The sequence below is a fragment of the Cucumis melo genome, chromosome 6 (assembly GCF_025177605.1).
Source record: "Cucumis melo cultivar AY chromosome 6, USDA_Cmelo_AY_1.0, whole genome shotgun sequence".
NCBI lineage: Eukaryota > Viridiplantae > Streptophyta > Magnoliopsida > Cucurbitales > Cucurbitaceae > Cucumis > Cucumis melo.
The window spans coordinates 14898700-15042878 of record NC_066862.1 but is presented as its reverse complement, the minus strand read 5'-3'; the positions used below and the strand labels follow the sequence as shown (position 1 = coordinate 15042878).

General features: G+C 33.2%; 3 protein-coding genes across 7 annotated transcripts; 1 reads left to right on the top strand and 2 right to left on the bottom strand.

The window, feature by feature from the left end:
• The first annotated feature begins 26596 nt into the window (after nucleotides 1-26596).
• Nucleotides 26597-86288, top strand: LOC103496840 (protease Do-like 7). 5 transcript variants are annotated; one of them, XM_008458848.3, is made up of 25 exons: nucleotides 26597-27110; nucleotides 30039-30109; nucleotides 39032-39166; nucleotides 45723-45781; nucleotides 46725-46761; nucleotides 52295-52420; nucleotides 52520-52609; nucleotides 54004-54069; nucleotides 54162-54218; nucleotides 58320-58385; nucleotides 58671-58778; nucleotides 63607-63687; nucleotides 64567-64616; nucleotides 67681-67846; nucleotides 68244-68762; nucleotides 69724-69906; nucleotides 69985-70090; nucleotides 79905-80018; nucleotides 80207-80377; nucleotides 80459-80538; nucleotides 80618-80845; nucleotides 82933-83148; nucleotides 83322-83479; nucleotides 84516-84627; nucleotides 85781-86288. In XM_008458848.3, the coding sequence occupies exons 1-25, from the start codon at nucleotides 26822-26824 to the stop codon at nucleotides 85955-85957; spliced, it is 3465 nt and encodes a 1154-aa protein (XP_008457070.2). In that variant the 5' UTR covers nucleotides 26597-26821; the 3' UTR covers nucleotides 85958-86288. The 5 variants fall into 5 exon arrangements, with proteins under 5 accessions (XP_008457070.2, XP_008457071.2, XP_050941475.1 ...); XM_051085518.1 differs by lacking the exon at nucleotides 26597-27110 and adding an exon at nucleotides 34443-34566; XM_008458849.3 differs by lacking the exon at nucleotides 79905-80018.
• A 6937-nt stretch (nucleotides 86289-93225) lies between these two features.
• On the bottom strand, nucleotides 93226-93790 carry LOC103496842 (uncharacterized). Its single transcript, XM_008458852.3, has one exon. It carries the CDS (start codon nucleotides 93677-93679, stop codon nucleotides 93446-93448), a length of 234 nt encoding a protein of 77 aa, XP_008457074.2. The 5' UTR covers nucleotides 93680-93790; the 3' UTR covers nucleotides 93226-93445.
• Nucleotides 93791-102932: 9142 nt separating this feature from the next.
• On the bottom strand, nucleotides 102933-103427 carry LOC103496843 (uncharacterized). The gene has a single exon (XM_008458853.3). The coding sequence runs from the start codon at nucleotides 103341-103343 to the stop codon at nucleotides 103110-103112; it is 234 nt and encodes a 77-aa protein (XP_008457075.2). The 5' UTR covers nucleotides 103344-103427; the 3' UTR covers nucleotides 102933-103109.
• Between the last annotated feature and the right edge of the window lie 40752 nt (nucleotides 103428-144179).

Here is a 144179-nt window from a genome sequence, read left to right as displayed (position 1 = left end):
TTCCATTCATGTTCGTATCCTATGTTTAAAATTGTAGTCATATTCCTCACTGCTTACTAGGCATTCAGCACTAACCTTGTAGAAGCTACACATTGAGTGTCTAGGCGGCACACCTCTATCCGATCACATAAAGTGACAGTTGGGGTGGGATGTGGATAAATCATCTATGTGTGCACACATAATAACTAACTTTAAGCTCAATATCTCAATAATGCAGCTAAGAAGAATCTCATAAACTCATGAAAACTTTAAAACATGCTTTGCTATAGACATACTTGCTTAAATATCAAGCTCAACTTAACTTATGCTTAATACTAGAAATCTTAACTATAAACTCATGTTTGCTTGAAATACTTATAAATCTCATAAGGTTTAAAACATGCTCTTATTTATATCTCAAGCTTAAACAAAGGACTTGGTAAAATCAGTAAATTCATGTTATTGTTTATAAACAGTTTTCTTGCTAAAATACTTAACATCTTTCTTGACTAAATCTCATGCTTTGGAATAACTTTCTAAAACAAATATGTAAACAAACACATTTAACTCAAAGCATGCTCAAAATATTTAGCTAGTAATCATGTTTAGAAATCAACATTTAAACTCATTTTTTTTCACTCACAGGTAGTAGCTAACTCCTTGGTCTATAAATTTTCCCAATTTCCTCTTGACTTGAAATAAGAGAATTTAATTCCTAATTAATCCAGTAAGACACGTGCTTGAATAGAAGAGTCAATTTTGAAAAATAAATATTTTAGTATGGATTTTGAAGAAGGCTTTAAGAAGCTAAGTGTTTTGTTGAAACGCGTAAAGCTAGGCGATGCGAAGAAAAAAGATGCATTTTGAAACTTGACAATAAGTTTAGGCAATGCGAGGAGAATGAGAAGGTGGACAAGCCAGTATAGACAGAGTAGTGTGGAGAGGTGTAAGGATATGATGGAGGCGTGTGGTGAGGATTTTTGGAAGAGAAAGGGGGAGATAAAAGGGTTGGAGGGATAGTTTTAATAAAATAATTTATTTTAATAAAGTTCTTTATTAACATAATTTTTAATAAGTTTATTTTAATAAGCTTATTTTATTAAGTTTATTTTAATAAATTTATTTAATGAAAGGATGGAAATAAGAATATTTTTATACTTTTTGTTTTTATATTTTTATATTTTTTATACGACATTTCAAAAACATTTTTAAATAAAAATGTTAACTATACTTGACGCGAAAAAAATGCTAAGTAAACTTTGCACTATACTTGACATTAAAAAATTGTCAAGTAAAATCTCTACTATACTCGACGCAAAACAAAACGTCAAGCAAAAGCTAACGTAAAATAATTCGAAAATTTTGTTTTTTTCAAACTATACTTGACATGTTTTTTATGTCAAGTAAATGCCCGCTATACTTGACATGAATAAATTAAAATGTCAAGTAAACTCTCCTTTATATTTGACGCGAAAAAAAACGTCAAGTAAAAGCTAACATAAAATAGTTCGAAAATTTCCATGAAAACTTCACTTTTTTAGACTATACTTGACTTTTTTTCTTTAAAATGGTCAATACTTGATGTTTTTTAATAAAAACGTCAAGTATGTAAAAGTAGCTAATGTCAAGTAAAGTAGATTTTGTAGTAGTGAAGACTGATAAGCAATTTGGAGTTCATTGAGACATAAGCTTTGCAGTGAAGGATTAGAAATTTTCTGAGAAATTTTCTAAGTATACTTAATGGGCTACGTGTAGAAGTTTAAGCTAAAGCATGATTAAGATAAACATAGAGCTTACACATGTGGAGTTTCAAGTAGGAGCTGGTAAGTTAATAAAGACCTAAAGATGACTAGTCTATTTTTGGATTAGTATAAATAAAGGAGAAGGGACAGTAAAAGAATTATTAGCAAAAATCCATAGTTACTCTGTTGGAAAAAGAAGAAGTTAGGAGAGAAGAAGCTTGAAGACGAGGCATTCTAAGCTAAAGAAAAACTTAAGATTCGTGAGCGACTTTCAAATGTTTAATATTTTCAAAGATCCTTTCTAAAACTTCTTGTTCAAATGTAATGTTGTTTCTACATGTTTAACATTTATGAAAGGAATGATTATTCTAAAGAAAGCTTTTATGTGAAGTAAAGTTTTATATGCGATGAATGCTTTGTATTGTATATTATGTTTATTGAAAACTATTAGTCTTATTCCTATCAATGAAACTAACTATTATGTATGCATGAGGAGTAAAGGCAGCAATGTAAAAAATGTAAACCCGTGATTCTCATTGGATTCTTTGCTATAGTCATATAATATAGGAAGTTGAATTCAAGTTGTTGAAAAAGAAAATGACAAAGCTTTTGGTTCAAGTTGTGTTAGTTAATTTAGAATTTTAAGAAAAAATGAATGAAAAGAAAGCAACGAAAAAAGAAATCAAAGGTGGAATTGTGTGTTTATGTAAAAAAGAAGAAAGAAAAGAAAAGTTAATTTAAAAGGAAAATTAAAGAAAAAGAAAGTGGGAAGGAAGATGGGAAATAAAAAGGGGCTTTTGGTTTTTTTTTTCCTCTCTCATTCTTCTTCTCCTTCTTCCCCATTTTCTCATCTCCTTTGGGTCCTTAAACTTTAGAGAGATATTGAGGTAAAATCTGAGAAAGAAGAAGAAGAGAAAAGAGTTGTGAATTAAGGAGAAAGAGATGAAGAAAATCATGAGGGGATAGACAACCATGACAAAAGCTTGGTGTTCACAGACATCTTCTGGTTTTTGTATCCGTTTGAACTCCTCAAAAAGAATTAAAAGGTGAGATTTTTTTTTTTTTTAGAAATTTCATTTAATTCTAACAGGTTTTGTGAAGGAACCATGAGCAAATTCTGATTTTAGATTGATGTTTTCGAAGAGGCATTCAAGTCATAAATTTGGATGCGAATTCGTGAATGCTCTGGTTTTTCACGTTTTTCAATTCGTACAGAGGAAGTTAGAAGCTCTATTAGATATGGTTGCAAATATTATGAAATTTCCTACAACCTTTGTGAAGAAAGCGGGAGTTAAATATGATTGGAAGTAAGCTTAATTTCAGAAGCAAGTCAGGAGATAGCAGAAGACTCGATTTTTGGAGTCTCTCCATTTTGGGCAAATTCTGTAGTAATCTATTAGAATGCTCATTTTTCTTTCTTCAAGTAAGCTGTGGAGGAGTTTAAAACAAAGAGTTTGATATAAATTACATTAATGTTGGTGAAGTATTGAGAAAGTTATGAATATTTAAATTTAAGTTGTTAAATCTGGAAAATTATAGGAAAATATGAGAAATACTCTTTTATACTTAAGTTTAGAATAGTTGAATGTGATCGTTTGTGCGTCATCAAAAGTTAGTATAAAGATACCAAACTATATAAGGTCTTCACGCTCAGTTTTGGTTTGTTTGACAGGCAAAGAGGAAATAAGTCGAGTCTACACTTCAGGGAACTAGCCTAAGGCTGTGAGTAACGAAACATATTTCAAGACAGATTTCTAAAGTGTTATCTATGATTACAATTTTATAAATAGTACATGATTTCTATGAAATGTTTCAAGCATAAGTTCAAGCTTAAGTTTTATGATGAAAATTATATATGAGCACGTCATTATCGACTTTCTAAAATGTAGTTGAAACAATATCATTTTAAGCAAGTATTGCTTTTAGATTTTTAGTTTTCCACGAACAATTTGAGTAAGCTTAAGCTTTACGAAAGATAAAGATAGCAAACATGTTTTACTGATTTTCTGATGTTTCTGTTAACTACATGACTGATATGTTGAGCACGAGGCTATATGATACTGTGTGCACACAGGTTAGATTCCGTTATTGATGTTGAGTGTACTCCATAACAACAATGTTGTCATGAGTGTTGGGCAGGTCCCACTACGACAAAAATGATAGGAGTGCTGGGCAGAGCCTACTACATCGTACAGCTTGTAAATGTTGGTTGTACTGGGTGTGCTTACACAACGTAGATTTGTCATGTTAGTTAAAATGTTTTGATATACTTGATATGTCTTGCTAGATTTCAATGGCGTACATGCTGGGTATTATTTGAGAAAGCTATTCATATCAATATGCATTTATATTTACAGCTTGATTAAAGAGATTTATATGTATAAAGTTTTCACATGCTTTTATCTTTAGATTTATAATTTTAAACTGAGTCATTCACTAAGCTTTATAGCATATCCTTCCAAAATGTTTTACCCACTTTCCAGGTAGAGATCGAGCACCGGGTGCCTGATAAATTGTCTTCGTCTGCTGAAGCTCCCATATCGATTGCCAGTACGTGGTTGGAGTTGACATAGAGTTTGTTTTGTTATGTTGTATATGTCTTTGTAAGATATAGATACTCTACAGTTTGTGTAAGCACTAGGTGTTGCAGTTATCTAAACCTTTGTTGGTTATGTTTTTGGTTAAGGTGTCTCCATCAGGTTTACTTGCTAAATTAGTTATTTCAGGGTTGTACTTCATGTATCTCTATGATTGGTCTAAGTTTTGTTGTGTTGTGTTGCATGTAAAATAGTTTATAAACAAGATTAGTATGTTTATTAGGTTCAAGAGTTCAGCAGAGTCAACAAATATTGTTAGAAGAGATTGACGCTAGTCGACTTCACGCTGTTTTTTGGATTGATCTAGCAAGTAGTCAGAGAGGGGGTTGTGACAGAAAAGGACTGCATAATGGAGTGGAATTGGCCAATGCGTAAAAGAAGCATGTTGAGCTTAGCGACATGAGCAACGAAAAATGAACCATGATATTCTCCAAGGAATGTTGTAGATGAAAAGGACATCAACATATTCTATGCATGGGAACGGTTCATGTTCTCGGTGAAAGATTGGTTCAAGACTAATGCGTATTTACCATTTTATGAAATGAGGCATTGGCGCCTATTCGATAAAGATGATTTCATGTAATGTATGTCCAAAAGGTTTTCTAAAAGTATCATGAACTAAGTTTTTTACTTACGTTTTAAGTTTTTCCTCCCAAGTGATCAGGCATTAAGGCCAAGTAAGGAAGGATAAGATGAGTTGCTACGCGTGGAAGCTGAGAAAGCTATCTAAGTTCTTTTATCTTGTATTACTTATAATTGGAAAATTATTTTATTTTTAAAGCATTGTACTAAAGGAGCTGCACCTCAATTTTGTGAGAACTAGGTAAGGCATTTAAGTTTAAGATGTATCTTTGTACTCAAGAAGTAAGAAAAGTGTTATTGTTTAATGCTTGGTTCAAGTAATAAGAAATGCTTTGTTTATCGGTTATGTTTGAAGTTTTTTAGTTTGTTTTTCGTTGCATGTTAAAGTTAAGTATAAGTTTAGGAATTAAGTGAGTGTTTTGGTGTTTTACTTGAGGCATTAGGGCTGCTTAAGTCGCGTCGCATGCTGCATAGTGAAGTTTAAGGACACGTGTGAGATGGGTGTGACAAATCCTCTTAATTTAGAAATATCCCAAAATTTACTAAACACTAGTAAGAACACCAAAAATGGCCTAAAACGACACTTAGGAAATAGTTGGCGCAGAGGATGCATATGCGGTGTAGGCCCATTAAAGTACTTGGCTTCGTGCTAACCTTGAGTGATGCTTGGTTACGTGTCCTATGACCATCTAGCCTTGTCGCATCCATGTGTCATCATGCTCGTATGGCTTGCTGTATAGGCCTGGCGTGCACCTCGTGCCATCTAGCTATGCGTTGGGTTATGCCTTTCACTTGCTCAACACCTCAAATAAGCTCTTTACCTCTTTCACACGCACAACAAAACGCTTAGCCTATTGGTTTATTTATTGTGCTCTACAATAATTTTATTGATAATTGGTTTATTGCTTAATTATTTAATAAAAGTTATTATTCTCATTATTATTCAATTGCATGTTATTGTATAATAATATCCATGAATATGTTATTATATTCTAAATGTCCCTAATCAATAAACTGTAGAGTAACCGACCTATTCAAGATCCTCGTTCAACAAGCCACCAAAATGTAACCGGCCTATTCATCATTCAACCAGCCACTGAAACATAACCAACCTTTTTCCTAGTTGTCGTTGAAATGTAATCGGCCACCCTGTTTGTCGTTCAACCGAAACCCAATCCGAAATGAAACCAAGGAGTCATTCCCTGTAATTATCAAAACCATGAATTTTCTTTTATTTTAAATGACGACTAAGAAGCTTTAAATCCACCCTGGGTTAGCCTCATAGCTAATAGAAGCAAAAATAAAATCGTAATGATTGCTCATACAAGATTTAAAATTCTGAAATTTTACTTGACAATCAATGTTAAAGTGTGTCTTTCGAGTTAGTCAAGGTGCATATTAACTAGCCACACACTTACCATTGCATATAGAATGATGTTTAGCAAGAAAACTTAGAAAGAGTAACAAACAAACGAACTCATAAGATGTTTTAACGCCACTAGTATAAAACTCAAAACCTTCTTCTACTAGTGGCACTGTGACACATGAGATTGTATAAACAAATAAATATATGTCCTATGGCTTGGTTAAGTCTTCTTTGGTTTGATTAAGCCTTGTTTGGTTTGGTCTGTTTTGCTTGTGGTGAGCATGAGATTGTATAAACAAATGTGTAGATGTCTAAAGAAGTAGTCTTTTTGCTCTCGACTTTCGTTTCTTCCTTCACTTCCTTTGATATTCTCTTTTCTCAAGTAGTGCTTGTTGACCAAGTCATTGACAATTGAACTGGTCATCCAATTAAGGGCACCAACATCTCAAAAATGTTTAACAAAAATTAGGTACATTTAAATCGGTATGAAATTAACTAACTTTTAATATTAAGTTAACCTTTAATGTATATTTAGCTAAATTAACTTTATTTTATAATACTACTAATGAGTATATGGAAAGAGCATAGGATTTTCTACAAGAAGAGAAGAAAAGGAAGCCAAATGCCGACAAATTTTTGTGTCCATGTAAAGACTATAGAAACATGACACATTGTAATTTTCAAATCAAGCATTTGGTCATTAAGGGAATGGACTCTACATATAACTTTTGGTACCACCATGGGGAAGTGTTTGAAGGAGATGAAATCGAGAATGAAGTTGATGATAGTTTTATATGTGAAGCAACCAATTTTTGTGAGAGCACATATATGGGAGAAAAGGACATCATTCATGACCATTCCACATCAAGAAAAGAAAACAATTTTTCTCAAAAGGTGGAAGAGGCAAATACGCCATTGTATGGTGGTTGTATGAAGTATACAAAGATGTCAATAGTTGTAGCATTGTACAAATTGAAAACTTTTAATGGTTGGTCAGATACAAGCTTCACTAGCCTTTTGGGGCTTTTGCATGACATGCTCCCAATGGACAATGTTATTTCAAGATCTATTTATGAAGTTAAAAAATTATTTAAGGAATTTGATCTAGGTTACCAAAAAATTCATGCATGTGTTAAAGATTGTTGCATATTTAGAAATAAGAATGAAAAGTTATAAAGTTTTCCTCATTGTGCGAGTTCAAGATGGTAGATTGATGAACGAACAAACCAAATCAAACAAGGTGTGCCCACCAAGGTATTAAGATACTTTCCTATCATTCCACGATTTAAACGAATGTTTAAAATAAATGAAGTTAGTGAAAGTTTACGGTGGTATTAGAGCCATAAAAGTACTGATGGAAAGATCAGACATCCCGCTGACTCTGTTGCATGGGAAATAATTGATAAAAAATGGCATGAGTTTTCTATGGATCCACGTAATCTTAGGTTAGGCCGTGCTACAAATAGGTTTAATCTATTCTCCAATTTAAGTAGTCGATATAGTTGTTGGTCGGTCATGCTTGTTACTTACAATCTTCCTCCTTGGTAACGCATGAAAAAGGAAAACATAATATTGACACTATTGATTCCTAGTCCCAGACAACCCAGAAATGATACCGATGTATATCTACAACCCCTTGTGGAAGATTTACAACAACTGTGGAAAGGAATACAAGTTTATGATATCGTAGGTAACACACATTTTAATTTGAGATCAATTCTTATATGGACTATAAATCATTTTCCAGCATATGAAAATCTTGTCGAATGCATTATAAAAGGTAAATATGCATGCCCCAATATATGGAGATAGTACTCGTTCTTATTGATTGAAACATAGTAAAAAACTTGCATATATAGGTCATAGACGATTGTTGTTAAGGGATCATCCACATTAAAGAAAAAAAGGCATGGTTTAACGGTAGAATAGAAGAAGAGTTACCTCCCAAAATATCTACAAGTAGTGCAATTTATGCCTAACTTGAAATTTTTTATAATTGTTGGGGAAAATGTGAAAAGAAAAAAAAGCAAAAGTCATAAACAATCGTCAAATCAAAGGTGGAAGAAGCGACCAGTTTTCTTCGATCTACCATATTGGAAGGTAAAGTAACTTGAAGTTTATGGTGTATCTTATTACATTTCAAACTATTATGGTTCGAACTACGTCATAAATGATTTGAAACTTTGATTGTCAAGGAATTACCGATACGACATAACTTAGATGTCATGCACGTGGAGAAGAATGTACGTGAGAGTATTATAGGTACATTTTAGATACAAATGGAAAGTCAAAAGATAGGGTTAATGCAAGAAAAGACTTACAACTTTTAAAAATTCATCCTGATTTGTTTCCTCAAGACTGTGAAGGAAGAACTTATCTACCTCCTGCTTCACACATATTGTCAAAGTTCGAGAAGAAATTATTTTGTTCAAGGTTGTACAAACTGAAGTTGTCTAACGAATACAGTTCAAACATTTCAAAGTGTGTATCATTAGATGAATGCAAAGTGATAGGGTTGAAGTCTCATGATTATCATGTGTTGATGCAACAACTTTTATTAGTGGTGCTTAAAGGCTTGCTCCCAAAAGGTCCAAGATATGCAATATACAGGCTATGCTCATATTTCAATAAACTTTGCCAATATATAATTGATAAAGAGGTTATCTTAGATCTTGAAAAAGAAGTGGTGGACATTTTAGATATTTTTGAAAGGTACTTTTCTCCGTTATTTTTTTACATAATGACATATTTGTTAATTCATTTGGGTCGCAAAGCCTGCATATATGGACTGGTTTAATTTCGTATGATGTACCCATTTTAAAGGTACATGTCTTTGGTCTATTGATAATTATGGTTTTTCGTGTACTAATAACATTTATTTTAGATGCATAAAGGTATTGAAAGGTTATGTACGAAACAAAGGACGACCAAAGGGTGCATTATAGCATGTTACTTAGCTGATAAATGTGTTGGCTTTTCAAACAAGTATTTTAAACAATTAGTTGAGGTAGTGAATAGTCAACAACGTAATAAAGAATACCAAAACGATGTCATCTTAGAGGGTCGTCCTATATCTTTTGAAACTTAAATTGAACTATCCGATGATGTACTTGAAAATGCACATTGATATGTCTTATTCAACATATCAGAGGTGGAACCATTTATAGAGTGAGATGTAACCCTAAACAATATTACTTAATATTGTAATTTAAGTCTATTATTTAATGACAGTTTATTTAAGCAAGATGCATATGAATGAACTCAAGGTCTTAGATAGAAGACTAGAAAAAGATTCCAATCTACTTTGGAAGATTCATACAGAACAATTTCCATTGTGGTTGAAATCTAAAGTGATACTGACTAATTTGTAAACATCCTATCAAACACTAGATATAAGACTGTAAGATACTTTAACTAATATGTTTATTCTTATCAGATTGAATTAGATTCATTCGTTGAAGGTTACTCTTACTTGTTAAAATGGCTTGCATGGACCAAAAAAGAATGTAATGTCTTACACTAGATACAATATAAATGGGAAAAGATTTCACATAAAAAGTGTTGAAAAATCAATTTAGAACAGTGGTGTTGCTATCGATGCTACAACATTATGTAGATCTAGTGCCAAAGATAAATCTCAAGTTATGGATGTAGTTGCTTATTACGAGTGTTACAAGAAATCATCTTGTTAGACTATTATGTCTACTAGCTTCCAATCTTCAAATGTGATTGGGCAAATGTTCGCAATGGAGTAAAAATTGAGGAAGGATTCACTCTTGTTAACTTACATTAAAGTCAAAGCAAGTTTGTACAAGAGCCTTTCATACTTGCTTCCCAAGCCAAACCAATGTTTTACGCTAGTGAAAATGACACTTCAAATTGGTATGTTGTATTAAAAGCACTACCAAGAGGGTTTCACAACTTTGAAATGTACGATGAGAAATATGATGATGCTTCGATTAGTAGTGAAAACATACATAATGCAGTTGAAGATGTTGATGAAAGTGACGAGCTTACTTATGCAAGACAAGATTGTGAAGGTGTTTTCATTTGAAAAGTAGTTTGATGCACTGTATAAGTATGATTATTTTGTACTAAAAACTTTTATTTTGTAAACGATTGCCCTTCATATCATTCACACGAGTCATATAAACCGAACCGAACCAAACAATAAGGTTGTTGTAATCATGAAGTTATATCGAAATCTTCTAAAGGTTTTTCTATTGTTGACCTTTTTTCCTCTATGGATTGAATTTTGTTGCTGTCGTCAGTGTCCTCTATTTCTGCCTCGTTTTCTCTACTCTCTTCCTTCAGCTAATTCTCAGTGTAGTAGGAATATATGAGTTTTACAAAGATGACTTGAACTCTTTTTCCCTTTCTTCTCAGGGTTTAACAATTGTTACGCACATACTTAAACAAGGTGGTAAGTTTGTAGTAAAGATATTCCATGGAAAGGATACCATCCTTTTGTATAGTCAGAAGCTCACTAAATAGAAATATGTAGCATACTCGTGTTATAAAGAAATTTATGGTGTTTTCACTTAATGCATCTGCAATATGAATCAAAATCTCTCTTTCAACTTTTCTTCTTCCAATCAAGTTGGAAATTTTGCTTTTAGCTCCTTTTCCCTGTAACTACTGCATTGAGGTATATGATTTTTTTAGATATGTTTAGCACTAATAAAAATTTTCAAGTATTATCATGGATTAGATAAGCAGATTAATCAAGGGTGTTTGTTTATCCATACATGATTATGGAGCCGCCAATGATTTTTACATTTTTTAGTTTTTCTGTTGCAGTTGAAGTTATTTTTACATTTTATTTAAATACCCATTGTACTTGGATTCCTTAAATCAACTTTAGATTGTTATCGATTAATACTAGCTGGTCAGACATGTGTCCACCCAACAACAAATTGTGGAGTTGGTATTTGTCCCTATTTGGTTCAGATTTAGTTCTTGATTTTATATCTTGAAGAATGTTGTTGAATTTCAGTGCTTTGTTAAAGTAGAAGTGCTGCAAGTACATTGAAAATTGTTTGAAATGATATATATTTATATCTATATTATAAAGTAAGTGCAACAATTTTATATATTTATATTATAAAATATTTTATATTGATTATTAGTTAATATTGATGCTTTAAGGTTGAAATGGAGAGAGATTTACAAGATACCATGGAACTAAAAGTAAAAGGAAAGTGAAGGTCTACACAAATGAAGCTTCTTATCGATAGTTTGCTTCTTCCAAATGAGTAGAACATGGAAAGTTCTCCTATTGGATTCCACCCCAAATGTTTATCACCCAAGTCGAATGAGAAGGCAGTTAAAGGTAATCCTACATTAGACTCATTGACTGCTCGAACAAGATTAGCAATTCCTAGGCAAGCAACAACTTCTAATATGAATGGATTTGAAGAACCTCCATTTGAAACAACGACTTTGCCTAATGAGAAGACAGTTGAAGATCATGTTATCAATGAAGAACCCCCATTTGAAACCATGACTTTGCCAAAAAAAAACAAGAGGACCTACAAAAATGAAAACAATAGCCGTTGAAAAGCAATCAAGAGTGAACCTTGTTTTCAAGGAATATGGGCAAACCATTGGTGATGAATCAGTAGAATTGGCTTCTTTTCTTGGATCACTAGTGAGAGAGGTTGAACCAATGAATCTTGAGAATTTGCTAGAACTACTAACAAGATTGAAAGTAGTGTTATGAAAATCTATCCAGGTATGAAGTTACTTTATTTCACTTACATAGCTTAGATAGAAGACACATTTCTTTTTCTCTAATAAGTTCATTACTTTTGATTTCTAACTATTTTATACTTTAGTCAAGTACAATTCGGAAGATTGGCAAAACAAAAAAAAATCTTCCAAAAGATGGGTAGATTATGGAGAGATGGAAAATCTCATTTAGTAAAACAAATTCAAGATGCCCCAACGAAGGATGCAATTTTGAAGTTGATGCCTGATAATTTGCAATCTGTAGATGTTTTGATGGACTTTGTGAGTGAGAAGACTAGTGCAAACTTCAAGGTATGTAAATGGCTACTTCAAAACATATACACTTACATTTTCTTATTATTAATTTCTATGAATATTGAATGTCTTTTATTTGAGTAGTTGAAAAGTGAGAAGTACCAAGCCATGAAGAAAAAACAACTCCCACATACATATAGTAGAAAAGAGTATGCTCATTTGGCCGAAGAGATGGAAAGTTTGTTACTGTATTTCAATTTTGCTTCCATATCATATATTTGGTTTCATTGTATAAATCTCATTTTGTAGAGAAAAAGTAGTTCGGATCCAACTTCGATCGTAAGGGTTGCATTATGGACTAAAGCACATAAAAGGATGGATAGACAACCGGTGAATGCACAAGTTGCCAAGACACTCGTCTATTTTCTTTACTAATAACATAATGATTAGAGGCCACACCATCCAAAGCATAAGTTATCTTCTCCATCCAAGCATTTGTATTTTGGAATTTATGTTCTTGTTCTTAGACTTGATTATAGTTGTAACCTTGCTGAATCTTGTTGGCATCTTTGATTATATATGTTGTACAAAGGGCATTTGCCTTTGTTTCTTAGATTGTTGGATCTTTCTGTGTGCGAGAATCTTTAGACTTGTGATATTTAAAATAACTCTGAAACATGTCATAAATCAACTCTAACGTTCTTTCAAAAGAATGTGACTTGCAAGTGTTACCATTCTCTTTTGCTTAGGAGCATACATTGAATGATGGGAAAGGTATTCTATAAAAAGGTAGATGTACTTGAAAGAATTGTAACTTTGCTAGTTGATAATCTTTTGAAGTAGGGTACTGTAAGTTTGATGCAACAATCAAGGGGTACTATAGAAAGGTATTGCTTGATTGTACTTTGTTAAAGTAGTTACACAGGTTAATTAGAACTTAGGTTGACAAAATTGTACTTTGTTTATACAAGCAAATTCGAACACAAAAACCTCTGCCTTAAAATTAAATCTCATTTGACTTGAGGGTTGAAAATAATACTACAACATTAAAATTAAACACAAAGATCCAACTAATTATTTATCTTAAAATGAACAAAACATTATTGACCACCACCAGTAATCTGATCTTTATACAGACTTACTTTTCATATTAACATTCCACATGATAGTAGGATTCAAGGTTATTAAATGCATATTAAATACCAAAAGCAAATGACCAGAAGACATTAGGATAGGAAGAAACATGTCCTTTTGTAAAATTCTAATGGAAGTTACACTAATGGAAGCTTTAGTTGCATCTTGCATCTTTTGAATGAAAAATGATATTACAGTTCGCTGTTTTACATAAGCCTAAACAGAAAGGGCTTAACAACATACTTTCTCCCCAAAATTTAGTCACCTATCTCCTTTCTTTTAACTGTCTACACAGCTTTATATGAAGAATGTTCTTGGTTTAAGTTTCTAGCTAAAGCTACTTCAGTGTTACTGATCACCTTTTGTTTGATGAAATGCCTCGCTCAATATCAATCGACTTTTTCATGTTTGAAAGTTTTGATCTTATTTTTTTTTCTTTTTTCTTTTTTCTTTTTTTTTTTTTTTTTGTTATGAAACTATAATATGACTTTTTTTTTCTATCAATAATTGAGTTGAGACAATGGTTATAGAAAAAGAAGAATAGAATACAAAAGTCACTCTTCGTAGCTGAAAAACAAATGTTACAAAGCTTATCTTGGTAAAGGCTAGATCATATTTAGTAAACAAAAAACTTGATTCAAGCATTATTGGTGTAACAACAACGTAGAACATAAAACTTACAAACTTAGCTAAGATTTACGAAATACAAGTAAAAAAAAATCAATGGGAAAGAAAAACTCATTTGCAAGAAAAATCAGTACCTTATCCTTTTTGCCACTCTTCCTCACTTTTACCTTCACAGTCCAGTCAGGTGGTAGCAAGTCTTTTGAGTTTTGGTTCATCATTCACCCGAAAAACTCAGACTTTTCGTTCACCCATCGATCAATCTCAATAACCCTCTCTGTTTTTCTCTCTTTTAGGCACCCAAGATTCTAATTTTAAAGGTTAATTGGAACTTAGGTGTTGAAAGGTATTGAGATCGTGTGGGAGGGGGTTGAGATTAAGGCTTTATGCATTAGATGTTTCTTGTTGCTCTTGTTGAATGTTTTAATTACATATGTGTAGAGTATGTGAAAGTTAGACTTTATAATCTTCTATCTCTTTTAAAGTGGTTTACAATATTGTACTTTGTTTGTTGGAGTAGTTACGTAGGTTAATTCGGTACTAAGTTTGAGATTGTGTGTGTGTGGGGGGGGGGGGGGGTTGAGATTAAGGCTTTATGCATTGGATGTTTCTTGTTGCTCTTGTTGAATGTTTTTAATTACATATGTGTAGAGTATGTAAAAGTTAGACTTTATAATCTTCTATCTCTTTTAAAGTGGTTGACAATATTATGCTTTGTTTGTTGGACTAGTTACGTAGGTTAATTGAGTACTAAGTTTGAGATCGTGTTGGGGGGATTGAGATTAAGGCTTTATGTATTGGATGTTTCTTGTTGTTGTTATTGAATGTTTTTAATTACATATGTAGAGTATGTGAAAGTTAGACTTTATAATCTTCTATCTCTTTTAAAGTGGTCGACAATATTGTACTTTGTTTGTACTTTGTTGGAGTAGTTACGTAGAAGGGTAGGGTACTAAGTTTGAGATGGGGGAGGAGGTCGGGTTAAGATTAAGGCCTTAGACTTTACAATCTTCTTTCTTTTTGAAATTGGTTGGAATATTGTACGTTGTTGGTTTGCTTGTTGGATGTTTGTTGTTGCTTTCGAATAGTGTGTTTATATATTGCTTGTTACTAAAAGCACATTGAACAAACTGAGGCGGAGACGACAGTTTCAAAAACAAATATGGTTGATGATGCTTTGAGTAAAGTTCTTGGCCCTGATCGTAGTCATGTAAGAGGATTGGGTTTGATGTGACTCGTTCAAAACTATCTCTTTTGTCTCAACAAGATCACATGTGTAAGGTTCTTGGAAAAGAATATTTGAAGATGAAGGAAGAAATGATGGAAATGAAACCAATGAAAGACGAAATGATAGAAACGAAAGAACTTATGTCATCTTATTTAAAGAAACAGATATTTCTTTTTTTTTCTTTTACTAATTTATATTCTTTTTTCCTCTTTTTCTTTTACTAACTTATATTCTTTTTTTTTCCCTCGTTGTAGTTAACTATATTTTTGGTTTCATATGAGATTATCATAGGCTGAACCAAGTGAGGAACTTTCAAATGCTACTGCAAGTGTGCTTAAGCGACTAAATATTCCTCCAACATGTCCAATGTCTTCTCTATCGGTAAATTTATTTGTAATAGGATGAAAATTGTTTATGATGTAGTTATTTTCTTATTCTAGTATCTCATATTTGTCTTTTGATAGAGTATAACAACAACCAAATTAAGTGCAAGTTTATTAGATTGGTATGGCTCGAGAGAGATTATTGCTAAAGGAAGATGGTCTTCTACTGATCAACTACTCTGGTTCATCATGTTCTTATTGGTCCACATGCAATTAGAGTATGGATTGATGCAGCAAAGAAATTGAACGAATATATGTGAAGGCCAACATAAGAAATGGTATGTATTGAAGAAGCTTTGGGAAGTACAATTGCATAGTCATCTGATAAAGTGATCGTTGGTATGTTGTCTAATTCTATTTTTTTTTTTTTGTCTATATTTGTTAAAGATTTTTTATACTCGTTTAATTAATATCCACTGTTATTGGTGTCTACATAATCATAAATTCATATGTGTTTTATAAATTTATATAGGTCAATGAAATGGAGTCTTAACCAGAGGACTAAAGAACCAACGATGACGTACAGTTAGCTCATATAATCTTGTTGAACTTTGTTTGTATTTTGAGGGTTAATTATTTGGGTGGTTGGTACAATTAATTACTAAATACTTTATTTACCTTCGTATCATTTAGACTGCAACATTAATTAAGTAAATTACTAACTACGTTATTTTGCAATTGTAATACATTATGGATGAAAGTTATTAGTATTCATTGTTCTATGAAGTATTTATGTGTGTAGATTTAACTAAAGTTGAGTCCTTAAACTAAAATTTATCAAAAGCTAATTAATTCAAAACTTATTTTTGAGAAAAAAGTTTCCTCTTTCATAGCCATAAGTTAACGCTAAGAAAGATTTATAATAGCATGAAACAAAATGGTATCAAAAGGTTATTATAATTATTATACTAATTTAAAACAATTAAATAGCATTATTATAGCTTTATTACAACTGTAAATACTATATTATAGCTTAATATTATAGTTATAAATACTATATTATAGCTTAATATTATAGCTACAAATATTATATTATAGTTTAATATTATAGCTACAAATACTATATTATAGCGTTAGAAAAAAACTATTATATGTCAACAATAGCACATTATTTAAGCTATATAAAATTATTATAGCTCTAATGAAAACCGCTATCAAATATTTTTATAGCAATATATATAAGCTATATCTTCATACTTTACAATAGCACAAATTATAGCTTTGGAAAAACGCTATAAAATCCCAAACTTTTAATAATAAGCTGTCGGACTTTCGAAAAAGGATATAAAAAGTCTATTATAGCCTTTTTCGTTAGCTATCATATATGTTATTACTTGTAGTGAAAACCACTGAAAATGCATTTCCCTTAAAGAGAATGGACTAAGTTTAAGAACTTCTGGTGTTCGTCCTATAAAATGCGAACGACAATGCTCCAGACTCATTTTTCTAATTTTGGGGTAAAAAGTATTTCTTCAACGGTTTCTTTGTTTTGCATTGATCATAAGTCTTTCGAGCTTACGAACTCAAAGTCCAAAGACTTCTTTCTATATTCCCAGCATGGTCTCTTATACATTTTCCCCAAAGTATAGGTCGGGAAGCGAGCTCGTTGGAGGGAAAGCTGAGGTACAACCCAAAACGGTTGAAAAGATGACAAATGCTTCTAAAAAGTGGAGAAAGTTTATCCAATGTCAAAAACCACTTAAAAATGCATTTCCAGCAAAGAAAATGGGCTAAGTTCAAAAACTTTTGTTGTTCATCCCAAAAAAAAGCGAATGACTATGCCTCGAACTCAATTTTTTTATTTTGGGGTAAAAAGTGGTCCTTCAATGGTTTCTTTATTTTGTATTGGTCATAAGTCTTTCTAGATTCGAAACTCAAACTCTGAAGACTTCAGTCTACATTCTTTCCTTGGTCCCTTACACATTTTCTCAAAGTACAGGTTGATAAGAGACTTCATTGGAGGAGAATTAAGGTGCAACCCAAAAAGGTAAAAAGATGGTCAATGCTTTAAAAAACTGGCGAATGTTTGTCTGGTGTTAAAAACCACTGAAAATGCACTTCTAGTAAAGAAAATGGGCTAAGTTAAAGAAGTTTTTGTGTTTGTCCCAAAAAATGCAAAGGACAATGCATAAGACTCAGTTATTTTTTTTCAGGGTAAAAAGTTATCCTTCAATGATTTCTTTGTTTTGTATTCGTCATAAGTCTTTCTTGCTTTGGGTTTCAAACTCCAAACACTTCAGTCTTTATTCTTGGTATGGTCCCTTACATATTTTTCCAAAGTATAGGTCGAGAAAAGTGTTCTACGAAACCTTAAGAAGTTGAGGATATGAAACATATTCCTTATGCCTCAATTGTGGGCAGCTTAATGTATGCTATGTTCTACACTAGGCCAGACATTTGTTATATAATGGGAATAGTTAGTAGATATCAATCCAATCAGGGCTAGACCACTGGACAGTGGTTAAAAATATTCTCAAGTATCTTAGAAGAATGAGAGACTACATGCTTCTGTATGGAGCTAAGGTTCAATCCTTATAGGATACATTGACTTTAATTTCCAAACCGATAAGGATTTTAGGAAATCCATGTCGAAATTAGTATTCACCCTAAGCGGGGGAGCTGTAGTATGGCGTAGTATTAAGCGAGGATGCATTGCAGACTCTACTATGGAGGTCAAATACGTTGCTGCTTGCGAAGCAATAAAAGAAGTAGTTTGACTTAGGAAGTTCCTACAAGATTTAGAAGTTGTTTTAGACATGAACTTACCCATCACTTTACATCGTAACAAGAGTGAGGTAGTGGCCAATTTCAAAAACCTCGTAGCCTTAAATAAGGGAAACACATAAAGAGGAAGTATCATTTGATGCGGAAGATTGTGCAACGAGGGGATGTGATTGTAACCAAGATCGCTTTGGAGCACAGCATTGGTGATCCATTTACGAAGACTCTCACGACTAAAGTGTTCGAGACTCATCTAGAAAGTCTAGGTCTACGAGATATGTACATTAGGTAATATAGGACAAGTGAGAAATGTGTAATGGATATGAGAATGCCCTAGTTTATTGTATTTGTATATATACATTTTATATAATATACTTGTACATCTTACCATTTCCAATGTTTGAAAATTACTTTATTATGTACATCCCATAAACGACCACTAGACTAGAGTTTTAGTACAAGTGGGAGTTTGTTGGGCTTTATGTATTAAAACTCATAAATAGTAAATGTAATCCATTGACTGTTATTATAAATTCTTGTTATTATAATTTCAATAAAGTTTTATCGATTATATTATTAGTTTTGTTTTAATAACCTAAATCTAATAAACTAACATCTTAAGTTGTTTGATGAGTCTTGAATAGTATGTAGAGACATACATGGATCAATAATGTTCGAGATACAATTTAAAAGATCTATAGTATAGGGATAAGTATGGTCACCTTATCCTGCTCGTAAAAATACATCTCACTTTATCCAGGTAAACTAATATTGTTTACTAGGCTAGTTACCTTATTGGTAACACTATGGATACGGCTCACTTTGTATTTGATACAAATACAATGATCCAATGCATTCGTGTAAGTGACATGCGAGTGAGAGTATTCTATGTAATAAGTTTGCATAAGATCGGACAACGAAATAGTAACCACTAAATGTAACTTCGTTAACTATCCAAGTTTCTATTTCATTAGGATGATCGACCTAGGTAACTTAGTCTTAATTCTGAGTGTATTAGAAACTTAGTTCGTGATGGAGTGTCCATTAATCTGTACGAGTGAGAGTGACCAGATTGTCTACTCAATATGCTTATCATTTTAGGGACAAGACCAGGTGGGGAGCTGGAAACATAATCACACAATATGGAATTCACTTCTTACCGACTTTAGGTTAAGTAAATGAGTGTTCCCTTAAATGGTGTCTCCGAGACTTGAATAAATGATCATACCCTCTGTATGGCACGAAAGAGGATTTTGTTTATTGGTTGAACCATAAAAAGGTTGTTCATTAGAGGAGTATTTGTATTTAAGGACTAGAAGTAACCCATGAGTAAAACGGTAATTTGACCCAACTGATGTTACGAACACTTGTGAAGGACTAACTTATTGTTATTGTATTCGAATTTATGTCCTAAAACTCGTAGTTTGTAATCATATTCTACTCAATAAAGTCGTTATTGAGAAATTGAATATTGTAATCTTAAATCCAATAAACTAAGGTCCCGATGCTATTTTGAGTAAACTTGAATTTTATGTAGAGACATAACATCGATTAAGTTCGAGTATATAGCCTAAATAGTCTATAGTATATGAATAAATGTTGGGTGTCTTATTTAGAGAAACTATGGATGCAGCCTGCTTTGTAATCCTGAATCGTTTATATAGAGACATGAAAATGGGGGCATCCTATGTAAAGGGTTTTATATAAGATTAAACCATGAAGTAGTCACTTTTACGTTATAATGTCCTTTATTTTCTGAAACTGACTATCTCGATTATTGATGACCTAGGTAACTTAATCTTAATTTTGAGCTAATTGTGAACTTCTATTCACATGAGATTATCCTTAGATCTGCATAAGTTAGGGCAGATCACTAGCATTGGCTAATAAGCCTCCCATTTCAGGGGTAATATAGTTGGAAACATATGGTACAAGACGAAATTCACTCCTACTCGCTTTAGGGTTAGTAGATAGGTTGTTCCCTTAAAGACTAAATCCAAGTCTTGAACAAGGGGCCCCACCCTCTCATTGGCCCGAGAGGGATTTGGTTTATAGGTTGGACCTTAAACCAATTATTCAATAGTGGATCAGTGGGACTTAAAGAGCAAGATGTACTCTCGGGGATAAAACAATATTTTGACCTAGTCGACCTTATGAACAACATGTGAAGGATTAACTTACCGATCATGGTTATATCAAATGGACACAAATTTATTTATAGTGAAGGGAGTCCAACTATAGGACTTTAATGGAATGACCGATTAGGTAATGAATGTTGACTAGCTTGGTATAAAAGAATTTAGCCAGTTAATCTTGGATCGTTAGAGTCCATGATCCATAGGTCCATTAGGTTCCCCTGCTAGCTCATATGGAATAAACTTAGAATAGTATGATGGAATGAGTCGAATTGCTCGAATTAGAAGATGAGAGATACATCGATAATTATATGCGATATGGTCGTCAGATTTTAGATTACAGATAGAACTTAATGTTTAAATGAGATTCAAATATTAAAGATATGAATGAGGATTCATATTCGGAATCTCAAAAGAGATGGAAATAGTCAAAGTTGTAAAAAGTCAAAATGTTTGACTTTTGACTTTGAAAATTCAAAATGTTGACTTTTGACCGATAATATATTCAAATACAGTTTGAATTTTAACGAAATGAATGCAGATTCATGCTCGGGAGATCAGAATTAGTTAAGGAGGTCAATATGGTAAAAAGTTAAAATGTGACTTTTGACATGAAAAGTCAAAGTTTGACTTTGACTAGAAAGGTCAAATGACCATTTTGCCTTTTAACCAAAGTTAGTGGAAAAATCCAACATTTTGTTGGATAATCCCACTAACTCTTAGTGGGCTAAGTGAAGACTTATGGTGATGACACCAAGCCCACTAAGAGAAAATGGAATGGTAAATAAATTCACTAATGGTTAGTGGATTTTGAGGTGTTGAGCTCTGGTCAATTACATACATATTTAGCATGTAATTTGTTTATAAAATGATATTTTTTCAAAATTAAAAAAAAAAATCCACTTTGACTTTCACTTAAAAAATTTAAAATCACCACAAAGCTTTTCCTAATTATCTAAAATTTCCATCACTCTCTCAGTCAAATCCTTCTTGCTTTGGGTCCCACAATCCAATTCTTCGTAGGATAGTAGGTAATTACTAGTGGTGGTTCAAGTTTGTGATCGAGGAGTAGACGATTGTTTCAGAATTGGTAAAACTTTCCTTAAACCATAATTTTTTTTAGTTTAGGGTTGCATGTTAATTAAGTTCCATTAGGGTATTTTTCGATTCTCTTTTTTGCTGCACATGTTTGTTTTCTATCATATTGGTCGATATTCGTGGACACAAAAATATATCTACAGTGAGAAAAGTTCAACTATGAGTCTTTAGTGAAGTGTACATAGTTAACGAATATTGGTTAATGTGGTAAATGAGTTCCGCCAATTAATCTCATATCGTTGTAACTTCTAATATGTAGGTCCATTAGATCCCATTCCTAACTCGTAAAGAGTATAAGGTTTATATATATTGGTTGTAATTTGAAATGTTCAAATTTACTTTGAAAATTAATATAATGTATCAATGTATCAACATACATTATATTGATTCTTAAAGTTTATTGTATTTATATTTTAACTAAACTTGATTATATAAATTTAATTTTGGATATGATTCAAAATTAATTTAATAGAGAATAAAATATTTGAATGAGTTCAAATATTAATTTAATGTGAATTAGATTCATATTAAAACTATAGATTAAAATTTAATGTGTATAAGATACACATTAAAACTATAAGTTATGAGAGAAATTTATATTTGAATATGATTCAAATTTGGATTAAATTAAATATAAGATAGGGAACCTTACATAAATCTAACAAAACTGTAAACTATTTACGGCTCGTGCAACAAAGCCCATAAGGTTAGCCATTTTTAAATATTTCAGGTTTGCCCTTCCATCTTTCTTTTCTTCCTCGTGATTCGTCTTCCTCCTGTTATTTCGTCTTCCCCGTCTTCCCCTATGATTTCTTCTTTTTTCTTTTCTCTTTTTCTTTTCTGCGATTTCTTTCCATCATCTTTCTTATTTTTCAATTCTTTATTTATGTCGTTTAATTTTTCCATCGTTTTTCTTATTTTCCTCTTCGTTTTCTTTCCATCGTCTTTCTTCTTTTTTTTTACGCGTTTACATTTGGGTAACCAAATCTAAACGACTGTGTATAAGACTAGATACAACAAAATAGCAAAATGTATAAGACTGTATATAAAGAATCTTGAAAGAAAAAAATCATTTAGATTGGAGTAGCCAAATGTAAACGATCGTTTAAAAAAGTAAACGATCGTGTAAAAAATAAAAGATCGTGTATAAAAAATCTTGAATTTTTTTTTTGGATTGGAGTAGCCAAATCTAAACGATCGTGTAAAGAAATCTAAACGATCGTATACCAAAAGAATTAAAAAAATCGTGTACCAATTTTTTTTAAAAAAAATCATTTAGATTTGGGTCCTCAAATCTAAACGATCGTGTAACAAAATTATACAATGAATTGAAAAGATAAATTGTAGCAATATCTAAACGATCGCGTATAAATTGTAGCTATATCTAAACGATCGCGTCGTAGCCATATATAAACGATCGCGTATAAATTATAGTCATATCTAAACAATCGCGTATATATTGAACCATATCTAAGCGATCGCGTATAAATTGTAGCCATATCTAAATGATCCCGTATGAAATAATAACCAAATCTAAACGATCGCAAATATATTATGCGCGCGTTATTGACGGAGTGGTTGACGAGACATTTTTTGTATTTTACACGGTGGGCCTCTGGGTTTTTTCTCTTTTTGGAATTGTTCTACAAAGTGTAAATATTTTGCCACTTTTTTATATTTTTTAAAAGACCCCTATAAGATATTTAATTTAGCAATTAATTAATAATTTATTTTAATTTTATTTAATTAATTAAATTAGAATTATAGGTTATATGAGATATATTCATTTAAATATGATTAAAACGAAATATTAATTAAATATGATTTAATTAATTTTTAAAAATTTAAATTAATTAATTATTTTAATATTTAATTTAATTTAATCACTCTTTTAAGTAAGGGGGAGTTATTCAGGGAACATGAATGGTTTTAACACGGATTTCATATTCTCTCTAACTCTTTCTTCTTTAATCTGAAGAAAAAGGGAGGTAAGGATACAATCGAAAAGTGGTTTTTCTGTAACTTTGTATTCTCTCAAATCTCTCTAAAAAACATACTCTCATTCCAATTTTGGTTCCCACGAACCAAGATCTCAAGCTTAGAGATTATGGAAGTTTCTAAGTACTGGTGCCAAAAAAATTTACGTTTGGCAAATACAGAAACTTCAACGTACGTAAGTGTTATTCTCTGTAAATTCTATTTTTTTTTCCTTAAAAGCATGCTTAACCTTTATGTTATAGAAAATTAGTTTTTGTATATTTTTCAATATAATGGTATTTTTAATTTCCCAATTAAATTGAGTTTAGGGTTCTGTTAAATTATTCTATTACAAAAGACTTTTATCCCTTCACATAGTCGTTTTGAACTCAAAAATCTTAGCGCATTGAAATATTTCCTTGGTTTAGAACTTGCTTGGTCTTTAATTGATTTGTTTCTTTCTCAACAACAAACACTATTCAATCACTTGAAGACACTAGTTTTCTTGCTTCCAAACTAACATTGTTTGCAATGGAGATCCAAACTTGAAGGCTTGATATTACGTTTGTTGTTCATAAATTTAGTCAATATATTGTTCAACCTCGACACTCACACTTGCTTGCAGTTCATACTTTGCTGTACTACCTTAAAGAATGTCCTAGCCAAGACATTATTCTTTCGAAGTCATCATCTTTTCATCTAAAAGCCTATAGTGGTGCAAATTGGGCTTCTTATTTAGACTCAAGTAAATTAACTACAAACTTTTGTATTTTTTATAGACGATACCCTCATTTCTTAGAAAGCAAAGAAGAAAACAACCATCTCTCGTTCCTTAGCAAATGCTAAATACCATGCCCTTGCAGCTATTATCAATGAATTCGTTTGGCTAAGACAATTGTTGAATGATTTACATACTGCATGTCCTCGGTCTGCCACCATTTTCTGTGACAATGATGCTGCAATTCACATTATCTCTAATCCCATTTTTCACAAACGTACAAAAACATATTGAGTTTGATTGTCATTTCGTTAGGAAAGAGGTTCTTCACGTTGTAACACCTACTGCTGATTCGAAGTAATCAACAATTAGCTGATGTGTTTTACAAAGCCTTTACTTTCTTTTGCCCTATTATCCAAGATAGGTGCCATTAATTTTTTAAATCCATCTTGACGGGGTATTACAATTATAATAACTCCTTTGTAATAAGGTGACTATATATATGCCCCCTTCTTTTATTAATAAAGTAAGAAAGGTTTATTTAGCAAATAGTTTGAATAGTCAGAAATTGAACAAGACTTGGAAGAACCAATATTCTTTTTAAAATAAACATAATTCACGACGATATCAACATTTGACATCTTGTTGCTTTACAAGAAGACCATTCAAGAGAAGTGTTAGAAAATTCACGACTTCAAAACTACTTTATAAGGTTTTTGTTCGAATTAAAGAACAAATTATTCAAAAGAAGGAGATAATGATATAAATTGTTATGACATCAAATTATTATTTATATTTTACTTAATAATTTTTGTGCAATTTTAATATTTTTCAATATTATTCCTTTTTATGATATTTAAGTATGGACAATTTAGTGTGCGTTTGAATTGAGGTGTTTGACCTTTGTTTGAAATAATTGTTAGAAAAATAAGATTATGAAATAAATCATTTTAGAGAAAAAACATGTAACCAAATTTTAGAATAAAATGTTTATTTGATGTTTAACGAGAAATTCCTTCCAAATATATATATATTTTTCTTCCTCTATTTTTCTATTCCTTTTTACTATCTATTTTTCACTCCGTCGTTTTTTATTTATTTTTTCTATTTTTAAATACTTTGAATATTTTTTTCAATCTATATGAACACACATTTAAATATAGAGATTAGCAAATGTTTCTCTCTTAGTCAAATCTACTTTGCCTTAACATCTACGAAAGAAATGATGAGGACATTAGTGAAGAACATGATCGTTCGGTTCGTGAAATAAAGATGAATGAAGAGCATGATCGAATTACACATCCTTTTGTCTAGTTGATATTATATTATCTCAAAAAAATTATTTATTTTTTTATTTATATTTTGTCGATGGAAATCAATTTTTTTTTTTTTTTTTTTTTTTTTTTTTTTTATGATTATGTATTTACATTTCAAGATATTTGTGCTTCTAAAATTGATTTTTTTTTATAAAAAAATACAAAAAATGAAACTAATGTTTTGTTTCAAACTTTCAAGTAACTAAAAAAATCAATAATTTCAAGATAACTAAAACAATCAATAATTTCATGATAACGTACAATTAATTTTAAAATGTATTTATGAAAAAAAGATTTAAAATGTGTGTATTTCTTTATGAAATTAGTTTATAAGTATAAACATTTTGTTAGCATAGGATAAACCAACCCAAACACAAATTTGCATATAAACATTTATAACGAGGCAAACCAAACATGTGAGTATTTAAATTTTAAACTCAATTTACAAAAAATATTTTTTAAAAAATGTGTTCTTAACAAGCATTTTTTTATACGCAATCCAAAGAGAGGCTTAGTTTGTTTAGGTTGGATTAGAGTTTTAGTAGAAGGTTGTTTAAAGCCTTTTCTTTAAGTTGTTTTGGGGTTTTGAATTTTGATGAAAAATCAAATTTGTCCTTTATGCTTTTTGAAGTTTAGCAAAGAGAGCAGTAGATGAGCTACATGCCAAGTCATTAAGTGAGATTGGTCGTGGAGTGTTGATTATTTATGCAAAAAAAGCTTGTTTTTGTTTCAAGATATTTTAATGCAATCCATGTATAATCCAAAGCTTAGCATTGAAATCATTCTCATATCTAAAAGAAGGTTTTTGATTTCAATTGGTTGGAGTTTTCCTATCATTAGATACCATTTTGGAATACTCTTACAAGAAAAAAGATTGTCTTGACACGAAATGTCAGCTCATGAAAATGAGTATTCAGTTTTCATAAATAATAATAATAATAATAATAATAATAATAATAATAATAATAATAATAATAATAATTTATTACCAAATAATAACAATAAAAATAGGAAAATAATAGAGAAATGAAAGATCTGGTCGAAGCGACCAACCAACTCAGAGAGATCTTCGTTCTTCCCAATTCGGCAATCATCATTCCTTCAGTCGAACTCATGGACTGAACTTTTGACTTTCCCCTTCGATTCTTCTCTCAAAACTAAAACCCAATTCAGATCAATCTAACCCTAAATTCTCTCTCTTCCCCCATTTACCAATTCCGAACATTATTTATTTCTATGGCCGATCCTTCCGAAGGCTTGGGTTCAGATTCGGCGGCAATTGGAATCCACTCCACCACCAAGGACGACCTTTGCATGGAGATCGACCCACCTTTCCGCGAGAATTTGGCCACTGCTGATGACTGGAGGAAAGCCCTGAACAAGGTTGTTCCAGCCGTCGTTGTCTTGCGCACCACCGCCTGTCGGGCCTTCGACACTGAATCCGCTGGTGCCAGCTATGCTACTGGATTCGTTGTTGATAAGCGCCGTGGGATTATCCTCACCAATCGTCATGTTGTTAAGCCAGGTATTGTTGGACCTTCATTTCTGTTGCCTTATTTTTCTTACTTGTCCAATTGCTGAATGGAGTGATGTTCAATTCTCCTATCTCGATGTTGATTAGCTCTGTGAGTTAAGTCTTCAACTGTTAGATGGGATTTCATTTGAGGTGTTGTATAGTTAATTGGTGTTCATCTGGTATTAGAATTCAAGTTATTTCGTATTTTGTTTAAGTGAAACCTGGTTAGTTTAATGAATAAAGTTTCTTTTTCTTTTTTGATGAAAAATATGGGAGAAAGAAATAAAGAATACAAAAAAGTTAACAAAAATCACAAACCAAAAAGTGGGAGCATAAACACAACAACTAAAGACCCAACAAGTTGAGAAAGTGCTCAAATCCAAGATTATAAGACGGAGGGGATAATTATGAAAGTTTTTAGAGATAGACACCAAGAAAGAAACATTAAACTTGGCAAGTGCCCACACCACTTTCCTAGATTTTACATTCCTCTAAAATCTAGCCAAATATTCCATTAAGAAAGAAGAAAGACTAGCATGCCAGAGAGTACATCCTTTATCATGAAAGGGTGGAATGGAATAGAGCCTTCTGATCTTGTGACAAAAATCGTTGTTACTAGCCAAGCAAACGCCATATGTCTCCAAGATGATATTTCTAAATTGTCATGCTCTGTGCCAAGATCACTTTCTGCGATCAAATGGAGGTATGGCCATCTAGACACTCAATGCATATTTCCCCTGCGAGATAGCATGCTAAATTCCTAGTAACCGGAATTAACTCAACTTACCAATCTTAACACAAATTGAATCTTTAGCTTTATCGCCTAGTTTAAACTTAAATCCTTAACTTACTAAGCGATAAGAATATTCACAACGCAACATAACAACAAACTTCTCTTTATTAACTTAATAACATGCGTTCTATATACAATACATGCTTTCTCATTTACAAAGAACTATAAGAAAAAGGCTTCCAACGCCTAGCGCAACTTTCCCAACTTTAAACACCTAACTAATGCCTCAATGCGTAGCAACTCACCTTACCCTTCTTTAACTTGGCCAAAACGCCTTGTCATCTAGAAAAGGGAAACTTAACACGTAAGTCAAATACTTAGTGAGTGATCGATTTAGAAAACCTTTTGGGGAATACAATTCAATCTCATAAATTCATTTTCATTTTCATAAACAGGCCCTCAACGACTCATTTCAATAAAAACATATAAATCATACATTAGCCTCTACTTATTCCTTTCCGCCGAAAACATGAACCATGCCCACGCATAGACTTGGGGATTCCTTTCACCAGCATCCCTTGGGGAATTCTAGATTCATTTCTCGTTGTTTAGGCTGTTGACTCAAACATATTTGGCCAACTTCTCAACGCCATGTGGTTCGCAGCACCACCATGGTTGCCTTTACTTATTATGTGCACATAATAGCTTGCTCATTGATAGGAATAAGGATAACGGTTTACTCACATACAAGCGTCACAATCATCACATAGAAACTTTAGTTTAGGGAAACTTTAGTTTAGAAACTTTCTTTTCAATAAACAACATCAACATCAATGCCATTCCAATACGCATTAAACATAAATACAACATGAGACTCAGAAAGAATGCTTTCAAAACCCTTCTTTCTTTTAGAAAATCACCCACTAAAATACTTAGCCTGAATGCCTACTCCAAATCCCCTCTTCTCGCCTAATGCTTCCTTAGCAAGCAACACAACACTTAGGAAATTCCCAGAATAACAACACTCTCTTTAGATCCTTCAATCCTATTTAAACTAATCTTAAATCAGATAGTCATCCTCCTGCTTCTCTTAGCTCGCCAGCTTCTACTTAGCACTTTACACGTGTTAGTAAACTTAGCTTCTCAAACACTGCTTAAGCTTAACACAACACGTAAACAGCTGTCTAATCTAGATTTGAAGTTTCCTTGAAATACTTAACTTTCAACGTCTACTTTCTTCTTGCATTAAACATCAAAACGCCCTACTCTATACGTTGAATGCGTACTTCTTTATTGCATCGCCCAACTTCAATGCAAACTTCTACAACGCCTAAATCTTCAAAACGCTTTCTTCACACTTATTTCAAAATGACCCTTCTATTCTAGACACGGGTCTCACACAAATTGAGGGAGAAACTTGCATTTTCAAAGGATATGATGGAAATCTTTAGATGCCTACTTCTTCCTGTATAAGGAAAAACAAAACTTCAGACGTCTTTCTACAAAGAATACACCTTTGTGACCTCAAGAAGATAGAAGAATATATTGGAATATGAAACTTCAGACGTCATTCTATTGTTGAAGTTTTGATTGCTATACAGAAAATGTTTGTTTGGATGCTAAATGATCTCTTAGATGATATGTGAGAGGGGAGGAAAGTTAAGCCCTGTGCCAGAGAAGATTTCAGAAAAAAATTTCAACTGGCTGTAAGTTAATTAATGCTATATTTGTTGAAATGAGAAACAATTTACCCTAAGAAAGAGCCAAGAAATAAATCTGAGGATGCTGGTAATGTATGCAAATTTTATGTTGCTTCTTGTCTTTGTGGTCCTTTGCTTCAAGATCTCTTCTCTGTCTTTGCTTGGAACACAACAGAAGAATTTTTGAAGATAAAATCACCCCTTCAGTGTTTTTTTTGGGATTATGTACAACTTTATGTTTCTTGGTGGTGTCACTGTTTCAATGATCTTTTTGTAACTATCCTCTTGGATTGGAACCCTTTATCTGTGGGTAGTTCTCTTGAGTGGGGATTCTCTCTTCTCCCAGCCCTTAGGCTGCATGGATCTTGAAACATTGACACATCCCTCTCGTTTCTTATACATAAAAAATTGTTCAATGTCACTTCACTTATGGTTGCATGAATCTTGTAAATTTTATCATTTCATGTTATTTTTATTTATTTATTTTGCACTCTTTGGTTTCAGGACCTGTAGTAGCAGAGGCTATGTTTGTGAATAGGGAAGAAGTTCCTGTACGGCCTATATACAGAGATCCAGTAAGTCTTTTGTGATTTGAAGTGCTTGCAGTTCTTATTCATATATGTGGCTTTTCGTCGATCAATTTGGTTTACTACTGAAGCTTTTGTGTTGGAATGGTGGGAAAAGGCCGTTGATCTTAGCAGGAAGTTTAGACTTTTGTCAAAAAAACACTCCCCAATAGCTATTTGTTGCAAGAAGTTGTTTAAATCTATGCGTATGAATTCCAATGAAAGTCAAAACCTTTGGATAATATTTTAAAAACCAAGTTTGTTGGATTTGTTATGTTGTCTAAATTTTAAACTTAATGTTCACGAATGTCTCACATGGTCATCAAACTCAAGTTTGGTTAAATAGTGTCGGGCTCATGTTCTACAAGTATTCAAGTGCTGAAGTATTCGATGGATGTCGGACATAGACATGAAAATGTATCCGTCTGTGCTTCATAGCAATGAAGGATGGGTTTTCAACATTTTCTTTCATCAATTTGAAAAGAAGTGGCACTGTGTATACCAACCTTTTTGTCTTTTGATTTTTCTTTTTCAGATGAAAAGCCAAAGAGCCACTTATCTGTTCTGGGTCTTTGAAATGCTAATTCAAATAGCTACCAATCTTAAAAAGTTTGAAGAATTCTTCCAAAGTAAAACTTCTCATCATCAAACATAGAACAATTGAGAGAGAACTTCTGAAGAGCCCAACCAAATTGGAAACCATTGGCCTTAAGTGAGATATCGAAAACTCATTGAAAGAGAAGAAAGGAGAAACAATGCCTAAAACTACAACCGTTGGTAGATTCACTGAGGGGGTGTTTGGCAACCAACAAATTATTAAGGGGAGTACCAACTCAATGTTTGGCCCACCACCTTTAAATGTTGGTTTGGTTGAGTTGGCTATTTTACCAACTTAACTCAATTCACCCCAATTCACCCCAACTCTTCCCAATTCTTCATTCCTCCAATGTTTTTAATAGCTCCACTCATTGACCACCATCGGCAACTACCTCTACCACACTTTGGAGACATACTCCGGCAACCAGCTTCAACAACCACCTTTGACTACAACTCCGATGACCAATTTCGACGACTACACTCGCAACTCCAATGATATACTTCGACTTCCACCTTCACATGACCAACTTTGACAACCAATTCCAGGCTCTGTCAACCACTTTGATGACAATTTCTAGCAACTAACTCCAATGACTACCTTCGCACAAGCAACTTCGACGACATATTCCGACTTAAATATTTTGCGACCAACTTTGGGCTTCGCCAACCACCTTCGACGACTACCTTTCTACAAGCAACCCCGCTGACATACTTGGATATCCACCTTCGCGCGGCTAACTTCGATGGCTAACTCTGGCCTCTGCCAACCACCTTCGACGAAAACCACCTTGGTTGATGAAACTTCATTGACAACCACCTCTAATAACCAATACTAACATTCACTCAGGGGACTAACTCTAGTGAAAGCCATGCCTAATTGGACCCTCAATGCCAACCCTAGTTTTGTACATGCTCAACTCATACGTTCTACAAAACATTAAAGTATAAATAATAATATTTTGTCTACGTTAAATTAAATATTTGTATGTAGAGAAGGGTGATTATAAAAAAAAAAGGACTCTACAATCCTTTTTAACTTTTTTGCTTTGAACTTATTACTTTCATTTTTTAAGTTCATATAAAAGTGGTTACTAAAAGAAAGATTGTACTAGAAAATGTACTGTTTTTTCCCATCTTTTATAATAAATTAGATATTGCATTGATGTGGTTTCATCATCTTCTTTTAGATTACATATGTGCTTTATGTCAAATTGTAAGTACAAGAGATATATACTAAGAGTACAAAAAAAGAGACCTAGGGATTAGGAGACGCGTCTAGGCATCTCAACTAGGTTGACACTCTCTTAATGGCCTCATCATGTCCATACAATACCAGTAGAATATAAAATTTAATAATAAAGAAGTACATCAGGGTAATACATAGGAGAAAAAGGCAGATAAGAGCTCAATGTACTGATTTGGAGATAAATGCACGAATCCAAATAACGTAAAAGGTAAAAGCCAACCAATTCAAACACAAATCTTGAATAGAGTATGCTCTAAACTCCTTGTTTAGTGTGCACCAAGCAGCTGCTTTTCTTTATGCTATGTCCATTAGACCTGACCAAACCATGAAATTATCATGGAAAACCCTTTGGTTTCGTTTGAACCATATTTCTACTGTTTCTTCAAGCAGTGATTTGGACAAGTAAGTCCAGAGTAACTGTCCCGTTTTTCGTGAGTGGACTCAAAATAATCTGTCTAACATTACAGCTGAATATTCCATCAAAAACCCAGCCCACTTTGAATAAAGAGAGCAGACTGCCCTAACACTTAGCTGAATATTGACAAGAGAAAAACATGTGCTGCAATTCTTCTTCTTCATGGAGGCAAAGAGGGCGTACAGAGGGCAAAAGAAAACTGTTTGGGAGCTTCCTTTGCATGACCAAAGAACAATTTAGTAGCCCAAATAACATAATCCTTACTAAAATTTTGACTCTCTTAGGGCTGTTGGATTTCCACAAGGCTTTGTAGGTCTCTCTGGTCATCGGAGATGGTGTTGAAAGGTGATCCACAAGGGATTTGACTGAAAACTTGCCGGATGATTCTAGAAACCAAAGCCTTCTATCCGTAGATTCTACCACGTGCCTTTGCGAAAGGAGATGAAGCGGTTGCTGAAATTCTGAAATTTCCTCTTCTTCAAGGAGTCTTCTAAATATTATAGACCAAGATAGGGTGGATTGGTCCCAATGTGCAGCTACTGATCCATTAGGCAACTGAGTGATTTTAAATAGCTTTGGAAAACGAGATCTAAGGGGGATATCTTCAACCCACAGATCATTCCAAAAAGCAATCCGAGTACCATTTCCAAGCTTGAAAAAGGACAATGTTTCCACCTTTCTCCAAACTCTGGGAAATGATCAAAGAAAGTGCATGCTTGTCGGGTGATTCTTGTGTTGTCAAAGATTTAATCCCACACCTTATTGATGAAGAAACAATCCAAAAGGGATCTAGCAACCAAATTCCTTCTCTAGACCATATATATATCTTCCACTTTGGGGAGGGATTTCCATGAGATTTGCCAAATTGATGATCTTATTAAACTACCACATTCCTTGTGTGCTTCTAGCGAATATCTCTCGCATGTCCAATGGGTGATGTTGAAATCTCCACATAGACACCAAGCTTCAAAATAGTAACCCAAAAGGGAGAGAAGTTCTGGTCACACAAGTCTTTTTTCCCTGTAGTTGCAAGGCCCGTACAGATTGGTACTCCAACATGTCTTTTTACAGGCTATGGAACACTTGACCGACAAAGAGTACGTGCCTTTAATAGTTTCAACAACGATCACCTTACTCATATACTACATGGTCACAATTTCTCCAAAGAAACTCACTGATGCCATAAAATTAGTGCCTATTTCCTTGGAACTTCAGAGGGATTTTATGAAACCCACTTCATCTTGGATTCCTGAAATAGGACCACCTCTAGATGAATTTTTTTCACAAAGTTCTCAAGGGCTAAATGCTTAGACGGGTCCTTCAAGCCCCATGTATTTCAGGATACCACCTTCATCTAAGATAAGACAATTATCACAAATTACGGAGAAAGCTGGGCAAAAGAATCAAGCAAGAATTAACCCACAGTCTTTTACAATAGAAACTAAATGGGCCGGTCTTTTACAATAGAAACTAAATGGGCCGGTAGATTTGAAAGTTTTGCTGGGAAGACCAGGGGGCTTCCAATGCAGAACTACTGTGATCAGATTCTGTTGCAAACAAGGAATTAAGGTCCTTGCCATTAATATCCCCAATAATTTGTTCATCATGGCCGCCGACCAATTCTTCGGAATCCTCACTGCTAATGGTGATGGGTGATTCTAATACAACATCTTTCTCCTCAATGTTACAGCCAATCGGATGACTTGGTGAACCTCTCAAGAAAGTGATCTTTGAATTAGGATAGGTGAAGCTTGTATGATTGAATACTTTAGGTGCTAAGGAAGTAGTAACTGACCTGTTTTTTCAAAACAGGGTGCTTGAATGAGAGAGCTGCAGTTTTCTAGAAGATTTGGATTATCATTTGTAATTGAGGTTCTGGTTATAGTTCGACGTTGGGGTGCTTATCTTGTCTCTTAATAGAACATGCTCCCGAAGACTCAGATCTTAGGAGAGTCGTTCAAATGTTATTAAAGGAGGTTTTTTTCCTGATAAAATGCTTCAAGAACTTTGGGGGGCTGGATTTCCTTTTGGATTTGCTTTTCAGGTTTTTGAGGATGAATTGCGAATGTTTCCTTTGGTACTAGGTGGATTCTGATGCTCTGTGTCTGGAATAGTGAGAGAGGCAAACCTCTTTTACCATGCTAAGGGAAGATAGGCCATTACCGCAAGTTTTCAAGGGATGGAGCTTGGCACCATTAATTCCTAGAGGTAAAACATAGTCATTTTCTAAATTAATGCTGGGTGCCTTTTGATTTCCTTCCTTTGCCTTTTCACATTCCATAGTATTTAAAACATGGTTGTTGGGCGGGAGTTCGGGGTGCACATCATTTAACACGCAGCTGTCTTTGGCTACACACTCTCTCTTCTTTAATTGCGACTTTTTGTACTCTGACAACAAAGGCACGCTGCTGGCCTGATCACCGCTGTCTGTCTTCTTCTCCAATGCCGAAGGTGGGTCGTGGATGAGATTCAAGGCCTCAAAGGTGCGAAAGAGGGGCCGTTTTCATGGCTTTGAAATCGTCTAGATTAGAAGAGAAGAAAGAAACGTCATCTTCTTCATCCTCTATAACTTGTCTAACTCTTATTTGATCAATTGGTTGTTTGACGTTTTTAACAACTAAGCTTCCTTTGGTATTGCTTGGGAGATTCATGAGGTCAATGTCGCCAAAGTTCAAGAAAATATTTCCCTTGTTGGAATCTGTAATTGTGATAATGGTGGGGATGAAACCACATAAGTTCTGTTTGACCTAAATTTGAGCCTCACTATAGTCCATGAGATTGAGTGTTTTTGTGGCTATTTTCCAGTCCCCAAAATAATCTTAGATTGCTTCAAATGTTTTCCTCCACCAGTAATCCAACAATAGGTTTCGAATTCTCAACCAACCATTGAAACCTTTTACTACTAAAGGTTTGCTATGCTTGAATTTATCCCAATTTCTGAACTTGAGATGAAAAGACCCCATTGCCTGCCAATCCTCTATCGTACCCTGATCAATACTAATAAGAGCATTTTTGTCATACAGAGGATTAATGATGATGCTTGTTCCAAAGTATGTTTACAAAATTTTTCATATCTCCCTCCAATCATCAAAAGCAAAGATCCTCATGACAATCCATAGATAATCGAATTTTTCCCCGATAACTTTTGTCTTCTTTATCACTCATTGGTCTGTCTTGTTACCTTCAAAACAGAGGAGTCCCGAGATCTCTCTCTTCTTCGACTTTGGAGTCATTCAAACATTCAACGTGGTTGGCCCTTTGTTTTCCTTTCTTTTTATCCTGTGATATGACTTCTCTCAATGATACCCTCTCTACGTAGCTTATACTCTTGTTTTCTGATGGAAGTCAAGGCATGGGACTTTTATTCGCAAACCGCCATATATAATCTACCTTAGTCAGGAAACTATTCATTATTTTATGAAAAGTTGAAAAGCTGACCACCCCTAAGCACACTCAAATGTTGGGTGATCACTTGACATGGGCCAAAAATCACAACTTAGCACCCACCCATCTTTACCAATGAATTTCGACACTTCCGGTCTTCCTTGATCTAGCTCCCCAAAGTTATGAAAGAAACCATCTTCTGGACCTCTTATAAGAGTCGATATAACTTCTAGGATCTAGTTCTGTTGTGCCTTTGATACTGACATCTTTCTTTGTGCTTACACATCTTCTAATGGGAACTTATCATCTTCAAACCAAATACAATAATGCACTTGGAGGACTCGACAACTTTCTACTTCCATTGCTATTAAGCCTCTAACTGAATACTGCTTGAGAAATGAACGAAAAGGTAGCTTCTACGGTAGACGAAGGGCTAAGCGAACTCCCAGACAAAAGATTTCATTGAAGGACAAGGGCTGCAGAGGCTCTTAATCGAAGAAACTGGTGCAATTGATCTTATCCATCGAAGACTGGTATCAAGGGTTGGGAAGGGGAGGAACGGGAGAGGGGAGAGGAGAGAGAAGAGAGGACTTACCCTTTTTGCCGATGATATCGAGAGAAGAACATAGTCTGTTTTTCATTTTCTCTATGCTTCTGTTAAGTCTTGGTGTTTTGATCTAACTCATTTCGGGCCTTTGAGATAAGTTTAGTATGTTTAATTTTAATTTTATTTGCATTTAGTTTTTTTTGAAAGGGAAACAAGACTCTTTTATTAGATAAAAATGAGAGTTAAGGCTGTTAAGCTCATAGTACAAGACAACTATACAATGAGAAAAATAACCTAAGGATCAGTAGGTGCACCGGGACATCTCTACTAGGTTGACACCCCTCTTAGCGCTCTCATCAAACAATCTTTACGACATAAGATATCAATACATGTAAAACAAAAAGACAATCTAATCTAAGTATAGTTTGTTATATTTATTGTAGTGCCCAAGCTAATTGCACATTTCCTCCAACTAATAGGCAAAAAACATGACAAGAATTGATTTTTTTTTAACTAACATTTATGGTTGAGTCAAGATTAATTGAAGATTAGAGAGTGGAGAAAAATGTTCATTTTATTGAAATCTGACATATCTTTGGAGGCGTAACTGTTATGCAATTGAGTGTTCAAATTGTGTGGTGAAAATATGTTATAGTTTTCAAGAAAGAAAAACAAAAAGTTGTTTCAATTTTTAAGCTTTTTCGGTATTTAATTATGAATGAGGGGCTAAGCAGCTATAAAAAATTTTCATTTTTTCATAATATGTTTAGTGTTCAGTAATGGAAAAAAAATGTTATGCAAATGAGTATTAAAAAATTGAATATAAAATTTGTGTATAGTATATGTTTACTTTGTAGGCATTTGTTATGCTTAAGAACGGAAAAAAAATTGAGCATTTTTAAGTGTTGAAAATTTTAGAAAAATATGTGTATAATTGGAAATTGAATTGAAAAAAAAAAAAAAGAAACAAAATCCAATACAAAATCAATTTTATTTTGAAAAACTGCACCAAATATCTCAACTCAACTTACGACCCCAAACACAGACAACAATTACCAACTTAAGTCAACTCTGAACGTAAACAATTTAACTCTCCAGATAATTTAACTCTCTAAATAATAATTACCAACTCAACTCAACTCTGCTTTTATCACGTGCTAAACACCCGCGAAGGCCTCAAAGGTGACTTCAACCGAGAAGCTTCCGACGACAAAAAACTGAAGAAGAATAATAAATCAACTTAATTCTTTTCTGAAAGCAAACAAGTTTTGATTGAATTTTTACTCTGCCATTTAACTTATCAATGAAATTGTTTCTCTTCCAGAAGGGAAAAAAGAATCTAAGCTTTTCATTTGTACTGAAATCCTTTCTTTTTGAGGACCTTATCGTGAAAGTTCCAATCCACATGATCACAAACCTTCTCAAACTCAAAGAGACCTCCTATTTTTGACCTCTATAATCCTTGGTAGCATTGTTAGCAATGAGAACCTGAAGTAAGATTTGTCTCTCCCCAATGAAGGTACTCTGAGCCTAAAAGATTGGCAACAGGAGAACCTTTTTCAGTCTTTTAGCCAACACTTAAGATATAATCATATGCACACTCATAACTAGACTGATGGACGTGAAATCCCAACCCTATTCATACTTCCATTTTGGTAATGAGATGAACAAAAAATTCATTTAGAAAACTGTCCAAGATGTCCCTTTCGAAGAACTCTCTAAAATCCCACTCAAAACTTCTCAATGTTCTCCTAGTTATCCTAGAAAAAGGTTAAAGAGAGTCCATAAGGATCAAGGGACTTGTTTCTATCAAAGCGAACAACTGTGTTCTTGATTTCTTCCAACAAAAAAAGGAGTCCAACTCAGTCTGCACTCTAATAGGACACTTGTCTCACCATTCTAGATCTTCAACAAAGTGTTTGAGAACCACATCCAGAGCACAAAGGGCCTAAGCAAAAAGATGGAATCTCCTCCTCGACCTCCTTCTCCTCCCTGTCTTTCTCCCCTCTATCGTTCTCCAAGGAACCAATGAAGTTCTTGTTTTCTATACCATTTGCCAATCTATGGAAGTAAGTAGAATTGCAGTGCTTGTTCTTATCCCTCTCACTTTAGCTGATGTTCTCTATACTTGCCAACTTTGCAATGAACAAGATTGGCGAATTGTAGTTATCAGAACAGTTTTCTGCCTTAGATGCTGCCACTAGACAGTCCCTAATCCAAGCAACTGTTACTAGGTCCAACTCCAATCTCTCAGTCCCCAACCTATTCTCTTCTAACTACACCACACCTTTCTCCCACACACCATATCGTCGATGTCCACCATCTTCATGCTTCCCTTACCGGTTACATTTTTGGAAAGGGGGAGGGCATTTTCCGTATCGAAAAAATGAAAATACGGTGCATACCAACTTGGACGAAGCAGTTTTCTTTCAGACTTCTTCTCAAGCATATTTAACCTATTACAATAAGGCACCTAGAACCACCCCCCTCCACTCCTTTTCCGAATAGCCATTGGTACTTATTTTTATTTAAAAGTTATGATTCCCTAAACCCTTATACGTTTTGAATATAGTTTTAAAAGTTTGGTGGAAGGGTATTTTTTGTGATACGACTCCAGACATTATTATAGAGATTTAACTTATTTTTAACTCTGTTTTGCAGTTTTATAGCTTTCTTTTCTTTCAATGGTGAGATGGAAGAGAACACTAACAGTTTGTTGCACATCACTATCATCATTATTAGGTTCATGACTTTGGCTTCTTTCGCTATGACCCTGGTGCAATTCAATTTCTTAATTATGAGGAGATTCCCCTGGCTCCAGAGGCTGCTTATGTTGGACTTGAGATTAGGGTTGTTGGTAATGATAGTGGAGAGAAGGTACAGTCACAGTGTTTTTCCCTTTTCTCTTAAAAAAAAAAAAAGAAGAAAAGAAAGGAAAGAATGTTTTGTTTTAGTCCCATTTTATCTTTTTTATTTGCTGAATGCCAAAATAGGCTGAAGTGCTTTTCTCGCATATGTTGCAATTAAAAATTTAATCCTTCATTATTTAGTATGCTATCTTTGTATGATTTTGAGGTTAAATGTGACAGTGGACTTGTTAGATTACTTTACTCAAGTTGGCATGTTTGGTGCTCCTATCATGTGCAAATACCAATTTATAGATTCAAACCCTGTAGGGTTAGAAGTTCTTATGCACGGACAAATTTGTGATAGGATCCAAGCATCTTGAAATATACATACATATACATATATATATTGATAAGAAACAGATGATTAGCATTCTCTAAATTTTTCTTTTTTTGCAATAAAAGTATGCTTTTGGGTAAAAAATGTTGAAATATAAAAGACAACAAAATTAAAATGTAGTGCTAAGTATCTAAGATACTTCGAACCTCCACTTTCTTGGGCATTACTAACTCAATCCATAGTCTAACTAGTGGGGGAGAAAAAAATCCATAAAAAAAAATTGTTTTTTGGCTCACGAAAAAGGTAAGTTCTCTCCCCTCCCTCCTCTCTCCTCCTCCTTCCCTGGCAGCCAGTCCTCTCTGGCCACCTCCAAATCTCTTAGAACGGAGGTTTTTAGTTGCAAAATCAACCAATCTCACTATTGCATTTGGAAGGAAAATGAAAGCTGTATCATTGAAGACATGTAAGGCAACAGAATTCTATCACTTTCTGATGATCAACTCCGATGGACTCAGGATGCCATTGATGAACTACTCCTCAATTCTCCAATTGAACACTTCTTCCAAAAGCAAGCTAACATTGATAGAGGCCGGCTGAAGGTCTCTAAGTTTCAAGCAAAATCTGGATGGATCCTTAGCTTGCGACTTGTGGCCTTATTTAGGAGGACACTCCATTGTAAGAGTCTGCTCCAGAAAAACCAGCAAGGTTGGTGGTCCTTCTGTAAGATGCTGATTAAATTCGTAGAAAAGATGAACTACACCAACTGGTTCTCAGGCAACTCATCAAAGACATCCCCTCAGTTTTCGGTGAATAGACCTAGTTACGTAGAGATGGTCAAGTCTCGTAGCTCTAGCATTCCAGAAACAAGACCTAGAAAAAAGGATCCCAGCTCATTTTCAATCAAAAAGAAATCCATCAAGTTTTTGACCATCCTTCCCCCACGAACACAAGCAATGGCTAATTAAGAATCATGGAGTGGTCGAGGTAGACTTTGATAACCTATGGATAATTACAGAACTTTTTGCATCAGATGATTGGAGGTTGATCTCTAAGCAGCTGGAAAAGCTTTCCCAAACCAGAATCGTTATAATCCCCTTTTATAATGATAATGCCCTCATTAGCTTTGACAAAGTTTCAATCAAAGACTTCATTGGCGAGGAGGGGAAATGGCAGGCCCGGGTTAACTTCCTTCTCAAATTTGGAAAATGGAATCCTTTGCAACACAGTAGGCCACTTGTGATAAAAGATTATGGGGGCTGGATCAAAATCAAGAATCTTCCATTGGATTTCTAGCAAAGAAGCACCTTTGAAGTTATAGGAGATCATTTTGGAGGTTTAATTGACATAACCACATAAACATTAAACCTCACTAATTGCAACAAAGCCCGGATTCTGGTTGAAAAAAATATTTGTGGTTTTGTCCCTTTAACAATAGAAATCTCAGACCAAAAGAGGGGTAACATCTTTCTACACTATGGTGATTTTGAGTTCTTAAAACCTGCCTAGCCCTAGCAAAGACCCCAGCTGATAATTTCAGTAACTCCCTAGACCGACTGCGAATGAGGGAAGTTTTGTGTGATGAAGGGTTTGATCTCTCCTCTTTTCCACCAGTTTTAAACGTACCTATATTTGTATTGGCTGTATTCCCCAGGATTAGAAGTCCATTCAACATCCAGAAGCTTTCTCCGGTCAGCTCACCTTTGTTGGAGGAGAAGATAGGGGCCGTTGTACAGTTGGCTGATAATTTAATTGGGCAGGCAACTGAACAGTCTCTGTTAAACGTCAATCTGTTGCAGCACAGCTCCAAAATGATATGGGGCCCACTGGAATTAATTTAAACCTCCTTAATACAGTTGTTAACGATTCAATTGGAGAGAGAAACAAAGATAAAGCCCCCTTAATTATTACCAAGAGTAATTATGATTTACCCTCCACAGTAATTAAGGTTTCAGCCACTCCTAAACAGCTACCAATCTCTGAACCGTCTACTGCTTCCTATTATTTTCTGCCTCAGGGCCCACCAAGATTCTGGTATCTCCAACAAGTTTTCTTCATCCAAAAGAGGTAAAACCTTTTAAGCTACAAAAATCCATAAACACTACATCAGAAAGCAAACCTCTTTCAACAACTTATGGACAGTCCTCTTAAAATCAGAACTGAACTGTTTTTGCTCCCTTCAAAGTTCCAATTTCTGCTTCTTCACAGATCCTCCGCATAGAGCCTTCCCTCTCATAAAAAAAAATCCTGATCAACTGGAGGTGTGCGGCACCAAAATTCAGTCCTCTGATGCTTTTATAAGGTCAGTATCTGTAGGCTCCCCTACCAAGTCTTTTCACTATTCCAAACTCTCCAACCCCAACACTAATGTAATTTTATTGCGAAGTTCCTCCTGTCGTATTATCAATTCATCTGAGAAGCATCTTGTTGAGGACATAGATTCTCCTTTCAGTGTCAGTAATGAAGAATCAGTGGGTTTCCTAAGGGATTTTGATCATAAAATTACTTCAGAGATAGAAGGGCTGATCTTATTGCACTATTTGATGAAACTGTCATCCCCCCTTTTAAAGTTCTCTCGGAATTGCCTAAGCTGCTGTCTTTAGTCAATGATTGTGGTGTAATTCTGGTCTAAGGGGTCAGCTCGCTACTTTCCCTCACTCAGCCCCCTGAAGATTATTTCATGGAATACAAGGGCTCTAAAAGTTACCTCCAAGAGAGCAGCCCTAAACAAATTCATAAAAAATTGCTTCTCGGACATTGTCTTGACCCAAGATATCAAAATGGATGCTATTAATGCAGTCTTTATAAAATCTCCATGGAGCTCTAGAGATATTGGTTGGGACTTTGTGGAATCAATGAACTCATCATGGGGAGTTTTGACTATGTGGGACAACTGTTCAATTTCGGTTATCAATTTCGGTTATTGAGGTAACTGAAGGGCGCTTTTCCTTATCAATAAAATGCCTTTCATTATGCAAGCAGAAATTTTGGAAGACACTTGCAAGAAGCTGAAATTGCAGAATTCCAATTTGTACTCGATCCTCTCATCTGAAAAAGTTTTTGATTCTAAAGACCACAAAGTATTTTGATTTGGGTTTTCATTTTTGGGTCCCTTAACAGAAGGCCTCTAACAAGTGTCTACTGCCCTCTGTTTGTCCTTTTTGCTTGAAGGCCATTGAGACTCTACTCCATCTCTTTTTTGCTATGCCCTTTCTCTTCCTTCTGTTGGAATAGATTCTTCTCCATTTTCAAATTGCTTGGGTTTTTGATGGCTCCCTATGTTCCTTGGTTCTCCCAGTCGGCCCATCCATTTTTTAGAAAGAAAGAATTGGAGCTGGATTCACCATTCAGTGTAAGCAGCGAAGATTTGGAAGGTCTTCTAATTGATCGTGGAATGTTCACACATGAAGATATTAATGGCGCAGACCTTTTGGTTCAATAATTGGTTGCATTGGAATTTGTATAGTGAAACTTGTGTGGTTTGAAGGTTGCAAATAATGAGATTGGCATTCAAGTCTCTTGAAACACTTAATTCAGAACTAGTACTCTCCCAAGGATCAAAGAAGTAGTTGGGCTCACGGTTGAACAATTATTGATTTTTAGCAGTTTTGTGGTTTTATCTTAGGGAAGATTCAGCAAGGTTGTTTGTTGTTCTCTTGGTGCTCCTTCTACACTCATCTCGAAGCTTTTGTGGGCAAGTTGTCAGCTTACTTTGGGTTTATTTTGACATCTGTTTTAATTACTTTGTACCTAGTTTACTTTCTAGATTTCATTTGTGGTTCCAGTTTAGAGGATTCTGATTAGCTTATTGTTATTGTTGAGTTTGATTTAGTTATTGTTTGTATTGTCTGATTTGATGCCAAGTATGGAGAGATCTTCTTCGGGGGGAGAAACACTATGGACTGACTTGACAAGTAGAAAACCTGAACTTCGGGTTTATATTAGAAGAGACTTGACTTAAAGGAATTGAGAACAAACAGTTGATCTATCATAGAACCAATCTAACACCCTGATAAATGATTTTGAAGATCTAGGTAACATACATTATCCTTTTACTTCTTTTTTTTTTTGAAAGGAGACAAAACTTCCTTACTAATTCAAAGCACTTCTCCTTTTACTTCTTCTAATTCTCCGAGTTCTTATAATTCCTTGCCAGATGTTTCTAATCTTGATATTCCAGTTGCCCATAGGGAAGGAAATGTGACAAATATCCCATTACAAGCTATCTTTCTTATGATAAATTGTCTGACAATCATAAAACCTTCACATCCAAAATAGTGAACCTGTTTGTTCCAAGGAATATACATGCAGTTTTAAACGATTTGAATTGGAAATTAGTAGTGATGGAAGAGATGAATCCCTGAAACAAAATTGCAGTTGAACTACCAAAAGAAAAGAAAATAGTTGGATGCAAGTTAGTGTTCACGGTAAAATGTGAAGTTGATGGTAGCATAGTAAGGTACAAGGCCAGATTGGTTCCTAAGGGGATTACTCAAATCTATGAAGTTGATTATCAAGAACAATTGCTCCTGTTGCTAAAATCCTATTAGAATTTTGTTGTCTGTCGCAGTTAACTTTGATTGACCTCTTTTATCAAATGGATGTTAAGAATGTCTTTCTCAATGGGGAATTGGAAGAAGAGCTATTTATAGACTTGCCACCTGAGTTTGAGGTAGATCTCAGGATTAACAAAGTGTGCAAGTTAAAGAGATCACTATACGATCTTAAATAGTCTCCTAGAACTTAGTTTGAACGCTTTAAAAGAGTAGTCACGAGCTATGGATTTAGTCAAATGTCAAGCCGATCATACGATGTTCTACAAACATACAGAAAATGACAAGGTTGTGGTTTTGATAGTTTGGGTGTATGATATCATTCTTACAGTCAGTGATGAGACATGACTAACTTTCGTGAAGAAAAAGTTAGCAGATGATTTCCAAATCAAAGACCTAGGAACTTTAAAGTACTTCCTAAGCATGGAGTTTGCCAGGTCCAAAAGTGACATTCTTGTCAACCAAAGTATGTTCTTGATCTGCTAAAAGAGACTGGTTTACTTGTGTGTAAGGTAGTAGAAACTCCTGTTGAGTAGAATTTGAAATTGGAAGTTGCAACCAAGAATGAAATAAAGGAAAGAAAAGAGTACCAGAGACTTGTGGGGAGACTCATATATCTTTCTCACACACGTCTTGACATCGCTTTTGTAGTTAATATGGTAAGTTAGTTCATTCATGCTCATGGGCCCTCTCACTTTGATGCAATTTATAGAATCCTAAGATATTTGAAAGGTACTTCAGGAAAAGGCATATTGTTTCAAAGATATGACCATCTCAATGTTGAAGTATATGCTGATGTTGATTGGACAGGTAGCACGACCCTTAGAAGATCCACTTCTGGATATTGCTCCTTTGGTGGAGGAAATCTTGTTAGTTGGCAAAGTAAAAAACAGAGTGTAATTGCAAGAAGTAGAAGTAGAGCAGAAGCAGAATTTAGAGCTTTAGCCCTTGGTATTTCTGAGGGTATATGGATCCGAAGATTGTTGGAAGAATGGAGATTTACTCAAACAATGCCCATGCACGTTTACTGTGATAACAAGGCCAGCAATTTCCATTGCCCACAATCCGGTCCTTCATGACAGAATGAAACATATTGAAGTTTGTAAAAACTTTATAAAGGAAAAGATCGATGCGGAATAATATGCATACCCTATCTCCTGACAATAGAACAAATTGCAAATGTGTTAACTAAAGCCCTTCCAAAGTGGCAATTCAAAAAATTGATTGACTAGTTGGCAATGACTGATATCTTAAGGGAGAGTGTTTGTTTATTTCCTTTCTTGTATTATATTTTATTGTATTGGTTGTATTATATTTGCCAAATTTATTTTTCCTTCTTTGTAATGGGCTGTTCTTCTACTTAAGAAAACCCTTGTCTCTTTGTGAAATATACAAGAATTATATTATTTTGGCACAGGCTCTTTTGTAGGTATACATGATCTGTTTATATCATAGGTTCATATTAACCAACATATTACAGAAAAAGAGAGTGGTAGATAGAGAGGGAGAAACTACCAGAACCATTACATCCATAATGATCCTTTATTCTTAATAGTTAATTATGTTTAAGCTTTTAATTTAACATATCATTATTACTGAACTTCATTCATATCCATAATGAACCTTAATGAATTCCCATTGCAAGATAATTTCATTTTTTGTGTGTTTTTGCCAATTGAGTCTTAATAATTTTACAGGTTTCTATCTTAGCCGGTACCCTTGCTCGGCTGGATCGGGAGGCTCCTCACTATAAGAAGTATGTTGTTAATTGTAGTTTTCATAAATTGCTTTTTCCTGGCTGTTATATTCGCTTCAAATGATGACATCAAATCTATTATCCTGGTTTTATACATCGTTATTTTTTATTTTATGTTGTAGATCAATCATTCTACTTTAGATTTTGATAGGAATATAAAAAAATTAACATACACTCAAGCCATACCAGAAATATATTTACAATTTTAGACATTTCTAATCTGATTTTGTTAATGTAATATTTTTCCCTAAAAAGATGGGATTTTTAGACTTATTATGGGGGATTAAGCTTCTGGGTTTACTATTTCGTGCATTATTTATAATTTCTTCAGAAAATAACAATCTTCAAAAGGGACACTAATTTAACTTGGTAACAACGTGTATGTTAGTCTCATTTAATTTGTTCAATGTAGAAAGTTAGATTTCTTATTAGAAAAAACAGTGTGTATGTTAATAGGCTTTTATATTTATATATTTTTCTGCTCCTTTGCCCCATATAATGTCTGGAATATGAACACTAGGCTCTTCAATGACAAACAAAAGGTCTTTGACCAATCTAGATTGATGTTTTTTTTTTGTAACTCATTTCATGTATGGGTTTTTTCGCTTCCCTGGTCCTTCGGCACATTCTCCTTATGAGTCAATTAAAGTTTTTGTTTCTTATAATAAGAAAGAAGTCAAGTCTGGAATAGAAGTAGCTCCTGTCATTCTCTTATGTTCTATTTTTCTTTTTGAAATCTGAAAGAAGCTTTTCTCTCCCTCTTTTTCTTTTTTCCCCTGATAAATTCATTATTAGCATGATGCTATTTCAATTTTGGACCCAAGTTTATTCTATTTTTTATAGTTTCTTTGTTTGTTGTCTGACCTCTAGCCTGCCCTTTGTCAGATCTATCAAATATTTTTTCGTTCTGTAGCATAATGATTGTTTTTTATGCTTGTTGCAGAGATGGATATAATGATTTCAATACATTCTACATGCAAGTGAGTGATTTAACTTTTTGTACGTCGACAAATCTTTTCTGTCTTTTATTAGAACCGATTAGAAGATTGCCCCTATGGTTTAGCTTGTGCAAGTTTTCTTCCCAGATTTTGAAGATTGGTTTTTTGAAGTTTATGTTTGGTTGCTTTAGAAGTTTATCCTTTGCTGTTTTGGCTTCTAGTAAGGCTTTTATCTAAGATTCTGGCGGGTCAATCATGTTTTGATTTCACTTTTAAGCTTCATATTATATCTCATTAGTTTAGTGGAAAATTCTTGTTTCCATTTAGAAAAAAAAAACTTTCAAGCCTCAGAGCTCTATTTCTTTTGAGGTTTAAGTTTTGCCCTTTGGTGGATGTCTCTTGGATAATTTTTTTTTTTAAATGGAGACAGTCCTCTTTATTAATAATAAATGAGACTAATGCTCAAAGTACAAGAGTATTATACTAAGAGGAAAATAAGAAAAAGATAAAATCATCCAAACGATGATGAACCCGGGCAATACAAAAGGGAAAACGACAAAAAAAAAGGATCACAAAGAAGAAACAACAAAAGAACCAAAGCAACGGAGAGTTCAGACATTATTAAAGAGCTTTATGCAAAGAAAATATAAACACTTTGATGAAAAGCACCCACTTCAGCTGAAATTTTGAATTTCACATGCTTCAATTTGAAAGGTAAAGGGAAAACCAAGAAGAGGCAATCAACTGCTTCAAAGCTATCCAACCCAAATAAATTTGTCCAAAGATCTTTGCCCTCCACTGAAAATCATGACGACGAAGACAAAACATCCAAAAACCATCAATTAGAAATTTTTTTCTTCTTCTTGAATATGAGAGAACTAGTTCTGAAAGTGTTCAAGAGACTTGAGTCCCAACACTATCGACAACCTTCAAATCTAAGTATCCAATCATTGGACCAAAAGGTGGCTGAAATCAGATCTCAAACAAAAACTAATTTACATTTTTCTACTATCGACTTTAAATGGGCTGGAATTTCACAATGCTTAGGTTCGGAGGGGTTTCTAGAGGTTTGGTTTCCATCATTCAAATTTTTTTCATTTTAAAACAAGTTGTTGAGATCAATTTCTATGGATCCTTTAAAGAAAGGTCCTCTAACTCATCTAGCTTCCCCAAATGATCATCTACAGTGTTGCTCAGAGAGTCAAAATCTGAATCACATTTCTTTTTAGATGGAGGGCTTGGAGATCGGCAAGGGGAGCCTCTCAACAATTTTACTTTTGAGGAATGTAGGGAAAAAATAGAATATTTAAAATGTGGAAGGTTGGATCTCTGAGGGGCTGATCTGATTGAAAGAGAAGGAGCTGGATTTGTGTACAATTAACCTCCAAAGCATCAGGGTTTTGATTTAAAATCAAATCCGCCCTTGAGGAACACTTTTTTGTATTAAGGGTATTTACCTTAATTGTAGATGAGGAAGCCTGACCTTGAGTGTCTTTTACCATTCAAAAGTTAGAATTTTGAGGAATTTGGGATGGCAACATCTTTGTCTTTACAAGTGTCTTTTTTAAGAGATCCTTCGGCCTCCTTTTAACACAATGCTTGGGAAACATCTTGAAGGGAAGCGGGGGTTTCTTTGATTTTTTATGCTTTTTGGAAGTACCTCTTGGATCGGAACTAGCCGAAGACACTCGAGATGAAGAAGGTAAATACGCAGATGAAGAGGAGAGGCTTGAGGCTTTTTTAGAAGGAGCTGCAATGGGCACTGACTCAGCCTTTGCAGTATGGGAAATCGGTGCTAAAGACACATGAGAGAGGAACATTCTAATGACGGAATTTGGAGCATCATAATTCTGGCAATTAGCCGATTGGACTAAATCTGGGGAGTTATGGTGAAAGACTCTTAGGTTCTCAATGGGCAATAAAGAGGGAGTAGCGAGAGAACTCTCTTTTCTCTTTAAATGCACCCCTTTGGCTTCCACTTTAGTGTTCCCTCCAAAAATGAAAGGGTTGTAGATTAAACTGTGTTTCTTAGTGGGCTTTACAACTGTATCGGCATTGATTATGCCTTTTGGAGTGTTTGACTTCCTCATCGGCTGATTGATTTCCTTAGTAGTGTCAGGTGGCTGTACCAAAGAAACCAACCCTTCTTTAGGATTGCGAGGCATTGAATTGCTTTCCCCAATTAAGAAAACCGAGGAGCCCAAGATAGCTTTCTCTCTCTTCTTTAACTGCACCTTTCCGGATTCCAACAGAGAACTCACAATAACCTTTGAGTTTACCTTCTCCAGCTCTGGTGGAGCAAATTCAAGCATGTGAAGTTTCAACTAGTTGAACTTTTTTGACTGGATAAATGGATTTCTGGTATACTGTGCACGCATCCTATTTGGTAGGAGAAACTCAAACTGATCATTTAATGAATCACATTCAACCCCTTCATCCTTCCGATTTTGATTTAATCTAACAACATCCACCAGATTTGAAAAATCATAATCAAATAAATCTCCTCTGATTTTACTGGGTGGATTGACTAAAGAAATATCGCTGAAATTCAAAAAAATATTTCCTCTTTTCTCATCATTGATTTCTATTAAACTGCCAATTCACTCAAAAGCTTAAACTGGTGGTTGAAGGCAAATTTAATTATATATCACCAACACTCCTCCTCACTTGTGGGCTTGAAATATTTGAAAGACCCAACAAGTAGAAATCTATTTTACCTCACTTGTGGGCTGAAATGTTTGAAAGGCCCAACATGTGGAAATTAATTTTTAATTGGGAAGGAAACAACAATGCAGGGGCTTGAACACAGGACCTCCCTGGATCACTTGCTCTAATACCATATTAAACTGCCAATTCACCCAAAAGCTTAAGCTGGTGGTTGAAGGCAAATTTAATTATATATCACCAACAATTTCAAGTGTTGCTGGAATGAACCCACACGAATTCTCTTTAACTTGAATTTTAGCTTCTGATACATTAACAAAATTCAAAGTCCCATGGGTATGTCTGATAAGTCACCAAAGTAGGCCCCGATAGTTTCAAAGGTTTGAATATTCGAGTAGTCTAGAGGTAGATTCTTAATCGAGATCAATCCACCATATCCTCTTGCATACAAAGGTCTTCTACGAATTAACTTGTCCCATTTTTCAAATTTAAGTGGAAGGCACCAATATTCTGCCATTTCCCAGGTTGCTCTATCACTTCATCCAAAGATCGTTGATCAATATCAATTAGAGCAACTGCTGCAAACAATGGATCGATGAAGACCTCCGATTGGAAGGCAGTTGGTAGACTTTCTTTAATCTTAACCCAGCTATTGAACTCAGAAAGACGTGCGACAACCCAAAGATGGTTGAAATCTGTTCGAAAGACCTTTGGATTCTTGATAACCCACTGTTGGTGATTGTTTTGTTTTTCCATGTCCAAAACAGGGGAGATCTTATTCTGCTTAAATTTGTCCGCATAACTAACCTTCTTCTCATTTTGTGGATGGCCAAAAACTTCAGAGTGACTGCTTTTTGGCTTGATCTGTTCTGAAAACCATGCTGAATAATCATGCTTGGATTTGAAGCATTCCAACATTTTCAAAAACGTTTGCCATTCCTTTTTTTCCTTGTTCGATAGAATATGTATGAATGATCTTCCTCCTGTTCTAGGCCATAAGTTGCATCTTAAAACCCACCCTTTCTGAACTTTGAGGCTTCAGTTATGCCATTTTCTACTCATTCTTTCTTGTAAAAGTATCGCTTTTCTGATTGTTGACATAGATCTTCAATAGCCACTTGGAACCAGCAGAGTTGGGAGCTCGATAAAGGTAGGATTTTTTTTTGCTTCCACATCTTCAACTTGAAATAACTCATTCTCGGACCAAATATTGTAGGGACTAGGGAGAGTCCAGAATTCTGCATCTTTCCACCTCCATTTCTAACTTACTCACCGGAAAAATTAAAATCTAAGAGAGTGAGAAGGGGAAGAGGATAGGGGAGACTGGAGAGAGGGGAGAGAGGAGAGAACAGAGAACTTACCTTTCTTACCCAAACAAAATAGTATCTCGAGAATAGAAGTTCGTTACAAGTGGCTGTACTTGAGAGAGGAGAAGTGCTCTGGTTGGATAGCTTTTTTTGATTGGATTTTTGTTGTTAAGTTAAACCTCTTTTATTTTCAAAGGACTGGTCAATTAGAACCGATTTTTTTTTTTTTTTTTTGAAAAGGAAACTGAGATTTTCATTGATATATTGAAATGGAATAGCGATTACCGGACAACGAGACAACAAAAACCCAAACCAAAGATGCCAGAATATGGATACAAAAGCGACTAAACTGAAGCTCAACAAACTAAAATAGAAAATAACAAATGAAACCTAACAAGCGGACAACCACTAACAAATACAACCACAGGAATAGCAATCGAAACACAAAACAGTACATTAAAACAAAATTTCACTGCAAAAACCGCTGAAGGAATGATCGAACAAGGCCAGAGAGGATTTATGATCTAAACTTCAAGGATACGAATGTCTTACCTAAGAATGAACAGCTTCAAAGAAAAGTCAAATCACAATGTTTAACAAGGGATCTTAAATGAACTGGAAATAAATGTATTGCATGAGAAAGATTTGAAGAAATGTGTGGGTGATTAGGTGTATGATCCTAACCTATTTAAGTCATCAAAATAATAAAGTCCCATTCATTTTGGGTCCGTTTTCTTCTCATGGTGATATTTTTGAAAAAACGTTTTTTTTCCAGCTGTGCAATCTTGTTACTTGGTTGGTCAAAGCTTTTGGTGTTTCTTAGTTGTAGGCCTTTTGCCTTATTCGACTTGTAATCATCATCAACTGTTATCATTTGTTATGTTTTTCTTATTTGTTTTGGAAAAGAAAACATAACTTTTCAGTGAAATGATGAATTTTGTATTTTGGAGCATTAGTAGTTAATGAAAGACATGGGTTTGCTAAAGGGCTAAGAAGGGATACGTTAATGTATGGTGGCTACCTACCTAGGATTTGATATTTAGGAGTTTATAGACGCTCAAATGGTGTAGAGGTAGATAGGTTGTACCATGAGATTAGTTGACATAGTATAAGCTGGCCCTGACTCGTTGATATTAAAAAAAAAAAAACAATAGAACAATAACAACTCAATGAAGAACCTAAAGTACAATAAACTCACAAAGACCAACCTAAAGATAAACGCACTCAATGGAGCAAGAGCTTCTCTACAAGCAAAGGGAAAAAGGCCAACTTCAACTTCATCCTCACAACTGCCCAATCACTCCAAAGTTATTTGACCTTTTAAAATATGCAACTTAATGATTAAGAAATTTGATTTCCATCACATGCATCTTTCCAGAAAGTTTCTTTCATTTGGTGCTTCAACCATTGATGTGTTTTTGGATTAAGGTTGCTCTGTTGGCCTTATAGATAGTTTTTATTCTTTAATCAGTCTTGTATCATCATATTGGTTTTGTGCCTACACCCTATATTCATGTCTATTTTCTGAGGATGCCGACTTATGTGTTTTAAGTTTTAGAATGATTCATGCCTGTCTAATCTCCTAAGGTACCTTTATTTTTCAGGCTGCATCTGGAACTAAAGGTGGGTCAAGTGGTTCCCCAGTAATTGATTGGCAAGGCAGGGCAGTGGCATTGAATGCTGGAAGCAAGTCCTCAAGTGCGTCAGCATTTTTCTTACCTTTGGAAAGAGTATGTCCTTTGTATATTGGCGGCACAGTGTGCAGCTTTTTGGGTGTGGGTTTATTTCCTTAGGACTAAGGATACATTGAAATATTTTCTTTGATGCAGGTTGTTAGAGCGTTGACATTTCTTCAGATGGGTAGAGATTGTTACGATCATAAATGGGAAGCAGTTTCCATTCCCCGTGGTACGCTTCAGGTTTGTTGTTGAAATAATTCTTATAAAATTTAAATACAAAGATTTTCATCCTCTGCCTACTTTTCTTTTTTTAAAAGGAAACAATCTCACTTATTAATATCCAATGAGACAACTGCTCATAGTACAAGAGATACAAGAGCAAACATCGCAAACAAGGATTAGGAGGTGCACCCGGACATGGTTGACATCCCATTAGCACCCTCATCATATCCAACAAAATAAAGGACCAAACAATTATTAAATAAAGTCCAATTGGAGCTTAACACAGCCAATACAAACCAGTAAGGAACATCTTAAAGTTTGCTTAGAAGCTTTTTTAGCTTTCCTTTCTCAAGAAATTAGTGGTTTTGATGGCTTGGTGGTGTTGTATTGCACGTATCAAATTGTTTTTCTGAAAAATAAAATACATCACTATTAAATACTACCATTTCGGTAGTTTCCACCGTCCAAACTTCTTCCACTGAAGGCTCAACTGACTGCAAATTGGTCTAGAGTTGGGCTCTGGAGGAGGCTTCTGCAATCCATGGTTGGCTGAACTTTGTGAAGCCCACAAATGTCTATTATCTAATATCATATTATCATGAACTCGGATAGGGTGTTTTAACACCATTTGATGTAATTTATCACCAATTCAACCCAAAAACTTAAGCTAGTGGGTGAAGGTAAATTTAGTTATGTATCACAACACTCCCTCTCTTTTGTGGACTTGAAATACTTGAAAGTCCAACACAAGCCCAACGGGTGGAAATGAATTTTAATTGGAGAGGAAACAAGGAAGGAGCTTGAACCCAGAACATCCTGAAGCAACCTGCTCTAAAACCATCTTAAATCACCAATTCAACCCGAAAGCTTAAGCTAGTGGGTAAAAGTAAATTTAATTATATAACACATCAGTATATAATAAATAAACTGAAATCTGCTTGGTTACAACTTACAAGAGAGCTAATATTTATACCAGTTTAGGCGAAATAACAGCTATCTAATTACAAGTGGCTAGAGAAGCCTATAACGGCCAAATATCCACCTACTAGCTTTTAGTGCTAGTTTGTAATTTTGTATCAATTAAAGAGAAAGGCCCAATAAATTCCTTCGCCAGGTATATCCTTGAAAGGATAGGTACAAATCCTTCGACCGAGAATCATTTCAATATCAGCAAAGTTGTTTTTATCAATATCAGCAAAGTTGTTTTTATCATACTCCCCACTCCCCAGTACATAACTCATGTATCTGAAATCCTTCTCCAAGAATGGGGCACGCCGTACTCTATGCCTGATTATATTAATAGCTGCTATGCAGGTGAAAGGCATTGATTTTACATTATGTTCACAAATTCACATTTTTAAATTATTAATCGTCATCAGCAGCGTCATCTTCATTTATTTTCCCTCTTACAGGCAACCTTTCTACACAAAGGATTTGATGAGATACGTAGGCTTGGCCTCCGAAGTGAAACAGAGCAGGTTTAATTCATGATCAAACTACTCTTTCTTTTCCAGAATTATTTGAAAAACAAATTAAAGCTTTACCATTGTTTGCATGACTCTTTGTTTAGATGGTTCGCCTGGCTTCTCCATCCGGTGAAACAGGAATGCTAGTTGTAGACTCTGTGGTAATAATATTTACTTTGTTTTGTAATTTCAATTTACAATTAGACTTTATATTATTATAATGATATTTGAATGATTTTGGGGTTCTTTAGATCCCCTCCTTAGCTGGATTTTTTTTTTTTGTGAAATGGAAACGAGCCTCTTCATTAATATAGTGTATTAAACCACCAATTTACCCAAAAGCTAAATTTAATTATATATCATCAACACTCCCCCTCACTTATGGGCTTGAAACATTTGAAAGGCCCAACAAGTGGAAATTAATTTTAATTGGAGAGAAAACGACAATGCGGGGGCTTGAACACAGGACCTCCTTGGACTATCTGCTCTGATACTATATTAAAACACAAATTTACGTAAAAGCTGAGGGGAATAAATAGAAAAATACAAAGAGATAAAAAAGAAAAGAATATTTAGGGAAAATCTCCCGATGGGCTAAAACCACTAATTCCACTAATAAAATGAGACTAATGTTTAAAGTACAAGAGAAATATACAAAGAGCTTGAATCTCTAAGGGAAAAAATCAGAAACCAAATACATGGACAAATAAAACGAGGCCCACAAGCTTAACAAACTCGAAACAAAGCAGAAAAACAACCAAAACAACAGCTGAAAAGATTCAAGACAAATGAAATGTTGGGAAAGGAAACAAAAGTGCTCCAAAAAACCATAACCATGAAAGATGTAATCTTAGAAAAGCTTGAAGAAGATGCATCTGAAGAGGACGAAACGAAAGAGCTGAACTATCTCGGATCCAACCAAAGAACATCTGATTCAAAAAAAGTTCAAAGACTGCACAAGCTGACAAACTGCTACCAGGATTTCTGATGCACAACTGAGGTGCCAAACTTGAGGAGAAAACTTCTAAGCCTCGGTTGAAGAGGCGGGCCATTTGACAGGGTATCTTGTTGAAAAACCCCTAAAGCATAACTCTTCACTGTTTACACTCCTGCCGAAAGTCCATGAAGCCTTTGGAGGACGCAAAATCTGTTGGGAATGATCAAATGAACACTAGACCACAATCAGCTATAAACGATTTTAAACGATCTGGGATTCCAATGGGCTGCACTGATGGTGGGCAAACCAAACACTTCTCATCAACGCTCGATTCATCTTCCAATTCATCATCAATCTGAAAAGGGCTCCATTTGCAACTGCCCCTCATTTCCATCTGTCTTTTCGAAGTGTTCATACTCTTCACTACTCACACTGAATGGAGAATCGAAAGTTGTCTTGCTCTTCTTTTTGGACAGAATGATGGGAGTATGAGTTGGAGTACCTCTCAGGAATTTCCCCTTTGAATTAGGCATTGAGAAGCTAGAGTATTCAAAGTGTTGAAGATGAGAGGATTCAGAATCTGACCTATTAGCTTGAGAGGGAGTTTGGATTTTAGAACAATTATTTTCTAAAACATCAGGATTCTGCTCAGGGAGAAACTTCTCCTTGATGAGTCTCAATTTAGTTACTTCCTTTGGTCTCTTTCTTCTAATAAAATACCTCGGGAAAGGGTTGAATAAGTGAGAATATTTCCTCACTTTTGGTTGGTGCTGGTCCTTTTTTTACAGGTATCCCTGCCCAAGGAAGAAAACGAAGAATCAGAATTTGAGAGGAAAGAGGAGCTATTTGAGCGTTTTCCAGACAAGGTCTTGCTTGATTTTGTATCATCAAATGATGGAGGAACTAACAGATTTGAATAAACTTGAGGCAACGTTCTGATGTTAGAGGAGCTTGAAGCGTTTGTACGAGGGCCTTGTGACTGATGGGCTGCCTTTGATGAAAATACAAAAAGATTGGGCAGTTTGGCATTTAATTTTTTGTTTAAAGAAAAATTAACTTTTAACTTCTTATTGGGCACCGAAAAAGACTGCCATGAGTGGCTCTTGGAAGTTCAATGGAAATTACAGGTGGTGTGGCCGGATTTTTCTCCTCTCTCACTAACTGCACTTCTTCATCTTCCACAACTTTGCACCCTCCTCATTTTGAACGGCCATCTGAATTACTTAACAGCTTAGTAAATATCGGCAAACTACCTTTGCTGGAGATTGACAAGATTGCTTCCAGGAATCAGAAACTTCCTTGGACTTGCTGAGGTCTGTATCTATAGCTCAACCTTCTTATTGGTGGGGACAAAAGGATTCCTTTGAAGATTCAGGTTGAACCTCAGTAAGAGAAGGAAATCTGACTTAGTATTTAATGTTTTTTTTTTAAATAGAAACAGGCATCTTTATTAATGATAATAAATGAGATTAATGCTCAAAGTACAAGAGTAATGTACTATGAGCAATAAGGTGAAAAATGACTAAAAGGACAATAAAAATAGCAATATAAACAAGCCAAATAACTCAAACCAAAAAGGAGAAAGAATAACCGAGCAAAATATTGCTCTTTCAATAAGAAGCAAATTTGTGTGGAAGAATTGTACACTAAAATCTTCGAAAAGAAAGTAGATGGAACACCAATGTGAGACAAAAACGATCTTGAGCCCATGACTTGCTAACAATTTTCAATCCAACAAATTGTAAAGTAACATTAAATTCTTTGATGTAAGAAACCATTCTTGCGCTTGATGAGAGAAGATGAAATGAACAAACCAACTCAACTGAAGTGCTGAAAACTAACTTATGATGCTCACAATAAGATTCGAGATGAGAGAAGAGGGAACGCCAAGAGAACAACAACATCCTTGCTGAATCTTCACTAAGATGAAAACCAGGAATTGCTAAACTTTTAATTGTTCAATCGGTTGGAAACAATTTTTGAGCCCAAACTTCTTCAATGAATCTAGGTGGAGAACTAGTTCTGAATTAAATCTAACTTAGAATTTAATGTATCATGAGCAATTTCTTCATCAATCATAACCTGATTTAATTGAACCGTATCTATAGGTTTAGAAAATTCATATATGAAAAGATCTCCACAAACCTTGCAGGGCAGAATGATTGATGAGATATCACCAAAATTTTAAAATATGTTACCCATCTTATCATCTATTATTTCAATGGTTGCAGGGATAAATCTGCATAGATTTTCCCTCACTTGAATTTTAGCTTCCGAGACATTAAGAAATTTATGGTTTCAGCTGCAACGTTTTCTGATCCCCCAAAATGAGCTACAATTGCTTCCATCCTCCATAACCCTTCCTCCCCGTCCTCCAAACAGGGTGTTGTCTGGTCTTCTTTGTTTTCACCAAATCAACATAGCTTTCCTTCCTCCCCTCATGTGACTGCTTCTCTATCTTATTGGGATTTTTTGAGGACGAAGCTTGGGATAAGTACCAAGATTTATACTCATGACTTGAATTGAAATTCTCCAACATTGTGCTGAATAATTTCCAACCCTGTTTATCTGCACCTAAGGGGACATGAATGAAAGATCTTCCTCTCATATGAGGCCAAACGGGGCATCTACTCCAGCCTTTTTGAAACTTCTACCCTTCCTTTTTCAATTTTTCTTTTTTATAAAAATAAGAATGTTCTGGTCTTCAATTCAGTTCCGAAATGACTTCAAGAAAACAAATAAGCTGTGAGTTCAAAATTGGTAGGATTTGTTGCCATTGATGTCTTCCACCTGGGAAATACCTTCTCGTGCCAAATGTAAAAAAACAGGTTGTCTATTTTGCATCTTTCGACATCCATTTCTAACTTGAATTAGGACAAACGGTAGACTGAAAATTTGTCAGAATAATGAAATGTCTTGAGCTCACCAGAGAAATTCGGTGAATGGTCAGAGTGCAGCCGTCACTGGAGGGCTAGTGCTGGTAGTTGAGGATGCATTCGTCGTGGAGCTACTGGAAAGAGAGACAACTGAAGAGGGAGGAGAGATGAGAGATGAAAGAGAACACAGAGAACTTATGTTTTTTGGATTCTCAGATTCAAACACAACCCTTTCTTCCTTGGCTGGTTTCTTTTGATACCCTTTTTTCACTCTGAATGGGAGAGTACTTTGTTTCTTTTCATTAACCAATCAAAATTTGTTTCTTGTTAGAAAAGAAGGGAAAAAAAAAAGAAAGAGAGCTCCCTTGTGTATTCATTTTTAGTGAACAGTTTTTCTTTCGAAAGGTATACTTTATATTAACCTACAACTTATTTTGTCAATGTTGCAGGTGCCAGGTGGCCCTGCCCATAAACTTTTGGAGCCAGGTGATGTGCTTGTTCGCATGAATGGAGAAGTAAGGAGAATTTTTAATCTGTAATTATTCACTCCTTCGTTCTATACCTATGTTGTTTCTTAGTTTTAACGACAATTTCAGTGGTTTAGCTTTTCTGTCATTTTGTTTGTGGCGAGGACAAGAATGTACTACGTTGGTTTCATTTTCTTCATTCATCATGACCAGGAAAATGAGAAACATTGTTCTTTCAATTGTTTTGGTTTTAGTTTGGCTAGATTCCCTGTTCAGTCTGCCCATATAAATTTATCTTTTATAATGATTTTTTCTAATTGAAAAATGGTACAGGTAATTACGCAGTTTCTGAAAATGGAGACTCTACTTGATGACACTGTGAAACAGACAATTGATTTGCAAGTTGAAAGGGGTGGGGCGTCATTTACAGTACACCTAGTGGTGAGATGTTATCACTGTGGAACTTGTCCTTGTTTTGTATTTTGTATTTTGAGTATCAGTCTCTTTTTTCCTCTTCCATAAAAAGAGTCGTTTCCTTTTCCAAAAAAGAAACATTTGCCTATCAGTTAGGTTCCGTCAAAGAGCTTTTGGGTTGGATACTTTGTGTTTTGAACATATTTTCAAGATGTTACAAGTGCTTTTACTAATTAGGAACACTTCTCAGATTTATTTATTATTTATCTTTTTAGAATGTAACAAATCTTTTCATTGAAAAAATGAGAATAGGCCGGTGCTCAAAGATACAATAACCTTCAAGAGGGGAGAGAAACAAAGTAAAACAAAGGTAGACAATACTATACAAAGAAAAGAAAACTCCAAAAAAGCAAAACTCTTAATAACCTATCAAACCGGCGCCCAATGAGTAACTTCTCAGAAAATGTTCTACCACAGCTTTGTTTAATTGCTTTTGGAGTGAGCACTTAATTAGTATTTCCTCGTAAAGCATTTATATAGACATTTTTTTTTAAAAGAAACAAATTTGTGAACATTTATATGAATATTTAAAAAGATTTAAAAATACTATCCTAAAATGTAATTCAATTGGGTCTTTGATTCCGACTTTGAGATGAAAGTTATGCAGCTCCTAATTGGCACCAATCTAAAAGAGAAATCAAGATTGCTATGGATAAATTCTATAAGGGCCCTACTTTTAGAAATTGGTTTGAGCAAAATCAAAGAATATTTCAAAACAAAAACTCCAATTGAATGAATCGTCTGGATATTGATAAAATCAATGCTTTCTCATGGTGCTCCTTAGCTAAAGTGTTTGAAGTATACTCAATTATAGACATTAGCCTTAATTGGCAGGCGTTCTTACATGAGTAGACAGTTTTTAGTTAGTAGTATTATTTGTTTGGGGTATTTTGTTGTATTGTGACATTCTTTAAGATTGTCTTTTTTTTTTTTTTTTCCGGTAGTTTGTTGTCTTTGGTGTTCATTTTTCTTTTAGATGTATTGCTCGAATTGTATTCACATGGGTTTGATTTTTCTTTTCGATCAAAGTCGGGATGTGATGAGGGTGTTATCGGGTGTCAACTTAGTTGAGATATCCAAGTGCACTTGCTAATCTCATAGGCATTGATCTCGTCTCTTCATTGTACTCAAACGTTACTTTGTCTATTCATTTTCTTAATGAAGAGGCTTGTTTGCTTAAAAAGAAAAACAGTTTCTCAAAGTTGACCTTGAATTGGGTCCAATATTTGAGTAGAAATTCTGCCGTACTAGCCATCAGGGGCAGGTGCTTATTCTTGCCCAACATTTTTAGAGCAGTTCTAATCTCCTGCTTAAAATCTGGTGGGTAAGAAGGTATTCTGATTTTGATCAACCAAGGGCCACTCAAATTAAGAGGAATAACTTTGATGCCCAGTAACTTGGTGCATAAGGAACTATAGAAACCGAAGATTTGTTCCTCAATTTCCTTGAGCGATCATGTAGGTGTTCCTTGATCATCAATCAGCTCTAAGATTGAATTTCTCCTTTTCTTTGCTTCTAAGAAACGGTGGAAAAACCTGGAATGTTCATCTCCCAAGTGAAGCCACTTAAGCTTTCTTGTTTGCCGTAGTTTTCTCTCATCTATTCAATAAAAGAGATAACAGTTCTGCTTTCAAAGAGATTCTCAAATTCCTTTCCAAGCTGAAACTATCTGAATTTTCTGCTTCAAGATCACATTTTTCTATTTTCTTTAGCAAAGCCTCTTCACTGCTTTTCTTTTTCTTCTCAAAGTCAGCATTTCAAAACTTCAAAGCAGCCTTAACTCTTTTCAGTTTATTTGATATAACAAAACCCACCCAGCCTTCTCTTCAATTATCATTGACCTTTCAATTGTATGACAGGTTTCTTTGATATTCAACCAACTACTACAAAATCCGAATGGAGGGGGACCCCACTTAGAGGATCCCACTTCAAGCAAAATGGGGAAATGATCAGAAATGGTTCATGTTTGACGGGCAGTTCTAGTATTTGCAAATAAATCGTCCCAAGTATTAGAAATTAAGAATCTATCAAAGAGCGAACAAGATATAACATTTCTTTCTCGTGACCAAGTAAAGCGACCATTGCTTGGTGGAATTTCCATTAATTTTACTGCTGCAATGAAGTTATTAAACTTCCTCATACCCATCGTTACTCTCCCAACTGGGAATCTTTCCTGAATTCATCAGGTGATGTTAAAGTCTCCACCAACACCAAGGATCTTCACAATCTCCGACAGTGATTGCAATTCTGGCCATATAAACTTTCTTTCTCTAAAATCAGTGGGACAGTATACGTTTGAAATCCAATGCGCTTTCTTACAAATGGTTAAACATTTGACGTATATAGAGTAGCCACCTTTCAGCACCTTAGTAACTGTGATTTTACTTTCATCCCACATAAAGAGAATTCCTCCAGATTTTCCAAAAGCTTCAACAAAGCCCCATCTTATGCCTCTTCAACTCCTTAACTATTTGATGAAGGCTGAAAGTCTTAGAAGCCCGTAGATCAATATTTCTAGGCAGCTTCGCTGATTATTGGCTTAACAGCTGTGGGAGCTTCTCTAACCTTTCCTTTGCCGAGTTACCCTTTACTGGAGTTTGATATGAATGCTCCCCTGAAGCTGGAGCAACCTTGGACTTTTGATGAGTCTTTGGTGATTGTTGTGGCTGAAACTTGTCCTTTTCAGAGGGAGCAAAAGAAATCCTGTTCAAGTTTAGATCGGTACCTCGTAGGGAGAAGAAATTTGAACTTTAAGTTTAGTGGATCACAGTCCAATTCTTCATCTTTCATAACTTGATTTTCATTTTACCAAACGATATCTATTGGGTTTGGAAAGTTATAAATGAATAAATCTACTCATACCTTGCTGGGGGGTCGATTGATGATATATGTCCAAATTTTAAATAAATGTTTCTCCTTTCATTAGTAATTTCATTGGTTGCAGGAATGAACCCACATAAATTCTCTTTCACCTAATTTTAGGTTTTGTGATATTAAGGAAATTTAGAGTTCAAGCTGCAATGTTTTCTAATCCCTCAAAGTGACCTCCGATTTGCTTCAAATGTTTGCCCACACCAATAATCGAGTGGGAGATTTTTTATTGATATCCATTCTCTATCTCTTCGAATATAGTGCTCTGCTATGGTTACATTTGTTTTATTTTTCAAACTTTAGATGGACGGTGCCAAACTCTTGCCATTTGCCTGGGTTCTCAATAAACTCGTTCAAAGGTCTGCGATCCATTTTGATCCGAGCATTTTCTGCAAATAAGATTACTGATAACATCTAAATCGAAATAGAGTTGCAATATTTCAGTGACCTCTAACCAATTATCAAATTAGAAGAGCCATGATACCACCTAAAGATTGTCGAAATCAGCTTTGAACACTTCAGTAGTTGCTTTTTCCTTGTTTCGGTTTTAGGCTATTTTTTCCTTATTGCTCTTAGTATAATTCTCTTGTACTTTGAGCATGACTCTCACTTGTTATTATTGATAAAGAGGTTCATTTCCATTACAAATTAAAAAGAAAAGAATTTCAGAACTTTTGATAACCCAGTATTTGCTTGTGCTCTGTTTCTTGGGCGCTAAAACAAAGTGTTGGCTATGATTCTTTGGTTTCACCTTATCGACATAACTTTCCTTCATTACTTTATGAGACTGATCCCCAATCTTTTTGAAGTTTGAGGACAAAATTTGTGAAGATTAGTAGGTTTTGTACTCCTGATTTGATTTGAATCCACCCAACAACTTGCCGAATGATTTCCATCCCTGCTTATCTTCACCTAAGGGAACATGGATGAATGATCTACCACCAGTATGAGGCCAAACAATTCATCTCAATACCCAACCATTTTTAGGTCTGAATTTGGAAACTTCAACCCTTCCGTTTTCATCTTTTTCATTCTTACAGAAGTAAGAATCTTCTAATCTTCGGTTTATTTCTGAAATGGCTTCATGAAACCAAATAAGCTGTGAATTCAAAATTGGTAGGATTATGCTGGCTTCGGCATCTTCCACTTGGCAAACTCCATTCTCGTGCCAAATGCAGAAAATAAGTTTGATCTATTTTGCAGCTTTCAACTTCCATCTCTAACTTTGAATTCGGATAAAAAGGTAGACTTTGTTCACTGGAAAGCTGAGGAGGATGACGACTTAGCGTTCGCCGGTGATCTTAGGAGGATGGTTTGGAAAGCAGTTGTTGTTGGTGATCTGAGGGAGATGGTCTGGAAGGCAATCGTCGTAGACCTATAGCTACAGGAAAGAGAGAAAGAACCGAAGAGGGTCGTGGAGAATGGAGAGAACTTACCTCGTGGTCATCCCAATCTATGATGGTTTCCTCATAATTGTACTAAAACATGAATATGTAGAGCAGAGGGAAAGGTTTTAGGATTGGATTGGAGGGCTGTTTGTATGTAGTTTCTTTTGGGTGGGGGCTCTCTCATCCACCAGCCCTTAGCTTATTGCTCTTTTGCTTTTCTGAATATATTCTCTCTTAAAAAATGATCGGTTTCTTATTAAAAATTTTCTATATAATATCACTCAGTCTGCTTGCTTCTTCTGTTTGGTAGATAAATAAAGATAGCAAACATTATAAATTTGGTTGAAAACCTGTTCCATGGAAGTGTTCAATGGACATGGTTAAGCGAATGACATGATACTCATGCATGACTGTTTTATTCGTGAATGTTCACCTTTACAAGCTTTCATTTTGTGGGATTATGTTACTAAAGTATTTTCAGGTCGTCTTTTCTCAATGTGGTATTGAACTTGATCTGCTTATGATGTGAACTTTAGGTACAGGATCTACATTCCATAACTCCTGACTACTTTTTAGAAGTAGGCGGTGCAGTGATACATCCGCTTTCATACCAGCAGGTGGGTGGAAACTACAGTTTTTGCATGTTGCAAAAAGTGTCTATTCACATTCTATTGTTGACTTTCCATTGATCCCCTTGGACAATTTTTAGTTTTAACATTATTTACTTGCATGGTCAGTACATTAAAGTTACCGTTTGCTTCATAATTTTATTGCCTGTGTCGACTGTTTCCCTATTGCCACCTTTTAAGTCAAATTTCATCTCCTCCTCGTGGAGTTTGTATCCTTTGAGGAATCTTCTCTTTTAATTATTCAATGAAAAATGTCTTTTAAATAAAAAAATATTGTAAAAATAAAAAAGCATGTGACAAAGTTTCTCAGGAAGTGATCAACTGCCCCGCCATTTCCTTGTAAAAGCTTTGGCTTGGTTATTGCTTTCGTACTCAATATGGGAGCTATTACATGTACCACTTTTTTAATCAAATTTTTGTCAAGTAATCTTCCGCACACGCTTGTGTGCTGTACTAAATCCATGTTTAACTAGCTTCTTGGTTCGCTCTTTATCATTTTGTTTTTAATGATTATGTCTTTTGAATAGCACCATAACTTAGTTTTAAAAAACAAGCGCAGTCAACTATTTAATTGTTTTGAGACAGTCAATTTGTAAGTCTCTCTTTGGTGTTCCTATACAAGCCTTTGGTGGGTTTTCTCTTCATGATATAAGTTTGAATTGGGCTGCCTTCTAATTCTAATTTTTTTTTCATATTTTTCTTTTATCATTCGTATTTTCTTTACCGCTTTCTCTCTCTCTTTTTCTTTTTTTCTTTTTTTTCTTTGTAGAGCTTGTAATCTTTTGAACATTAGTTTCTTTTAATTTTTTTATCTTATTATTTCGTTAAAACAACACCATAACTTAGTTTAGCTTTTCCTCAATGCAGGCCAGAAACTTTCGTTTTAAATGTGGTCTTGTCTATGTTACCGAACCAGGGTATGTTTATAGTGATCTTATATTGGTTCTTATGTTGCTCTCTCTTAGTCATAGCCATGTGCAGTTTAGATTATTATTAGTTAGTTGATCCTGGACATCTTCATGACCATACCACATTTTTATCAATTATCAATTTTTAGGTTCGACTAGGATTTGAATGAGGAGATTTTTAGGGACGTTAGAGTTAAGCAGAGGGGGTTACTTGGGTTAAAAGGCTGAATTTGTAGAGATTGTCAGAAAGGAGGGGCGGATGAGTGTAACTCAACCTATTTGAATAGAGTCACAAGAAGAAACAAGAACTTCATCAGTTGTTGTTGTAATTAAGCACGGGCCCCATTCCTTATCCCCTCTTGTTTTATCCATAATGTGGTGGGAGTGGGTGGGATGCTTATTTTAGGGAGGATAACAGGAACTTTGAACATAATCGTTAATACCGTCTTACCCTTCTATTTTCCATCTTTTTCCCCTCCCTTCTTCGATACTGTCGTGCTACCCTTTTTGTTAACTATTTGACATTTGCTTATCTAAAGCAAATAGCTAAATAAAATTGCACATTTAAAGTATATGACCTATAGTAAGAAGAAAGATAATCAATAAAGCGCCAAATGATTTTACGACTTACATATTTTAACAAAATTGTACGATAGTACTTTTGTGCCGGTGGGACTTTTTTTATTTGACTATTTATCATTTTCGTGTGTTTTAAGAGATCTTGATTTTTCAATTTTGTTAAATTTTGTGGGATTTTATATTTTAACTAAAATTTTGGTTATTGAGAAAATTGGTGTGTAAGCTAAGAATTGGGAAGTTAAGAGAAATATGATAGTATCTATATGAAACAATGAGGATCTCTATATTATTTTTTAAAATTGGTTTTTTTCGAACTTAATATAACTTCAAACGAATTGATCACCATAAAAACAATAATAATGATAAAATAGGACATAAAAGTTTTCATATTGGATGTGTGTTTGGATGTATCCGTGTCTGACACGTGTTCGACATTGACTCTCCCTTTAAAATGGAGTGTTTAGTTCAAATGGCGTGGCTCTTTTATCCTCGCCATCCTCTTTTCTCCTACTGACAAAAAGAGTTGACAAAATCTCAATAACTAAGAGGTCATGGGTTCAATCCATGGTAACCACCTACCTAGGTATTATTTTCTATGAGTTTCCTTGACACCCAAATGTTGTAGGGCCAATAGGTTGTCCAATGAGACTAGTCGAGGTGCACGTAAGCTTACCCAAAATCTAAGGACACCCAACAAGCAATGCGCAGCCTACTGCTCTTTAAGTCAGGAATATAATTATTATTCCATTCAAGATCTATGTTTATACTGGGATGTCTTCCCCCAAGTTTTATGATTAATCTGCTGCTGATCCTTATGCACCTTCCACTTTCCCGAGATATGCCAGTTTGCTGGTTTTGGAAAACCAGTCTTTTCTGTTTTTGGTTGATTGCTTTTATTGTTTTTTTCTTCAGTTGTATTTTTTACTATTTTGGCTGTTTTGCACCGCTGTAAGGACTTCTTAGGTCTTTGGATTTTCTTTGGAATAAGATGTTGGCACTATGGGGATGTCAACCTAGTTGAGATGTATAGATGCGCCCCTGATCCACTCTTCTTCCCCCCTCTTTTTAGGCTTCTTTATTGTTCTTACAATATAATTCTCTTGTACTTTGAGTTTTACATTAATAAATAAGTTTGTCTCCATTTAAAAAAAACCACTCATGGATGTATATAAGAAAAACCTTTTTTCTCCTAGGCCCTAAGAGGTGACGCCTTTGGTCTCCTTGTTTGTCCGAAGACTTGTGTAGCATTTTTTTCTCATGTTTTGCCCACCCTGCTTCAGTGAGTGATTCTATTTTCAGTGGTAAAGATTCCCATGAAGTTGGAGTTCGTCGTGTGGTAGGAGGCACACACGAGCATCTAAACTAGGTTGATACCCCTTAGCGTCCTCACATATCCGTAGAAACAATCCATAACAAAATTAAGACCGAGGACTAAAAACACTGCCTAAAAAGAACAAGTACAATCTGCTATAACACAACACCAAAACTGATCAAGCAATGGTAAAAACGTCACTACAGCCGAGGCCAACAAAAACAAACTGATGAAGAATTGCAACCAAACCCACACTAAAACAGGGCAAAAACACTTCACAGAGCCGTGGACAAGTGTACAAACAGGAATATAGTTGAAGCAATTGGCATCGTCTAACAATCTTGGAAGATAAAAGCCCGCCAGTTCAATCATAAATCTTGAATGGAGTAGTCTTCGAAATCCTTGTTTAAAATGCATCGAGAAGTAGCATTTCGTTGTGCTGTTTCAAAGTGATCTATCCAATTCGTTTCTTTGTCGTGGAATACCCTTTGATTTCTTTGAAACTGAAATCAAACCACAATTCTGCAAGTAGAACCTTATCCATATGGACTCAAATTAGTTAGGACCCTTCTTTAAAAAAAAACCCATTAGAATCTGCTGAACATTTATGCTAGAAGTATCTCCATACACCCAAGTAACATTGAAGAAGAACCTTCACCAACAATTGGCTGAGTAAGTGCAGGCAAAGAACAAATGCTGTAATTCTTTTCCTTCCTTCTTGCACAGAGATATTGATGGTGATAGGCAGCTAGATGGAAATTTTCCTTGCATTACGTATGAGCAATTTAATAGCCCGAAAATCATAATCCATTGGACAACATTTACTCTCCTCGGGCTTTTAGTCTTCCACAGGGCTTTATAAAGACTTTTATTCAACGGGGATGAAGGAGATAAGTGGGCTGTAAGGCGTTTCACTAAAAATTTGCCGGTTGATTGTAAGGACCAAATCCTTTTATCAAAATTTTCCAAGACCCTCCAAATTGAAATTTTTTCGAACAAAGATGGAAATTTTCTTTTTTGCATTACGTATGAGCAACCCGTGGGCTGTTCTTTTTGTATGTCTGTATATTGTTAACCTTCATAAATATATCACACAGGTTTTATCGCTTACAATTTAACTCACTTGAAAGTTTCTTACTTGAATTATTTCATTATTTAAAAGGTAAAGTTTCTATGTTGCAGATATATGTTGTTCAGAGCTGGAGTTCCTCGTCATGCTATCATCAAGAAGTTTGCTGGTGAAGAAATTTCAAGAGTTGAGGATCTAGTCTCAGTGTTATCTAAGCTGTCTAGGGGTACTCGGGTTCCACTGGAATATATAAGCTATACAGATCGTCACCGAAGGAAGGTATTTGGTAGCATTATTAGATGGATCATAGATATACCACTGCTTCTTGTTTACCTGTAGTCTGAACAAAATTTTACTTTGCATCTTTAATGGAATTTGCACATGGAAAAATGTTTAATACTTTTCGGATAAGTCATAAGAAACAATTTTATTGATGTATAAAATGCAGAAGATGGTAAATTTTTTTTTGGATAAGAAACAACTGCTTGAAGGTTCTAATTTGAAATTATAAGGCCCTGTATGTTGTTGCTTGTTCATTGATTAATCTTTATATTCTACTTTCACTTTTCCTTCACTAAGTTGATATCTAAAAGAACCTTTGTTCTCTTACGCAATAGTGCATATTCTTCTCCTGGAATGCTTATCAGTTTGTTGTTACCTTATTTGGTACCTGCAGTCTGTCCTAGTCACTGTTGATCATCATGAATGGTACGCCCCTCCTCAAATATATGTTCGCAATGATACTACTGGTTTGTGGATAGCCAAGCCTGCTTTTCAACCTCACCTTCGTTTGGAGTCTTCTCCAATGACTAATGTGGGAGAAGGTTATATGAATCCAACAGATGTACTCAGTGATGATTCTTCTCATTTAAGACATATGCATCCAGTGAACAACCTTGAAATAATTGATGGCGTGGTTAGTATGGAAACCAATTTTGAACATGGGTCAGAAGAGGCACGTTCTCAAGATAGATCTGATGCTGGAACTAAAAAACGAAGAGTAGAAGATGATCGATTAACCGATGGAAATGTTGCCGACAGTTCTTTTCATGAAACTCAAGAAACCATCTTGGAGGATGCCACTGCTATGCAAACTGCAAATATACGGGATTATCAAGGTGGAACCGTTGCAGTAGTTGCAGCTAATGCTTCATTTCCTGAACGTATTATAGAGCCCACTCTTGTGATGTTTGAGGTAATAAATTCTTTTTTTTTTTTTTTTGGATGAAGAAATGATATACTTTAAAATGTTGTCCATACGTCACTGAACGCAAGGTAGTATTGCTATACTTGTGTGTAATGATTAAGCATTCTCCTTATGGCCCTCATTTTCTTTAAAGTGTTGTTTTCTCTTCTTCTTATTAAGTAGAGTAATTTTGGAAAAGTAGCCAAATTTCTTCTTTTCAATTTAATGTACTCCCATCTCTTCAACTTAATGTACTCCCATGGATTTTCAGCACTAACCTGCTAACGAAGGACAATTTATTCTGTACTTTACCGCTCCTTCCCATCACTATTTTTATGAATGAAATCAATCTTAGTACCAAAATCCACTGTTGTCATCAAGGGAACAGCCAGAAACAAGGAGAAAATGTTGAGAACCCAACACATTTCTTCTGAAACTTACTGGTGTCCGCTGATTATATTATTATTCACTATCCCTTATCTTTTTTCTCTTTTTTTCCCCTTGATTTGTGGAAGTAGCTATTCTTGATGTAGTGATTTTCTAATTTTTCATCACTCCAAGGGAATGTGTTGAATGCAAGAAAAAAAATTTAAACCACTAAGAAATGACATGGCTTCTCTATTTTTATCATTACAGCAAGAACAATATTTATTTGTTTCAATGTTGTTACAACCAAGGTTGGCGGTGCTGACATCACTGATCAACTAAAAGCTTAAACCATTGGTTGTAGTAAATTTAATTATTTTAAACACTTTTGACTCACTTGTGGACTTGAAAATTTATAGAAGACCAAATAAGTGGAAATCACTATTACTTGGAGATGAAACTACATTGTAGGAGTTTGAACACAAGACCTCATGTTAAATCATCGATTAACCCAAAAACTCAAGCTTCTAAGTTGCAGTAATTTTATTATATACACCTAACAGTTATATATTTGCCTTTTCCTTTATTTTTCTTCACCTTGCAGGTTCATGTGCCACCATCATGTATGCTTGATGGTGTTCATTCGCAACACTTTTTTGGGACAGGTGTTATAATATACCACTCTCACAACATGGGACTAGTTGCCGTTGACAAGAATACTGTTGCAATATCAGCTTGTGATATCATGCTATCTTTTGCTGCCTTTCCCATTGAGATTCCAGGGGAGGTAAATATTTTGTGGGTCTGGATGACAATTATGGCAACATTGAGTGACTGCCAACTTTTTTGACTTCTTTTCTTGCAGGTGGTCTTCTTGCATCCAGTTCACAACTATGCTCTAGTTGCATATGATCCCTCTTCTCTTGGATCTGTTGGTGCCGCAGCAGTGCAGGCTGCAAAATTACTTCCTGGTAGGGTTTCTTTTCCTTGATTTCCTAATGTTATTAAGAAGTTAATTTACAACCTGTCTGATAATTTGTAAGATTTCCTAACAAGTAGGGACTAATATTGCTACCTTAATGGCAAAAAACAGGGGCAGCTCTCTGTATTATATATTTATAATGCCAAAATGATAATAGTCACAAGATAAAACAAGAGAACAACAGCTAAAACAACAAGAAAATCATACCACCCCTCCCTATGAGCTAGGGCTACAGCGGCTCCAGCAGCCTTTTCTAACAACAATGCCAAAACAAAACCTAGCTACCCCATTCCCCAAAAGATTCTATTTATAGGCACAGAAACATTCCTCCAGTAGGGCCCAATCTACACGTTCCCATTTCTAATCCTTCCTCTCCACTTGGCTGTCATGTGAGTTTACTTCTCTGCCATTTCTTTTGTACACATTAATAATAGGGGGTGTTACAATACCCCTCGGTTCCAAGTTCACCTTGCCCTCAAGGTGGAATGAAGGGAATTGCTGATTCATTAAATAAACGGACTCCCATGTAGCCTCACTGTCAGCCAGCCCCTTCCACTTAACTAGCCATTCATTTGCTCCAAGTTCTTTATTCCAGCGAATTCCCAACATTGTTTCAGGCCATAGTTGCAGCTCGAACTCTTTAGTCAATATCGGTTGTTGATGTTGCACATGTTGTTGCTTTTCCAACTTAAGTTTTAGCAGGGAGATGTGGAACACATTGTAGATTGCTGCTTCTGGTGGAAGGTCAAGTCTGTATGCCACCGCTCCAATTTCCTTAGTGATCCGATAGGGCCATAGTACCTAGGAGCTAATTTTTCAGATCGCTTCTTTGCTAATGAACATTGTCTATAGGGTCTTAACTTTAGGAATACCTCGTCTCCCACTTTAAATTTGAGTTCCTTCCTCTTCAAATCTGCCATTTTCTTCTTACGATTCTAGGCCACACATAAATTTCCCTTTGAAGCATTAGTGGCCAAGTCTCTTGCTTTTAACAATGATTCTACCTCATTGTTTGGCGTTTTCCTTTCTCCATAAGATAGTACTGGTGGGGGTGGGCGGCCATAGACGGCCTGAAAAGGTGTTCTCTTTGTAGAGGCGTGGAAAGTCGTATTATACTATAGCTCTGCCCACGGTATAAACTAATCCCATTGACTTGGCTGTTCATTACAAAAGAACCTTAGGTAAGTTTCTAAGCATTGATTAACCCTCTCTCTCTGTCCGTTTGTTTGTGGGTGGAATGTCGTGCTCCTCTTTAGTATGGTTCTCATAGTGGCAAATAACTCTTTCCAGAAGTTGCTAAGAAAGATCTTGTCTCTATCAGAGATGATAGATTTAGGGATACCGTGTCTTCTCACTATCTTGTCGATGAACTCAGCTGCTACTTGCTTTGCTGAAAATGGGTGTTTCAAAGTGATGAAATAAGCATATTTGCTTAGTCGATCCACTACTACCATGATCACATTCACTCCTCCAGCTTTAGGCAGCCCTTCTATAAAATCCATAGTCCAATCTTCTAAAACCCTATCTGGGATAGGAATAGGCTGAAGAACTCCAGCTGGCTTAGTGGCTTCATACTTAGTTTGGCAAATCTCACATTGCTCTACATAACGTTTAATGTCAGCCTTCATTCCCATCCAATATAACTCCCCGCTCATCCATTTGTAGGTTCTTAAAAACCCTGAATGACCTCCTAAAATGGAGTCATGGAACGTGTGCAACAGGCTAGGGATGAGAGATGATGAATTCGATAGTACTACTCGGTCTTTATATAGCAGTCTACCATTTTCCCATTTATACTTTCCTTCGATTGGAGGGTTCCTCTGTAGTTGTTCCACAATTTTATGGAGCTCTGCAACTTTTTCTACTTCCTTTGCCACGGTTTCCATGTCTACAATTCCTGTCGTGGTCATAGTTTGCAACTCGAGGGTAGTGTCCTTTCTTGAAAGTGCATCGACAGTCTTATTTTGGAGTCCTGGCTGATATAATATCTCAAAGTCATAACCCAAAAGTTTGGTTAGCCACTTTTGAAACTGAGGTTGAACCTCCCTTTGTTCCAATAAGAATTTCAAGGCCTTCTGATACAACATAATCGTGAACCTCCTTCCCAACAGATAACGTCTCCATTTTTGTACTGAAAGAACTACAGCCATCAGTTCTCTTTTGTAGATTGATTTAGTTTGAGCCCTTGGGGATAGTTTTTGACTAAAGAAGGCTATAGGATTGCCATTTTGAGAGAGTACTGCTCCCAAACCACTGCCCGAGGCATCCGTTTCCACAATAAAAGGTAGAGACCAATTTGGTAGGGCTAGCACGAGGATTGTGGTCATGGCTAGCTTGAGGTTTTCAAAGGCGAGAGTGGCTTCTCCATCCCATTTAAACGAATTCTTTTGCAGTAGTTTGGTTACGGGAGCCATGATTTCACCATACCTCTTGACAAATCGCCTATAATAACCCTTCAGCCTTAAGAACCCCCTTAACCCAGTTATGTCTTTAGGTTGGGGCCATTGCAACATGCTCCTGACCTTTTCCTGGTCTGCTTCCACCCCTTTCTCAGAAATGGTATGGCCCAAGTATTGGATTTGTGAATGTGCGAACACACACTTCCTCCGATTGGCATATAATTGGTTATCCCTCAACATAGCAAACACCATCCCCAAGTGCTTTCCATGCTCAGTATATCAGTGCAAATGAGGATATCATAAAAAAAAACCAGCCCACGTCTTAAGAATGGCTTAAATACCTGATTCATGAGGGAAGGTAGCCGAGGCATTAGTTAGGCCAAAAGGCATCACTAGGAATTCATAGTGGCCTTCATGCATGCGGAATGCCGTCTTCTCTATGTCCTCTTCCTTGATTCTGATCTTGTGATAAGATCATCATCCTTTAGGTCTAACTTCGAAAAAATCGTGACCCCATGTAGCTCATCTAACAGTTCTTCAATCACTGGAATAGGAAATTTATCAGCTATCGTGACTTGGTTCAATTTCATGTAGTCAACGCAGAATCTTCATCCTCCATCTTTTTTCTTTACTAACAGTACCAGACTTGAATAGGGGCTGTGACTATGTTGTATCACCCTTGCCTGCAGCATTTCTGTTACTAACTTATCTATCTCTTCCTTCTGGACGTGGCCGTATTTATAGGGTCGTACATTGATTGGCTTTTGTTCTGGTACTGTTAGGATGCAGTGGTCGATGGTCCTTTTGGGTGGCAACCCCTTCGGGTCTTCAAAAACGTCGGCATACTGGTTTAGTAAGAATTTAATCATTGGCCACTCTTCCCCTTCTCCACGCAGACCTTGTTCTTCCTCGTACTCCACTTCAGTTTCAATCATATAATTTTGTCATTCAATTAGAAATCCTTGATCTTCCACTTTCCATGTTTTCTCTATTGTTTTCAAGGAGCATTCCGCTCTAATGAGACATGGATCTCCCTTGAGTATTACTTTTTTCTCTCCTATCCAATACACCATTGTTAATGTTGGCCAATGCACCTTCATCGTACCTGTCGTGTCCAGCCATTGCATCCCCAGGACAACATCTACCTTTCCCAATTCTACTACTAGGAAATCAGCCTCCACTGTCAGTTCCTTCAGCTTGAGTTCAACTCGTCTACAAATCCCTTTTCCCTTGCGTCTCGTGGCATCCCCAATGGTAACACCAAATTGAGTATTTTTCTCCAATGGTAACTGCGTTTCCTCTACTAAAGCTTGGTGAATGAAGTTGTGTGTTGCTCCGCTGTCAATCATCACAATCACTTCCTTTCCCTTCACATGGCTCTTCAATTTCATGGTGCCTTTTGTTGATAAGCTGGTAAGCGCACGGTACTCCTCTTCAGCTTCTTCTATAGTGTCTAACTGTTGTAGTTCCACCCTTTCTTCTTCTCTCGCTTCCAAAACTTCTCCTTCCTCTATACTTTCTTCTTCATTAAGGATGAAGAGCATCAGCTCCCTTTTCTCTTTCACTTTGCAATGGTGTCCATGAGAGTGTTTCTCATTGCACCTAAAACATAGTCCCTTGTCCAAGTGTGCTCTAAATTCCACATCAGACAATCTTTTAACCGGTGGTTTCCCTTTTTGGTAGCTGCCTTTTATAGGTATTTCTGATTTGTTTTATCTGAAATTCGTTCTTCCTTAATATCCTTTTGTCATTTCCCGGTTGGGTCTTAGTCGTGGACGCTTCTCCCCCTTTTGGTTCTGGGATTTCCAACTTAGCTCTAGCCAGTTTCAGTGCTAGGTTGCGATCATTCATCAGTTGGGCTTCTTTCATGCAGTCTTCCAACGTTTGAGGGTGTCTACTCACTACTTCGGCTTGGAGAGTCGATTCCAACCATGTCTAAAATGCGTCCATTAGGACACTTTCAGCCATATATGGTAGAGGTGCTGAGTAGTTTACAAACTTCTTTACATACTCATTATATGATCCATCTTGTTGGATGCGAATAAGCCTTGCTCCCAAACTTTTCTGTTTAGTGTCCCGAAAGAACTAAAACATCCTAGCCTTCAGATCTTCCCACGACTCCACCTTCTTCCGGTTGTGGCTCCATTTATACCACTCTACTTCATCCTGACCGAAACTTACCACTGCCACCTTCACCTTCTCAGCTTCAGGTAAGTTATTAATCTCAAAAAAATGCTCTGCTCTGTATATCTAGGATTTTGGATTTTCGCCCAAGAACATCGGCATTTCCAACTTTTAATCCTTCCTTTCCACCTAGCTATCATGTGAGTTTACTTTTCTGCCCTTTCTTTTGTACACGTTAATAATAGGGGGTCTTACATAATTTTCCTCTCCAGCTTCGCATTTTTATTTCTTTAAACTATGTTATACTTTCTTTTTTCAAAGGGAGACAAGCCTCTTTGTTTATTATTAATAAAAGAGTCTTAAGCTCAAAGTAAAAGAGTCTTATACTAAGAGCAAAAGAAAAAATAAATTCACTCTACAGCTACAACAAAAACTAAACTTAGGCAACAAAGGAGATGACAAGCTAAAAAACAAATTCCGAACAAAAGAAATCAAGCTAAACAGAACCATAACCGTAGAAATCTAAACACAAAGCAGAATGAAAAATTTCTCTCATAAAGAACCCATTCGAATCTAAAACTTGTGCAAGAAAGATGCGACTGACCTTTGTTATACTTTTATGGCTTTATCTATAAAAGATGGAAATCATAAGGTTTGAGGGAATCAAAATAATCTATTCCATTAACTGAAGATATATACACGCTCATACAAGTGTACAAGACTCGCCTAACTAGGAGAAGGTTGAAAAATAGTAAAGGACAGTATGACAAAGATATTTACTATTGAAAAAGAGGAAGAAGAGAAAACACAAGTTATACGTGGAAAATCCTAGTACAGGGAGAAAAAACCATGGTAGAAGCCTTTCTTATTGTTTTCTAATAATCAAAAGAGTACAATAAGGAAGAATGTATATAGGCTATAATAAGCCCCGACAAAAAAGGAAATAAAACTAGGGTACAATAAATTACACAAATACCCTTGGGGCTTTAAACACTCTACTAGCTTCTAATTTCCAACACTCCCCCTCAACTTCGAGCATAGATGTCAATTAGACCCAACTTGCTTAAACAATAGTCAAAGCTCCCATAATTACATATATACCATAACACTCCCCTCCGAGCTGGAACATATAGATTAATCATGCCTAATTAAGTCTCGGAGCACATCATGGAGGCTGTTAGTTGTAAAATTGACCAGTCACACTATTGCATTTGGCAAGAAGGAGATCGTTGTTTTATTGAAGATGTAGAAGCAGGCAGAAGCATCTCTCTCTCTCCAATAGCCAACTTAGATGGATCCTGTCAGGTTTAATTGATCGTATCAGATTTTCGGTGGACAGACATTTTAGGAAACTTGGGGACTTTGACAGAGGAAGATTGAGAATTTCAAAATTTCAAGCTAAGTCGGGTTGGATATTAAGTTGTGATCACTGGCCATATTCAGGGGACTCTTCTATATCAGAGTGCTTAGGTAATGAGAAGCAAGGTTGGAAGCTGTTTTGCTCTAAGTTTGTCGAAAAACTGGATTAAGCTAGATGGTTTTCTAATAATTCCTTCGAGATTCCTTCTCTGGATTTGAGTAGGAAACTAAGTTATGTTGAAATGGTAAAATCAAGTCTTTCCAACTCCCCTGTTCCAAGGTCTGAATTTAAGGTAACTGGCCAGATTCCTAGTCAAAAAAGGAAGGTTCAAGTACCAGTCCATCCTCCACATTCAAAACAGAAGCATTGGCTGATTAAGAATCATGAAGTTGTGAAGGTCAATTTCGAAAATTTATGGATTATAACAAAATTATTTGCTTCAGATGACTGGAAACTGATCCGAAAGTGGCTGGAAGTTCTTTTCCAAACAAAAATTGTTATCTTTGAGGTCATTGGGGATCATTTTGGAGGTCTCTTAGATATAGCCTCCAAAACTCTGAGTTTAATCAATGTTAGTGAACCCTGGATTCAAGTTAAGAACTTTTGTGGCTTTGTGCCATTCACGATTGAAATCACTGATCTAAAGAAGGGAAATATCTACATAATTTTGGAGATTTTGAATTCCTAAATCCTACTAGTCCCCTCAAAGCCCCTAACTTTCAGGATGATTTTAATAACTCTCTCTTTGAGAGTTAGAGAAGTTATGCTTGATGAAGATATTAATTCCTCCTTTCCATCAGTCCAGAAAATCCCGAGATCAGTGTTTGCAACTCTCCGTAGAAGCAGAAATCCATTTGAAATTTTTTTTTACCATCCCACCGGCGCCGGGGTCGAAGACAGTGGCTGGCAGTCAGGTTGAAGACGAATTGAATGTGCAGGCATCTGAACAGGCCACATTTTTTAATTTTGCTGAACCCAAGTTGCAAAAAGGCAGTGGGGTCCACTTTTAATGATCCTGTCCTTGAATTTCTGCCGGAAATGCCCTGTTTCAGATGGAAAAATTCAAATCAGTGCGCTGTTGGTCTTTTCATGCGCTTAGAAGACAAAAAGGCTACACCAGAAGAGAGAGAAAATCATTCCTCGAAGAAAGAAAAGACAGTCAGCCTGCCATTTAATGCTTCAAAAAACGGTTTATCAAGCTCTCTCCATTCGAATTCTCTCCACCATGATATATTAGCCGGCAGTCAGGTTGATGAAGTATTGAATGTGAGGCCAGCTGTACAGGTCCAATTCTTTAATTTTGATGAACCCTAGTCAGACAGCTGTAGCAAAAAGGCAATGGGGTCCACTTTCAATAACCCTGTTTTCATTATTCCGGTAGTTGAAGAGGCCTTTTGTGAATTATGAAATGAGGGGAATAAAGAAACAGTGGCCCATTTCAACAACTCTTTGAGTAATATCGAATTTTGCCCAAGTAATTCAGATGACAACTCAGTAGTTTTATTGGAAAAAACGTCTCAGAATGTTCCAGAACCTGATTCTTCACTTTCTGTTAGTGCAGGGGGTCAAGTTTCTTGAGATTTCGGTTTTTCTAACCGTTTCAAGAACGCCAAAGGTCTAGTCCTGGAATGCTTACTTCTGGAAGTGTACAGCTCTAAAATTCTGGTCCTGGAGTGCTTCATCAAGTCAGAAAATGTTGAATTCTTATCATGTGGGACAACAGTATAATCTCGATAACTGAGGTAATTAAAACCTGCTTCTCTCTGTCTATCAAATGCCTCAGTTTGTGCAAAAAGGTTTGCTGGATCACAGATGTCTATGGTCCTTGTGGATACAGAGAAAGAAAATTAGTTTGGCCCAAATTGTCTTCCTTAGCTACTTGTTCGACTGTGGCCTGGTGTGTAGGTGGGGATTTTAATATCAGATTATTGCTGAAACAGTTAGTAGTTCAAACTTCCATGGATGGACATTCTTCATGAGCATTTGAGATCAGTTAAAGTGGCAGTAAAAGCTTGGAATATTGCAGCGCAAGCCAAGTTAAAAGAAAGAAAATCTTGCTGATAGAATTAGACAAATATCATTCTGTGGCTAAGTAGATTGGGTTAAATGAAGAAAAGATGGGTTCTAGAACTGCTTTGCAAGCTGAATTACTTAGCAGACATGTTTTTCTGATGGAGTATTGTGAAGAAAGGCCTTTACTTTCGAGCAACATTGGAAAGGAGGCAAGGCTGTGCACTTATTATCAAGGCTGTGCACTTACTTTCTGGTGTGATGTTGCGGAATGGGGGGATAATTTAGGACATGTCGTTTTCCTTGAACCTTCAGATAAATCGCCTTTTCTTAGGAATTAAAAGGTTTATCTCCTTTTCTTAGGGAATTAAAAGGTGTTCAACACAGGCATCTCTTGAAACAAACATGTAAAGGGCTTCTGTATTTTCCCATAAGGTGCCAATGACTGATTATATATTTGTCCGCTCTGCAAAGGGATAGCTTTCCCTGAGTCATATTGTCAAAATTTATGCACTTGGCCAGCAGTGAAAAGTCAGCAAGGCTGTTCATTGTTCTCTTGGTGTTCCCTCTTCACTCATCTCAAAGCTTATTGTGGGCATTTTGTCAGCTTAATTTGGGTTCCTTTTGACTTCTATTTTAATTAATTGCTTTTTACCTAGTTTACTTTTTAGTTTTCATCTGTGCTTCTAGGATAGAAGATCTTGTTTAGCTCGTTGTTATTGCTGAGTTTGATATAGCTATTGTTTGTTTCTGTTTTAGCCCTTTTGCTCTCTGTATAACTCTCTTGTACCTTGAGTGTTAGTTTCTCTTATTATTATTACTAATAAAGAGGCTTGTCTTTGTTTCAAAACAAAAAAAATCTTGCCCAATATGTTACGTAGGTATTCAAACTCCATTCAAAACTTTTGTGTAGATATCTTCTAGTTGTTCTCAAGTCTTCCCATATCCGTAGATATATTTTCTCTGGGACAAAATAACAATCAATTTCAATGTGTTTAGTACGCTCATGAAATATTGGGTTAGATGCAACATGGAGAGCACTTGATTGTCACACCATAACTTAATCGGCATTGTAGTATTAAAACCCAACTCACTCTAGAATTGATGACACGTATCCTCAAAGTTTTTTGTTTTTAAATGGAGACAAGTTTCTTTGTTAATATAAAATATAAAATTCAAAGTAGAAGAGAGTTAGATACGAGAGAAATAGAGAAGCGTAGAAAGGGGAGGGAAGGATCAGGAGACGCACCCGAACATCTCAACTAGGTTAACACCCCATAGCGCCATCATCATATCCCATAGAACATCCAAGAAACATATAAATCCAAATAAACCAGAAACAAAGAAGCCAGAGAAGGGAAATAACAAAACATAACTTAAAGAAATTCCAAAAAAAAAAACAAAGGCCCACAGATAATAACTCCTATAGCTAAGAATCAGACTATGAGGTCTTCCACAAAGAAGAAAGCAGGAAGCTTGCAAATCTAGAGCTTCTGCCAAATGCAGAGAGATCAGCACCCATTTACTTGTTTGAGAGATAAAAGCCAGTATTTGCTTAACCACAAGAAAACGTATCCCCAAAGTATTTGTATTTTAATTTCTCAGAAACTTATGTATCAATGGTGTTTTCTCCTTAAAGTCCTTGGCTCCTTGCTTGAAGACATCACCAGCAAAAGGCCTTCTTCTGGCACAGTTCAACGACGGCTTTTTGGCTGTTCTCTACCCAAAGAAAACTAAGTTTCTTTTTTTCTCTGTGGGAATTATCTCATAGGGCTGTTCTTACTCACGATAATCTACATCGCTGCCTAGTTCCATAGGGTTTTCGCCATTGTGGTGCTCCCAATTCTCTATCTTCAATGGGCTGTGGCCCTCCCATTGATGTTCTTAGTCTTCTTTTTCATACTTTGTAGGCCACCTGTTAAGGGAGGAAAAGGCTTTTGTGGGCCCATGCGTTAGAGCATTGTTGTTGGTAGTTTGGTTGGAGAGAAACAACTGGGCCTTCAATGACAAAGCTCAAGCTTTTGGTTTGTCTTTTGATCATGTCATTTTCATAACTCTATCTTGGTATAAATTATCCACATTTTTTCATTTTTATAGCTTTGATTCTCTTTCGTCCAATTAGAAGTGTTTTTTTTTTGTTTAATTTTATTTTTATCGTGTAAGAAACTCTTTACTTCTCCTCAACAGAGTACTCTTTACTCTTCCTGAACAGAGCCTGCACTACGACGTGGTGATTCAGTCTATCTTGTTGGATTAGGCAGAAGTCTGCAAGCAACTTCCAGAAAATCAATTGTAACTAATCCTTGTGCTGCATTAAATATTGGATCTGCTGATTCTCCACGATATAGAGCAACTAATATGGAAGTAATTGAGCTTGACACAGGTAAATAAAGTTTTTGGACATGATGGTAATCGACCATCAATTATGTTATTATGATGTCTGACAATGAAAATTTTATATCAGATTTTGGCAGTACATTTTCGGGAGTGCTCACCGATGAGCACGGGAGGGTCCAAGCTATCTGGGGAAGTTTTTCTACTCAGGTTATTAAGTTTTGCCTCTCAACTAAACTTTGTTGTAGATCGTTGCTTTTGTAGCTGACTGTTTGGATCACGTATGCAGTTGAAATTTGGTTGCAGCTCTTCAGAAGATCATCAGTTTGTGAGAGGTATTCCTATCTACACCATCAGCCAAGTCCTTGACAAAATTCTTTCCGGGGCAAATGGACCTCCTCTTTTAATAAATGGAGTGAAAAGGCCAATGCCTTTAGTTAGAATTTTGGAAGTGGAACTTTATCCAACATTGCTCTCAAAGGCTAGAAGTTTTGGGCTGAGCGATGAATGGTTGCAGGTATTTTTCTAGTTTGGTCAATATTTAACCTTCAAATAGTAATTTTGTTAAGGGATGCTTGGGCGCCTTTTTTTTTTTTTTTGGGCCTTCTTCTTTTGTTCTTAACCATCTTCAGGTTGTACACCTTCCTTTCATCTGGCATCTACTTTATTTTGAATGTATCTCCCTTTGTACTCTTTGATATTTCATTTATCATTACCCCCCAACAAAAGAAAAGAAAAAAATTGTATCCAAGATGAAGATCCCTAGAGATCCTTTATTTAAACCAAACCAAAGGTCCTTCACTATGGCATGTTTGTGGCAGGCAATGTTGTTGAATCGATTGAAGCTAGAAGCCAATGGAGCTTGGTTCAAGTAATTGTCATTCCAAGAAGATATTATGGCCCCATTTTCAATTTTACTAACCTGCGAGCGTGCACCCAATTTTTGAATTTCATGTTGGATTTCCAAGGACCCCATTAGGTTTGTTGAGAGAAATTTCCTAGCTCCTTATTGACAGTAGTCGTTCCAAATTTTGCATCAATAACTTTTCTGCATAAAGCTATTCCTCCACACGGAACCTCCAAGTCCATTTGGGTAGTAAGGCATAGTTCCTTCTCTTCAGGTTGTGCAAGCCAAGGAGACCTGTAGACAATTGAATGAGGACGTTCTCCCATCTCAACAACTGGAAGCCATGTCTGTTTTCTTTTGAAAAAGAGTTTCTAAAAGACGTTACAATTATTTAGCAACCCTGTTAGGCATATTATGAAGAGGCAAATGGTAGGTTGATAGGTTGCTCAACGTTGCTTTAATTAAAGTAAGCCTGCTACTCTTAGGTATGAGTTGCTCGAAGGTCAAAGTTTTGGCTCCACCTTCTCCACAGTTGGGGGCACAAAACGCATAGGATAGGACCAAGTTTATCCATTTCGGAGAAGACCAAAGAAAGATTTGGGCAGCAAAGCTCCCACCTTACAATCAAAGTTAGACACAATTAATTCCAACTGATTAGCATCAATTTGGAGAAACTGATAATATTTGTTTGTTTGTGCCGTCTTTTTAGTTGTTTTGCAGTGCTTCCTTTTCAAAGATCTAAATGAAGTGTCATTTGGAAATTTGAGGTGGTTTGGCTAATGCTAATGGTTCCTCGCCAATATAAAAATTTGTTAAATTACCAATGAACCAAAAGCTTAGTTGATGGTTCACGGTAAATTATGTCAAATACTTCAAAACTTTCTCCATCTGTGGACTTGGAAATTTTTATAAGGCCCAACAAAGGAAAATCGATATTAATTGGGAAGGAAATGACAATAAAGAGGTTCGAACAGAGGACCTCCAACCTCCTATGGTATCACGTTAAGTCACCAATCAACCTAAAAACTTAAGCTGATAGATTTTGGTAAATTTAATTATATCAATACTTCAACAAAATCCTTTGATCAAGTTATTGTGTTTCTCATCTACTTGTGACAATAGTCGACTAAGACAAATCAATAACTAAAGCAAAAAATTAGACGAGAGTATATTACCTTGCCTTATTTCCTTGCAGAAGAAAGTTTTTCTCTTGATCTCTCATTAATAACGATGGGATAGTTTGGCATTCTGTAACTTATTTGGTTAGTCTTATTTCTCTTGTAGTTTGGTTCCTTTTTATGTGCTTTTCCTTTTTTGCATGCTTGTATACGCTTTCGATGATTTTCAATGAAAATCAACTTCGTTCATTAAAAGAAAAGAAAAGAAATTAAGGCTAGCATTAATAATCTCATTCTTAGAAATTGTTATATAGCTTCCTAAATCTCCCGTTCAGTGAAAGCTGCTTCTTTTAGAACATGTCACTCTTTCATCAATCATCATATATCAAATATTTTTAAATGTGGTGAGATCTTTTTTCTTTTTCTTTTCTCTTTTTTTATTTTTTTTATTTTTTGTTATTATTTGAAAAGGAAACGAAACTTCTGATTGCAAATTCGGGTGAATTTCCTCTAGAGTCCATTTTTTCTTTATCTGAGTATGAATTGAATTATGCCACTCATATTAGTTATGAAATGACTATATTGTTAGTATTAACACAATTGTCATTTGTTCTAACTGTCTCTTGACTTTTATCCAAGGATCTTGTTAAGAAGGATCCAATCAGGCGGCAGGTTTTACGAGTTAAAGGTTGTTTGGCTGGATCAAAGGCTGAAAATTTACTAGAGCAAGGAGATATGGTTTTGGCGATAAATAAACAGCCAATTACATGTTTCTATGACATAGAAAATGCTTGCCAGGAATTAGACAAAAACAATAGCACCGACGGAAAACTTAACATGACTATTTTCCGGCAGGTGAGCTAAATGATATGCCTTATTTTATTCTATTTATTTTTTAAAAAAAAATTAGGCTGGCTGTCTTATTAGGGCGGGGAAAGAGGAATGTTGTCAAGATTAACAGTCTATATGATATTTACGATATTGCTCTTCAGTAGATGTGCTGAATATATGGTTTGTTGCCATCTTAGGGGCATGAAATTGATCTTCTTGTTGGAACGGATGTAAGAGATGGGAATGGCACAACCCGCATAATAAATTGGTGTGGGTGCATTGTTCAAGATCCACATCCAGCAGTGCGTGCCCTTGGGTTTCTTCCTGAAGAAGGTCATGGGGTGTATGTAGCAAGGTACTGCTTTATTTAGCGGCTTTTTGGGGTATTGGTTCATGGGATCAGGACATAAGTTGGTGATATTCCCAATTTTTTGTGTGGCAACCTTGCATAAAATGAAATAATGAGAGCAGTTAATTTGAAACGCCCTAGAGGTAGGTAACCCATGAAACATGTACATGTCTGTTAGGATAACAGTCTTTATCTGATGTGTACGGAAGTTTCGAACTTTCAACAATTGCTTAGACATGTGTGAGACACTTGTTGAGCACAAAATGAGCAAGGGACATTAGTGCAAATACATTGAATTGAAGTGTTCAAACTTTTATTCATATTCATTTACTTTTGAAATAACAATGTACTTGAAAAGAAAGTAGGACAAAAATAATAAATTGTGAGGTAAAAACAACAAATTTTTATTTTAAGCATCTGACTGTAAATGCATTATTTCCTATTCAATAAAATGTAGCATTGTCAAATGTCGTCTTGGGCGAATAGTCAAGGTGGGCGTAAGCTAATCCTAACACTCATGGGTTTAAAAGATTATTAGACTCCAAGTGTCTTTTTAGAAGGTATGAAATCTTTTTGGAAAAAAATGACTTTTCTTGATGTTAGGCAAACTAGGTAGCTAATTTCTTCACCGTCTCAGGGTACTCTGCATATTTCATTTGTTTTCTAAAAAAAATATTATATATTGTAACAAGTTTTGGACGTCAGAAACATTGATATGGTTTTAAAAAATCATCTATCATGTCCTTGTCATGTCTGTTTCTTAAATGTTTAGAAATAACGTTCTCACCATGTCTATGCTTATCTTCTTGTCTTTCGTTTCCATGCTTCTTTAGGTTAACATAACATGCAATCTTTGTTACCTTTACCTTTGAAATTTGAAATTAATTTATGTTGTCAAGTTTTTTTCAAGTTAAAACCTCCGATCATATTAATTGGATAGTAGTAACCCAGTCAAAAATTTTATATCAACTGCCGTAATGTTTTAATAGTTCTCTTAACATTGCATATTTGCTCCTTAACACTATCATCGTCACTTTTCCAGATGGTGCCATGGTAGTCCAGTACATAGATATGGTCTTTATGCTCTTCAATGGATAGTTGAAGTGAATGGGAAACTAACTCCTGATTTAGATACTTTTGTTAATGTGACTAAGGTACGTTCCGTACTTCGAATAATACATTCACCCAATATTTTTTCTCCCGTTCCTTTTTGTTGTGTTGTTAAATCCATGATATTAACATAATGTTTTTTTCCCTTTTAGGTCTAAAGGCAATATGCAATTGTTTTTCTTTTTTCTTTTTTCTTTTTTTTCTTTTTTTTTTTTTTTTTTTACTTCAACCAAAAGCACAGTACTAATATAAATATTATTCATACTTGTAAATCATGGATTTGTCCTTCTAAACCTATAATCTTCCTCACTTTTCAACCACGTGAACACATGCATCAATAACAATTATTCTCTTAACAAAAAGAAAAAAAGAACACCACTCTCCTTAAACGAGTCAGCCACTTATCCAGTTATCCACTTTGTATCAAGACTCAAGAGATTGATCTTACGTCAATGCTTTTATATTTTGAACAAGAAATATGAAAAGATAGAAGAGTAGACTCCCTAACAAAAAAAGTGATTATCTCCTAATTACAATATATATATATATATATATATATATATTGAAGAAGAAGAAAACACCCACGAAGATTTCAACAAGCTGACAAGCCGAGCAACCAAACTATTCCTACGAAGATGTACCAAGCTGCTGCACTAAGACAACTGCGTCCTTGAGTTCTAAAAAACTGTTAACTCCTTTCCTAAATAATATATCCTCTAATGCCCCAAATAACATTTCTATCAGAATACGGTAATGCGTAAGGTAGACTTAGACTTTTCCTAGTTTTGGAGGGGATGGAATAGTCTTTGAGACCTTGTACCAGTGCATTATCAATTTATGTTGGGTGGAGAAATGACAACACCACCATTTAGCTAGCTACCTTTATTCACCATAAGCATTTCTTTAGGAATATTTTTCCCATAGAATTAGGAATACTACTATGATGGTAATAATTAGTTATATGATGAAGTTAAGCATTGATTTAGTGAGTTTGGGCTTGGGTGTGACTTGTGAGTGTGCTCAAGAGAGAGGAGGTTCTAAGTACCTCAAATTTGTATAAAGACTACTCATCTTCTTTTTTTCATTATACTTTTTCCTATTCTTTAATTTTGGATGCTTAGATATATGATATGGATCTTTGTTTTACGCTTTGGTGAAGATGCTTATGAGTATATAAATATTTTGTGCTTGGATTAGGAACTAGAACATGAGGAGTTTGTCCGTGTGAGGACGGTCCACTTGAACGGAAAGCCTCGAGTTCTAACACTGAAGCAGAATTTACACTATTGGCCTACATGGGAATTAAGATTCGATCCCGACACTGCAATGTGGCGTCGTGTGACAATTAAAGCATTGAACTCAAATAACCCGTGAAGAGGAGTCATATTTTTTAAAATTATTGCCCGCTGCAGAGCACAAATCCTGGAGGAACATCATAGGTTGGAAATTGAAGTCAAATAGTATGTATTACAGCTTCTCTTCTTCACAATTTTGAAGTCAGTTGAGAAGGTTATTAACGTTTTTCATCTGTGTCACACTAGGCCATACCCTAGTAAATAAATATCTTGATGTTTGGGGGATTTTCATATTTGTATGATCGTTCATATTAATGTTTGGGGTTATTTTAATTTAAATTTTAAATTGATAATTATATTATTTCAAATTCTTTAACTTTTGTAAATGTATCAACTCAATGTTTGGAAAATTTTGGTGTCAATCTTATAATTTTATCAATTAAATTTATAAGCTTTCATACATGAACCAATTCAGAGTTGTGGGCAGAATTTTCTCTTAAAATCATCCATGAACCAATTCATTTACTTTAAATTGTCAATTTTGTTAAATTAACCTTTGAAGAAGCTTACGATAATTAATTGTTGTCTAAATTGATTGGCTCATTAGAGTTGAAGAGTTTGTTTGATTTCAAATTAATAATGAGGTTTGTTATACAAAATTTAGAGAATGGGTATATAGATGATATAATTATTAGATTAGATTTTTAATTGATATAACTTTTAAATTTAGGGATATAAATTAATATTTGTTGATTTAACAGGAACATAATTAACTACCTAGAAAAATAGTTTATCCAAGTTTGTCAACCACAGTTCTAAAACTACAATCAGAAAAACAGAATAATTTGGCAATCTAAGGAGGTTTGTTCATACTGCCTGCTTGTCCTTAATATTACTTCATATGACCTTTCATTGTGTCTGACGTTAATTAATAGGGATGACGCCCATGGTTGAAAAATTAGTAAATCTATGTATAGTAATTAATTAAATCGTAATCTTTTGTGACCAATTGAATGAATGAAAACTCAACTCAAAACTTAATTAGACATCAAACAGGATTATCTTTTTCCAATGGTTTTCTACGTGGTGACAAATTTTCCTGAAAACAACCAAAAATAAAATATGAAGTGCATGAAAGAAAGGGTCAAATTGTGTTATTTAAAGTTAGATTGTGACAGTTTCTGACCTGGAAAGACCAATTGGAAGTTATGAAATGATGGAATTGTGATTGCCAAGTTGTGCCAACTTACCAATGTGATGTGGGTTTGCTGTTTCGTATAGTTTTTACACATTAAAATCTTGTATCATTTGCACCAAATACAAATAGATAATGTGTTACCAATGCCATATAATATCACTACTAGTTTCTCCCCCACTAATTGAATGAATGTTCAACTAATATATTCAGTAATTTCTTGTTGATATTACAATTTGTAGTCTTTAAAATAAACTCTGAATGATTAACTAATAGAATTAGCTCAATTAGTAAATAAATAATTGTTATAACCTAAGGTTAAATTAAATGAGTCTAACTATTAGAAAATTTATTCTATACTTTTCAATTCCTAGAGTACTTCAAAAGTGTGAATTAAATTTCGAAATGTTTTGACGTATGGGGAAAGAAAATTAACTGTTAAATGATTTCTCTCATGACGATATAAAAGTAATTTTTAAAAAATTGTAATATAGGTTGAGAAATTTTAGTTTATATTTCATGTTTGTTCATTATTTCTTAGCATTAGAATACTAGTTGTAGTTTCTGCCCCAAGTTCATTTTTTTCTTTTGTATGTTTGGCAAAGAAATCGACCCTACGATTGGCATGAAAGGGAAAGTAAATAGGTATGGATGGATGTATGTATATTAGTAATCTTCCTCTTCACACATTTTTGATACCCTACTTTTCTCTTCTTTGTTAGTGCCCATTTAATATTCATTATTCTTTTGCCAACGTTAAAAATATATAAGAAAATCACATAGACACCTATTTACTAACTCACTCTTTTCTTCTTTTAAAATAATAATAATAATAATTAATCACCTTCTCCTTCTATAGTTTTGTTTATCTATTACCCAATTTCCTTTTATTAAAAAAATTATCGTTTAGTTAACTTTCTACTAATGTTTTCAAAAATTAATCTACCTTGGTTATGAAAAATATATAAATTTGTATTTGTTTTTAAAATTTAATTTTTTTTTATGTACTTGAGATTAGAAAGAAAATCATTAGTAAAAAAATAGAGAAAAAATAGAGAATTTTGAAACTCCAAATGATTACAAAACAAAACTCGAAAAGAGGTTTTTAAAAATTGGTTTTGTTTTTAAATTTGAACCAAAAATATACAAAAAGGAAAAAGGTTTAAGCAAGGTTGCACTCATCCTTTTGTGCAACCAAATAAAGGAATGTATGAGTCCTACTAATCCTTGCCTGGATGCACATAATTAAACAGAAAAACAAAATAGTAATTAATTAGTAATGAGAAATTAAGTATGTAATCTAATTATTATTAAAATTTTAAAGTAACTTTAATAAAGCCTACAATCTAATTCCAAAACATTCTTCTATAAGTCCCTTTAAACTTTGTTCCATCTTTACAAATCTTCATATATATTAATGTCTCTATAAGCATCCATCAACATCACAATACATATCAACCACAAAATAATTTTTACCTTTCAATATTCCTATCAACACCAAAATATATCACCATGAAATTATATTGAAAGAAAATATATACTAAATAAATTTTGTTGAGAAAAAGTAAATAAATAGACATCTAATCATTAAGATCATATAGCATACATATATATACTTAATACTTTATGAACTAAGAGTAAATATTTCTTTTAGTAATTAGATCAAATTCAACACATTAATCAATAATTTTCTTTATATGGCTATTCATCCTTCACCACTTACTAAACCCCATTAGATGCAAAGCTCCACAGCCAAGCGCCACCACAACCGCCGCCATGCCAGGCCGCGTCCCCGTCGTGCCAGAGAAGTAATACCAGCTATTATTCGCATCAATCTCGTATAAATTACCGGGAACACCCGTCGTGTAAGTAAACCTTGGAGGCGGTGGTGCAGGTGATGACATAGTATAAATAAACCTAGGAGGCGGTGGTCGAGAGGACACCGTTGGGGTACAAGGAGAAGGAGGCGGTGGCGGTGGCGGTGGCGGTGGCGGTGATAGTTGTTGAATACATGGATTGGAACAAGGGCATGATCCACATTTGATCTCAGCGTCGGGATTTTGAGGATCTATTGATATCGGGGAGGAGGTTTGAGAGTGGGCGAGAAGAAGGAGGAGGGAGAGGAAAGAAAAGGAGAGTAAAATGGCGGCGGAAGAGGGCATTTTCATGTAATGGGAAAAGCTCTAAAATCGATGAGGATTGAGTTGGCGGGGAGAGAGAGAGAGAGAGTTAATGTGAAGGTGAGTTTAGGTTTGTTATTTTGGTTGAGTTAGGTGCATGGGAATACTTTGAACACAAAGGGTTTTTTGGTCCATTTGCATTTCTTCTTCTTCTTCTTCTTTTTCATTATATATTTATTGATTATACTTCTTGTCTTTATAAGAATATTACATCACAAATATATATATATATATATATATAGATATGAGGTGTGAGGTGGAGTACTTTATTTTATTTTTGTAACAAAAGGAAACTTTTATTAATTAAATTTCAAATTTAGTATTATATGTATATAGGAAGTTTCAAAATTATTTATCATTTTTGGTTATTGTTTGTGTGTCTAATTTCTAAAACACAAATAAATGTCTGAAACATTTTTGATAGATAAATTATACTTCTACGTAGTTTTAAATAGAGACATAGTTGAATTATTAAAATTGAAGGAAAAAGAATCTTTAAAGTACTAAAATATAAAAGAAGAAGAAGAAGAAGAAGAAGAAGAAGAAGAAATTGTGGGTTTCTAAAAAGAATATAATGGAAAGAATATTAACATGGAATTGTTCAAAGGGTTTTAACTTTAAAGATAGTGAATTGCATGTGGGTGTTGTAAATGTTGGGGACCTCATCCCCACCTAATTAATTCTCTTTTTCTTCTTCAACTTTCCCCTTCAAATCACATCTCATTCATTTTTCCTATACAATAATTACAAAAATTATGGATATTCCACGAAAATCAAAAATCAAAAATCACAAATCTATAGTATATATAACAGTAACTTAATTACCAAACATAAACCAGCATGTAAAGAGATTAAACATGTAATCTAAACTAGCACTGGTTTAATTAATATTTTAATTTCTAGTTAATATGAAAATGAAAACAGTAAAAAAGAAAGAAAGAAAGAAAGAAAGAGATTCTTCTATATATATATATATATATATATATATATATATATATATATATATATATATATTTATAAAAATTGATATGCATTTAACTCTTTGATGATATCAATAAGCTAAGAAAATGTATATCTCAACCAAAAGTGGAACAAAATCATAGCATCAAAATTCTCCATATTGTGTTGAATATATTCTTTTTGTGTTTGGTATCAATTTATTCATCTTTTTCTTTGTTTGGACTCTCTCTCTCTCTCTCTCTCTCTCTCTCTCTCTCTCTCTTCAATGCTTTAAAATTTTTAATTGATTAAGTTTCCACCCACAATATAACACAGTACAATTGGAATTAAAGGCATTATGTTTTGATTACTGTGTATTATGATGATGTCCTAAAAATTATGAAATGATGAATTAATTATTTGTAAACTACTAAATTTAGGAATAGAAGATGATCAAATGATGACAATATTAGAAAATACTAATCGAAAGTGAATGATTAGTTGAATATTTTGGAATTGAAGTTAATGGAGTGAAACAAAAGGGTCGTGCATTTAGTAGAAAATAATAATTAGATAACAATGATACGATAATCAATATCAAATAGAAATTGATGGCAATTACATAACAATCAAATTCAAATTTGGAAGGATAAACTATGTAAAAGTAAATGATATAATTAGTGGAGAAATTGTTTTGTCAGGGCTAATTAAAGATGCAAGCAACCCTAATTATTAGCTTTAAAACTTTTAAATGATACAAACGTACGTGTTATGCTCATTAGCCATAAAAGTGGTTATGCTCTCTTATTTTGGTGTTGCAAAGAACTCTTCTCCTCTAAATATTTAAAATTAAAGTTTTGAAGTAAAATTTGAATGTAAATCATAATTAATTTATTAAAGTGCTATGAGATTTACAAAGATATTGGTAATTTGAAGGTCTAATTTGATGAAATAAGAAGTTTAGAATAAAAAATATTGATCCAGATTAAACCAACGATAATAATTAGATAACAATATTGCATGTCCACGATATTTGTAAATATTTTTAAATTTTTTCATTTAAAATAATTTATATCGTAATTAATGTTATTAGTAGTAATATAATTGTATATGTCCAATTCTTTATAAATGTTAAATCCTCATGGGCAAGTGAATTAATAGTATTCTTTTGTATTTGAGATTATTAAAATAAATCATTCTTATATATGTAATGTGTGTGTGTGTGTGTTGAGAGAAGAATAGAATAGAAGGGAAGAAGAAAGGAATCATATTCATATACCCTTTTGAATGTAAAAGAGATGAAAGAAAAGCTATGGGCTTTGATCCTCTAATTCTTTTTCTAAACCCAATTATTGAAAGTCCCATTCTTTTCTACTCTCTTTACTTTTTCATTATATAAATATATATTTTTTTCTATTGCAATTGAATGTCATTGGTATTGCAAATTTGATTCACACAAATAAACTACAATCTTGAGAATGTCCTACAGAGCCGTGGAAGATTGGAATAACAAAAATTTTTTTATGTAATGTATATGAGTTTGGAAAAGATAGAACCAACAGTACAGTTGCTGTTTTTTATTAGATTAATAACATTTTTTTTTTATCAATTAAAAGTTTAACGTAAGGAAGAAAAGTCAATTTTAACAAGAAAGACATTGTTTAAATTCCTCATCCCATTTCCACTTCAAAAATAAAGTTGTAAAGAAAACTTCCTAAACTAAAATACCTTTGATTAAATCTTTTTCATGAAATCGAGTAACCACTGTTAAACAAGACAATGCTTTCCCATAAAAATAAATATTGTTTTTCTTTTAGAATTTTAATTATTAAGTCACTAAATTAATTTTAAAACAATTTAACGTCATATACACCTCATATTATGACATTATTGTATAGTAGTAAAGGGATCAAATCTGACATAATCAATTTATCGTGTTCTTTCGATTTTTTTCAACAAAGTTGATGTTTGTGTCATTAGAAAAATAGAAATCTGTTTGGAAATGTTAATTAACATTTATTTTCGATGATTTTATAGATTTTCAAGGAATCTATACACCATAAGATCACGTTGATTTATGGATTAAATTTTAATAGTTTAGGTGAATGAGATATGTGTCATGTATTTTATTGTAGAACTCTTGTAAAATCTTTATCGAAGATAATGTAATTTAAATTTTCATTATCGATGTAAAGATCTTTTATGAGTTACAATAAATGCATCTCGTAAAAAATATTAATTTTTTTACAACAAACAAATATCAAAACTTTGTAGACAAAAATTATGTATAACAAAAAAGTAACAAAATGAAATAGGTGTGGTCAATAACAAAAAAAAAAAAAAGAAAGTGACATAACTAAATTAATTAGCAGCTAAACAAAACATGTTTTATTGTGTTGAATTATATTATAGTAGTGACACATTTAAATATATTATTGACCGAAAATTAATATTGTCGAAGTATCATTAAATTTTTTAAGGACGGGAGCTTAAAGAAGGTGCTGCGAAAAGTATTGATATATTGCATCCTTAAATTCCAATTTGCTGGTAGTGAATTTAGAACACAAATAATAAAGAGAAGATAAAACATAATACATTTGTTGATATGCAACTTCATCGAAATCCTCCCCTCAAACTGGTAATTAATCCTCTCTCAAGATCTTCCTCCTCCTCTTCCCCTGAGATCTTAATCTAAGCAAAGTGTTGGCTTTATGCCCCCAATGCTCCTAATTAATTTGCAAATGGTAAACAAATAAATTGTTCCAATGAAACTTGAACGGGTTAACATATAGATCCAATTCAAGTAATAACCTATTAACCTAAAAGCTCTAAGTTTGTCATCACCTACCAACTTCCTTCAAATCAAAATGATATCTCATCAAACTACAATTTATACTACTACATATAAACACAAGTTTACTCTCTTTATACCAATTTCTGCATCTACCGGCAGATCACACCTACATTTTTTCTCCTTCAAATTATACCAATACTTCGCTTTAACTAATTAGGCGTAAAATAAATTGCAATACATAACCCAATTCAACTAGATTTATTTATTAGATTACAATTGTCACTATTACTTGGCTACACACATATAGGTACACACACATATATATAATATAAGAAGAGACATAGGGTATATATTTGGCCTATTAATTTTACTCTTAAATTGATCAGATGCATTATTAATATACATTGGACTTTGGGAAAAGAAAAACATGTCAAGGAACAGCATTAGTTGCGTATTCTCTCAAATCGGAATCGCATTAGACACCGACGGGTATACGACGGTAGCCGGATGCGCCATGATACGGCGGCCATTGTGGTGGCGGAAGCAAAAAACCAGAGCTCCCACCGGCCACTCCACCACCGCCGCCACAGCGAAAGCCAAAAACCCCAGGGTCGGCCCCACCACCTTGCATCTGCACGGATTGCTGTGGGTCCCACATTCGATGCAGATCGGAACGCCGACTCCGACAGCCATTCGCCGGGATTAAGTTACCGGAGCACAACGGAGCGTATAACGGACAATAGGAGGGGGACGAATTTGCTGAGAGTTAGTAAATTAATGTTGGGAATATGGGAATCTGAGGGTTCTCAAGAGGTTAGTTTATAGAGAGGTAAGGTCTATGGGAATTTGGGATTTAAGGGACACGTGACGGTTTCAGCCAGAGTGTTCGGGACACGTGTCCTTGTGCTGTTGAGTGGTACAGGTGTCTTGGTATTACCGCCCGAGGTTACTTGAGTTTGTTTAAGAAGACAGGCCCAACTAGTGTTTAAAACGGGCCCAAAGTAGGCCCAATCCTGTTTTAGAATTTTGTGTGGAAATATTCTTTTACTTTGGATAAATAGAAAAATGTTTTTTAATTATAAAAATCGCACAATTGGATAGACAATGGAAAGTAAAAGTGTGAAATTATAAAAAATACCCCACCTTGAATTAAAAGGTCTAACAATTTATAGAGATTTTAAAGCATTAGAAAAAACCAAAATATCCTACAACTAAATTAAATACCACTAAATTTAGAGAATATTCCATTTTTCTAGCAATATTCCTTTATCTAAATTTTTGTTCATAAATGTTTATGGACACTTTTATCGATGTCAGTCACACTATAGACGAATATAATAAGTGGAGATAGTATAGAAGATTCTGTTTACATGTTTTCAATTTTTCAATTAACTTCAAAGTCCTTTAAGTTCCTTTTATATTTGTAGGGAGAGAGAATTGAATATGACTTCGAAATTGAGAATACAAACATCATGTTAATTGAGCTATGCTCATTTAATTACTTCCGACTATCTTACATATTTGGAGTGTCACACACCATCTCGGAGTCTCTCCTCATGAGACCCGAGATGGCGACGTGAAGCCAATCGACATTGTTCTTCTTCTAACGATACTTGTCGATCCTACTTAACCTAAACTTAAAACTATCTCTTTGTAAACATATACACTGCAAAAAACATCTAAAACCTAAAAATATAAAACTTCATAACATCTTCATAGCATCCAACCAATGGACAACCTGTTTAAACAAGTATTATGTAGACATACATGAAATCGGAGTCTCAACAACACAAAACTATAATTTTACAAACTCAACTTAAGTAGTTCTTACTAGTCTAATACATGCACAACAACTAAGTTCAATACTATTCTTTAAGTGCAGACTATCATACACAAATATAGAATGGGTCCTATTAAAAAAATCTTAAACCCAACTTCTAGCAAAGTACGCGGATTTCTGTTAGGTGTCGAAACTACGATATTTACTTGTAAGGAAAATGAAACATTGAAGGGTGAGCTACAAAGCCCCATGAGTGACAACTTTTAGAAACAAAACATGCTTACTAAAACAAGTATGCAAACACTTAGAAAGAAACCTTTACATCACACTTTTTCTAGGTAAGTATTTCTAGCAAAACAACTCATGATTTAGGATCAACTAGCATGTCATTACTACATTGTGGTAGGGTATACCCAATACCCCCAACATCTTCCCTTCTAACTTTAACTCTACTATGTAGTAGGACACCCCAAGTACTCCCATCGTTCTTGTCTTAGTGGGGCAAGCCCAGCACTCACGACAGTTTCGTTGTCATGGAGTACACTCAACATTGACAACAGAAAGATCTTCTCTGTGCACGTAATATCATCATAGTCTCCGTCTCAAATCTCATTCATTCATCTAGTGTAAATCTTAGTAATATAAGAACATTTAATCATATTTTTCTTTCAAGTATACTTGTTTAAATCTCAACTTAGCTTAACTTGTACTGAGCTACTAGAGCTCTTTAATTCGGATATCACTCTTGCATCATGCTTGTTTAAACATATCTCTTAGACATTTTCATAAATTCAACATTCGAATATTTTGCTTAAAAGCATTATGTTCAAAGGAACATATTCAACTCGAATGCTTTAAAACATAGATCATGCATACTCATTTATAAGTCTCATCAAACTCTTTCTAAACTTGAAACTCATGTTTTGTAAATCATTTATAACTCAAGCATAATTCAAATACTTTAACTCAAAACATGCCATACGTAAACTCTGAACTGAAGAATGCTCAAGTCTTTTTTAGAAACTCAAGAGATGAATAGGGGTCAACTTTAGTTGCAACAATTAGTTTAAGATTGGTTTTTCAAGAAAAATTGGAAAGGAATTTTACTAAGGTTGATGATTGCTAAGTATTATGAAAGATGTGTCATTATTTTGGTATTAAGTTAAAATAACAAAGGTTAAGTGTAATCGTAGCCAAGGTAGACCTAAGGAATGTTTAAGATTTGACTAAGTGTTGACTAGGCTTGTTACATACTTCTAGGCGACCAAAGAAGGTCATAAAAACCTCTAAGGACAAAAGTTATGCGGTCAAAAAGGTTAATTTGGTATAGCTAAGAAGTGTCAAGACAACCTTTCTAGGACAAGGCTAGGCAGCTAAGGACATGAGTGGCAAGAATAACTAGGCTCTTGGAATGTCAAGATAACCTCTAAAAGAAGGATGACATGCGGCCAAAAGACAAGGGCCATGCGGTGAAATATGCTAGTCTTTGGATGACATGTTTTGTTGAATGCATTGAGAGATGATTGAGAGGTTAGGCGAGAAAAAGGAAGTTGTAGGCATTCTAGACTTGAGTTAGGTAACAAGAATTAGCCAAAAAAACCTCACAAACAAAGGGGGTAGGTGGCCAAGGATGACATAAGCATTATAAACCAAGAGGTGAGGTGGAATACAAGTGGATAACGTGCAAGACACCTAGGTTTTGTCAAGTAGGAAGCGTAAGGTAAGCAACATGAGGTGGAAAGTGACATGTATGAGGTGTAAGAGGCAAGAAGGAGGTGTTAATTAAGGAGCATGTAAGGATCCTTATATAAAGACAACTTTGGATGAATGGCGTTCATAATCCACTCGTGCCAATTGCATAATTGAAGTTAGAAAATCTCCTAAATTGTGAGTCTAGTATCAAGGAAAGAATTGCCAAGTAGAGAAACGCCAGGAAGGGAGGAGTTAAAGTGAAGAAAGACACAAATGTCATTCTCGAAGGAAAACTGAAAAGTGTTGAATATTTTGGAGCTACAAAACTCAATACTTGGAATTTTTGGCTAGCATTTTTAGGTAAGCTAGTTAAGACATTTATAAAAAAGTTTGTAGAAAAAATTTTCTTGATTTGAATTCAAGATTTTAAGTTATTAGCTCCAAAGTTAGTGAAGTTTATGGTGGAAAATCAAGTTTTTGGACAAGGCTAAAGGTGGGTCGAGCGATAGGATGACAATGTGAGATGTAAAGAAATAAGAGCCCTATGCAGCAGAATATTTAACGGAACCATATCAAATTAATTGAAATATAAAAAGACCGGTATATTGACAAATTACATAAACTAATTTCTATAAGGTTAAGCATGCTTTCAAAAGAAATAAAGAAATTATAGAGAAGAGGAAGAAGAAACACTTACTCTTGTTGATAACTATGGATCTACCAATTACCAAATTGAGAGCATCACCCATTTGAAAATCTTCCTATTTTTTAAACTAAAGATCTTGGTTTGAGAAATATTGAAAGAGTTGTTTTTTTTGTTTAGGAAAATAAATGTGTGTTTGTCAAAATAGTGTTAAAAGCATAAAAGCATATATACGAAATGGAATAAAATATATTTGAGAAGTATTTGAAAGTGTTTGGTTGATGTGACTATGAATTGAGTCATAATAATATAAATAAAATACACCAAGGTGTCAGCTTGTGATAGGGGTCACCTTTGGGAAGAGACTGACGTGTCTCTTTTTCAAAAGAATTTATCTTCAACACGGTGCGTTTCGTCATTCCCAGTTTTTTTTTATTATTATTTATTTATTTATTTAAAAAGAAACTAATAAATGAACTCAATAGAAGGTGGAATAAAAACATTAGATGCGTACAATCCACCAAAATAAAATTGTGTCAAATACACCTTTGTTGCTTTCGTCAACCATAAAATACTAAGTTAAGTTAACGGTTGTGTAGAGTGAGAGAGGAGAAGTGAAATTAAAATAGGATGCTTTCAAATTAAGGATTTCTCCCAACAATAAACCTTCACAATGCAAATTCAAGTCTTATTATGAAATATATATATATATATATATATATATATATAATTTAATATATTAATCCATAAACAATCCATTTACTTCAAAATCTTGAGAAAAGCAATTATTTAACAATCAAATAATAATGTTAAATTAAATTATTGATACAAATATTTGTCATTTGATGGGATAAATCGGATGAATCTATATCATTTTCACATGTTAATAAATAAAATAATTAATAAATAAAATTTTTTAAGAAATATAACAAAACGACAAAATATTTACACCGTACAAAACAATTTAGAAAATGTTTAAAGCCTACAAGCCCATAATAAAAAATACCAAAAATACTCAGACAACTACGCCATCAACAATGCGTGTAATATATTTGGTATACGATCGTTTAGATATAGTCGTGCCAAATCTAAATGATTTGTTTTTTCAATTCATACACGATCTTTTAACTTAGTTATCCGATCGTTTAGATTTAACCATTTAGATTGTAGTTACCCAATCATTTAGATTTTGGTAGCAAAATCTAAACAATTTTTTTTCAAGATTTGGTACACAATCGTTTAAATTTGGCTAAACGATTTTTTTTCTATGCGATCGTTTATTTTCTCAAGATTCTTTGGTACATGATCGTTTAGATATGGTTAAACAATTTTTTAAGGTTCTTTTACGTAATCGTTTGGGATCAAATTTAGCTACCTAAATTTAAACGACGTTTTTCTTCAAGTCTCTTATAAATATATTTAGTACACCATCTTGAACAACCAAATAAAAGTTTGTAAAAAATAAATCTTTTATATTTGATACATGATCTTGAACCAAATAACAATTTGAAAAAAAAAAAAAGAAGAAAGACGATAAAATTCACAGATGAAGAGGTAAAGAAAGACGGAAAAGAAAGACGATAAAAGAGAAGAGCAAACCTAAAATATTTAAAAAATGGCTAACTATATTTCGCCCGTTAATTAATATTTGTGAAAATTTCCCTTAGTAAATTCTAATTAAATCATAAAAAATTAATTATAATTATTAAAAAATAAATTTATATTATATTATTTATAAGGGGTCTCTTCAAAAATATAAAAAAACCGACAAATTATTTACAATATATAAAACAATTCCAAAAACGAAAAAAACCCAGAGACCCACCGTGTAAAATACCAAAAATGCACTATCAATCACGCCGTCAACAACGTGCGCGTAATATATTTGCGATCGATTAGATTTGGTTATTGTTTGGTACGCGATCTTTTAGATATAACTACAATTTATCTATTTTAATTTGTTGCACGATCGTTTAATTTGGTTTTCGTTTAGATTTGATTTGGGGACCCAATCTATTTTTTTTAATTTAGTACACGATTTTTTAAATTCTTTTGGTACACAATCTAAACGATGATTTATTTTTTTTACACGATCCTTTACTTTTTTTATACGATCGTTAACATTTGGCTATCCCAATTAAAATGATTTTTTTCAAGATTCTTTATACACGATCTTTTATTTTTTTACTATTATTTTCTTTTTACACGATAGTTTACATTTGGCTACTCCAATCTAAATGATTTTTTTCAAGATTCTTTATACACGATCTTTTAGATTTTGCTATTTTTTTTGTCCACAGTCAACCAAATGTAAATGATGTAAAAGAAAAGGGAAAGAAATTGTAGAAAGAAATCGTAGCGAAAAAAAAAAAAAGAAGAGGAAAAGTAGAAAGACGATGAAAAGAAATCGAAAAGAGAGGAAAATAAGGGTGAAAAGAAATCGAAAAGAGAGGAAAATAAGGAAGACAGATCAAACGATGTAAATAAAAAATTGAAAAATAAGAAATATGATGGAAAGAAGTCGTAGAAAAAAAGTAAAGGAAAGAAGAAAGAAGATGAAAGATATCGCAGGAGGAAGATGAAAGAAATCGTAGGAGAGAGACGATTTCATCGCGAGTAAGAGAAAAAAGATGAAAAGGCAAACTTGGAATATTTAAAAAATGGCTAACTTCATAAGCTTTGTTACGCGGGCCGTAAATAATTTGGTATTTTGTTACATTTACGAAAGTTTTCCTTATTTATAATGATCATTAAGTAATTACATATATATAATTAATTATTTAGTTGATAGTTGTATTGCATCAATTCTTTCCCGATTATTTAAAAAACAAGCATTAATATGTTCGTGTACGTGAAGCAATTTTTTAGATTTACATAAAAGGTAAGTATATATAGTAAATTTTTATTAAATTGTAGTATTTAAACTAAAAAACTACCATTTTAATTTTAATTAAAAGGGACATTTGCAAAAATTTACGATAATAGGCCCATGTCATTACATTTTTTAAATTGCAAAAATAGAAAATTTATAAATGGATAGCTCTCTAACCCTCTGATTGTCTTCTGATATATTTAATTACTTGTCATATTTATCATATTTGCAATATGTAAAAAAATAAGTGTTACAGATTGTTTTTTTCTAAATCTTTTTTGTCATCTGATGCAATTTCCATTGATGAAATTTAATTTAGGGACATTTTCAAGTAGAGTAAAAAAATTGAAAATATTTTTAAACTATAACAAAATTATCAAATTTTCTTGAATTCATTTGATTTTTGTTTCTTTGATATATTTTGTAAATAGTTTCAATTTTTTACCATGCATGATCAACTCTTTGATTTTTATGCAATTTATTAAGGGGTCTTTTAAAAAATACAACAAATTAATGGACAAAATATTTACACTGTATAAAATAATTCCGAAAAAGGAAAAAGCCCACAGGTCCACAATGAAAAATACAAAAAGTGCCTCATCAACCGCATCGTCAACAACGCGCATAAGATATTTGGTACACGATCGTTTATATTTGGTTCTTTAGATTTGAATAGCCAAATCGAAACGATTTATTTTTCAATTTTATCATTTAATTTGATTACATGATCGTTTAATTTGATTACACGATCCTTTAAATTTAGTTTGACGATCGTTTAGATTTGGGTAGCCAAATCTAAACGACTTTGTTTTTCAAAATTTGGTACACGATCGTTTAGATTTTTTCAAGATTGTTTTGGTACACAATCATTTAGATTTGTTTATACGATCGTTTATTTTTTCAAGATTTTTTGGTACATGATTGTTTAGATTTGGCTAAATGATTTTTTAAAATTATTCTGGTATACGATCATTTAGATTTGTTTACACGATCGTTTAGATTTGGCTACCCAATCTAAACGATTTTTTTCAAGATTTTTTATATACGATTCTTTATAATCAATCCTTTAGATTTGACTATTTTTTGTACACGATCGTTTAGATTTGGTTATCCAAATTTAAATGATGTAAAAAAAAGAAAAAGGAAAAGAAGAAAGACGATGAAAAGAAATTACAAAAAAAAAAAAAGATGATAGAAAGAAATCACAGCGAAAAGAAGAAGAAAGACGAAATGACAAACCTGGAAAATTTAAAAAATAATTAACTTCATGGCCTTTGTTAGAGAGATCGTAAATATTTTAGTGGTTTATTAGATTTATAAAAGTTTTCTATTTATTTATTTTAAAAAAGGTTATGAAAGAAAGAAAAAAGAAATGTATTAAAAAAATGGATACATCACATCATTTTAGATGAGTATAGTTCTTGGATATAAATGATGCAAAAATTAATTACTTATTTTTATACCTAAGCTATAAAATATTGTACCAAACAATGGAATCTTTACCCCTAACCAATTTTCATAATTCGAATTCTCGGACATCTTTTCAATAATCTTGTTATGTTTTTGTTCACACGAGATTTCTGGAAAAATTTGGTTCGTGGAGTTGAACTTCTATTGATGTTATATTTATGTTGATTTGATGCGATGTGATTCGATCTCTAGATTTTGATCCTCTAATTCTCTCTCGGCTGGATGCTTACGCTTGATTTGAGAAAACGGAGCACGTGATGTTCTTGAAATTAGAGTCTTGAACGAAAACTTGTAACTTCAAATGAGTTTCAATCTTCGAGAGTGGTTAACTTCAGGAGTTGGGGAGTCTTCTAGCTCGAGAATTCTTTTTAGACCTTCTGGAATAAAAAATTTCCAACCGCAAGAACTTTTCTATTTATAGAGTTCCTTGTGGGTTTTTATGGACTTGAGCCTTGTCTAGTCCATGAACCATATCAATAAGTTCAATCACATGTATTTGAGTCATATTTAATTTTGGGCTAAATTAATGACTTAATTGAATTTTAACCAAAGTAAATAATATTTAATTGAACCAAAGTAATTAGTTTGGTCCAATTGTCATATTAAAGACACTTGACATTATTAGAATTGTCCAATTTATCTTTAAATTTAATTTGGGACACATGTTTTCCTTAAATAATTTGAAATGTACATGTGTCAATTATTTTTGTTGATGTAAAATTTTAAAAATGTCATTTAAAATTCTCATCCAGTTGCGAATTTAGAAAGGAGAGAAGATAAGCAAATAAGTTGCATGGTTCCATCCGAGGCCATGTAGTGGGTGAATAGATTTGCTAATCTCCACACGCATACTGCCATCCTAAGCGAGATGAGATGTAATAATGATATTATATATCTTTGTTCTTTAAGACAAAACTTTTGCGACTGCTTCGCATTATAAAAGAATCAAACTTTTTAATTTCGTTTTATTATTAATTTTCAATGTTCTCTTCCTTAATTAACAATGTTTCTATAATTAAATTTTCTTATTAATTAGCAATGTTTCTATAATTAAATTTTCTTATTAATTATCAACATTAATTACTTACCATCCAGTAAGCATTTTGACCAAGCAAGTGATCCTTAGAGTTCTAATTAATACACATAATTTTAACCGACGACATATAAAAGTGTATTACAAAACTACCAGGCGATACACAAGGTGAGACATCAAGCGAACAATTTAGGCGTTCTGTCTAGACAAGAAGAGCTATCACGCGGTCCGTTTAGACACCTTGTCTAGGCGATTCCCTACCATGTGATACAAGTTTCAACAATTTTTTTTAAATAACATCAATTTATTATATGGGAACAAGAATGAATCCCCAACGCTAAACATTATGATTCCAATGGAACCCTTTTAAAATCATATGGTAACAACAAATAAGTGTGTTTGAACCTTCAATCACCAATGTTTTTGTTGTTCATAAAGTAACATGCCTTCCCAATACTTTTTACTTTAACTAAAGTAACTGAATTTAACTTTATTTATGTAAAAAAAAAAAAAAAAAAAAAAAAAAAAAAAGGAGCACAATATTTAATAATTTATGATCACAGAGCAGCTTCTCAAATACTCCCTCCCATTTATACTAAAAGAGAAGGAAATAACAAAGAAAAAGAAAAATTCTCAAATAGGAATCGCATTAGACACGGAAGGGTAAACAACGGTGACCGGATGCCCCATGATACGGCGGCCTTTGTGGTGGCGGAATAAGTAAACCAGAGCTCCGACAGGCCACTCCACCACCGCCGTCACAACCAAGGCTAAGAACCCCAGGCTCGGCCCCACCACCCTGCACCTGCACGGGTTCCTGTGGGTTCCACAGTCGATGCAGAAGGGAACGCCCAGTCCCACACCCATTCCTCCTCGGGAAACGTATTAGATTAAAGTGGGGAATTTGTGGATTTTGTTTTATAGACGGAAGGTCAAATGTGAGTTTGGGATTTCATTTCTTAATGGAAACGTGGCTAAGACGACAAAAGTTGGCTGCACACGTGTCGTAGAGGTGGATGGTGGTACTGCTGGGTGTTAAAAGTTTGTTTGAGAATTCCGGCCCAATTGCTTTTTTTTTTTAGTTTAGATAAAACAAGCCCAATTTTCACCCATCCACCTACTATTTAACTGAAATGGGATATTAGAATCCAACCCTCTTTTGGAATTTAGGGTATTGCATGACAGAGAACTCGAACATGTGGGAACCAAAACAATTAGAGGACAAGTTGTGTATTTGTTTGCGGTGTCCAAAGTCAACAACAATCTCTTTCGACTCAAACGATGTCATCTTAAAGCATGATTGTCGTTCAATCACGTGATCACCTATATCTTCTACTTAGCTATTGTATTGATGTGGTGTAATTAAAGTTAAATTTTGTTTTTTGAAGTATATTATTTATTGTTTTAGTATAATTGGATTATTTGTGGGGCTTACTATAGTTGAACTACTCAAAGGACAAGCTAACTTTTAATTATCTGGAGAAAGAAATAATAATAATAACCATGGTAGAGATGCCCTCTAACTATGAATAATAATTGTCCCACTCAAAGCCTTTGATTGACAAAATAAAAATAATAATAATAGAGACTTGGAAAGACTCTCCTAATTAAGTCATAATTGAGAGTATCAACCAATTTGCAATGAAGAGATTCTTAAATGTTGTTACACCTTAATTTGCGACTTTTTTCACGTGGAGGAAGGTTAAACAACACCCTACCAAATTTCTTTTTATTATATATATATATATATATATATATATTTAACAACTTAAAAAAATATATATGGCTATCAAGTTTTATGATTTATAGAATATGAATGAACGACTTTTTTTCTTCTTTATGTGCAAATGCTTTAACACCTATCTTCTGTAATTTAGTTATATGAACAAAGGTCAATTATCATTTCAATTATTTTTTTCATAATAAATTTATAATTTATTATAAATATAATTATCTTAAAATATATATTATTTGAATTCCAATTAATCCACATTTTTTTGTAAATAACTTTTTAATCTAAGAAATTGAACCAATTAAAATTTGTGATAAATATGAAAAAATATATTAATGAAATGATAAATTATTTGAGAGGAGTGAGGAAAGATGCCAACTGTTTTGGAAACCTATAAATTTAAAACATCCATCCAATAACAGTTTAGGTCTAGGCCATCTGAATACTGTTACATCAAATTACCTCTACCTTATGTTTTAATTTTGTTAGGTTTAGGCCAATTGAATATTTTTTAGTCAAATTATGCTTTGCTTTGTGTTTTAATTTTGTTAATTGTTACGTCAAATTTTATATTTACTGTGTTTTGCATCAAATTTTGCATTTACTTTACTATTTTTTAACCCATATTGTTGCATAAATTTTGCATTTATTGTGCATTAAACTAATTCCAATGTGCTCTAAATTTGTTAGGCTTAAGCCATTTAATTTAATTTTGTTAGATTTAGGGTTTAATTTGGTTGTAATTTTTGTTTACGGTTTATTAAATATCTAATATGAATTGATTAAATTTGTTAAAAGACAGAATATTTATTTCACCACTTGCATATTATTTATTTCTCAAACATTATTTCTATATCACTTCCAATACAATATATTATTTTCATTATTTTATTTCCAAACATGCCTATATTTTTTTCAATGTTCATTTATGAATTTTATGGTTAAAGTTCCATAAAACATGAAATTTCTCATATTTTTTTTAAAAATTAATTAGTAAATTATCTTTAAACAAAATATATCAACAATTTTATATTTTAATTTAAAACGAAACTGAGTAGTGTTTTCTTTTAAATTCATTAATTCTTTAGATACATGAATTTTCTCATAAATGTCTATGATGGCGATCAAAATATCAAAGTTTGATATTTTAATATTCTTGAAGTAAATAAAAAAAATCATCTTTTTAAACAAAAATTAAATACCATTTTTCTAATGGCTATCATGCCACCCATATAATTATCTATTTATGCTTAGCTTTTTTTTCTTAGATATGAATTGATTACCGTGGGACATTTAAAAAACACCAAATAAAAAAACTTTGTTTTGTGAATCTCTTTAATTTAGTTTAAAAGATAAATTTTGGTAATTATTTTTTTGGTGTCGTAGGGTATTAACACCTTTTCTACACACAACTTATTTCCGAACTTTAAATCTGAATTTACGTAAGCTAGTGTTTTTTTTTTTACCAATCACACCATAATATGATTGATGATAACTCCAAACCTTTTATTTATTAAATATTAAATGAATGAGGACGTGGGCTGCTCCACGTCGTGGTCACGTTGCGACACAAATTAGGGGCACACTCATCTCAAATCAAATTATGGGAGCACTCCAAGTTTCACCAAATCAAAATTGAAGGTAAGAGAAATCAGCTTGAAAGTCAAAATTCTACTCCAAATTAAAGCAGAAGTAAAGACAATAAGGAAGTCAAAATTATACTTCAAATTTGTATGAAGAACTAAATATATTCTAACTTAAAAAAAAATTCAGAATTTGGGATGATACTCAAAATTCTATTTGTAATTAAAGGAAAGAATAAATTCTACTTTAGTTCAAATTAAAGTCCACTCTCCAACAAGAAGGTAAAAGATTTAAATTCATCCTTTGCGTATTTAGGGTAAAATTTGGCCAACAAAATTTCAAAAAAAATTTTTTTGGGCTATATTCTCATCAAAGTAGAGAATCAAAAGCTACAAATTATTCTTTGAGATTTACCAATCCATACACGTGCACGAATCTTGTGAACAAGAAATTTTGGCCAATTAAATTGTACCACGTCATCAGAGCAAAGTTGTAATTGTTATATTTTGATTGACTTTGGATAGTTAAGTTTTCTCATATCCAACTAAATCCAAGCCTGTGGTGAAAAATTGGACCAAAAAAATAATGGGCCCGAGCCTGTCAAACAAGTGGGCCCAAGCTTGAGCCCACCAAACAAGTGGGCCCAAGCCCGAGCCCACCAAACAAATAGGTCCAAGCCCAAGCCCACCATGAAAATGGGCCCAAGCCCATGCCGCCAGCCAAATGGACACAAGCCCAAGCCCAACAAGCAAATGCTTGCCCATGAAATTTCTCTATATAGAGACCTAGCTTTGTCATTCATAATTTAGGTAACTTAGAAGAATTGAAAACTCAAATTTCTAAAAGCTCTTAAGACGTGCAAGTTCTTATCAACCTCCAGACCATCATCTTCTGAAAGATTGAAGACTTGGAAGATTAAACTTTCCTTGGATTCTAGAAGACTGATGTTCGAATTGACTTACAACCACAACTTCCTGAAAGCATCAAAAGAGTAAGCATCAAAAGAGTAAATACTAGAGATTATTGTATCTACTATATCAACCAATATACAAAGTTGAATTCCACAAATTATATATATTTCTTCAGAAATCTCGTGTGAACCACCCTTATATATCTTAACACTAGGGTTTCAATCTCAACAAATTCATCTTTTTATAAATTAACCATTTGCTTTAAAAAACGTTTAGGTTTGTTCAGTTTTTAGTTTTTGAAAATTAAAACATATAAACTTCATTTTCACATGTAATTTTTTTTTTTTTACTAATATACTTTAAAATTACATTTAATTTAGTACAAGTTTAACTCATAGTTTAAAATTATAACTAATATATACCTAAAATTTCAATTTTGACTCTAATAATAAACTTACAACAAAATTTTCCTTAGAAAAAAATATTCTGGAGAGGACATAATTTTTAGAAATTATTTTTTTAAATAAAGGGTTAGGGTTTAAGGTTTTTAAAGTGTCATATAATTATTTAAAATAAATTATATAAAGTTATTCAAGGGACTTTCTAAACCTATTTTCTCTAAAGACTCAAAAAATAATTAAAAATGTGCATTTTGAAAACTCAAGAATCAAATAATTGAATCTATTCTTATAAAATTGAAGATTAAAAATGTACATCTTTTAAACTTAGGAACCAAATATATATATATATTTTCAAAACTTAAAAGACTAAAAGGATATTTTAGTGGATAAGAGAACTCATGAGACTTCCCATTGAAAAAGTTTCCAACCAGTTAGAACAACAACAAATAAAGAACCGAAATTGAATATATATAGGGTATCCACATGAGTAGAGCACAATGTGGCACCATGGTGCCTATGACGCTTACGTCAAAAATGGTATATAACAAATGCACCAAACAACTATTCAAAAACCATATGGTTGGAGTTGATATCCATCAGTAGATTTACAAACTGATGATCAAGTGAGCTTCATATGCCAATATATATATCATATATTGGAAACACCTTCCTCACCTAAACATGTCTCCCCTATGGTCTTATTAAAAATAAAGAAAGTTGATAAATAAATGATCCCTAAATTCAATGCCACCAATACACAAAATGGACCGAGAGATATCAACACACAACACACCACCGTCTAAGACGATAACTTCTTGGGACCATCTGTTGTCATATAGGGTTTTAACTTAGTGAACAGCTGCACAGGTGAGAAAATTTTAGGATATGGTCAACTTAGACCTTTTGGGGTTTTAATATCCTAAATATATAATTGACTGTAGGGTGTAAGAGTTGGGTTAATTTAATTATTAAAACCATAAATTTTGGCTTTCAACTTTGAGCCCTTATATCTATTTTCATTTCTATATTTTACACACAGCTTAATTCTAGTCTCCAATACTAAATTGCCAATTTACGTTGTTTTTATAACCAAAATCAACATCAACCCATGGTACAAAGATCGGTTTAGTAAGGAATTTAGAGAGTTAAACACCCACATATCATGGGATAAGAAAAAGTGTGAGTTTAATTAGTTAAAATGCTTATTAGTATTAATTTTTTGTCGACATTTCAAATATCTCTATCAATATTTTCGTAAAATTAAGATTTTGATATTTTAGTCCATAATAATACTTTAAGCTATCCTTCAATATAACAACTAATTTTTGGTACAACTAGATTTTACATAACATAACATGATTGTTTAACCCTTCAAGCCCATACTCAAATAATAATGATAAATAAATTCAAGAAAACAAAACTCAAATATATGGTCAAATTTAAGAGAGTTAAACCATAATAAAATAACGTGTCTAAAATTTGACATAATCTCTAGTAGAAAGTCGAACTCCCCGACTTTAATTACTGTATTAAAAAAAAAAAAAAACTATAACAAAATATACGGTCACCCATATCATTAAACTAGTGATTTCAATTCTTTTATTGGGTAATAAAGTTACAAAAATATATATTAATTAAATTGTTAAAAAGAAAATAGTAGGTTGACATAATAATATTATAAGAATTGAAGTTGCAAATAAAGTTTGTTTGAAAATTTAAAAGAATTTTAGTTTTTTTTTTTTTTTTTTGGGGGGGGGGGGGGGGGGGGGGCTTTAAATTTCATATGAACTAAATATTCTAATTATAAATTAGACTGACTAAATATTAGATTTCAGTAACTAGATTACAGGAACAAAAAGATTAAGAAATTAATCTTAAAATACGTGTTGGATGTTGTATAAAATTTTATATATAGAACATAGAAGTCAGCATTTGTTAAAGGAAGTTTCTTAAAATTCAAATTAATTTAGGCTTGATTAGACTAAAGTTATGACAAAAGGAAAAAAAAGAAAGAAAGAATAGTAATAGTAATAGTAATATTAGGTCTACTTTTGTAGTTAAAATAAAACTTAAAAGCCAGGAAAGGGAAAGCCAGAAAGTAAAGTCAAATTGACTGGCAGAGTCACAAGTGAAGTAGTCAAAATGTCAACTTTCGAAACGGGTAAACTACGCTCAAATCCCTCCAATTAACAGTCTCCCACGTAGTCCACTTTCCTCACTTCTCCACATCAATCATTCATTCATCATCCCCATTCTCATTTTTTCCATCACACAAAAAGTTAAGATACGCCTCTATTCATCCTTTTCTAATTTATATTTTAATTAAAACCATCTTTTTCTTTTCAAATATTTAAGTATATTAGCTTGTAATAAATTTTAATAAGAATTCACTAAGCCTGTAATAATATTTTTATTTGTAAAATTGTAAAAAAGGATTTTGAATTGTATTAATCTTTTTGTTAATTACCTTGAATTCACAAGGATAACCAATTCACATAATGTAAATCTTAAAAAGTTAGTTACCCGTGAAAAATAAAAGATATAAAAACATAGAATAAATAATTGACCTTAATCACTAAATAATAATAATAATAATAATAATAATAATAATGGCAACTACCACTACCAGACCACCTTCTTATTGGTTTTTTTAGTAGCAAAATTTAATCATCTTTTGATAAATCGTTTACTGATATATAATACACTCAGTAAATGGTTAATTTTCTTTAAAAACAGATGCGTGATTTGAATTTTTCTGTATCAATTGAATTGTACTAAAGAAAGAAAAATTAGAGAACAATTTGAACCTGCACTCATCTCATTCTCTGCATACAACATCTAATGAAATGGTGTTGTGTGGCAATTCTTTTTATACCAATTAAACTCCATTAAGGTTGTCTTTCTAAACTGATTTTCATCTTTAAAAAATAATTTTAACCATTTCTAAATCATTCTAAAAACATATAATTCATCCTAAAGTGATAATTTTATATTAGAAAACGTATAATATGAGTTTAGGTTAAATTACAAATTCAATTTTTTAATCTAGTCATTAAATTTGATACTATTTAGTATTTTATTTGACATATAATTTAAATTTAAATTTAAATTTAATAAGATCAATTAATTTTATAAAATTTTATTTTTTTAAAGATTATATTAAACCCAAATTAAAAATTAAACCAGAGTGAATTATTAAATATCACAAATCTCAAAATTAAAAAACTAACTTATAATTTTAATCTTTAAGTTGAAATCTTATTTTATAACTTAAATTTTATTTTATTTTATAAAATTTGTAAGGGATGTTTGAAGTAGAGTAAGTTATTAAGAGTGTAATTACTATAGTCTGTAGATTATAATAAACTATGTAGTTTATAGTCTAATTTATAGTAGTTTGTGTTTAGAATGCAGATTATTATTGTTTAATTTATTCTACTCTATATTTGGGGTATTGATTATTATAACATGTGTTATAATAGTCGATGTTTGGATTGTAGATTATTTTAGATCATATTTATGTAGATTCTTTGTCACACTAATAATCGGCTTTCATTTTCTTTCTTTTTCTAGATTGTTTTTTTATTTATTGTTGCTATAATTCTAAAATATAATCAATTTTTACCTTCATTTCTCTAGTTAATTTGTTTAATAATTTGGTATTTTTATTTTCCTAGGTTTTGAAATAAAATTTCTTACCTTTTTCTCACTTAACTAATTTGAAAAAGGTCGTATGTTCTGATTTATCATAATAGCAAATTGAAATAAATAGTATTTTAATATCGAATTTAATTAGAAAATTATATATTTTTTTATCAAATTATTTTGATGAATAAAAAAATGATAAAGTTTTAGTTATAATTTTTTATTTGATTTCTAAGTTTTTCCAACATCGTAATCTTTAAGTTTAAAAGTCATTCTACGTTTTCAAGCCAATTAATTGACCAACAAAAAAGAAAACAAAAATGTCATTAAACTAAATTAGAGATTATTACACATATATCCTAAATCAATATACTTAATTATACAATTGCAGTCGAATGAGCTATTATTTTATACAAAAATGTACCTTAATCTACCTTTTCCACGTGAATTTTTCAAAAAAATATAACAAAGCAGCAAAATATTTCCATAGTATATAACAATTTCGAAAACGAAAAAAGCCTATAGGCCAACAATGGAAAATACAAAAAATGCTTCGTCAACCACATCATCACAACATAATATATTTAGTACACAATCATTTATATTTGGCCATTGCTTGGTACATGATCATTTAGATTTGGATAGCCAAGTTTAAACGATTTATTTTTTAAATACGATGAAACAGACAAAGACGATAAGAAACGAAAAAAAAAAGAAAAAGAAGAAAGACGATGGAACAGATGAAGAGGGGGTAAAAGACGAAAGGCAAACCTAGAATATTTAGAAAATGAGTAATTTCATGGACTTGATTACACGGGCCGTAAATATTTTACCGGTTTGTTATATATATGAAAAATTTTCTTTCCATTATCTATATAGAAGAAAATGGAATGACTTGGGAAAAGTTTTTCACAAATTTATTTTTATTTAAACACTTGTAATAAGAGTACGTAGTACATATAAGGGCATGTGTGTGGGCTATTTGAAATTTTAATTCCAATCTTTTAACTAAAATTAAACCTAACTCTAAATTAAGAGTCTACTGTTATATCTCACTCTATCCCGCTCCGCTTTTTATCCCAAACATATCCATGAGTTTATATAATTTTTGTGCCTAAATAATAAAACATACCCTTAAGTTTATATATTATTTTACTTCTAATATATATACACGTGGTAGAAAATTTCTATATTCATATATATTATTATACCAGGACACATTTAGAAGTGTTTTAATTTATTGGGCTAGGTTGTTAAAATTAAAATAAGGCTACTATTTGCTTCTATAATTGTAATGACATATAGAGCTCACTTCTAAGTCTGTAATTAAAGACTTCAATCTAATTGAGGCACTAATGATGCTCGATTCCATTGTAATTGAAAATGACATGAAGACACGTTACTATTACAATAAGAGACTTATGAAAAGATTATAATAACTTTTTTATCGCTAATGTTACCATTACCCATGGAACTTCAACGATAATAATAACAGGAAAGGAAAGGAAAGAAAACATAAAAACAATTCATCCTAAATTATATATACGATAGAGGTACAAGCTGTGTGTATGTATATTAGAAAAGAAAGGAGAGAAAAACAGAAGGGTTTATATAATGAAAAATAGTAGGGGATCAACATAAGTTTAACTCAACTGATACCTATATGTAACAGATGACAAGAGGTTCTGATTCAAATCCCTACCTCCAAGTTGTATTATAATACCTTCTAAGAAAAAGAAAAAGGATAGTAGGGAGAAAAAGGAAATTTAAATGGTAGAAATATATATATATTTAAAAAAATTAAAATTAAAAAAAAAATAAAAATAAAAAATGAAGTTATAGAGTGACCGAATCGCTGGGAATAGATTGAGTGGGGGGAGCATAAAAACCTCTACAACACACACCTCCCTATTCGCTTCACACAAAATCACCATTCTCTCTCTTACCTTCTTCTTCCCTCCCCTCCATGGCCAGACCTTTCCCAACCATTTCAAATCTCTCCCATCATCCCCATCTTCTATTTTTCTCAACTCATTTCTCTTTTCCCATCCTTTCAACCTCAACTATCCTCTCCATCTTCGCCCTTCTCATTTTCCTCTGCACATCTTCAACAAAATCCAACAAATCGCAGCGGGGGAAGACGACTTTCGTTTCCAAAATGAACAGTAACATCAGTTCTAGAGCAATTTCAATGGCCAAGATTATTTCGTGGAGAAAAGTGGAAGCAGCCGACGAATTAGAAGAAGAAAGAGGATCAGGAAGTTGTGATGAATTAGAGGATGAAGAAGAGGTTTGGAGGAAAACGATTATTAGAGGTGAACGGTGTCGTCCCCTAGAATTTTCTGGTAAAATTGATTATGATTCTGATGGAAATCTGTTGTGTGATTCAAATAGGGATTTCAAATAATCTGATGGTTCTTCTTTTAACTCCTGCGCTCTTTCTTCTTCCCTTTTCCTTTGTTTCCATTCCGTGAAACTTCCTTCACTCTCAACTATTCTTTTTCCTAAAAAAAAAAAAAGCATATTTAATTTATCATTTTTTTTTTAAAAAAAAGATTTAAAATGTTTTATTATTTATGTTAAGAATACTCTGATGATTCTTATTATGATGCTTTCTAACATTTAGGATATTTATGGGTTTGAGATGAAAACATCTTTTTCTTACATTAAAAAAAAAAAAAAAATGAATCCAATTGTTTGAATGGTAACCAAACAATAAAATCAATTCAATTATTTGAATCATTCATTTTTTAATTTTTGTAAATTAATTTCAGATATTGATTATATGTTTGTAAATTGGTTTTAAAAGTTGTGGGGGGGAATAAATTAAATAATTCAAACAATTATGAAATTTAAAAAGCTAACATAATTGCATAGTTGTATTGTGGGTAAAAAAACAAGCCTTTCATGATTAGTAAGACATTTTTGTTGGTTCAAATTCTTTTATTTAAAAAATGTTACTTCATCTATATTTTTATCCATATTTTTCATTTCAATAAAATGAATTAAGAGGGGTGTATGATTTGCTCAAAAAATATTTCTACTGAGTTCCAAAAAAAGCTTTCCAATAATAAAATAGATTTCCAAAATAATATATTTGTTTTCGAGTGATTGAATGAAGCCTTTTAATAATATTACCTTACTTATTAAAATAGAAATTGTTTTAAATACTTAAACTTATAAAAATATTCTAAAATATAATTTATCAATAAAAAAAACTATTATTCGAACAAGATAAACTAATATCTATTTCTATTAGTGGTCAATCTTGATCCATGAAAAAGGCATCAAATTTAGATTTTATGAAGATAGACACTTATAGATTTCTATCAATGTATTTCGTCGCACTTTTGTGTATTAATATCTATAGAATAAAAACTTTGACTATATTTTGTAAATATGTACGTTCTTAATATTACTTTTTTTTTTTCTGAACAAAATAAATTCTCTGTTTCATGGAGGATAGCATTTATTCTCATCTAAACTATGTGTATTAATATAATGATAAAATAAGTGGCAAAAATTAGTCCACTTGGTTTAATGAATGGTAACGTTTTTTTTTTTCAAATTTGAACTTTTAATGGAGTAATTATTATTATCAATGACTTAGATGTACTGAAATAGTAAAAGACAGATGCATGACGTTGTCCACACCCGTATAATGTTTAGCTTTAAATTATAGTAAACATTGCATGTATATATTTAGATTGTGCTAAATTTAAAGATAAGAAATTCAAAATGTAATAGAACTAAAAGTACATAGAAGAAGTTACAATAATTAGATTAAAATATAAGAATTTAAATGTAAGAGTTATATATATCAAAAAAGAATTTCTTTATAAACAATATTTTTTTTTACAATTTAAAGGTAACTTATTGCCATATATGAACTTGATACAAACTTTTGTTATCTTCACTGAAATTACTCTAGATAGTGGAACATAAAGTTGTCCATGAAAAAACATAGGAAGATATATTCTAACATTAGGAATTGTTTGTTCTTGTGCTTTGTTAATTGTCATTGCAAAGAATAAATGAATGGCGAATCGTTTTCTAACTTGAATGGATATTCATTGTCATTTGATAGGCTTAATGGTATTCGTGAAAGAAAAAACTTGTTTTCCTGCATGATCACCTATTCATATTTCAGCATGTATAACATTTTTGCTAAATGATCGACATACCAATCTTGTTCCATTATACAATCTATTGGATGGATCTAAATTTCTTAATAACAATGTTGGTAGAAAAAAAATCAAAGAAACATTTTATATAGTAGAAAAAAATGTTACAAAAGTTTTCCAACTTCAACTTCTTTGAATTTGTATTGTTAATTAAAATTAATAAGATATTTAATTAAACTAAATTTTAAAATGTAAATGAAAAGCTATTTGCATTACAACTTTTCACTCCTATACTTTACTTCTACTAAACTTAAATATAATTAATTAAAAAAGCAATGGGTAAATGAAAAACTATTTGCTTCAACTTTTATATTGTGCATACTTTAATTTCATTAAATTTAAATAAAATTAATTCAAAAAGTAGTAGGAGAAAGTGTGACTTTTATAATTATAAAAAAATAAAATAAAAAATGAATTTACCATAAAATTAAATAGTAATTTGAAATACATAACTAAATTTAAGGATATAATGTAAAGAAAAAAGTTTTACCACATCAAAACTTATATATATATATATATATAATATAAGACTGCAGGGATAATTTCATATAATTTCCCAGAAGTGGAGAAGGCAAGTTTTAGGCGGCATGATTATGTAATAATGGAACTCAATTTTTGTAAATCAATAAAAATAAAAAAAAATTTCGCAACTGGATGATTTCCATCGCATAACGTGAGTTAAAAAGTAGTTCGCCTTCGTCATTTATGATATTCATGTTATTGGAGAATAAAAAAATTTATTGTAAACCACAAAATTAGTAAAATTATTTATAAAATATAGTAAAGTTTTATATTCTATTAATTATAGATATTATCGGAGGAAATTTTCATAAACATATCAAATAGGTAAAATATTTACGGTCGTGTAACAAAATGAAAAAGCCTATGAAGCTGGTTATTTTTTAAAAAAGTATTTCAGGTTTGTCTTTTTCTTTTATCGTCTTTTTTTGCAATTTTTTTTTTGTTTTCATCATCTTTCTTCTCTTCCTCTTCTTTTTTTCTAATTGTTATTTGGTTGATTAAAGATCGTGTATCTAATATAAAATATGTATTTTTTTTTTAGTTTTTTTAAACTTTTATTTGATTGTTCAAGATCATGTAGTAAATAAAAAAATTCTTGGAGAAAACGTCATTTAGATTTGGATAATCAAATCTAAAAAATTGTGTACAAATAGTCAAATCTAAATGATCGTGTACAAATAGCAAAGTCTAAACAATCATGCACCAAAAAATCTTTAAAAAATCGTTGTTTAGCTTTGGGTAACCAAATCTAAACAATCGTATACAAAAAAATAAACGATCGTTTAGCTAAATCTAGACGATCATGTACAAGAGAATCTTAAAACAAATCGTTTAGCTAAATCTAAACGATCAATACTAGAAAAATGAGTTTTGATGACATTAGTAATCAAGATATTGTGTCGTTAAAAATAAAAAAGAGATGAGGTGAAGTAAAATGTGTCGTTAAAAATAAAAAAAGAATGAGGTGGAGTAAAATGTGTCGTTGAAAATAAAAAATGCGGAATTTCTGTTGACACAATTTTCTTGACATAATTTTATTTTTCTTCACATAATTTTTGTGTCGTTAATTAATGACATAATTTTTGTGTCATTACAAATTTTCCCAAATAAAAAAACCTAATTCCTAAATTAAAAAAAATTTCCTTTTCTTTGTACTCGTGCTCAGCCCTTGAAAAACCATTCATTTACACTCAGATCAGTCATCTCCAAGGCTCTCGAAAAACCCTCACATCATCTCGCATCGCCGTCATCTCCGTTCGTCGTCTTCCGCCATCATCTCTGTTTGTCGTCTTCTGCCATCCGATGCTTCTCCTCGTTCCCTCCTCCATCTGGTTCTTCTCGTGAAAGAAAGCTTGCTATTGTCTTTGATTCATGCTTGAATTCAATTTTCATATGAGTTTTGGTTCTCAATTGAGAAAGAAAGCTTTCAATAGGAGTTGTATAGGTATAGAACGATCGTTCTGTTTCTATTAGGGTTCATCTTCAATGAAGAACAGGATGTAGCTCTGCTAAGTTGAGAATTTCTCTGTGAAGTGAATTAGAATTTGTTTTTATAGAAGTTGCTAACTTGTGGAGGACCTCAAAGGTTCGAATATGGCTTTCTAATACCATAGCTAGTGTGACATCGATTAGTCTCCAGCATTGGCGGAACTTTTTTTATGACATTATTGAGACAGAATCTATTGAAGTGGGCATTTGCTTCTCAATTACTGCAAATGTTTTTGAAAGAGGTCACGGGAGGCAGGGATTCTCATTGCTAAGAGAAGCTACATAATGTAAAAGTTTTTCGAAGGTGACTGCTTTGCTTACTCATTGTCAAATTTAGCGACTTAAAAAAAAAAGAAAGCACAATTTGGAAATTTTGAAAAAGACAATGGCCAACAAGATTCTTGGTCATAGCCGCCCGTCTACTTGCTTAACCGGTCATCGAACTTGACAACTATATAAACCCATTGCCACTCCCTATTTCTTATTCCTTCAAACTATCAACAATCACAAAACACAGACATGACGATTGAAACTTTGAAAGTCAAATTGGTAAATGCCAAAGGACTTGGAGGCACACATTTTCTGGGTATTGCTTTGTCTTCATTCTCATACCCCCTTCTTTGCACAAATTGTACCTATCATTTCTTTTGATACCTGGGGCTACTTCACATTCTTTTTATTTTTCAATCTTTTGGGGTTTTTTCTTTTATCACTAGTTTACATGTAAGCAGAAGAATTCATTTTTTCTTCTTATAGATTTTTTAGATTACATTACAATCTCTTGTTTCTTTATATCGTTGAATCAAGCTGTTTGGTTAGGATAAATTAGTATGGAATTAAGTTTGTGAATTGTGATTAAGCTAAATGTGGATAATGATTATGTTGATACCTTCTTATTGAACAATTGATTTTCTTCTTATATGGCAAGTAAAATTGACCCTTATGTTTTGATTCAGTGTAAAGGTCAAGAACACAAGAGCAATGTTGCCAAAAGTTAAGTCTTCTCTCTTTTTTATTTCCAATCTCATAAATGATGAATTATTTTATATATGGTGTTTCTTTTTTAGATTCTCTCTTAAGTATTCATTTACATTTGATCCTTAATCAGAATTTCACAAGAGGACTTACACTCTAAAGACATCAATTTTTTAAATTTTCTATGACTTTCCATGGCTTGTTTAATTCTTTACTTAGACAATTATTTCTATATAAAAGTACAATAAGATGACCAAGTTTGACCATTAGATGTTAATAACCTTCTTGTTGTCTTATCATCAATCTTATATCAATGATTTCTTGATATGTGTTACGTCCCTCTTCGGCTTTCCCTCTGGAACATAGATGCAACTGAAGAAATTTTTCCATGCCTGAATAGAATTGTTTTTTTTAAAGAGGAAGATCTTAATTTTCTTTGCACATTTCCTTCTTTAGCTCTAGAGCCATTCTTTAACACTACTGCTTCTCAATTTGTTTTGGAACATCAAATTCATTTCAGCTTGTGGCTTTCTTTAGCACTTTTTGTTTTAGGTAACTCAACGACATCTTGTCTCCATCTTCACTAGATTTGTCTCACAATTTTCCTAAACAACATCCACCTTTATTCTATTACGTATCTTCTTTAGTATGCTTTTTTCTAATCATGTAATAATACACATATTCAAGATTAATTATTTGGACCTCATCTCTAAGTTTATTCTCTGTTACTCTATTTTGTTTAATTGTTTATCCATTACATGGGCATAACTAGCTTCCTATGTGATTAATGTCAGTTCTATACGAACCTATTTATTTCTTATTGGGAATGTGTCCTAGTTTAATATATATGTTTATTGTACTCATATATATTCTTCTCTCATTGTTAAAACTCTAACTTTGTTTATCCTACTAGGAGTTTTAGTCCAAGTGGGAGTTTGTTGGAATTTATGTCCTAAAACTCATACTTTGTTATTTGATTCAATAAGTTTATTATTGAATGTTATAATCTTAAAACCAATAAATTAAGGTCCCGAGGCTATTTTACTAAGTTTGTCAATACACTTGAACTTTATGTAGAGACATAAACATGGATTAAGTTCGAGTTAATAGCCCAAATAGTCTATAGTGTATGAATAATGTTGGGTGCCTTATTTTGGAAAAACACTATGGATGCGGCCCGCTCTGTAGTTAGTACAAACGATGTAATTCTGAATCGTTCATGTGGAGACATGAGAGTAGGGGCGTCCTATGTAAATGGTTTGCATAAGACTGGAACCACGAAATAGTCACTTTTAGTTATGACATCGTACTATAAACTGACTATTTTAATTATAATGACCTAGGTAACTTAATCTTAATCTTGAGCTAACTATGAACTTCTGTTCATTCGGTAGTATCCTTAGATATGCATAGGTGAGGGCAGCTCATCATCGCTAGCCTAATAAGCCTCCCATTTCAGGGATAAAGTCGAGTGGATAGCTAGGGACATAAGGTGCAAGACGAAATTCACTCCTACCCACTTCTAGGATAGTAGATAGGTTGTTCCCTTAAGGACTGAATCCAAGTCTTAAACAAGGGGCCCTACCTTCTCATTGGCCCGAGAAGGATTCAGGTTTATAGGTTGGACCTTAAACTAATTGTTCAATAGTGGATCAGTGAGTTTTAAGAAGCAAAATGTAATCTCGATGGTAAAACGGTATTTTGACCCAACCAAGATTACGAACAACCTGTGAAGGATTAACTTACCCATCATGGTTATATCAGGTGGAAAGAAACATATCTATAGTGAGAGGAGTGCAACTACGAGTCTTTAGTGGAATGACTCATTAGTTAACAAATGTTGATTAAGCTTGGTCTAAAAGATTTTAGTCAGTTAATCTCGAATCGTTGGAGCCCATGATCTATAGGTCCATTAGGTTCCCCTACTAGCTCATATGGGTTCAACTTAGAACAATATGTTGGAATAACTCGAATTGTTCGAATTAGGTAAAGAGAGAGAAACCGACAAGTATATATGATATAAGTCGGTAAATATAAACTTTAAGCTTTATGTTTAAATATAATTTAAATAATAAAAATATGAATATGGATTCATATTTAGAAGCTTGGAAAGTTTTGAAACGGTCAAAGTTGTAAAAGTCAACATGTTGACTTTTCACTTTGAAAGACAAAACTTTGATCGGATTTATATTCAAATATGATTTGAATTTTAGAAAAATGAATGTGGATTCATACTTGGGAGGTTGAAATTAGTCAAGATGGATAAAATAGCAAAAAGTCAAAAATTTGACTTTTGACTAAGAAAAATCAAATTTTGTCTTTGACTTAATTGGTCAAATGACTGCCCTTTAATAGAAGTGACATTTGTTTGTTTGTAAAGTTTTATTTAAAGCGTATGTATTTTGTTTGTTATGTTTAAGATTAGAGTGTGTTTATGTGTTTGCGGGGGAGCATGCTGTATCATTCCCATGCTTTTGGTGAGTGTAATAATCCGTGATTTCCAAAGTAGGTAGTTCGAGGAATATAAATTGATGGAAACTATAGCATTGTTGCAAATTTTGGGTTGTTTTTTGTATAGCTAAGTTGGTTCTCTTTGTTCTTTGGCTATGAGTTTTATATAGTTAGTGTTTTTATTTCAAATTTGCATCCCTTATTCGTTTTTTTATTTATTTTAACCTTGCTTCTTTTGAAAAGTTCATTTGTGTGCTTATTAAGAAATTGAAATATGCTTGGCATGTACTTAATGAATGTTGATTAAGGTTCATTTTTGGCAAATATGTAGGTATTTGAAGATTCTGTAGACCATGAGATTGATCAAGTCCACTTATGCGTTAGTTTGATTAGATTAGGTCACACATACATGAATTACAGTAAATTTATATTTTCTATTATTGTAAAACCTTTACTGACAATGTAATTTACATTTTCTATTATTAATATAAAGATCTTTCTAAGCATATGTGTGTAATGTTGAATCACATATTTCATTTTTTTTACAGCAGTAAAATGTCGAAATAAATAAACATATGGCAGAAAAATGTGTTGTGAATTGAAAAAAACAATGACATTAAACAAGTGTGAACATATAAGCATTTATTAAATAAGGAACAATGTCGTAAGAGTACATTTCTTGACAAAAATTACATGTAACGGAACATTTAAACATGACATGAAATAAGTGTTGTCGATAATAAAAGAATGACATTTTCTTTATGTTGAGTTATAGATAAATATGACACATTTAAAGTGTCAATATAAGAGTTTTAATGACAATATATTGGTGTCGAATTATAGATAACAGTGATACATTTGAAGCGTCAATGTAAAGGTATTGATGATAATATATTGGTGTCGAGTTATAAATAATGGTAGACATATTTACTGCGTCAAGATAAAGGTATTAATGACACAATCCTAGTGTCATCTAAACATATTTTTCAAAGTGTCGTTAAATAGTCTTTCTTGACAGGGGCTTCAATGACGCAAAAATTATGTTGTTGAAACTCTTTATGACGTAAATTTTGTGTCGTTAAAACCCACATTTCTAGTAGTGGATCGTGTAAAAAAGAATCATAAAAAAAAAAAAAATCATTAACAATTGGTTACCAAAATCTAAACGATCGTGTAACTAAATTAAATGATCGTTACAGAAAATCTTGAAAAACAATAAAATTGTTTAGATTTGACTATCCAAATTTAAACGATCAAATCTAAACGATCATGTAGCAAATAATAGTAAAACCTAAACGATTGGATACCAAATATATTACTTGCGTTGTTGATGAGACATTTTTGATATTTTCCATTATGGGTCTGTTGACTTTTTCCATAATTTTTAGAGTTGTTCTATACAATGTACATATTTTGATGTTTTGTTATATTTTTTAAAAGACCCCTATTATTAACCATTTATAAACTTTTATCCGTGTCCATTGGTGTAAAACTTCTATGAGTAGCTAGTAGCTATTAGTGTCTATTATTGATAAAATCTAAAATTTTTGCTATATTTTGTAAAATATTTTGGTTCAACTTGCTGTATTTCAAAATGCCTCTAAAAAAGTTATGTTTTTCTTTCTTCATTTTTGTTTAGAACTGAAAGAGTATAGAAACATGCAATGGAAACCATTGGATATAATAACATCCTATATGCATCAATTTTGAAGAAAAAATAGCTTTAAAATTCTTATTTTGATGCTCGAAATTGTCTTTGAAGTGTTGTTGATTCGGATCATGAACAGAGCTTGGCCCACCACAAAGATTTTCCCTAATATCTTCTGGACTTCAAACTAATTGGTTGTAATCATCAATTTGATCAGAGAGTTTTGAGTATAGAGAGAATTTGAGATAGAGAGTAAATTCAGCCAAATTCTAGGGGCAACCTAAAAAAATTAATCTCTAATTTCATCTAATTTATAGCCAAACACAATACAAATCTTATGTTCATGTAAAGTTTGAACTTAAACATTGAAACGTTAGTGGATTTTGTAGAAGAATGTGAAATGAACACTTCCTTTAAGCAAGTAGGTTATCCACTATTTAACTAAATGTAATTCTGCTAATGAGGGATTAGGATTACTCCACTAAATGGGTCAAAGGTTATCAATGTGACCTTTCCAAGTCATTTGTTGACTAGGTCAAAGTTCCAAGAAAATGTCAACTTTTTAAAATTCCAATTCTGACCTTCTTTAATTTAAATTAAATTAATTCAAAAATTAAGTTTTAATATAAATAATTAATTAAACAATTTAATAATTTAATATCCACTAATCCTACTTTTGAATCTTTATCTGACATTTTTCATATTTACAGGGGCAGTACAGAAATAAAAATATAACTAAATTACAATTTTTTAAAAAAATCTAAAACATGCTTGACGTTTTTTAAATGTCATAAATAAATATATTCTTGACGGGTTTTCAATGTCATTAACAAGTACATTCTTGACGTTCTACAAATGTCATAAACAAGTATATTCTTGACGTTTTTTAAATGTCACAAACAAGTACATTCTTGACGATTTTTAAATGTCATGAACATTCATACTTTTGACGGTTTTTAACTGTCATTAACATTTGTATATTCGACATTTATAAAACGTCAACGTTCACTGTTCTTGAAGTTTTATTAACTGTCAAGGACTTCAACTTTCTTGATGTTGACACTGGCTTCAATGACGGTTTAAAACTGTCAAGAATAATAATCTTTGACAGTTAAAAAATCGTCAAGATGTTGAATGGGTATGGCAACCCTAGAGGGGGTGAATAGGGTTTAATTAAACTTTTTAACAAAATAAGCCTAAATTAACCTAATTAAATAAATTTTAAATTAAAAAATAATTAGCTAATTTATGTTGAATAACAAGATTGATAAAAAGAATGAAATAGAGTATGCAATCAAACTCAACCAACAAGAATATGTACCTAAAATTAAATGCAAAATAATTAGAAAAGAGTTAGAGAAGAAGACACTGTAATTTTATAGTGGTTCGGTCAAACTCGACCTATATCCACTTTCTCAAGCACCTCTTGGAATTTTGATTGAAAATCTTCTTTTGACTCTTTCCACGGATTGGAGCAGAACTGCTACTTGCTCTATTTTCGGGTCTAGAGCAAACCCAATCCTTTCCACGAGTTAGGATCAAATCGTTACAATATGTTGAAGTTTTAAATTACACAAAAGAACTCTATAAAAGATTAAGTATAAAATTTTAAGCTTACATTAATTAATTCTCACAATACAATAAAAAATTCTCTCAAGGACAAGATGAAAAGAATGAAAATTGGAAGCTTCAGAGAGAATTAACCATTGGTGGTTTTTGTAACTTTTGAGGATTGTAAAGATAAACAAAGTTCTTTAAAAAATGTGGGAAAAATGAATTATTTAAAAAGAAGAGAGATTGAAATTCAAAATATTTTTGGGTCATTGGATGTAAGTAAAAACAATGAATTGTGAGATTTAAACTCAATTAGCCGTTAGACACAACACAAATAATAATATAATAATATATCATTTCAAAATAGTTTGTTTAAAACCCAATAAAACAAGTTCACAATATTTTTTTTTTAAAAAACTAGCCATTAGACACAAAGATAAATAATAATATTAAATTCATTTTCTTTTTAAAAGCCAATAAAAGAAACAAAAGCAAAAACAAAAACAAAAGCCACATTTGTTACTCTTTCATTGCTTCAAGTGACTTTGTCTAATTGGTTCATATTTATTATTTAGGCGCCACATCACCATCTCGGGTATTTTTCTGTTTAAGTTTTTTTTCAACAATATTTTCTTCGTTTGAACTCCGATTTGGGTGATTCAAGAGGCGTCATAATTATTTTTTCGAGCTCTATGTTATGGACTGTTCAAAATAATAAAATTATCAATAAAAAGATTCAAATTTGTTATCATCAAAACATTAGTTAATTAATTAATTAAAATTAATTAATTTGATATAAGGGCTAAAAAGCCAACAATCTCCCCCTTTTTTATGATGACAAATCATTGAAGAAAAATAACTTGAAACACACACAACAAGTAATTCTAGTATCATGTATATGCATATCGAGAATATATGTCACCATAATGTTCATGTATCTATTTCACCACAAAGATCAAACTTGAAAATAATTGAAAAGAGATGCTTCTTCACCTTAATTAATTCTCCCTTTAAAAAAATATGCATTATTCAATAGAAACAATTATGCAACAAATTCACAAAAACATATTTTTCTTATACTTCTCCCCTTTTGGAATCATAAAAAAGAAGAACAAGGAAGTAAACTCTTCCTAACAAATTATGAACACATACAAAATGTCTAATTCTCCCCCTATCAATATGCATTCTGTAACAATATCAAGTAATATATCAAATCAAGAAGCATCCAACGAATAATACCAAGCGCAAGCCTATTTTTACAAAAAAAATTCTTCATTCAAAGGCTTGGTAAATATATCAGCTAATTGATTATTAGAGCTCACAAACTCAAGAGTAATATGACCAAATTGCACATGCTCTTTAATTAAGTGATGCCTAATATCAATATGCCGAGTTCTAGAATGATGTATAGGATTTTTAGTCAAATTGATAGCACTAGTATTATCACAAAATATAGGCACATTATCAAATTTTAATCCAAAATCACAAAGAGTTTGTTTCATCCAAAGAATTTATAAACAACAACTAGCAACCGAAATATATTCTGCTCGGTAATGGATAAAGCAACCAAATTTTGTTTTTACTAAACCAAGATACTAAGGAACTGCCAAGAAATTGGCAAGTCCCACTAGTACTTTTACGAACAGTAAACTACTGGCAAAATCTCCATCGGAATATCCTATAAATTAAACTCAATATTTCTAGGATACCATAATCCAACATCAATAGTTCCAAGCAAATATTTACGATATGCAAATGAGATTCTTTAGGACAAGATTAAAATCTAGCACAAAAACATACACTAAACATGATATCGGGTCTACTAGCTGTCAAATAAAGTAAAGATCTGATCATACCTCGGTAAGTCTTTATATCCACACATTTATCTTTTTCGTCTTTGTCAAGCACAGTGGTAGTGCTCATAGGAGTTTTTGCAATTTTACCCTTCATTGAATTTGAATCTCTTGAGCAAATTCCTTGTGCATTTTTCTTGACTTATGAATATGTCATCCTTAAGTTGTTTGATTTGAAGACCAAGAAAGAAACTAAGTTCTCTCATTATACTCATCTCAAATTCATTATGCATACACTTGAAAAATTCTTCACACAAGGATGTGTTAGTAGAACCAAATATAATATCAACCACATAAATATGCATTATAAGCATGTCATTGTTTTTAACCTTAATAAAGAGAGTATTATCAGTTTTTCTCAACTTAAAGTCATTCTCAAGTAAAAAATTACTAAATCTATCATACCAAGCTCTTGGAGCTTGTTTTAAGCCATAAACATGATTAGGTAAATCAAAACTTTCAAAGCCCAAAGGTTATTCTATGTAAACTTCCTCCACAATATAACCATTTAAAAAAGCACTTTTTACATCCATTTGATACAAAATGAAATTCTTATAAGAAGCAAAAGCAAGCAACAATCTAATAGCTTTTAATCTAGTAACCGGTGCAAAAGTCTCTTTATAATCTATACCTTCTTCTTGACGATGACCTTGAGCTACAAGTCTAGCTTTATTTCTAATGATATTTCTATTTCCATCCATTTTATTTCAAAAAACCCATTTAGTTCCAATTATAGATCTATTAGAAGATCTAGGGACTAATTCCAAAACTTTGTTCCTTTCAAATTGATTTAATTCTTCTTGCATAGCTAAAATCCAAAACTCATCACATTCGACATCTTTAAAACTTCTAGGTTCAATTTGAGACACAAAAGCAAGATTACTAAATAAATTAAGAGAAGAACGAGTTTTTACACCTTGTTTGGATTGCCAAGAATTAAATATATCTTTGGGATGGGATGGAGCATATCTCCACTCTTTAGGCAAGGATGAAGAATCATCTTCTTTCTTTTCTATGAAGTTCACATCTTGCATACTTGGAACAATTTCTGTGCCTTTATCACTAACAAGTAAATCTCCAAAATCTTTTTCTAAATCATCACTACAAATAGACTCATTAGAAACATTATTACAAGATTCATCAAACACAACATGCATAGATTCCTCAATAATTAATGTTTTCTTATTGAAAACTCTATAACCTTTACTAGTAGAGGAATATCCTAGAAAAATACCAACATCCGTCTTAGAATCAAAATTTTCAAGTTTTTCTTTGTTATTCAAAATAAAACATTTACAACAAAAAACTTTGAAACACCCAATATTTGGAATTTTGTCATGCCAAAGTTCTTTAAGGAGTTTTATTTAAAGAGGGTCTAATTAAAACTCTATTTAAAACATAGCAAGCAATATTAACGACTTCCACCCAAAAAATTTAGGTAAACCATACTCATTGAAAATTGATCTAACAAATTCTTGCAAAGTACGATTTTTCCTTTCAACCACACGTTTTTATGGAGGAGTTCTTGGAGAGGAAAAATTATGAGAAAAACCATTTTCTTCACAAAAAGCTTTAAAAACATCATTATCAAATTCTCCTCCATGATCACTCCTAATTTTAGAAATAAAAAAGGGGTCTTTTCAAAAATATAAAAACCGAACAAAATATTTGCACTCTATAGAACAATTCCAAAAATGGAAAAAGCCCAGAGCCCACCGTGTAAAATACCAAAAATGTCCCGTCAACCACGCCGTCAATAACGCGCGCGTAATATATTTGTGATCGTTTAGATATGGCTACAAGACGATCGTTTAGATATGGTTATAATTTAGACACGATCGTTTAGATATGGCTACAATTTATACGCGATCGTTTAGATATGGCTACAATTTATCTTTTCAATTCCATCTTTTAATTTTGTTACACGATCGTTTAGATTTGGAGACCCAAATCTAAATGATTTTTTTTTTTTAATTTGGTACACAATTTTTTTAGTTCTTTAGGTACACAATTGTTTAGATTTATTTACACGATCGTTTACATTTGACTACTCTAATCCAAATGATTTTGTTCAAGATTTTTTATACACAATCTTTTATTTTTTTACACGATCATTTACTTTTTTAAACGATCGTTTACATTTGGCTACTCAAATCTAAATGATTTTTTTTCAAGATTCTTTATACACGATCTTTTATTTTTTTTACATGATTGTTTACATTTGGCTACTCCAATCAAAATGATTTTTTTTCAAGATTCTTTATACACAATCTTTTAGATTTTGCTATTTTGTTGTACACAGTCTTATACACGGTCGTTTAGATTTTGTTACCCAAATGTAAACGCGTAAAAAAAAGAAGAAGAAAGACGATAGAAAGAAATCACAGCGAAAAAAGAAGAGGAAAAGTAGAAAGACGATGGAAAGAAATCGAAGTGAAAAAAAAACGAAGAGTAAAAGAAGAAAAACGATAGAAAGATTAAACGACATAAATAAAGAATTGAAAAAGAAGAAAGATGATAGAAAGAAATCGCAGAAAAGAAAAAGAGAAAAGAAGAAAGACGAAATCGCAGAGGAAGATGGGGAAGACGAAATAACAGGAAGAAGATGAATCGCGAGGAAGAAAAGAAAGATGGAAGTGCAAATTTGAAATATTTAAAAAATGGCTAACCTTATGGGCTTTGTTACACGAGCCATAAGTAGTTTACAGTTTTGTTACATTTATGTAAGTTTTCCAATAAAAAATCTATTTTCATTTTGAACTCTTTTTGCAAAACTAATAAAACTTTTCAAAGCATCATCCTTATGTTTTACCATCAAAATCCAAGTAAATCTAGATAAATCATCAACTATCATAAATGCATACTAATTTCCTCCATAGGTAGCAATTCTAGAAGGGTCAAATAAGTCCATGTGTAATAGTTGTAGGGGATTTAGAAGTAGAGATCACATTTTTAGATTTGAAAGAGGACTTAGTTTGCTTACTCATTTGACAAGCACACAAACTTTGTCTTTTTCAAATTTAAAAGAAGACTTCTAACCAAACAATTCTTGAAAATATTTGAAATCAAGTGCATGCTAGTACGTCCTAGTCTTCTATGCCATAACCAAGAACTATCATGCAAAACCAAAAGACATTTATCAATAATAGGACAATCATTCAAATCAAGAGTGTACACATTTTCATCCCTATTTCCAACAAACAAAACTTTTCTATCACTAACATCTTCAATTATGCAATTCCTTTTATCAAATATTACTCTAAATCCTTTATCACACAATTGACGAATACTAAGAAAATCATGCTTTAAGCTATCAACCAAATGAACATTTTCAATCAAAGAGATGAATCATTTCCTATATTACCTTACCAATTATTTTACATTTCTTGTTGTCACCAAAGGTTACCATGCCCATTCTTTTTGGAGAAAGAGATAAGCTTGGATCTATCTCTTGTCATGTGTCTTGAGCAATCACTATCCAAGTACCATTTATTTTTCTTCGAGGCTTTCAAACAAATCTAAAAACAACTAAGTTCAAGTTTGATCCTTTGGTACCCATACTTGTTTGGGTCCTAGAATGTTATCATTTACATATTTGAGGATCCATTTCATTTTTCCATAGATATTACAAGCTGAAAAACGGAGTGAGATAATCAAATAAACCTCTAGTTAATTCTAAAGTATTTAATAGCTGTAATAACTAGAGGGACAACAGAAGTAAATAATATAAAGAATGACTTTGATAACCCAGTTCAGCAAATGTTGCCTACGTTTGGAGAGTTACGCATAACCCTGAAGAGTAATGTTATTATGATTCACACATAGTCAATATATAATAATACAACAAATGCTCACTGATTAACTATATAACTATCTTAATAAGCTTAATAGCTTAAGATTCTAGGCTCCCCTGAATGTACGAGTGAATCTTTTTGACGATGTCTTCATACTCTCCCTGAGTTTAAGGTGACCACTTTGATCATAGCTTCGTCTTTCACATTACTCATCAAAAGAATCATCACAGATCAACTTGTTGATACTATAGATAAAAAGTCGCACTACCTTCTTTACGCTCGTAGCTTCCGCGACAAAACTCTCGACTAATCTTCTGTAGGAGATTACCGTTTCAAAATAGCCATATCGAAACCATCCGTACCATATACATATTACTTCAGATAAAATTACAAAAAGATATTGATACAAGATTCCTAAAATAAAGGAAGATCTTTTATCTTTTTGAAAATTAAATAACTTATTAATAAAAGACAATCTCATAAAATATTTTTGACAAAAATCCAACAAACTCCCCCTTTTGTCAAAAAGAGTAGATTTCTTTCTAAGTTCAAGATAGCACTTTTCTGAAACTTCACCGATCAGCCTCACAACAAATCATTAGATTAGCAAATTCAACAACAGACTTAATTACAACAGGTCGACACATTCAACAACAGAGTAGCCAACCACTTCTGAAACATATCACTTCATTTCATTAAGATGTAACCATCATAACAGTAGTAAAAAGAAATAAACATCATACTAACTTCAATTATCCATCAAAGCTTCCAAAGAACAAAAAAAAAAAAAAAAAAAAAAAACAAAAAAAACATCACATCTTCAGCTTCAACAAAAAACAAGTAACTCCTACCAGCTTCAACTCTCTTGCCTACTCTACTACTCCCCCTTTGAACAAAAAAGAAATATCACTCTTAATTTTGAGTCTTAGTGCTAGAGGAAGGAATCAACGTTTTTAAATGACGACAAGTGAATCCACCACCAAACGCCTATCAGAGAGCAAATGAATAGATGTAGAGAGAGCGCGAGACTCAACTGTAAGTGTATTTATAATTCTGGAGGCTAAGTCTCGATGAACGAAGAAGCCTTCAACATTCTCATCTACATCTTCTGTGTCAAACATGCGGGGGTTCCTTGAAGGTATCATGTCATGTTCTATATTAGGAACATGACTTTCTTGAAAAATTCTGTAACTTAAGGATAATGTCTTCGGATTAAGACCAGGAGCATCAACAGGCGTCAAAATCTCAACATTCAAATGTATTAGTAGGCTGGAGAAAAATTAGGGCAAAGGAATAAGAATTTTAATACCAAAAGTTCCCACATGTCTCAGAAACTGATTGTATATAAACAGTTCAGCATCCATAGTTTCACCATTGCAAATCCGATAGAGAAATGTCTTTAAAGCGACAGACACACTAGAGGCATGTGAAGAAGAAAATCAGTTAGCAATGCCAATCTTATGAAGAATGACACATTTTACACTGAGAGATACAGCTGGAATTCCATTCACAGGCCAAGAAGATTGAATTAGATTCTACATTGTTTCCCAAGAACCCATTAATTACTGCTGAAGAAATTTTGAATTTTAAGTCACGAATGTGCACTGCTTGATAATCTGAACTACTTGGATTGTTAAAGTCAGAGGGCAAGTTAACAATAAACTCTTTGATCAGCTGAGGATAAAACGGCTCGACATTCGATATCGTCTTGGACAGTCCTGCCTTCACAATAAGATCCATAACACTTAAGCAAGAATGATGTTTATCAGAGACATTTACCTCATATGCAATCTGTCGCTGTACAACATATTTCCATCTTTGTACACTCTCTCAAGATGAAACAAAATTCCTTCAATGGGAACAGATGGAATATTTCGAGGTATCTTCTTCCTACCAGCCTTTGTAGTGATATTCTGTCGGTTTTGCTTAAACTTCTTTTCCTTTGGCCTAGACTCACCAGGAGATTATTGAGTTTCTAGTTGTGGTTCAACATTTATATCGGGTTGAACATTATCGGGTACACAAGTATCAGTAGGTTCAACTAGGGTCAGGAACTGAATGATGATCATCAACTAAAGGATTGACCCGAATCGAAGACCGTGATGGAAAGGGTCCAGATTGATCGACTTCTACATTTGTTGCAGGAGGATGACCAGGTATTGGAATAAAAATTTTATCAGAGGATGAGCTTCGTGAGAATGAACTGAAGTGACAGGAGCAGCAGTTCCAGAAGGTTCAACATTAGAGAATAACCCCTTCCTCAACAATCTAGCTAGGGAAACATTATCAAACTCGTCCGAATCCATTTCAGAAATATGAGTCTAAGAAAAATTTGTGCAGTTTCAACACCCTTAGTAGCACTATCAGTAATATTCTCACCATGCACAGATAAAAGAGAACTTTCAGAAATATTCATATGAGATTTTTTCGACAGTTGGCAATACGGTCGTCGTGTGGGAGTGCTTTTGAAACGGTGACCTCTCATTCGCACACCATGCATGTTAGTTTAAGAAACAAGAGCCTCATCAACAGCTTTGAATGAATGAGCTTGATAATTACTTTTACGGGTATTCACCATTTTTTACTTCAAAGGAATAGCACCAGTCGAGTCTTCAAGAAAACGTGTTCTTTGAGTTTATGTGGATGAAAAATCGTCTTTAAAGCTCAGGAGTCTTAAAATATCAAACACTTCCTGCTAAAAAATGATGTGCCCTTAATTAATGCTTATTTTGGCGCTGACATGCCTATTAAACCTGATGAGGATTTCTTTTCTCTGCCTTTTTCAAAATAATAATATTACTAAAAAAAAAGATTAAATTTTACATACTCCTAAACCAATTCTCAAATGCTCAAAGGAATTAGCATCTAGTGGTTTAATAAATATATCTGCCAATTGTAGATTTAATTTAACGTGTTCCAGCGTAATAATTTTATCTTCGATAAGCTCTCTAATAAAATGATGTCTGATGTCAATATGCTTTGTCCTACTATGTTGAACTGGATTTCTGGAGATATCAATAGCGCTCATGTTATCACAATATAGTGTTATAATATTCTGCTGTTTATCATATTCCTACAACATATGTTTCATCCATATGAACTGAGTACACTCACTTCTTGCTGCAATGTATTCAGCCTCAGGTCTAGAAAGTGACACACAATTCGATTTTTTTTACTAAACTAGGAGATAAGATTGTTTCCTAGAAAGAAATATCTCCCAGAAGTGCTTTTTCTGTCATCTGAGCATCCAACCCAATCGGTATCACAATATCCAACAAGGATGAAATTTGTGTCATAAGAGTATAGAATTCCAAAATCGCTTGTTCCATGAACATATTTGATTACTCTTTTGACTGTAGTTAAATGTGAAGCACGAGGATTAGATTAAAATTGAGCACATATACCAACAACATAAGCAATGTCAGATCTGCTAGCTGTTAAATATAGCAGACTCCTGATCATGCTTCTGTATAACTTGTGATCTACAGTCGCACCAGTAGCATCTTTAGTGATTTTGACATGTGTCACAACTAAAGTCATCTTTTGGTGAGATTTTTCAAGGCCAAAATTTCTAACTATATTCTTGGCATATTTCTCATGTGTGATAAAGATGCCTTCTTTTCTTTGCTTGATCTGAAGACCTAGAAAACATGACAATTCTCCAACCATAGTTATCTCAAATCCTGATTGCATGATATTAATGAAACTTTCAATAAGTTCATTAGGAAAACATCCAAATATAATATCATCTACATAAATTTGTGCAACAATCAGATCATTGTCAGATCTATTTACAAATAATGTTTTATCAGCACCTCATCTGGAATATCCCTCATGGCCAAGATAAACAGTTAGTCATTCATACCAAGCTCTCGGTGCTTGCTTCAACCTATATAGAGCTTTATTGAGCTTATAAACATGTTGTGGATACTCAGAATCAACAAAGCCCTTTGGTTGAGCAACATAAACCTCTTCGTTTAAGTACCTATTTAAAAAGGCACTCTTGACATCCATATGATATAATTTAAACTTACGAATACATGATATGTTGAGTAAGAGGCGTATAGCTTCGAGTCTAGTAATAGGTGCAAAGATTTCATCAAAATAAAATCCTTCTACCTATGCGTAACCCAAAGCCACCAATCGTGCCTTGTTTCTTGTTACATGTCCTTTCTCATCAGTTTTATTTTTAAAGATCCACTTGGTGCTTATAATATTTGCTCCGTCAGGTTTAGAAATCAGGGTCCACACATTGTTTCGTTTAAACTGACGTAATTCTTCCTACATTGAGTTTATACAGAATTCATCTTTAAGAGCTTCATCCACTGACGTAGGTTCAATAGATAAAGTATAGCATAGATCAACAATCATTTTTGTATAATCCACCTTGTCCTTCTTCCTGGTGGTAACCCCTACTGAGGGATCTTTAATTATAGATCTTGAAGGATGATTCTTTCAGACGTGTAAGGATGAGATAAGTTTAGTCTCCTCAATTGTTACTCCTTTCGAAGTTGATTTTGAGTCATCTTCAAAGCTATTCATACTTGTATCGACTATAGGAATGTTAGCAACAACAGCTTTGGGGACCATAATATCTTTAGGCGCTAATTCATCATCATCATTAGTTCGTTATGTGTGCTCAGAATCATTCACAACCACATTAATCGTTTCCATAACAATTATAATTCTATTATTGAAGACTCTGTATGCCCGACTATTTTGTGAATAACCAAAAAATATTCTCTGTTCTGATTTAGCATCCTCATTTTCTGTGATACTCTCCGTCAGTTAGAATGTAGCAAGTACTACAAAAACATGGAAGTATTTGACTTTAGGTTTCCTACCCTTCCATAACTCATACAAAGTGACAGTCATTCCAGAGCGAGTAGTAATTTTGTTGTAAATATGACATGTTGGATTAACAGCTTCAGCCCAAAAATGCAACGACAAAGATTTTGTATGAATCATGACTCGAGCCATCTCTTGTAAGGTTTTATTTTCCCTTTCTACTACTACATTCCACTGTAGAGTTAACGAAGCTGAGTATTCATGATGTATCCCTTCCATCTTATAGAAATTATTCAATTCTTCATTTTCAAATTCCTTTCCATGATCACTCATGATTTAAACAATATTCTTCCCTTTTTCACACTGCAAACTGAAACATAAACTGATGCAGGCTTTCACAGTATCAGATTTTCCTTTTAGAAACCTTACCCACGTGAACCAAGAAAAATCATCCACAGCTGCAAACACATACTTCTTTCCTCCAAGGCTTTTAGTTTGCATAGGACCCATAAGATCCATGTGTAACAATTCTAGAACTCTATTTGCAACACTACTTCACACTTTTGTAAGAAGCTTTGATTTGCTTCCCAACTTGACAGTCGCCACAAAAGAATTTGCTTTTCGAGTCAATGTTTGGAATTCCTATGACAACCCTATTTTTTATAGCTTTATCAATACTCTTTAAACTGGCATGTCCTAGTTTTCTGTGCTATAGCCAAGTCTGATCTTCTCTAATTGAGTGACAAACATCAGAATTGTTGGATATTCAATGGTAGCAATTATCAGCCTGTCTACAGCCATGCATAAGAACTCTTTTATTTTCACCAGTCACTACACAACTGTCTTTGTTGAAATTTACATTGTAGCCTTGGTCACATAATTGACTGAAACTGATTAGATTTGTCTTGAGTCCTTCAACATATCTAACATCATTTAAATATGGTAGATTTTTTTTCACAATATTACCTTTTGCTATGATTCTTCCTTTCGCACCATCTCCAAAGGTAACATGTCTAGATACACTCTTTTAATTCAGAAAAGAAAAATCTGTTTCCAGTCATGTGCCTTAAACATCCACTATCAAAATACCATGCATTAGAGGAGGCTCGAACTATTGTAAAAGCAATTGATTGCTTTACTCTTAAAACCTTATAGCTTCTCTTTCCATTTTGATTAAGAGAATTACATTTACGCCTCGGAGAATGATAACTGACCTTCCGTTTATAAAGTCTGTCTCTTTATAACATATAGCAAAACGGCATAATATGACTTCTCTGGCTACAATAATGACAAACCCACTTAGTAACTGTAACTGAAGGACTTAGCCTTTGTTGCAATAGGTACATCATATTTGACATTTACTGAAGCGGGAATAAATTTTATCTCAATTCTTGGATTAGTGTTTTTTATTGATGAATCGAAACCAAGACCATATTTGTTGGAACTTGTCTGTCTTGAATTCAATATTAGATTTAAATTCTCAGATCCCGAATTTAGCATTTTTACTGACTTCATTGTCTGGTCATATTCATTCTGAATTTCCCTAAGATCTTGAATTTTTCTTTCCCTAAGATCTTGAATTTTTCTTTCTGTATAACTCTGCCTTCAGAATCAGAATCTTTTTTCCACATAACTTTCAGTTCCTCAAGAGAGAACTCATTATCACTATTTTCTTCAAAACTTCCACTTTCATCTTCATAATTATTTTCTATAATACTTACTATGAAAGCATTTATGCCATTATCATCTTTCCCACTATCATCAGTGTCCTCATCTGACAAAGTAGCACGAAAATATTTCTTTTGCTTTCTAAAAAATATGGAACATTCAGCTTGAAAATGACCAACTCCCCTACATTCTCTACATCTGAAAATTCTTCTTCCACCATTCTTTTTTTGTCCATAGTCAACATCCCTCTTGTTTGAGATTTCATTAAACCTTCTGGTATTGCTTTCACCATCTCTTCTTCGATAATTAGTAAGATTTCTAGTGTTGGATCCTGTAGTATTCAGATTTTTGAACTTCTTGACAACCTTAGAAAATTGTTTCGTCAGAAGAGCTATCAATTTGTTCATATTTGCTTCGTTATCAGACTGATTTACTGTTGTCTCTTCTTCATATATTTAATTAAAGGCAATGCCCTTGCCTTTCTTATTCTCTCTGTGAGATATGGCCATCTCAAATGTAAGCAAAGATCCAAACAGCTCATCCAGTTTTAATTTAGTTATATAATGTGCTTCCTCTATAGCTGTGACCTTCTTGTCAAATTTTCCTGGTAACGATCGTAGTACTTTACGTACTATCTTGGATTCAGGAATTTTTTCTCTAAGCAATAATGATTTATTTGCTATTTCTAGAACTCTCTCGTTGTAATCTGACACAGACTCATCTTCTAACATTTTCAAGGCTTCAAACTTTCATGTTACCAACTGTAATCTGGATATTTTAACTTTTATAGTGCCTTCATAAGCGACTTCCAATATTTTCTAAGCTTCTTTGGCTGAATTACAAGAATTTATTAGTTTGAACACATTCAAATCAACACCATTAAATATAAAATTGAGAGCTTTGGCACTCCCAACTGACACTTGTTCTTTAGCATCAGTCCAGTCGACTTCTGATTTTGGAACAGATACACCATCTACAGTGATCATCGGTGGTTTATATCCAGCCACAAGGGTTCTCCATGCTATCCCATCTAAATTTTTAATAAAAGAAATCATACGAGGTTTTCAATATGAATAATTTTTGCTATCGAGAATAGGAGGGCGTGAAGCTGAAGGTCCTCCTCTGATTATCTTCATGGATTTGCAACCCCCTCTGATAACCATTGAGAAACGGAGTGATATAATTAAATAAACCTCTTGCTAATTCTAAAGTATTTAACAGTTGTAATAGCTAGAGGGGCAGTAGAAGTAAATAACACAAAGAACTTTGATAACCCAGATTGGCAAATGTTGCGTACGTTTAAGGCACTGCGCTAAAATCTTTTTGACAAAAACCCAACACAAGCATTGGATCAAGATAGGTAACAATAATAAGCTTTATGTCCATACTTTCCACAAGAAAAACAAACAACATTATGCAAGGATTTATTTTTCACAACAAATTTATGTACTCCACTTTTCTTGGAGAAATTCTTCCTGGAGCATTGTAAAACTTTGCTCTTTGTGAAAAATTTCTTCTTGAAGAAGTAGTGTGAGCATACTCTAATTTAAAGCATTTAGGTCTAATGTGACATTCAACACCACAATTATGACATATATGTACACACTAGAAGAAATCTGATCTTTAATGTCGGGTGGAAAAAATGAAAAATGGGCTTTAATGTCGTTTTTCAAAAGGCAGATGTTTAATGTCGGTTTTAAACCGACATTAAAAATAGAGCTTTAATGTCGCTTTAAAATCGACATTAAACACCCTGTTTTTTTTTAGAACTGACATTAAAGCCCATTTTTATTTTATTTTTATTTTTTAATTTTGTAAAAGTTCAACTTTCTCTCTCTTACTTTACTCTTTTCACAAACCCTTCCACACACAATTTTTCATCTTTCTCAAATTTCTTTCACCCTTCTCAATCTCATCACTTTCTTCCCTCTCTTCTTCGACAGCTGCCGCCACCACCACAGCATACATCAGTTTCTTCCATCCCTATCGTCGTCTGTGTCCTGTCGTTGTGCTCGTCGTCGCCACCACTATGTCCAGCCGAGCCCTTTCTTCGTCTGACCCCTTTCTTCCTTCTAAAATCTGTATTTTTCGCTCTTCTTAATCGATCTCATACATTCTTTGGCTCTTTATCAGCTTCCAATCTGCCTCAGCTTTAATTTGTACATTACAAAGAGTGGAATCACACAGAGAGGGAAAACCCAAAATAAACCCCACCGCTGTGGCCACGGTGCCGGACGACAACGATTCCCTTAAAGAACGAGTGAAATGCAGTATCATCATCTGGGTATATCATCCTTCGGCGAAGAAGGGAGATTCCAGCAGGCAGCGGCGTATGGTCAGGTCGGGCGAAGCAAGAACAAAGTTATGTTTATTAAAATAGAAATTGTAGAATTATATACTACTTTTTGAGAGGCAATATTTGTCTTTTCTATAGCAGCTTTAACCTTATACTTGGTATTTGACAATCAATCATTCAAACTATCTTCAAGTTAGGCAATTGGTAATAAAAAATTACTAATCTTACGTGCATCGGTATTTAACCTACTAATTAGTAATAACCCATTTAGCTTTTAATTTTGTTTGTGAATTTTGCAGGCCAAACTTCGAAGTCCTTCGTGGTGGAAAAGGTATTTAAATCAAAAGGAGTTGGAAGAGAATAAAGTTGCTAGAAAGAGGTTTAAAAAAAATTTAAGGGAAATTTCATATAAACCAGCCTGCCAAATCTACTTTCTCAAGTCAGGATGATGCCATTAAAAAATTTTAGGGTTTTATTTCTTTAGCAAATAGAAACCATTCTTCAGGGGTAATTTATTAGAATATCTCATTCATTTTAGTATAGGAAAATTATCGCAAATTCATTTTAGTTTTAGTCTGGGAAATATTTTAGCCCTTTTGTTTGATGAAAAAGTTGGCATGGATTTGCTCCATGGTTTCTAGGTCTCTGTTCTTGTCATTCTTTTCCCCCTTATAGACATGAATGCTTGCAAGATGGGAACCCATTTTTTTGTTAATTTCACACGGAGGATGTTCTAAAACGAATAGTTACAAGCAAAAGAGTGCAACTAATCGATAATAGACACATAAATTTTCATAGATCACTAATACTACGTTAGCTACGTTATTGGTTAGAAAGAGATAATGGTCTGAGGTTATTGGGGTTATTGAGGATATAGTTTATAAGATAAGCTAGAAATCTAACGTTTTTTTTATTGACTTGAATCCACCATATCAATAATGTGCTAGAGCTTTGTACATAAACTGTTTTTGATACTTAGGCATACCAATAATTTATTCATAGTAGTGTTTATTTATTTATTTTTTATTAGTATAGGATGTGAAGATTGAACTTCTAAATACCTCATACCATACATATTTGATGGTACAATTGAGTTTTGATGATTTAAATTTATATAATTTTGAGTTGTATATATTATGTTTATAATCATCTATATGTGTTTTTTGTGTGCACCAAATGATAATAAAAACAATAAAATTGACAAGTTTTTAAAAAGAATCAAATTCCTCAATAGAAATCAATAATAATACAGAGAAAATAAACAACATATAGGATAAAAGTACATATATAAGCATGCTATTACAGAGAAGGTATTTGAAGTACATATATAAGCATGCTATTACTTAATAAGTATGTTTATTAAGTCGTCAACCTTCAATTTTGTAGAAATTTTTATTTTTATCCTGAGAGTTGTTAGCAATATTTCCTTGTCATATGCCAAATTCTCAATCTGTTTTTCATGTAGATAAAAAATCAGTGCCTGAGTAAAGTAGGCTCTGGAAAGGATGTGCGCCACTTCGAATTTGAATTTGTTTCTTCGGTAAGTTGGTAATTTCCACTTTTTGGTCATTCATTATTATTATCTTTTTTTTTTTTTTGCTGTTTTCATAATATGTTGCAATGACTGCATTTTGAACTAATTTTAAGTCATAGAATATGAAGTTGGTGATGTCCTTGAGGTTCTTCCTAGTCAGAGCTCAGCTGCAGTAAATGCTTTCATACTGTAGTTATGTTGTTCAAATCAGATTCTTGTTTTTGATGGCTCTATTATAATAATTTTTGTTTAGCCATAAGAACAACCAAGAGATATATTATTCTCTTATTTGTGTAATCAAGCAAATCACAAGCACCACATAATATGTAGGAAATTGATGGTTCAAGTTTAAAATTCAGTCAACTGTTTGGAATTGAAGGTATTATACAAAAAAGTTTATTTTACCATGTTTCTCAATTTGTTTTTTAGGAAGACTTGAATGAACAAGTTATAATTTATTTGTCTATTATATATTATAGCATGAAATGATTTTGAGTTGTCTGCAGGTGGCTTGTCTACTCCATTTCAAGTACAAGTCAAAACGTTTGAATAATTATAAAAAGAATAATCAGTTTGATTGATGTTGTACTATTATTGATGAGTTGTTTTTCTTCATTTTGATCTTGTTGTACTATCATTGTGCTGAAAGTTTGATTGATGTTGTAATCCCACAAACTCTTTTCGAATGTGATCATATCTTTACCTCTGATTTGTGGTTCTATTTTATAGTTACGATATGCTTTCCAGTGCTATGAAGACTTCATATTCCGCTTTGTTAAGAATTTTGGTCACTTAGTTGGAGATTTGATACAGGAAAAGCATTGGTCTTGGCCCTTTTGGAGAGCTTAGGTACTTTTATAATAATTATTGATATTTAAACAGGAACTTCAAAGGTGTTGCTTGAGGGCTTATATAGAGTGACCTTTTACAGCTATCCTGCACATCCTTTTACTAATGGAAGATGGATGTTTCTCGAGATTGTTGAGTTTCATTGCTATGATAAATACATGTAAGTCTGAAGTTTTTTATTTTTCTTGATTTTTAACTAATATAGTCAATCGTCATCTTCAGTTCTCTTATGATTTACTTAAATAGCTATAATGATTGTTACTTTAGTTAATGTAGTTAATCGAGGAGTGAGTTTTTAGTCTCTTAATTTAATTTATTGGTAATGAGAAATGGAAATATTTATGTAACTCATGTTTTTAATTTCCTTAAAAAAAAAAAAAAAAAGGTTTTGGGTTCTTTTGCATATTCTGATTGCTGCCATCGATCCATCTAACCACCCTCAGACCCTTCCGCATTGCGCAATAAAAGTTATGTTTGGTAACCAACCATTTGCTTTATTAATTAGTAACCAAATGTGAATATTTCTACTAGCAACTAGGTCATAACATTGTTCAACCATCTTGATGTCTTTTACAGGGAGCTGTCACTAAACAAATGACTGCAATAGAAGAAATGGTTGCAAGTGAGTACAATTAGCCAGACCCTCATCTTTGTGACAAGATCTTGAAGATGGTCATTTGTGAAGCGTTCTAGTTTGCTATTAATTGCATTTTTAGTTATTGCTCTCTCAATATATTCTTTTTCTTTTTTCTTTTTTTTTTTCCAAAGAATGATCAGTGTATAATAATTAAGCTTCATAATTTCTTTGTGTTTGGAGCCAAGTTGTATGTACACATTATTAAGATTTCATTTTGTACATGTACAAGTAAAAGATTTCATTTTTAATTATTTGGTGTCATACAAAATGGACAATAATGCAAGGATTTAATAAAAATAAATTTGAAAAAGCGACATTAAAGACAACTTTAATGTTGGTTAAAAAAAAATTAAAGACATCTTTAATGTCGGTGGAAAAACGACATTAAAGATGTATCATAAGTGACATTAAAGACATATTTAATGTCGGTTATCCACCGACATTAAAGATGAACCGACATTAAAGGCCTTCAATAACACCTTCAAAGATGTCGGTTATAAACCGACATTGAAGCCCAATCGACATTAAAGCCCTTTAATAACACTCGCAAAGATGTCGGTCGACATTAAAGGCCAGATTTCTTGTAGTGACAAAACTAGATTTAACATGATTAGGAATATGATTAGGCATATTAAGCTTAGGCACAATAGGAGATGCTTTAACAAATGTAGTTTTAGAACTTGAAGGAGTAGATGATTCGTCAATATAGCCTAAACCTCTCTTATCACCATGAGATTTTCCTACTTCAATAATTTTGTCCAATCTTTGAGCGCCTATCCCTCTTTAGCTTTATCGAGATCTTGTAAAACATTTAGTTTATTTTATTTAAGCACTTTAATCAAGTTATCTTTTTCACAACTATCATGTTCAAGAAATCTAACTTTATCTTGCAAAAAATCTTTCTCATTACAATCACAAACATGCTTATCACTAGAGATTTTCAATTCTTCAATTTGTCCAACATTTTCATTCTCTTTAAAGCAAGAAATTTTATCGAGTAAAGACTTATTTTCACTAGTTAAAACAATGTATTTCTTCTTAAGCACAACATACTTAGAACTAAGTTTTTCTAGGTCATTTTGCATGGTTTCAAAATTTTCAAACAATTTGTCAATAGAAGGAGGTTCTAGAGTTACCTCATTATCATGTTCATATTCTTTGTCACTATGAGCCATGAGACCAAGGTTTGTCATTTCTTCAACTTCACTTTCACTTTCGCTACTATCATCCCAAGTAGCCTTCATTGCCTTCTTCTTGGATTTCTTAGATGATATGAGGAGAGGGCAATCCGTTCTTATGTGACCCGACTTTTTGCATTCATAACAAATCACCTCATCCTTTTTGATGTTCTCACATTTTGACTCTTTTTGGTTGATAGGTGTTTCTTGAAATATTTTTTCCTTTTTATGAAATTTTTGTACTTACGTGAGAAATAAGCAATGTCATGTTCATCAAGACCATCCTCATCTTCGGGGTCAACCTCCAAGGAGATGGTCTTTAGTGCAATGCTCTTCTTCTTTTTGGACTCATCCTTCAAGTGCTCCCTCGTAATGATCTAATGAGTCACGAGTGAGCCAATAAGCTCCTCTAGTGGAAGTTTGGTGAGATCCTTTGTTTCTTGGATTGTCGTTATCTTAGCTTCCCAAATTTTAGGTAGAGACCTTAACATTTTCCGAAGTTGTATAGACTTTACCAAGACCCTTCAAAGCATGCATTTACAGTGTTAGTAAATCTAGTAAACATATCGGTGATAGTCTCATTAGCATCCATCTTAAACAATTCATAATTATGAACAAGCATGCTAATTTTAGACTCTTTAACTTGATTTGTTTCTTCACGAGTAATTTCAAGAGTATTCCAAATTTCTTGAGCAGAAGAATACATAGATATTCTATTAAATTCATCTTTACTTAAAGCACAATATCATATCAACAATTGATAGTTTTAGCATTAAAAGAACATTTTTTCATTTCATTTACATCATACTCTTCTTCTAATTTAGGCTTATCAATATTATCAATCTTTTTCATGGGTACATAAGGGCCTTTATCAACAATTAACCACAAATTATAGTCAATAGATTGCAAATAAATTTTCATTCTAGCTTTCCAATATACATAATGAACAATTAAAATAAGGAGGTCTAGAAGTAGATTGGCCTTCAACAATCCCATTTGTCAATAGATTTTCCATAATGCTTTAACAATAAAGTTTATCAAGAAATTAAAATTTCAAGATGAGCAACCTTGCTCTGATACCAATTGTTGGACCAGTATGGCAACCCTGGGGGATAGGGTTTAATTAAATTTTTTTAACAAATAAGCCTAAATTAAACTAATTCGATAAATTTAAAATTAAAAAACAATTAGCTAAATTATGTTGAATAACAAGATTGATAAAAAGTATGAAATAGAGAATCCAATCAAACTCAACCAACAAGAATATGTAACTAATATTAAATGCAAAAATAGTTAGAAAAGAGTTAGAGAAGAAGACACGGTAATTTTATAGTGGTTCGGTTAAACTCGACCTATATCCACTTTTCCAAGCACCTCTTGGAATGTTGATTGAAAATCTTCTTTTGACTCTTTCCACGGATTGGAGCTGAACTGCTACTTGCTCTATCCTTTTTCGTTCAAGACCAAACTCAATCCTTTCCACGGGTTAGGATCGAACTGTTACAATATGTTGAAGTTTTAATTTACACAAAAGAAAAACTCTCTAAAAGAGTGAGTATACAATTTTAAGCTCAGAATAATTAATCATTACAATACAATAAAAAATTCTCTAAGGACAGGATGAAAAGAATGAAAATTGGAAGCTTTAGAGAGAGTTAACAATGGTGACTTTTGTAACTTTTGAGGACTGTAAAGATAAACAAATTTCTTTAAAAAATGAGGAAAAAAATGAAGTATTTAAAAAGAAGGGAAAGATTGAAATCCAAAATCATTTTGGGTCATTGGATGCAAGTAAAAGAAATATGAATGGTTGAGATTTAAACTCAATTAGCCGTTAGACACAACACAAATAATAAATAATTATATAGTAATATGTCTTTTCAAAATAATTTGTTTAAAACTCAATAAAACAAGTTCACAATATTTTAAAAAAACTAGTCATTAAACACAAAGATAAATAATAATATAATAATATATCTTTTTTAAAATAATTTTTTTAAACCCCAATAAA

Excerpts from the sequence above, each read along its gene's own strand:
- LOC103496840 (XM_008458848.3), top strand. The coding sequence starts at position 26,822 with ATGGCCGATCCTTCCGAAGGCTTGGGTTCAGATTCGGCGGCAATTGGA. Across the intron at positions 45,782-46,724 it reads GAGGCTCCTCACTATAAGAA|AGATGGATATAATGATTTCA; the intron begins GTATGTTGTTAA and ends TGCTTGTTGCAG. Across the intron at positions 67,847-68,243 it reads CAGATCGTCACCGAAGGAAG|TCTGTCCTAGTCACTGTTGA; the intron begins GTATTTGGTAGC and ends TGGTACCTGCAG.
- LOC103496842 (XM_008458852.3), bottom strand. The coding sequence starts at position 93,679 with ATGGCTGTCGGAGTCGGCGTTCCGATCTGCATCGAATGTGGGACCCAC.
- LOC103496843 (XM_008458853.3), bottom strand. The coding sequence starts at position 103,343 with ATGGGTGTGGGACTGGGCGTTCCCTTCTGCATCGACTGTGGAACCCAC.